Source organism: Populus nigra, chromosome 5, assembly GCF_951802175.1.
Source record: "Populus nigra chromosome 5, ddPopNigr1.1, whole genome shotgun sequence".
NCBI lineage: Eukaryota > Viridiplantae > Streptophyta > Magnoliopsida > Malpighiales > Salicaceae > Populus > Populus nigra.
Window position 1 is genome coordinate 5924431 of NC_084856.1, and position 142987 is coordinate 6067417.

General features: G+C 32.8%; 11 protein-coding genes, 2 long non-coding RNA genes and 1 pseudogene across 24 annotated transcripts; 4 read left to right on the top strand and 10 right to left on the bottom strand.

The window, feature by feature from the left end:
- The first annotated feature begins 5244 nt into the window (after positions 1–5244).
- LOC133694322 (uncharacterized) lies at positions 5245–23668 on the top strand (annotated as a pseudogene).
- A 131-nt stretch (positions 23669–23799) lies between these two features.
- LOC133694508 (PHD finger protein EHD3-like) lies at positions 23800–28003 on the bottom strand. Of its 2 annotated transcripts, none has more exons than XM_062116047.1 (7): positions 27818–28003; positions 27102–27402; positions 26777–26953; positions 26350–26673; positions 25502–25591; positions 25299–25343; positions 23800–25161 (listed from the first exon to the last, which is right to left on the bottom strand). In XM_062116047.1, exons 2-7 carry the CDS (start codon positions 27333–27335, stop codon positions 24235–24237), a joined length of 1797 nt encoding a protein of 598 aa, XP_061972031.1. In that variant the 5' UTR covers positions 27336–27402; positions 27818–28003; the 3' UTR covers positions 23800–24234. The 2 variants fall into 2 exon arrangements, with proteins under 2 accessions (XP_061972031.1, XP_061972030.1); XM_062116046.1 differs by having other exon boundaries at positions 27102–27336; positions 27818–28002.
- A 4706-nt stretch (positions 28004–32709) lies between these two features.
- LOC133693296 (BTB/POZ domain-containing protein At4g08455) lies at positions 32710–34419 on the top strand. Of its 2 annotated transcripts, XM_062114484.1 has the most exons (3): positions 32710–33254; positions 33735–33923; positions 34014–34419. In XM_062114484.1, exons 1-3 carry the CDS (start codon positions 32898–32900, stop codon positions 34203–34205), a joined length of 738 nt encoding a protein of 245 aa, XP_061970468.1. In that variant the 5' UTR covers positions 32710–32897; the 3' UTR covers positions 34206–34419. The 2 variants fall into 2 exon arrangements, with proteins under 2 accessions (XP_061970468.1, XP_061970467.1); XM_062114483.1 differs by having other exon boundaries at positions 33735–34419.
- A 2879-nt stretch (positions 34420–37298) lies between these two features.
- Positions 37299–41680, bottom strand: LOC133695219 (bifunctional riboflavin kinase/FMN phosphatase-like). The gene is made up of 11 exons (XM_062117112.1): positions 41424–41680; positions 41005–41141; positions 40700–40886; positions 40105–40235; positions 39889–39958; positions 39722–39787; positions 38591–38745; positions 38402–38497; positions 38033–38184; positions 37877–37960; positions 37299–37740 (listed from the first exon to the last, which is right to left on the bottom strand). Exons 2-11 carry the CDS (start codon positions 41078–41080, stop codon positions 37609–37611), a joined length of 1149 nt encoding a protein of 382 aa, XP_061973096.1. The 5' UTR covers positions 41081–41141; positions 41424–41680; the 3' UTR covers positions 37299–37608.
- A 9361-nt stretch (positions 41681–51041) lies between these two features.
- On the bottom strand, positions 51042–51905 carry LOC133693126 (probable calcium-binding protein CML44). The gene has a single exon (XM_062114261.1). The coding sequence runs from the start codon at positions 51755–51757 to the stop codon at positions 51272–51274; it is 486 nt and encodes a 161-aa protein (XP_061970245.1). The 5' UTR covers positions 51758–51905; the 3' UTR covers positions 51042–51271.
- Positions 51906–52258: 353 nt separating this feature from the next.
- LOC133693333 (uncharacterized) lies at positions 52259–54306 on the top strand. Its single transcript, XR_009842111.1, has 2 exons — positions 52259–52775; positions 53015–54306. It is a non-coding gene; the product is annotated as an uncharacterized LOC133693333 (long non-coding RNA).
- Positions 54307–61086: 6780 nt separating this feature from the next.
- Positions 61087–62334, bottom strand: LOC133693304 (NAD(P)H-quinone oxidoreductase subunit M, chloroplastic). Its single transcript, XM_062114493.1, has 2 exons — positions 61900–62334; positions 61087–61340 (listed from the first exon to the last, which is right to left on the bottom strand). The coding sequence occupies exons 1-2, from the start codon at positions 62332–62334 to the stop codon at positions 61164–61166; spliced, it is 612 nt and encodes a 203-aa protein (XP_061970477.1). The 3' UTR covers positions 61087–61163.
- A 1740-nt stretch (positions 62335–64074) lies between these two features.
- LOC133694706 (uncharacterized) lies at positions 64075–74117 on the bottom strand. Of its 6 annotated transcripts, none has more exons than XM_062116372.1 (10): positions 69060–74117; positions 67301–67502; positions 67119–67194; positions 66819–66918; positions 66576–66650; positions 66309–66399; positions 65884–66160; positions 65745–65787; positions 65560–65663; positions 64075–64729 (listed from the first exon to the last, which is right to left on the bottom strand). In XM_062116372.1, the coding sequence occupies exons 1-10, from the start codon at positions 73987–73989 to the stop codon at positions 64328–64330; spliced, it is 6300 nt and encodes a 2099-aa protein (XP_061972356.1). In that variant the 5' UTR covers positions 73990–74117; the 3' UTR covers positions 64075–64327. The 6 variants fall into 6 exon arrangements, with proteins under 6 accessions (XP_061972356.1, XP_061972353.1, XP_061972355.1 ...); XM_062116369.1 differs by having other exon boundaries at positions 67047–67194; XM_062116371.1 differs by having other exon boundaries at positions 67119–67197.
- A 2842-nt stretch (positions 74118–76959) lies between these two features.
- Positions 76960–79786, bottom strand: LOC133694369 (uncharacterized). Its single transcript, XR_009842278.1, has 3 exons — positions 78866–79786; positions 78545–78684; positions 76960–77152 (listed from the first exon to the last, which is right to left on the bottom strand). It is a non-coding gene; the product is annotated as an uncharacterized LOC133694369 (long non-coding RNA).
- A 219-nt stretch (positions 79787–80005) lies between these two features.
- Positions 80006–84090, bottom strand: LOC133694605 (protein kinase STUNTED). Its single transcript, XM_062116181.1, has 10 exons — positions 83753–84090; positions 83568–83665; positions 83151–83388; positions 82308–83045; positions 81963–82211; positions 81706–81869; positions 81541–81620; positions 81207–81354; positions 80968–81117; positions 80006–80632 (listed from the first exon to the last, which is right to left on the bottom strand). The coding sequence occupies exons 1-10, from the start codon at positions 83919–83921 to the stop codon at positions 80390–80392; spliced, it is 2277 nt and encodes a 758-aa protein (XP_061972165.1). The 5' UTR covers positions 83922–84090; the 3' UTR covers positions 80006–80389.
- Positions 84091–111223: 27133 nt separating this feature from the next.
- On the top strand, positions 111224–112957 carry LOC133694131 (1-aminocyclopropane-1-carboxylate oxidase 5). The gene is made up of 3 exons (XM_062115582.1): positions 111224–111413; positions 111637–111863; positions 112064–112957. The coding sequence occupies exons 1-3, from the start codon at positions 111306–111308 to the stop codon at positions 112659–112661; spliced, it is 933 nt and encodes a 310-aa protein (XP_061971566.1). The 5' UTR covers positions 111224–111305; the 3' UTR covers positions 112662–112957.
- Positions 112958–113647: 690 nt separating this feature from the next.
- LOC133695450 (NAD kinase 2, chloroplastic-like) lies at positions 113648–120425 on the bottom strand. Of its 3 annotated transcripts, none has more exons than XM_062117455.1 (8): positions 120034–120425; positions 116782–118581; positions 115941–116062; positions 115698–115839; positions 115387–115611; positions 114805–114879; positions 114212–114313; positions 113648–114125 (listed from the first exon to the last, which is right to left on the bottom strand). In XM_062117455.1, exons 1-8 carry the CDS (start codon positions 120259–120261, stop codon positions 113922–113924), a joined length of 2898 nt encoding a protein of 965 aa, XP_061973439.1. In that variant the 5' UTR covers positions 120262–120425; the 3' UTR covers positions 113648–113921. The 3 variants fall into 3 exon arrangements, with proteins under 3 accessions (XP_061973439.1, XP_061973438.1, XP_061973440.1); XM_062117454.1 differs by having other exon boundaries at positions 116782–118584; XM_062117456.1 differs by having other exon boundaries at positions 116782–119917; positions 120034–120173.
- Positions 120426–121947: 1522 nt separating this feature from the next.
- Positions 121948–128885, bottom strand: LOC133695448 (uncharacterized). Of its 2 annotated transcripts, none has more exons than XR_009842441.1 (17): positions 128573–128885; positions 128452–128494; positions 128173–128294; positions 127782–127889; positions 127067–127211; positions 126897–126988; positions 126414–126507; positions 125767–126262; positions 125410–125552; positions 124844–125208; positions 124564–124731; positions 123540–123830; positions 123002–123415; positions 122875–122912; positions 122710–122795; positions 122234–122321; positions 121948–122100 (listed from the first exon to the last, which is right to left on the bottom strand). XR_009842441.1 is itself a non-coding variant. In XM_062117453.1 (17 exons), the coding sequence occupies exons 1-17, from the start codon at positions 128750–128752 to the stop codon at positions 122023–122025; spliced, it is 2958 nt and encodes a 985-aa protein (XP_061973437.1). In that variant the 5' UTR covers positions 128753–128883; the 3' UTR covers positions 121948–122022. The 2 variants fall into 2 exon arrangements, 1 of the variants encoding a protein (XP_061973437.1); XM_062117453.1 differs by having other exon boundaries at positions 122875–122919; positions 128573–128883.
- Positions 128886–130710: 1825 nt separating this feature from the next.
- Positions 130711–137474, bottom strand: LOC133694979 (ubinuclein-1). Of its 2 annotated transcripts, none has more exons than XM_062116697.1 (13): positions 137056–137474; positions 136786–136872; positions 136556–136648; positions 136335–136411; positions 134822–135317; positions 134186–134285; positions 133977–134086; positions 133768–133851; positions 133002–133127; positions 132427–132564; positions 132288–132335; positions 131921–132022; positions 130711–131343 (listed from the first exon to the last, which is right to left on the bottom strand). In XM_062116697.1, the coding sequence occupies exons 1-13, from the start codon at positions 137293–137295 to the stop codon at positions 130870–130872; spliced, it is 2175 nt and encodes a 724-aa protein (XP_061972681.1). In that variant the 5' UTR covers positions 137296–137474; the 3' UTR covers positions 130711–130869. The 2 variants fall into 2 exon arrangements, with proteins under 2 accessions (XP_061972681.1, XP_061972680.1); XM_062116696.1 differs by having other exon boundaries at positions 134768–135317.
- Between the last annotated feature and the right edge of the window lie 5513 nt (positions 137475–142987).

Here is a 142987-nt window from a genome sequence, read left to right on the forward strand (position 1 = left end):
TTTCCTCGCTTGGGTCATCTTTGTCTCTGTTCACTTCCATACCAACAGGCTCCATGTTCTGTATCTCTGCTTTGCTTCCTGAGCACACTCTCTCTGCTTCTTAGAAGAACTGTGTTTGTGCAAGTAGATGTCTATGTTCTGCTAACTACATGAGCCTCTAAGGTGTGTTGGGGCTTATATGCTAAGCTGTAAATGATGGCATCTTTTTTAATTCTCCTTGTTGTTGAAATTCCACCATGGGGAGAGATGCTTGCAAGAGAAGAATTGAATTAGTTTTATGACACGTTGATTTCTTATTTCCCTAATTTGCTGGTATCTTTATTTTGTTCCTTTTGCTAGTCAGGAGTGTTTTCTTTTATTGTAAATTATCGAAACTAAAGGTGAAAAAACATTATAGATTTTTTTTTTGTGCTAAGGAGATAAGGTGACATGGCAAGAGAAAAAATTAAAAGAAAAAATGGGTTATTAGGAATGCATCTAGGATTTGTTTTTTATATATTCCGTACCGTTAAAAATATTTCTATAAGACGATTCTAACTACACCTTGAAAAACTATTAAAAGAGATCGTAATTAACTCTGATAAAAAACTCTAATAAATTATGATCATGTTTGGTGATTTTTCAAGATGTAATTAGAATCATCTTGTCGAGATCTTTTTCACAGTACTAAGTATCTCGAAAACAAAACTTCAAAGTATTTCTTGTAAACCATTTTTTTTGGCTATTAGATTTTAAATTCATATCTTTATTATTGGATTTTTATAAAAGTTTGGATTGATTTTTATAGTGATTAATTAATTTAATTAAGAAATAGCTTTTGAAACAACCACTATTAAAAAATAGCGATAATGTATAACCACGGTTTCTAATAGCAAGTGCGTTTAAACTGTGGTTTTTTTTTTAAATATCTTTTTAAAATGTGTGATTTTTTAAAAACTTGTATTAAACTATGATAGAATTATAAAATAACTAAAGAGAAAGGGGATAAAAAAGAGAGAGAATTACAAAAGGCCTTGTGTGCCTAGGTGCGTTTCACACTGTCATTCGTTGTGAACAGACTTTTGACCACGACTGAATATATTTTGAAATTTTGACCCCCACAGTTCAGAATTCAGATCATAAAAGAAATTGTAAAATAATATTTAATGGAATAGCTGCTAACTAAATTCCAATCACAGGACTCTATCGTGGATAGATGATGATGATGAAGGGTCAAAAGCCATTCTGGAATTGATTACAATTCAAGGGAATTTATGATGGTCTCAATGAGTAGCAGTCCTTTGTAATGATGCTTAGAATAATTAAGCTGCAGGTGCTTGCTTGTGTACTGCCTTGATTTCTGGAATGTAATAAATCTGTGAATTTTTTCAAAAAATAACATAGTTTATAAAGAACTTTGGGAGAAAGATATACGTTGAAAAAAGAAAGCATTGTTTGAATATAACAGTCTTTATGAATATCATTTTTGCAAGCAATCATTATTCCTCTTAGGAGTTGTGTAGTAATGTTTCAAAATGTATGTGTTTTGTAAATTAATTAATTTAAATAAAATTCAATCTAGAATTTTATAAAAATATAATTGTTAAAAAATAAAATTCAAGATACATTAGTAAAGAAAAAGATTCAGAAGATAAGGTGATATGATATGAGAGATAAATGATGGAAAAAAAGAAAAAGAAAGAATGGGTCATTGGGAACACTGAGGCTCCGTTTTTTATGCACCCAGTACTATGAGAAAGATCTCAACGAGACGATTCTAACTACAGTTTGAAAGATCACCAAACGAGGTTATAATTAGCCCAGAACAAAACCCCTAACCAATTACGACCTCATTCGATGGTCTTCTATGATGTGATTAGAATCATATCGTCGAAATCTTTCTAACGGTACTGAGTGTATCAAAAACGGAGCACTGATGTGTCCCTAGTAACTCATTCTTTCTTCAATCTTTCTCTCTCATGCCACATCAGCTTATCTTCTCTCTGTTTTTTTCTTGGTCATTGGATCTTGAACATCATTTTTTGACCATTGAATCTTCATAAAATTTTGAATCGACTTTTGTACATGTTAAATAATTTGAATGAGATATGAATTTTGAAACAATTGTTATTCTCAATAGTGGTTGTGTTTAAATGATGTTATTTCTCTAATACTTTTTTACTTGTCTTATTTCCTAAAAAAATAATTATTAAATTGTGTTAGAATGGTAAAAGACCCTAGATTTGTTGAAAAATTGATTTCTAGTAGTATTTAACACTAGTAAACAATCAAGAGTTAGGTGAAAAAAATTAATGTTAAAAAAAATACCTAGGTGATGATAATATTTCTAGTAGTATTTAACACATGACATATGGTGATGTTGATATATTCGCACACAAAAAATTACGAAGGAAAAGAAATGGGGTCAATATTCAATGTCTCTTCTCACAACCTGTTTTGGAGTGTAGTAGAAATTGTGTTTGAAAGTGTTTTCCACTCAGAAATATATTAAAATAATATTTTTTAAAATTTATTCTTAAAATTAATACATCAAAACGATTCAAAAACACTAAAAAAATATAATCTTATAAATAAATAAATTTTAAGTAAACAATTTTATTGTCACACTGTCAATTGCCCCCTTAATTATTAGGGGGGGGGGGGAAGAGAAGATGCCCAATGTATATATCTCTCGCTCCTTCCGTTCTTCTTGGCGTAAACATCCTTGTGTATTTATGCATTATGTCCCGCTCTTTCTTGTTTATGATCATGGGCTCCTTTGTTACATGATATAAATTAATAATAAACTAAAAGGCATAAGCTTTTTACTGTTCAAATCCATAGTTAAAGGCTAATTTTAGCTTTTGGTGGATAAAGTATTATCCCTTAGGTCTAGAAGTATGATGGTATTTTTTATAAGACATATTGATCATTACTTGAAAGAAAGGAGCTAGACGATAATTATGTGGTTTATTTGACAATGATTACTTAATTGCTCTTAAAAGACAAAAAAAACTCACTTGGGTCAAGAGGCTTTTAAGTCTTTGACTTTATTTTTAAACAAGTAAGTTACTTTATTACTTTTGAAAATTAAAAACATTTGTCTTTGACTTGGGGGATCTTTTATCATTTACATGTGGTCATTTGGTGGTTATTAGGTGTCTTTATAGGTGGTAGGGTAATTTAATAAATAATAAAAAAAAGAATCGGATAAATAGTGTCAGCCGCTTTCGAACGACGCTTGTGGTATCGTCAGATGGCTAAAACTATGATTCCAATGTGACTTTCAAAACATCTCAGTGTCCTCTCCATATATCAACAATGCCTGTAGCATTATGGCTATTGGTGTGACACTTATGATCTTTTATTTTATTTTTTCTTTTACCCTCTTTCTTGCTTGATTTTCATGTTGTAATTAAAAAAATCAAATCAACTCCTAAAGATTGTTGTACTTAAGATTGCATCCCTATTCTCTTTATTACAATTTTTAAAATTTAGAATACTTTATGAAATTAATGGGTTATTTTAATTTCATCAATGTTCTCTTTGTTGTAATTTTTTAATTTAGAATAGCTTATTAAATTAAGAATTATTTTCAATTTCATTCATAATTGAAATTTTCATCTACAAGTTTGATTCCTATTCTTTTTTTTTTAATTTTAGATGGTTTTGGCAATTTGTTTTTTTTACAATTTCATCATTCTTTAGTTTTTTTCTTTCAAATTTAATTCTTTTTTTATTGTTGTATTTTTTTTTACCTTGCAAAATGTTTTTAGATTGATTTATGTATTATTATTATTATTATTTATTTTTTCCAACATTTAATTAGTTGGATGTTTAGCTTCTTAGTTGAGTTCGAGTCTAAATTTAATGGTTTGCGGGTTTAAAAGATTAACCCCGATTTACAAAATTGACACAGGTTTCTTTGTTTTTTTTTTTCCTTTTTTTAGCTTTTGTTTCCATCCTCCAGCATTTTGTTATTTTTTAATTCACTTTCTATGGTATTTTTTAGTCGTTTTGAAAATAACACGGGTTGCCTTGATTATTATTTTTCGTCTTTGTTGAATTTATCTTTTTTGAATGAATTTTGTCTAAAATTGAATTAAATTAATTAATTTCATCCTCCAACATTTAATTTTTTAGGTGTTGAGCTTCTAAATTGAGCCCGAGTCAATAATTTAACGGATTACAAATTTGAGAGTTTAACCCGGGATTACGGGTTTGATTGGTTTTTTTTTCTTTTTTAAGAATATATATATATATATATATATATATATATATCATCATTTAACATTCTTTTTTACTCTCTTTCTATAGGATTTATCTTTCTTTTTTAAATAACAAGGGTTGCTTTAAGTTTTTTTTTGGGTTTTTGTTAAATTTTGCTTCTTTAAAAGGAATTTTATTTTTTAATTAAATTAAATTTATTGTTTCATCCTCTAAATTTGATTTGTAATTATTTGTTTTTGGGAAATTGATATTCTTTGTTTTTTTTTTACCTTTTCGTTTTATAGCGTTATTCTGATATCATATCTCGAATTATGAATTTAATATGTTTATCATGTTTGACTCAGATTTTTTTTTATTTCTTTTTAATCTTTTTTTATCTCGAGCCAATAATCAAAATCTTAGATTTTTTTAAAAATAAAACAAATTTACATCCTCTTGATATCTTTTCTACAATAAAAAAAATAATTGGTCTGCAGCATAGCATAAGTCACCTATCTATCTAGTATTTATATATATAACAAAGAATTTCTTTTCTTTTGTAATTTTATTTATTTATTTATTCAGGCAATTAGTCTTTCACCTAGTCCTTAGGTCCTGGGAAACCTTCTTTCCGACGTCTTACTGGCTTATTATTTCACTTTGTAATTTTATCTATTTATTATAGAATAATGATTTAAACTTTTATATAAAGTAATTATTTTATCAAATCAAGAATTTCTTTAATACATATTAAATTTCTGATTTATAAGATTTTTAGGCTAGATTATTAAAATTAATCACGTGATTTGTATATTTTTATTTTTTATATTCAAATAGCATATTTTTATTTGCAAATTACATGATTAATTTTGATGTAACTTTAAGTTTTTATCCAAAAAATAGATTAGAAACTTAACATATTTAAAAATAAAATTAATTTAATTGAAAATATAAAAATATTAAAAAATTAAAAAATTAATCTGTTATGAAAAATAAAAATATATTAAGCCGTATTAACTTGTTTATCAATTCACTTTTTTAAGTCGGTGCGAAAAAATGGGTGGCGGTGGAATGTTGGTAGGAGGCCCTGAATTCTGGCAAAGTATTGAGATTCTGTCACATGACCCGAATTTGTTTGTTACTTCAACTTTATATGAGAAAGCCGTCAACGCCGTCGATATAGAGTTCTGTTAGCCTGTTAGTTTGAAACTAGGTTATGGGTTTGTACTGTGTTTTAAGTTAGGTTAATTTTTTTATAATAAAAAATTATTCAAGCATTCCAATAAATTTTTTAATTATAAATTTAAAATATAATGCATGTTGGATGATATTTTATAAAAATTATTGATACAGCGATATATTAGATAATTTTTTTTTCAAATATTGAGAAGCGGTATATTGGATGTACCTGGGTTAACCTGTTAAATTTGCAAACCATGTCATAAAATCATGATAACTGAATTAAAAAAAATCAAAATATATTATGAAGGTCAATTCCTAATCAACTCAATGTTGAAAAATAAAATTGAAAAAGATATATTATATTAAAAAATAGAAGAAAACAAATATCCAAGTCAACCTAAGTTAATTTATCAAACCCTTAATCTAGATCATAAAATTAAAAACCTCATAGAAAAAAGATTAAAAAAAAATATGAAGTTCTATTTCCAACAGATGATCCAATGTTAAAAGTAAAATTGAGAGTTAAAAAAAAACCTACATCCATGAGATCAAGATAACTCCACTTAGAGAAATAAAAAAAATTATAAAGTCTGATTTTCAAACAATCTAATATTAAAAAATCAAGTTAAAGACAAAAACTAGAAGAAGAAGAAGATTAAGTTGTTGGTGGGTGAAATTGAAAAAAAAATCAATTAAAAAAGAATCTAAAAAAATAAATAAGGTTGATTCAAGTCAACTTACAAAATCCGTGACATGAGTTATGAGATCGAGATAATCTCATAAAAAGCAAATAAAAAAAATTACAAAGCCATATTTAAAAAACATTAAATTAAAAACGGATCCAAAAAAATAAACAGAGTCAATCGGGTCAACTTGTTAAACTTATTTTTTTTTTGGATTTGAGGAAACCCCACCCCCAGGAAAGCGCACTTTATGGGCCCAGGTGAGTAAGTAAAACCCCGGCTGTCCCAGGCTCTTTCAAGAGATGCACGCCTTGACTCGAACTCGAGACCTGCTGTGCAGATTTCAAGCCCTTTGCCACCACGCTACGCCCCTTGGGGACGTCAACTTGTTAAACTTGTGACCTGAATCATAAGATTGAGATGACCCCACATAAAAGCAAATTAAAAAATAATTTTGAATCCCAATTTTCAACCAATTTAATGTTGAAATATGAAATAAAAAACGATTAAATAGCTTGAAAAAAATAACATCAAGATAAATTCATAGCAAGTATATCAAGAAAAATTACAAATCCCCACTTCTAACAACATCTCAAGGGGAGATGCTATTTTAAAGAGCTAAATTTATAAAATAGCATTTTGAATAGTATAAATAAGACTTTTTTTTACCATATACTTTAATGAGAAAATATCATTTGAAAAGCCAATTGTAATGGAGTAGGAGATATAAGTGTCTTATGTTTTTTTAATGAGTTTGATGCCTTTTTTTTTTCACATGACTACATTTAATTGATTTATTTTTTTGTTGGACCCACTTTGTTAGTTTTGATTTTTTTCAGGAGATATGTAGGAATAACATTTACGGAAGAGAAAATGCATTTTAACATTTTGTTTAGTATTTCCTTTGGAGCATATAAAATAAGCATGAAAGAGTTAAAATAATAATTTTTTAGTTTTTAGCTTTTTATTTAGCACACCCCTAGAGTTGCTCTAACAAATCGAATGTTAAAAGTTGAATTTAAAAGAAAAAAAATCAAATCTGTAAGGCTAGTATATAACATAATAGAAAGAAATAAAAAAAAATAAAGTACAATTTCTAAAACAATTTAATATTAAAAAAATTGAGGAAAAAAAAACATTGTTGTTGAGATATGAAATAAAAAAAAAAACTAAAAACAAAAACCCAAAATACTATTTCAATTAATAGGATTTTATTAATACACCTAATGTAATTTAACCACCCTCTTGTGTTTTATCTTTGAGAGCATCGCGTCACTATTATTTCTTTCTTTTCTTTTCTTTTCAAGGGTCATTATTGAATTATTTTGTAGCTGGGGAGTCGCGTTTTATTTCTTAATTTCCCAACCTTATTTTCTATCATGTATTAATAATTTGGTATAATTATATAAAAAAAAACCTTGATCATATTTACACTTCCTTTTAAGAATTTAATTTTAAATCATGTAATTTAATATATTTATAACAGTTTACATCATCAAGTTTACAAGTCAAAAAAGATTTAAAAGGAAATATCTAATTATTTACATAATTATTATTATATTTAATTTAATATTTAAATAGCTAACATGACAACTTTTCCATTCAAATAAAAATACCCTAACCACCAGCCACTTAACCCAAAAAATCTTTTATTGCTTCCTTGGAGTCCTATTACACTCATAAGTCCCTCTCTACTTCTTTCACCTCCATGCCTTTCCAACTCCAAATTTCCTTCTCTGCTCTTGTGATGCTCAAGTTTCCAGCAACAATCCTATTTTCACCATCATCAATCTTGTTGCTCCCAGACTCAATCAATGAATCACGTGGTTGATTCGTAACCTCTCTATAATGAACCCTTTTTTTTTATTATTATTATTATTGTCACTCACCTTCTCATGATAATAATAATAATAATAATTTAAACAGCATCTATTCTCATAATTCATTGAATTTGACTTGAAACCCCTTAGTTGATTCGAAACAGCTCGAAAATCACTAGAGGAAGATCTTTCAGAATTAGATCCATATTCACCGCGATGATGATAATGCTCACTCTCACCATCAATCATAACATTACAGTCCTGAAGAGTTAGGATTAGGATTACATTCCACTTCATCCCTAGTTTGTCGATCATCATGCAAAACTGTAAAACTAGGTTGGGGTTCGTGGACATGGTGATCGAATTCGGGTAAACACGTGGCAGTTGACGGTTATCTTCAAATTAATGAGAAATCCAAGGCAATTCAGTGAAGTGAGGAAGGTCTTGAGTGATTGTTGGTGGTGATAGTTATTGTGAATTTGGGGATGATTGGACTCTCCTATCATTGAATTTAGAATTTAATTTTTTTAATTGAAAATTTATCATTGAGTTAAATATACCATAATGATAATGCTGATAAACTGTCACTGAATCTTGTTATTGATATGAATGACCTATAGTCTTTTTATACGAAGCATTCATATGTGGTATGTCAATCTCATATTTTGTGCAAACAGATTGCACATTTACAAGAAGAAAATCAAATCCAACATCTCTTAAAGTTCGAAGCAATGCTTTAGTAGTTGATACAAGATCAATTGCATTTAAAATGTCAAGAGATTTTTGTTGCAAAGCTCGACAAATTAAATCAGTAATCCTCATTATGTTATGCATCAAATATAAGATGAATATAAATTCAAAAGATTTCATCACAATCAAACAACCACCAGCTTCTCTACATATAGAGTTAAAAGATCCTTCTTGAACCATACTTTCAAGCACAATAATAGTTGCACCATACATATCTATTAAACTGCAAATAGAATCAAAATGAGATCGAGAACCAGTGAGTAGTTCCACTTCGATATAAATTACCGATTTGATTAGCCCCTCTACCAGTCTCACGTTCTCCAGTAGCTACCATATGTTCAATTTCTATAGCCTGAACATCATGCAACTTTGTATGACGTTTGAGAGAAGTACTAATAAGATTGATAATGATTGTCAATTTTAAGAAAAATAACTAAATAAAAATCTCATTTCCCACTGCTGCAACTAACCAAATAGAAAAGTCAATTATGATATCGATTAAAATTTTATTATGATCCTCAACTATAACATCAATTTAAATGTCACGATTATAATATATGACATCATTTAAATATCTTGATTCTTAATAGTGATATGTAGAAGAAGCGTGTTATATCGCCATAAATTTTTTGAAATATATTATTCTACCTATATTTAAAAATAACTAAGCTAATTTTATAATTTATCCAAAAAGTAAATAATATAGTTGGTTTCATGTTTTTTAAAGTGTTTTTTTAATATATTAAAATAATATTTTTTATTTTTAAAATTTATTTTTGATAAATTACATCAAAATAATCTAAAAATATTTAAAAAATTAATTTTAAAATTTAAAGAAAATCCTGAACTTTCCTACGATAGTACCGTAAACCTTTTAAAAAGGGATTATAATAGAGTTTTGTCTTCTCCTTGTGCTTCCTCTGCGTCACTTTTCTTACTTAGCTAATGATGATGATAAACCCTTGGAAACAGCAACTTTGACAAAGACGAAAAACCCCATTAGAACTTGCTTCCTTATTCTTTTTTATTATTATTATTATTATCCTACCTGGCTACAGCTCAACGGAGCCTTGTGAAAGGCTCCGCCCTTGGTTAGGGTTATAGGAGAATTGGGGGTTTTACGGGGAGAATTGTGAAAATAATGACGGAGGATGAGGAGGTGTTTGTGGGTTGATTTTGTCGAGAAAATTGAGAGTTTTTTTGTGTTTGGCTGTGTAGAGCTTGTAATCCGTGAAATTGAAGATTTATTAAGAAAGATAGTGTGAGAAATGTTTATAAGTATTATTTAAGAAAATCTCACATTGCTCGAATTATCCGAACCAGTTCTAGTAATAAAATTTCAAAAAATATCAGAGAATGGGTAATTTGGAGAATTACTTGAAGTTTATTTTTGAGTGCTTAAGGTAAAACAAAAACAAAATCAGGTTACCTAAATTACATATATTTTTTAATTATATACCTGTTTATTTATAAATTTTTAAAACTAATGGACTTTCCTCAAATCTAATTTTGTATAGTCAAAAAGATTTTAAGACCTAATTTTATCTAGTTAATTGAACATTTTTTTTCAAAAAAAAAAAACAAATGGAGGTAATGGGTTCGATATTCGAGTAAAATACAAGTCAGAAAATCAAAAAATTATTTCATTTCAGGTAGAGAATTTGAAAAACAATCATTGAAGTGAAGATCACAGCCCCTTGAAGTAGCTGCTGCTAACTAGCTCTGCACTCTATTTTGATACTTACCTACTCCATTGCCAGCATGCCTTTTTTTTTCTTTTACCTTTTGCCTTTCATTTTCACTTTCAAGGCTTTTCCAAGTTTGGGCATTCAGAGTTAATTTCGACGTGGCTTATAATTGCCGTGAATCCGGCAGGATTTACCCAGTTGAGAAAGCGGTCACCCGCGATGAGCCTCCGGCTCTGGTAAGCCGGAGAAGCGTATCATAAACCATTGAAAAGGACAGCCACCATACATCAAAAGGCAAAGAAGTAAAGTAAACAATCAATAATCAAAACTACTTTGAAATCAAACTAATTAATTACAACTTTCCAATAAAAATAAACCATTCTGTTCTCCCTGTCCTGTTCCTTCCTCTGTCCAAACCCACTTCTCCTTAAGCCACGGTTATCATCACTGATTACAGAACAATTATTCTAAATAAACCTAAATCACAACAAAAGTAATACCAAGAACAAGAATAACAAGCTATACATCTGATATTTTAGGCTGGTGTGACTCTTGCGAGACAACAATAACTACCCCTGCTCTGTTCTTGGCGTTTAGAACAAGGAAGACAGCAGGAGCCACAAATTGCAGAGGCAATAGAGTCAAACATCATGCTTTTCACTAACCTCCTCTTCTTTGGAATCAAGCTATCGTTTCTGAGTTTAAAACAAGGGTCTTTCTTGGATTTGATCGCTTCCCCACTAGCTGGGCTGTTCTTCACTTCCATCTCTGCCTCTTCTTTTCCTTCTATTTTTCTCCTCCTTTTTTAATTCTGTTTTCTTCTGGCCGTGTCGTGGGCTTTTATAGTTTAAAGTTTTAAGACATGATAAAAAAAACACCCAATCAGAGGGCTGTTTTCTTTTAATTTGCCCCCTTTACTTTTTTCTTCTTGCTTCGCCTCTCTCTGTGTGTGTCTCTCTCTCTCTCTCTCTCTCTCTATATATATATATATATATATATATATATATATATATATAGACATAGAATTTATTTGTTTTTGTATTTTAAAAATATTTAAAAAAATTTTTAAAATATTTTTATTTTTTATTTATTTTAAATTTATTTTTTATATATTCTTCAAATAAAAAATAACTATTATTATAATATCAATCATTCCAAGCAACCACTCAGTGGTCGCAGTAGCACAAGTGTAGTGGGCAAATGGATTTTGTTTAAGGAAGTTTCCTTCCTATACACGGTTTTCTGGATATTTTGTTCTCCCTCTCTCTTGAAACCTTCAATAGCAGTGGTAGCTTCTTTTCCCATAATTAGCTTAAACATCTCCAGAAAATATCAAATTAGAGCGTTTCCCTGATGCCTTTTCTTGTTAATAGACATATTTTCCTACATGAAATTCCAGGAACATTCGCAACGACAGCGGGTGGCTGTGATTATGTGTAATTTTTTCTCCTTCTCTTATCAGCAACTGATGTCATTGTTTTGTTTTTTTTCCTGAATTATGAGAAACATTTGCTATGGCAGTGAGTCGGTCGAGGGAATCCAACATGAAATAAATCACATTTTTATTATTATTTTGCAATGCAATTATGTCAGAATAAGTTCTGCGGAAAAGTAGTGGAGGTGATTGCTTGTTTTTTGGATATATGAGGGTGACCAAGAGGCCCTGTATGTGTGTGGGTGAAGGATGTATTTAAGAAGTGGAGACATGGACGAGTTTCACTTTCCAATTTTACCACATTATTATTATTATTATTATATTCTAAAGCAACTAAAAGGTGGTAAAGCAATTCCTTTAGCAAAACTATTGTACCTCTAGACTAACATCCAGGAAAAAATCTTTTTTTTTAAAGCCAAAAAATATTGAACAATGATCTTTAACTTACACTTTTTATCTTTTCATTATGGTTTATTTTATTATTAACAAGTTGGATTAAGAGTAATTTAGTATTTTAGAAGATATAAAATATTATTTAATATTAAAAGTGGATGGCATATATTGTTTATATGGATGCATGTGGCTACAGTCGCACTCTTCAAACAGTGAGTGTGAAGTCGTTTGGTGGTCAAGTGTTGGTTTTCAAAACGGCATTTGAATCTTCACGGTGGCCCCTCCATCCTTAGGTAGCGTGTGTGACCAATGAATCTCTAATTTTGCACCGACGATCGTTTATTTTTTCTTCTTTTTTTCTCGATTTTCACATCTGACCCTACACATTTTCAAAAGCCCTTTAATTTTTTTTCTTTTAGATTTGATCTCTGGTTTTTTAATTATTATTTATTCCAAAATTCAAAAGCCCTTCAATAAAGGTTTTGAATCTAAGAATGATTTTAAGATGGTTTTTTAGAGTGATATATTTATGCTCTTTAAGAGTGGTATGTTTATAATAAAGAGGTATTTGTGTGATGACCTTTTTAAAATAAATATAATGACCATTGTAACCAATGATGAGAACAAAAATATGAATGCCTCTTCTTTTTATGTGCTTGGGTCTTGTTATGTATGGCATGTCATGTTAGGTCATGTGAATTATAATACATTGTAAAAGTTAATAAATCATGAATTATTATCAAGTATGATTTTTTTAGAAAAATCATAAGTGCAAAATTTATGTAGAATCAAAATTCACAAAACATGTTTTTCAAACAATTGAAAGAAACAATGAATCTCTAGACTCAATCCACTCAGATATTGGTGATTTAAAGTTTGTGCAAACTAAATATGGAAAAAAAAATTATATTACTTTTATAGATAATTGTACAAGGTATTGTTATACTTATTTGTCTAAGAGTAAAGATGAAGTTTTTGAAATGTTTATACATTACAAGAATGAAGTTGAAAATCAACTTAATAAAAAGATAAAGGTAATAAGAAGTGATAAAAGTGGAGAATACAAAACAATATTTGGTGAATTATATTCCTAAAATGATATTATCCAACAAACTATTACTCTTTATTCACCACGATAAAATAACATTGTGGATTGTAAGAACCAAACATTAAAAGAAATAATGAATGTCATGTTGATAAATTCAGGAGCACCTCAAACTTATGGGGAAGGCAATTCTAACTGTCAATTATATTCTTAATATAATACCCCATAAAAAGTTATAAAAGATATCATATGAATTGTGGAAAGGTAGAAGACCTCTTACAAATACCTAAAAGTGTGGGGGTGTCTTGTAAATGTAGCAATACTTGATTCTAAAATGGTTAAGATAGGACTTAAGACTGTGGATTATGTATTAATTGGATATACATATAAAGATACTTCTTTTATAATAATAATGTTTTTATCAATTCAGTAATTATATGAAAGGTTTGTATATACCTAAATTTAATATGTTTATGTTCAATATAAACTGTAATAAAATTAAAATACAGATTCGAATAAATATTAAGAAACTTTGATTGGATCAATGTGGTTAATATTTGACCAAATATTTCAAGGATTATCTAAAGAAGAATAAGATTCTCTACACCTTTTAGAACACTACATCCAAATGAAATATATTACCAATGCTAAAACATTGGATGTTTAGCCTGAATCTTAAGAAACAAAAAATCTTTATAAATTTGGTAGGACATATCATGCATCAATGAGATAAAAACCTCTCATGGAAGCTGTGAATGACATATTGCACATAATTAATGAGCCTGTCATTTACTTGGAAGTATATGATATTTATTACAATAAATGACTTGAAGCTATGGACTTCATATACTAACCAAGTTTGGAACTTGGTTGATCCATCTAAAGGGATAAAACCTAATAGATCTAAGCAAGTATTTAAGTGAAAGACTAATATGAAAGACAATGTATAAATATACAATACAAGCTTTAAGGAGTAGGAATATCTAATCTTGATGGTATAATTAACATATTTGATTTCATAAAAAAATATAGATAAACCTTATATATACAAAAAGTTAATAAGAGTGGTATTTTTTTCTAATATTATATGTAGATGACATATTATTGTTAAAAATGACATATCTTTACTTTAATCAGTAAAGTTTTGGTTGTCCAAGAGTCTCTTCATTAAAAAAAATAGGAGAAGCAACCTATATATTGGATATGAAGATCTATAGAGATAGATCTAAAAAGTTGCTTAGAATGTCTCAATCCATGCATATGGACTGGATACAAAATAACTTAGCATGAAAGAATCTAAGATATTTTATTTATTTTGCATGGAACACCTCCCTCCAAATACATATGTTTTAAGACACAGATTGAGAGAGATATGATGGAAATGGTATCCTATACTTGTCTATAAGATCCATCAATGGAAAAGATAAGCTAGAAGTTCAAAATTATTTGAATTAATATTTTTTCAGTAAATATTTTATTCTAAATGGTAGTAGCTCTGAGTTGGAAGAGTTTCAAACAAGAGAGCACAACTGATTCTACAACTAAATAAGAGTACACTACTATGTTTGAGGAAACAAAGAGGTTATTTGGATCAAAAAGTTCATCAATGAACTAGGTTGGTTCCTAGCATTATTGATATAGTTGCATTGTGTTGTGATAACAATAAAGACATTGCATAAAGCAAAGAACCAAGGTCTCATTAATTATCCAAACAGGTACTTAAAAAATTCCATTTGATTTGATAAATCAATGAAATGAAAGATGTAAAGATAAAATAAGTACCCACTAAAAAAAATCTAGGAGATCTTCTTACTAAGTCATTATATATACAGAAGCATTAATGCTACATGGAGCAATATGATATTAGATATATAAGCGGTTGACTTTAGTGTAAGTAGAAGATTGTTAGTTTAATATGCCTTATAGACAATCTATTGGTTACACGTGGTATTATTATATTCATATAAATACATATTTATTATTAATAAAGGCTTAATTTATCTTTAATATTTATTAATATTTAATTTATGAATCTAGAGTAGAGTTAAAGTCCAAGGGACAAAAATATTTTGCAAAGAAAATTATAAAGTTGTTATAATTATGAGATTCCTATTGCATCAAAACATTGTTTTAAAATGTTCCTGATCGATACTCTTTTAAATATTGGACATTTATTATAGTCGTAACGATTGATACATATTATGTTATTTCTTTTATAAAACAAAGTAGTTGTTCTCATAAGTTGAGGTTTAAGGTTTACCTAAAACTAATATGTAGGTGCTTGTCATATGACATGTACACTGAACTGACCCAAATGAGAATTTTATATGGAAAAATCACTTATGTCTATGAAAAGGCTCACGTGACAGTTGTGTAAGTGATTATTATACTTGAGATCATGAAGTTATCTTAATTTGGAGAATGTTATACTTTGATCTTATTACATGTTATCTTAATCGAGGTAATGAAGGGGCAAACATTGGGTATAATATAAAATATATGAAGGTACTTGAGTGATCAAAAAAGGATTCATCACCCTGAGTGAATTAGAGAAAATGTCTCATCTGTTCTCAAATAATATTGACTAAGAAACCCTTGGTCAAGGTGGAATGAGATTTGAAAAGAGTTTCAAATTTTATTCAAATGATCAATGACTATTATATAGAGAACAAACATGATTTAACATGACAAATATACTTCATGTTTTAATGTTAAATTATAACATTATTGATGAAAATATATTAATTACATTAAGAAATCGGTTACTAAAAGGTTAAGTCAAACTACTAATGACTTTTCTAATATTTTAGGGATCATGACAAGTTGCTAAACGATGCACCTGATCTTCAAATGTAAATTTATCAATTGTTAGACTGATAATAAATTAAATTATTTAATTATATTTAATTATAATTATAATTATAATTTATATTTGGGCTAATATATTAGAAACCTAATGGGTCACACACATTAAGAACCATTATTTAGAAATTATATTAAGATGATTTAATTAAGTATGACATGATTAAAAGGATTATATTTCTAAACCTAGAAAAATCAAGTAAGGACTTGATTAAGTTAATTTTTAAAATTGTCCTAAATTAATATATAAATATTATTCAGGGGGCAATTTGATATTTTACCAATTTATTGGGTTTTTCAAATTTCTCTATAAATAGTAAGTTATGCCTCTTATTTTTAAGTGGTTGTTTGTTAGACAAAAAAAAAACTCGTAAGTCACATAATAGAAAGTTAGCACTTTAGACATAACAATCCATCTTTCCTAAATGGGAATTTAGGAGATTTTTCACTAGTAGTTCGTATGGATTACCATTGGAGGTCGGACAATTAGATGGGTTATGATTTGTGACAACCAACATTTAAAGAATTATTCAAAGCCGAAAAAAATCAAATCTTCGGGTAATAAATCCCTAAACAACTCTAGATCTGTCTAACAGGATCCTAGGGACTCCCAAATTATTTTGTTTTATTGTTTTCATTGTGTGTTTGCTATTCGGGAAACCCAATAGTGGAAAGGTAAAAGACCTCTTATAAATACCTTAAAATGTGGGGGTGTCTTGTAAATGTAGCAATACTTGATCATAAAAAGATCAAGATAGGACTTAAGATTGTGGATTGTGTATTTATCGAATATGCATACAATAGTAGTGTATATCATTTTCTTGTACACAAGTTAAATATTGAAGATATTCATCTTAATATCATTATGGAATCAAGAAATACTATGTTCTTTGAGAATGTGTTTCTATGGAAGGAAGCACAAGAATGTTTATTGTTAAAAGTTTTAGATAACAAGAAAATGTGGACTATTTTGACATATATTCACTTGTGTTAAGAATAACTTTCTTAAATGGTGACCTTAAAGAGAAGGTTTACATTAAACAACCCGAGAGGTTTGTTGTCAATGGATAAGAAAAGAAAGTTCGTAAACTTGTCAAATTAATATATGGTTTGAAAAAAAACCTAAACAATGACATGAAAAGCTTGGCAAGGTTATGTTGTCAAATGAACTAAAAATCAACGAAGTTGACAAATGTCTTTATGTGAAAAACATTGATAAAGGTTATGTCATTGTATGTCTCTATATGGATAATACGCTAATTTTAAGCAGCAATGATTGCATGATCAAGTCTACTTAAAAATATTAACTAACAAATTTGACATAAAACAATTAGATATTGTAGATGTCATAGTATGAATACAAATTTCTAAGATATTTAATGGATTGATATTGTCCTAATCTTATTATGTTGAGAAAATTCTCGAGAAATTTTCTAAAGATGACAATAACACTGTGAAAATAATAATTGACATAAATGTACATATGTCCAATAATAGAGGTAAAATAAATAAATTAATTGAATTATTCTTGAATAATTGAAAGTCTAATGTATGTTATGAACTATATAAACCTAATATTGCTTACTCAGTTAGTAAACTGAGTAGATTTATAAGTAATCCAAGTATGAATCGTTGAAAGGCAATTAAAAAGGTGCACCTTGGGCTATAGGTTATACTATATTGGTTACCCAACAATACTAAAAAGGTATGGTAATGATAATTGAAAATCCAACACTAAGAATTTAAAATCTACAAATGGATATGTCTTCTCACTTAGTGAGGCAGCTGTGTTATGAAAATCCTTCAAACAAACGTGTATCACTAGGTCCAAGATGGAATTAGAGTTTATTGCTCTTGATAAAATTAAAAAGGAAGCCAAATGGATTCAGAATTTCTTAGAGGATATTCTATATTGGCTAAAATCAATGCCAACAATTTGTATCTATTACAATAGTTACTCAGCAATTAGAAAGGCACAAAGTAGTATGTATAATAAGAAGTTTAGACATATAAGTTGTAGACATAATAATGTTAAACACTTACTCTTGAATGGAATATTTCCATTGACTATGTAAAGTTAAAGGAAAATAATATAGATCCATTAACTAAAGGTTTATCGAGAGAGTTTGTGTATAATTCATTGATGTGAATGAACTTAAAGTCTTTAAAAAATAAAAAATATATAATGATGACAACCATACCTAGTTGATTAAAGATTCCAAGATATAGATTCAAATAGAAAACTAAGTCATATAGCATTCTCGATAGCACCAGAAAAATATTATTTCTTGTTTATTCCTATAATGAAATAAGTGTTAGTTGTAGAGTGATAAATGGTGAGCTGAGCTCTTAATGATTTTCATATCTTGATACACCAAGTGGAATATAGCAAAATACTCTTAATAAAATATCACTTAAATGAGTGAGAAGTGTGGTCGTTTATTTGAGAATTTCAATAACGTGGAATTCTGTAAAGCACTCATGAATCCAAGAATTGTTTAAGGCCAAATGAACATAACAGTAAGAACCAAAAGAAATATCTAGGTTGAGAACTATGTGATTACTATTATCTTAGTTTGCACAAAAAGCTAAATAGTTCACGACATCACCTTTACTATTTAGTCGAGTAAATCCGATAGTATTTCACTAAGGAATGTTCAAAGTCAAAAGCTACCTATCCTGATGTAGTAATATACTAAATTAGTATCTATCAACAAATCTTTGAGTCATTCTCAAACTAGTGAGATAATTTCCATTCATGTGGGGGATTATTGAAAATTTGTTTTAATTAAACAAATTATAGGTGAATGAAAAATTAATCTGAAAAAAACCCTTAGTTTTTCTAGATTTAATTCTTGATTTATGATGGCTAATTAAAAGTTGATAATGATGGAAATTAATTCTTATTAATTCTTCAACCTTTTAGCTTTTAAAATTCATTATATAAAGGAGTGGAGAAAGAGTTTCTAACTTAAATTTTTCATATTTAACATGCTCTTTCTTACCTCATTTTTTATGAGGGGAGAAGAAAGAGTTTCTAACTTGATTTTTTCATGGTTAACATATTATTTCTCACCTTATTTTTAGTGTTTTTCTTTTTTTTTTATATGCTTTGATTTTCCTCCAAAATCTAGAGTTTGGGTTCATTTTGTTGAGAGATATATGAGTTATATAATTTTTTTTGTTCAAAAATCTTATTTATAAGTGCATCTAAATTAAGATGGTGTTGTTGAAATCTTGAGAAGCATATTACAAATATATTAGTTGCATAAATAATGATCAATAAAGTCTCAAGAACAAAATGATTCATTTTTTCAATAAGCTTTAAACTACATTTTACCTTCATTTTTTTAATTTAAGCATAATTATTTTTATTATTAGCATGTATAGTATTATATATATATATATATATATATATATATATCAATTCCAAATTTAAAAATATAATTAGTATACATACTAATATTATTATTATATTATTATTTTTTAAAAAAAAAATATTTATTATTAGTTATATTGCTTATAATTTTAACTTGTATTAACTATAAATTTTACAAAATATGGTTTTATACCGGTAAACAAATTCTATAAAACAAATTCTAGGAGTTGAGCAGTCCAGAAATGGAAGCATGAGAATGGAAGTCTTGCAAGGGTTTGGGAGGAGACATCGCTTTTTGCAGATTTAAGAAGAGGAGAGCGGCAGTTTTGTGAGGAAGAAGAAGAGGAAATGAGGGTTTATATATGGTGAAATACCGCAGGTCGTAGCTGGAAGCGGCCTTTGGCAGCCATATAAAAAATACCCGAACCTCCCTTTTCATCAACAAGACACGCCACCGGTGGCAAGCAAGTGGGTTCCTCGAGTCGTTTCAAGCCCAAGGCAACCAGCTAGCTGAGATATTTCCGTCCCTCAATCTTTTTTTCTTTTCTTTTTTTAAGTGCAAAATTTGGTTCATTATTGAAACACCATGATATGTGCGGAACTTGTGCTATTATTGAATTTATTTATTTTTTTGTGATTGTTTCAGCTTTTGTGTTTCTAAAGATATGAAATTTGTGGTTTTTTGGACACTTTGGGTAAGAAGCATATGTGGTTTTTTGATATATTTGCCTACTTTACTACTTGGAATGGCAGTGAGGAGTCTCAGTGATTTGCTCGATCATAATAGTAAGGTTTAGCTGTTTTACTTGGTGTTAATCTATAAGTTTTTTCCAACTCTTGCCATTGCAGTGATTATGTCGATAATGCTAAGTTAATGTATTTCCTCGTGTTTATTTCTGTTGATGGCACCTGTTTCTGTATGGGCGTGTATTTTCTTGCGTCTGTTTCAGTGGATTGCTTTGGCAAATTGAAGAAGAGTTTCTAATTGTACAAGAGGCTCGAGTCTTTTCTTTGTTTTGCTTAAGTACATGATGGTGGTGGCATTTTATGTATGAGCTATCTCTTTGAATGATGGAAAATACCGTGTAGCACTTGGGAAGTGGAAGGCTGCTCTTAATTTGATGCCTGAAAATGCAGTCTTACATGAACAGAAGGCACAAGTTTTGATTGGAATTGGAGATTGCATGGAATGGCATTGAAGGCAGCAACTCGTGACATTGTTTATTACAATTTTCTGAGTGTATATACTGGTGAGAGCTTTAATTTAATTTGGACTTTATTTGACAGGGGCAACTGAGTTGGAACCTTCATGGGCTGAGATATGACGATGCTATACTCTTATGGTACATCTGACAAATAACCAATTCAATGTAATAGTTTAAGTAACTTATAATCATTTGATCATTAAATCTTTTATTCCATGTTAAATAAACTAATTCAATATCTAATAACTTAAATTATAAGGTAATATCTCAAGACACGATTTATATTATTCTCTAACGACATTTAATTTTCCTTTTGTATCTCTTTCGATGAATTTGCTGGTTGAATATTTCACTGCTCTGGTATATTTCCCCTGGATTAGCTTTCATGGGAATTTTATGCTTTAGACTCAATTTTTTGACAGTTGCCACCTCCTGTTCTGAGCTTTTTCTTTCTCCTAGAAAAGTTTCCTCTATCTGCCTTTTTTTCTTGTACCGTACAAGTAATTTTTGTTTTCCTTTCGCTCATAAACCTAGGGCATCCTTTGCTGCATCGAAGTTTGTTAAAATGCAGTCACATGTAGTGTGGTAAGATGGAGTTCATAAGAGCTATATGTACTGCATAACTTACTTAGGATAATTCTTAGTGCAATTCTAGTGAAGTCTAAGAAACTATTTACTCAAACTATGCTAAATTTATTCTCTTGTTTCTTTTGCTTGTGGTCTTCTCAGGCATGGATCACCCTTGACAGGGCACAGTTGAACTTTGGGGAGCCTGACAGTGCAACTGAGAACTTCCTTAGAGCAATAGCCATAAAGGTACATTCTTGTATTTCGGTAGCTTGACCTTTCTGGATCATTTTGTTTGTGAACTTTCATATAAAATAGATTCATGGGACACCACCTGTCATCAAATGGTGAAAACAAGAAAGTTTCCTATCTAAAGATTGTTGCGAGTCATATCAGGACTTAGATTAAGATTACTGTAATTTGACTTTGCTTATATCTTCCTGGCAATTTGCTTGAGTCGAAAACGATCTCAACTTTAAATGTTGGAGCTTGAGTGAGTCCTTATTTTTCCTTTCATCCCCTTTATTGAATTGTATGGCAAATTCGTCTTCTCAGTCTTTCCAAGAAAAAGAAACATAATGTTGCTCCAACATCAAAAGTATCTGTGGCCATCTTTTACTTCCTTCACTTGGGCTGCCGGGAGAGTGATTCAGTCCTAGTCTAGTACTATCATGACAGGTGGTATTCCTATTGACGTGCTTAGCTTCTAGTTCCATTTTTGTGTTTGTATAATGTATTTTTTGCTCAATTTCCCCGAATGCTCCATCTGCAGCCAGATGATTCTAAGGAGGCTCAAGATGACAGGCACAGTGCATCACTGCTTGTAAAAAGGTGAAAGCAGCGTCATTCATCAGGCTTGAGCACTAAAGAGAACGGTTATGTGGAGTGTGACAAGACTGAGAGCTCCTGAATAGATAAGAAAGTAGCATCAAAGCAAGAGTTTCACACTCATGTACCTTGTCATGAGGTAGACCTTTTAAATAGTAGGCTACTGCTTTAACAAATTCATGGATATAAAGAAAATTCTGAATGGTAAAATAATCATATGGGTCGGTTGGGTACGATGTGACCTCAATCAGACACGAGAAATGAAGAGTTCAATTCAAAGAATTTGGCTATTTTTTGCTACAACTAGACTTGTATTAAGAGAGGGAGAGATCAGAATGCGCGAGGTTTGACGTGATTCAATGGTCTGTCAGGTACCACTTTAATGATGCTATACTTGAAAGGGGCGTTCCATTCAACAGAGCTTATGGAATGACAGCTTTCCAGTATCCGGGCACTGACCAAAGGTTCAATAGGCTATTCAATCAAGCGATGCCAAACCACACTCCCTTCATCATGAAGAGATATTTACGAAGGGTTCGATGGGCTCGAGGTGTTAGTTGGGAATTGGAGATACTCTCAACATTATCACTTCCAAGTATCCTCACATTGAGGGCATAAATTATGATATGCCCCATGTATTAGCAGATGCACCTTCGTATCCAGGTACCATTGCCTTCTTTTGTTTTAATAGCACTGTACAAGTAAGGCTCTATCCCAGTTGTATTTTGATGCAATTTGCTCTATAAAGTATGGGGCCAAACAACTAGGTGGTCCTATTTTGCCTTCTGTTTTCTCCTTGCCTTCCTGTTTCTGAAATGGACAGCTTTAACTTCCTATAAGACGTTATGTTGTAGGCGTGGAGGTTTGTTAGTGTGCCAAATGGAGATGCTGTTTTCATGAAGATAAAGCCTCTCTGGGTTATCATCTCCATTTACCTATCTACGTGTTCTGAGATTGAAGTTTGTCAAGATGTGAGTGAAAGGAAATTTAGTGAAATCTGACTACCCTGAACTTCATAGGAAATAATTCATAGCAACCCCCAAGATGTAGACTTTGGTTTACAAAATATCTATTTTACATAAGATCTTCGTGTTTGATTCTTTTATTTGTTGATTTACCAATGTACCTTGCAGTGGACACTTCATGATTGGAGCGATGAGCATTGCCTGAAACTACTCAAGAACTGTTGGGAAGCTCTTCCAAGTAATGGTAAGGTGATATTCGTGGAATCGCTTCTTCCTGTTGCACCAGAGAATATTGCTTCTTCACACGTTGTCTTTGAACAAGATCTGTGCATGTTGGCTCGAAATCCTGGTGGTATGGAGTTCGAAGCCTTAGCAAAGAAATCTGGTTTTTCAGGCTGTGAAGTCATATGTTGTGCTTACAACAGCTGGGTAATGGAGTTTCAAAAAGACAGCACTGCCATAAATTAACTTCTGCAATTTCCTCTTTTTTGCCCTACAATTGCTCTTGCTCCTGGTGGCTTAAGTCACACATGCTCTGCTCATAGAACAGGGAGTCGAATAATTGTATCATGTAACAATGAACGCTAACTTAAACTTCGTTGTTTGGCTTCAACTAGGACTGCGTGTCGATTGTTAAAAAAACCCATTGCTATTTAATGATAGAACCATTGTCTTAAATGTGGTATTTTACCCACTAGAAGCAAAGAAAAGGCCTGGCAAGGAAACATCACCTGGGGATGAGATAAACATCAATGCTCACCAGAGAAGAAGTATGCATGCACACACTGGTTGGGGGTTGAGAAATTGAATTACAAAAGAAAATGTTCTCTTCTCATTATAAAGCACAGATTGTTTGAAATTCGGCTGCGTTTTGTAATTTTACAACATCACTGACAGAGATTAGCTTTCCCTTACAAAAAATAATGAACCGTGTTCGGAACAAAATGAACAAGATGTTACTGTTAAAAACATCGATTCCAACATGCTTATCTAATGATTCCCTGATCCTTGTAACTCCATGTCCTGTATTTGGCACTTGCCAACCAGTAAATGTACTAGCCTTCAGAATCATGCCACCAAGAGTCGAGTATCCAAAAGTCAGCAAAACCTAAGTTTACAGCCTAACAAAATATTCTTCCCCAGAAGGCGGCGGGATCAAAATTCTTGACATCAGTTACACATACAAAATCAATATGATCAATGATTAAAACCATGAATTTTTATCTTGTAATTTCCTGAAAATGTCATGTGCTTTTCAACTCTTCAATTGATTGGCAGCCGACTTCACACTTTAGTGCTGCAGTTACAAGCATGTCCATTCCATCTCTACCTTTATCTGATTCTTCTCCACCTTCCTTGTACAGTTTCTTGCGGTTTTCACATTCCTTTTTAACCCCTTCACCCTTCTTTTTCACGTACCTTTCGGATTTCTCATATGCCCTCCTTACCCTGCGTAATTTCTGTATTTTCAGATCACATCGCCTGCAAAACCATTTCCCTTTAGGTACAGAAATGCGTGGTGGAATCATGCAATAAAGGTGGTATGCATGATCACAGCCATCACATAAAACAATCTTATCATCATCTTTATCAGTGAGGCAACCCCTGCATAAACAAGAAGGGCAATACCAACGAGGGCCATACAATATTAACTGCCTATTTGTCAAGCATCTCACATGGTAGTACTTGCCAGGGCATTCAGAGTGATCACATATATTTATCTTCTCTCCATTGCTCACTGGACTTCCACAAATTTTACAGATGCGTTTGTTTTCAGTCCCTTCTGATGATAGCTGAACTTCATTATTCGTGCTGAAATTTGATGCCTCTTCAAAATCATTGAATGGTTCTTGAGTTGATAAACCAATTTCATCACCAGCTTGATTAATTTGGGTCCTGGGGCAATTCAGCCTCTCACATGCTACACAATTCTCATGAATGGATCCCATACCACTTGCAGCGCAGTTGTCACAGTACCAGCTTTTGGGGGGAATCTCTTTGACAGCAGGCTCAATACAGGAGACATGGTACATTTCCTCACATGAATCACAAACTAAACAATCTCTCCCATCTGCCTTTTCCCCACAACGCCTACAACTGCAGACTCTGTAGACACAACAAGCATCCTTTTGCTCTGGCTGACCATGAGAATCAGAACCCTTGGTGCAGAACTGTATTGCAGCACAAAAGTTTAAGTAGGTATCAGAACCAACTATAATCAGAAAGACAATCAATCTTAAAATTGGTACATATTTCTAATGCCAGCATTAGGAAACTAATTATAATGCTGTGATTTTGAAACAATTACCCCATGCTTTTCATCTTCAAATATACAGCGTACTGATCCTCCCACCTGGAAATCACAGTTAAGATTTTCAGTTAAGTTAAAAGGGAACCATAAAAGTGTATAAAGAAACAACAATAAATAGAAATGTGAAACAAAAGTTGCATTTAGCACATAACCCACATTCTTAGTCTGCCAGAAAAATATCTACATGTTGGATGTCTTACCCGTTCATTACAGCAAGTCTTTGATATGTCTGATAGGCTCTTTGAAAGAGAGATTAATTCAGCACCAAAACCTTGGAGCTTTCTCCAGAACTGAAAAGATTATTTAGGTTTAAATGAATGGCACAACAAATAGAAATTGCATTTTCTTCTGATAACTAGAAATGGAAATGAAATCATGCATGCTGAATGACTGTTAAAACATTACAATGAACGAGACCAGTAATTGAATGTCATGTAGTAGCATGAATAACCAATTAAGATGAACGAACTACAATCACTATGTAAATCACAAAAAAAAAAAATGATTGACATCAACATGTAGCATATTAACAATGGGAGAAGAGAAAAATTAACTAATCCAGAGATAAAGCAATAAAGAAAAAGGTATGATAGTTTTCAACTCCAAAAAGATCCCCAAACTCTGTGTGATCTAGTGCTTTAGTACATCACTCAAAAGTTTGTTAACTAATAGGAAAGGGTAGAGGTTGCACAAGGGCAGCAGGAATTCATTTACACAGATGCATCTAAGATATCATATAAACATTGTGGTGAGAAAATGAGATTTTAAAGATACTACTCTACATAACAGACCACAAAATATCAAACAAATAATTACTTTAGTTGGTGCATGACATCTTAAACACTGTATTCATCTTCAACTTTCATACAAAACACATGATATCACTTAGCTTTTGAAATCACATAGGTTGCACATAAGCAACGTAGTGCCAAGAAGAACCAGACATCCAGTCATAAAGCTTACTCAACAATGATTTCAGCAAGAGCATTGTAACACACTAGACGAAATAGTAACATCAAACTACGTAGGAAGGATTGTGATAAATTACCTGCTCAATATCTTCACAGAAAAGCATAGGTGAATGATCATAAGCTCCGTCTTTCATCCTTCTGTCTATGAAACTCAGGCTAAGAATGCTGCCAGTCTTCATTCCTTGGAAGTTTTCAAACAGTAGCTTACAGAGAGAGGTGAACTTTTCTGACAGTAAAATACTAAGGAAAGCATGCTGGCACAACTCGGGGACACTGTGATGTCGTGATTCATCCAAAGCTCCATTTGACAAGACCCCTGCATGCCCTTTAGCTGTACTGTGAGTTCCATTAGCCATCTGCCCCATCAAAGGTGACTTATCTGCATTATAGTAACCAGACTCCTGAAGAAAGACAAAATTTAGCACATCCAATTTATGTTAAGAAACATGAATGACAATACTATGCATTTAGCACATCCAATTTAATAGCTTCATAAATCTTAACTGCCATCATAAGCGCACCCCTCAAGCACCCCTGGATGCCATTTTCATCATTACTTAATGATTGATACATGTGGTCAAGGACAAACTTTCTCCACTGCCTCTGTGAAACATCATTTAAATGATTCATTGAAGCATGATTCCCACATCGATGGCCCCGTGAATCGTCAACCTTTATGGTCTGCAAGAAACCACATATTAGCTAGATCAAAGAACTAGGATAAAAGATACAGAACAAACATTAAAATGCATCTTCTCTATAGAATCATACATGATAGGAGTAACTTGCAACAAGTCAATACATAACGAGATTGCATAAGCAAAACTACCTGGTCTGACAATCTACTAGCAGCTTCCATAAAACATTTCCCATCCTCTTGGCCTTTACTATCCGAACTTGACCTCATGTTCCTTCGTCTCTTGTAAGTTCGAAAACCCTCACTGCCCCCAGAGCTTGCATCACCACCATCATTTCCAAACCCATTGTCCATTGCTTCCATATTTAAGTGCTGAACCCTTTCTTTTGCACCCTCGCCATTGCTTGTTCCCTCTTCACCAACCATCCTTTACAAAAAATTTAAAAAAAAAAAAACCTAATTTCAAGCTTTTCAGCGCCAAATTAGGGTTTCACTGTGACACCCACAATGGAAAGAACATAAAATTGAGCAAAACTGCTGAATACATAATACAATAAATTAAAGAAAGCAGCATAAATTAACAAAAAAAAACAAGTCCGAGTGTTAAAAATAAACCTAAGCTTGTTTCAGGTAGCCCGGAAAACACAAAAAAGAAAGAAAGAAAACTTTGCTTTAGGTTACCCAGGCTAAATTAAGTGAAGTAATGGTAAATTCTTCAATCAGAGTAAATTTGACATGAATAACCCCCTCCCCCCCAAAAAAATTTAAAAAAAATTGAAGATTCAGGAGTTGAAGTTGAGGTTTCTTTTCTTTAAATTTCCTTTCACATTGCTCAGTTACCAAAGAGTTAACATAAACAAAATGAAGAGAAAATCAAAATAGAAGGAGAGAGCGTAAAGAAAGCGTACCCGACCGAGTAGAGGAGTTTTTAGGCCTGGAAAACTGAAACCCTAATTATCTGAGACCAAGAAGAAGAAGAAGAAGAAGAGTTGGGCTTGTTTCTTTGTTTTGTTTGGAGACAGAGCGAGCAAGAGAGAGAGTTTGGCTCTGCAAGTAGCAGGTCTTATCCTTTGTTTGTACTTTGCAGTTTTTCTGCTGTAATTTAGTTTTAAAATTTAAATTTTTTTAGAATTCCGGGTCCTTATAATAACATGGAAAATATTATTTGGAAAAGCTAAAATAATAATATAATATTTTTATATGCATTTTAATAATCTTTTAAAAAGTTAATTAAATTTTAATATATTTAATATTAATAAAATTATTTTTTAATTATAACTAACTAATTCACCCTCAGTGATTTTACATATATGTTTTTATTTTTTTACCTTTCATCCCTCTCTCCCTCCCTCTCTCTAAAAGTGATTAGAGAAATGAAGCCGGATCTGGTAGTGGAGAACCCAGGAGGTTTTAAGGACGGACACGTGTAGGTATTCATCAGGGATGGGCTTGGCTAGTTAGTGGGTGACGCCATCTTCTTAAACTGTCAAATCATCCTCCTCCTCCTCCTCCTCCTCCTCCTCCTCCTCCTGAAGGAAGAATCTAAGGTCCGTCCTTGATTCAAGTGGATGTCCACGCCTCCACGATGCTTTCCTTTAATGGCTCCAATTCAGTTTATGTTTCCGTCAATTTGTTTTCTATTGAAACATTGTATTACAGGGAATACTGCAAGATATGGTGTTTTCAGATTAGTTTTTTTCTTACAATTTACTTCTTAAACTTTGTTTTTCTTTAATTACATCCTTTTATATCTATATGACTAATTTATCAAGAATTGCTAAAGAGGGATAAAATTGAAAAAGAGATAACCAAAGTGTAAAACAAAGAGAAAAGGGGTGGTAGTTTAAAAAAATTGAGCAAAGAGTATATTTTGATCCTCTTACTTTTTGAGTTATAACTTTTCGGTCCTTCAATATTTCAAACATTCAATCATGGTACAAAGCTTTTTCAGTTCCACTTAATTTTATTATTTAAAATGAAGGGACCAAAATTAACAATAAAAAAATTAAACCTTTTTTTTTCAGCATTATTCAAAAAAATGCCTATTTGAAAGAAAAAAATTGCCTTTATTTTGGCCCCTTTTAATTTGATAATTATACGTCTTGATCCAAAACTTTATTTTGTTTATTTTTTAGTCCTTTAGGTTTGAGAGAGAGAGAGAGAGAGAGAGAAAGAGTGAGTTGTTGAAAAATAACAGAAAAAAAAGAAAGTGATCAGTTAGTGAGATTTTGTTGATAAAAAAATTTAAATTTAATATTAATATGTTTCTCATAATGAAAAGAATGCATTGAGATGTTTTTTAACTTTCATGTTGCTGGAAAAAATACATCAGAATTAAGAGAATTATTTTCCTGATTTTTTTGTGTGTTTAGCCAATTTAGGGTTTTTTTAAGCTGATTAATTAGTTTATTAAGATTTTAATAGTATTTTTAGATGAAAATATGTTAAATTTTAATTTTTAAGGTACAAAAATCCCCAAACTAATCTGTTGGTCACCTTTACAATGATCAAATATCGAACAAGTAGGAGACTATATTTTTTAAAAGAAAATACCCACATGCCAGCTTGTTTTTAGATTTGTTTTTTTTGTTTTTCCTTCTATTTAATTTTAATTTATTTGAAATTAATTAATTTAAAATATATTAGATATATTATTTTATTTCATTCTTAAATTACTTAAGAATATGTTTTAGATATTATTTTATTAAATACTATTTAATTTTTACTTTGTTTTAAAATAAAATTATAACAATATTTTTATAATATTAGCAAATATTCTTTCTATATAACCTATCATGATTGTATTTTTAAAAGAATTTTATTTGGTTGCTTTTAAAAGCGTTTATTTTTAATATCAAATAAATTATTTCAAAATTATTTCAAAAACATAAAGTTATATAAAAATTATTTAAAAAACATGAAGTTATTAAACTCAGTCAGGTTTATGACTCATATCATAGGTTTGACGGGTTAACTAAAATTAATCTAAATTGATTCAAGATGTTGTGTTCTTAATATTTAAAAAGAAATTATATTTTCTTGATTTTTTAAGACAAATCAGGTTTTTACTGGTTATTCAGGTTACTTTTAGACTTACCAAGTAAATCAATTCATATCAAATCAACTTCTACATAATTTAATTTGAAACTCATGCTAGACAAGAAGTCGGATCGAGAGGTTTTAGAGTTAATCCCTTGAGTCGAGTTAATGACTTTGCCAAAAAATTTCTCATGACATTGACAATGCTAAAAACATTGTCTTTTATATATATATATATATATATATATATATATATATATATATATATTTCAGGATGTCTTCTTAATATTTTCTATTTTTATTAAATAAATTACATAGAACAAACAAAATGTTAGAGTTTTTTTTTTGTTAGAATTAAAGATATTAATAAGAAAAAGAAAGATTTATACCAGCAAATCAATTTATTTCAATAGAATTTAGATTATTTTTTTTACATATAATTAAATATAAAAAATTAAAGGACTTCCTACAATACAAAATCAGATATCTTAACTTGTATATGTTTCTCATCTTCATGAAATAGTCTTTAATTAGTATTATGATTATAATCTTTAATATATTATATTAATTATATGCACTAAATTTTCAGTTCATAATTAAATTTGCTACGAGAAAACAAGTTTGCAATGTTATGTTAAAAAACATTATCGCATAACAGCTATGTTTATAATTATTTTACAAGTTTGCATTCTTTTTAGAGGGCAAAGATTTGCCACGTTCACTTTTACATGTATAGGCAAAACATTTGAGCAGCTAAATAAATTTGGTTTTTAAATTTAATTAACGAATAATAAAAGCAATAATAAGGTCATACCTTAATAGAGATATTCCAACAATATTAGCTCTCATCGTTTATCGCAAGTGTTAAGCAGGGTCTCCTGTAAATGAATACAAGTCCCGGGGCTGTAGTTAAAATAAACTCTTAGCCAAGAATAAACAATTGAAGGGCACAATTGCTCATTAAAATCTTATTGTAATTTCCTATAAAATTTTAATCCTCCTTTTGTTTTGATACAAAATTACAACAAAATCTAAAAAGTGTGAGAAAAACTTGTTCATCAGAACCCATTAATTTTGTAAATTTGTTTTTTACATTTTGGTTTTTTTTTATAAGGTTCATAGACTTGCTCACAGGTTTGGCAAGTTGATCTAATTCGTAAATTCAATGGATTTAACTTTTTTTTATTTTATCCTTTTATATTAGGTTAATTGAGATTTGAGTTTCATAATTTACTTTGTTTCACTTTTTATGAGGTTATAGCTATTTCAAAAAAGTCTCTCTATTAGGTTAGTATATAATTTTATGGTTGTTTATTTTGTTATCATATATTTAAATAAAGAATAATTTAAAAAAAAAGTTATTAATTCTAAAGGAGTCAATGACTTAGTTTACGAGTTTTATATGTTGATCTGAGTTACCTGATTCATGAGTTTAGTAGGTTTACCCACCAAACCTGATATGTTTTATTTTTTTGTTTTTGGACTTTTAATTTTTTTTATTTGATTTTTTTATTTCATTCTTCAATATTGAATTGGTTAGGAAATATAGTTCATGATTTAGTTTTTACTTTCTTTCTATAGGATTATAATGGTATCAAATAAACATCTATTTTAGGATTAATGCTTGATTTTACGAGTATCTATTTTTTATTATATAATTAAGAAAAAATTACCCTTAGTTTGGTCAAAAGGCCTTCTCTTTTCAAGTGATATATTCTCTCTTTTCCACACACTATTTTCTCTCTTTCTAAACATAAATCACCAAATCAAACATAAATGTTTTCTAGGATGAGAAATTATTAGGTCAATATTTAATCTTTGCAAACTAGAAAAACTAAATTTTATGTCAAGAACTAAATTTTTTGAAAAAAAAATCCTGTTTTTTTGTTTTCATTTTGTTAATCGGGTTATGAAGATTTCTTGACATTATTACATAGAATTTTGAGGTTGGAACATGGGTTTATTTTCTTTTATGAAGAGAGAGAAAACCCTCAAATTAAAGATTTCTCCAATACAAAATTGAATCATCATTACCAACAACAATCCACGACACCTCGTGGACACCTCGTGGCCTTAAAGAAAGAATTGATTAGAGATGAAACAATGTTGTTTTTGTGTTAAGATTTTTTAATGACAAGTTAGTTGTTGATAGATGTAGTTCTTGATGACTTTTGAGCTTATGTTTTTAATTTTGGCAAATAACAAGGACAAGAAGATTAATATGGAGAGGTTGTCACCAACAAATGAAGCTTATCTAGTTGTTGATGACAGTTGTTGATTAGTATTATGATTATTGAATATGTGGGTTGTGAATATTAAATATGGTAGAGTTGTTATCATTGATGATAGTTGTTGATGATTGATAGATAAAAAAAAAAATAGTAGCTAAGGTCTTGTGAGGATATTTTTGGCCGGTGAATGATCGAACGAAAGGGAAGGTGATGATTATGTTTGATACTCGGGAAAAGAAGATGGCTATGATTTTTTTTTAATTCAATGAAAAAACTAGTAATATTTAATATAAAGGATTTTTAATGATTAAATAGAAAATAAAAGCAAACTTATAATTAATGAAATATTTTTTATTTTATTTTTTTTAGATAAACGTATAAAGTATTACGCGCGGCAAAATTTAGGTTGCAAAGTTATTTTTAAACAAATTATAAAAAGCGACAGGCGATTTTGTTTTTGTTTTTTTTTTAAAAAAAAACTAATCAAAACAGAAAGCGGAGCTAACAAAATAATAATGATTAAAATAAAGAATACCCATTTATTTTTATTTTATTCGTCCCAACAAAATGCGCATTCTGCAGTCTGCACTGTGAGCGAAAGCACCCGCACCCACGCCACCATCAGGCATCAATCAAAGCTTCCAGCCACCACCAATTCATTAAAAACCCCCATCGCACGGCATCCCACCTCTTGCTGCACAAAACCCAGCAAAAAATAATGAGAGGCCACCGCTGTACAGCGTCCTCCCGGGTGGAGACTGAAAGCGATACTGATTCCGATTCCGAAACGATGAGGTGCATTTCTTGTAAGGAGTACTACGGCAGATGCGATGCTGGAACTTGCAAAGAGTGTTATGAGGAAGCAAGCGAGACTGAAGAAGAGCTTAAAAGAGAGATCGATGATCTCAAAGCTAAAGTTGCCTTCTTGCGTTTCTGGTCTCCTCTCGATCACCACATCACTCACCGCTCCTCTGCTGGCCCTTGTTTCACCGATGTCGTTTTGGTTGCTTCCTCCGATGATGGACTTACCGGGACTGCGCCATCTGTCCCAGTCCCTGCTCATAAGGCCGTTTTGGTAAATACTCAATTCCCCAATTTTGTTATTCTTGATCAATTAGATTGTAATTGACTTGCAATTTATTGATTGATCCTGTCCTGATTGAGTGAGTTCCACTATCTCTTGATTCGTCAATGATCACGGCACTTGCTAGATATATATATGTCTTTCTCTTTATTGTAATTATGTGAGATAATCGCTTTCATTTCAAATGCATACTTGCTAGTATTATTTGCATATTGGGAGGGAGATATCCCTTAAGTTCGGCCCCATTAAGATTGTAGCCTGTTTTCTGACAAACTAGACAGAACTTGAACTGACGAACCATGGGAGACAATTTATCAATTTTGCCTTCAAGTTGTTCCTGTTTTAGTCTAAACAAGAGGTATCCCCGCATGTCCATTTCATACTGGACAAGATGATCTGGTGATGTGTTATGCCAAATGCTCACGTGTTTAGTTTTTTACTACTGATTATCGTTTTTTTTTTTGTGATCAGGTGAGCCGTTCCCCAGTCTTCAAGGCAATGCTTGAGAACGAGATGGAAGAAAGCCGGAGTGGTACCATCAAGATTAGTGATGTATCATATGATGCACTTCGTACATTTGTCAACTATTTTTACACTGCTGAAGTGTGCCTTGATGAGCAGATGGCCTATGATCTTTTAATATTGGCCGAAAAATATCAGGTGAAGCATCTCAAGGCTTACTGTGAGAAGTTTTTGGTGTCAAAACTAAACTGGGAAAACTCATTCGTGAGCTATGCCTTTGCCCATCAGCATAATGCAAAGCATGTGCTTGAAGCAGCGTTGTCATTGATCACTGAAAACATGGATAAACTTACCAAGCGAGAGGAGTACATGGAGCTTGTGGAAAAGGATCCCCGGCTTGTCGTGGAGATTTATGAAGCATATCTGTCCAAACAGATTAATACAGCAGCGCACAAGGATTCCTCTTCCACGAAGCCATAGGCAAATCTGAAACAAGGATCATTTTTGTTTATGGCTCATTGATTGTTGATGTAAAGATGTACTTCTTTATCCCGGTAAAGTTTTCGCTTGTGTAAACACTGTTGCATTTATGAAGGATATGTAAGGGCGTGTGGAATGACAGCTCTGGTCAGTCATGGTAACTAGAACAATGAATGATACTGTTTGATTAGATTATGAAAATGGTTTTACGACATCAATTTCCATTTTATAGCTTGGCGTATCGTCCCTGTTTGTCCTCTGTCCTTTGCAGTTTTGTTCGTCAATCCAGTTTGTTAATGTCACTCCTGTGGTTTCATGAATCTACCAAAAAAATAAAAAAGATTTTGACTTAGAAACACCTAAATTCAATTACTTGTTAAGATCACTTTTCCTGTCGGCGCATCTGTGTGAATGACTAACATACTTGTGGGGTGGTAACCATTACAGTTTGTGAGGAATTGCTGCTGATGTACAAAAATGTTTACGCTAACAAAAAGGACAGGACTCCCATTTTCAGGGAACCAATAAGACAAACTGACGGCGTCCTTTCGTCGCAGAGAAAAATGTTCCAGCTCGCATGGGGGCCTTCGCCTATGTCCCCAAGTGCGCACCACCCATCTCACGGCAGTTGCTGTCTCTTGAAGCTCGCCTACAAGGCTATAGCAGATACAGAGTCACGTATATAAACGGTTCCTCCAGGCCTTGTGAATTCGACCCATCCCATCTCAAGCATGATACTCGAGATATTGCATTTGTGTGAAGTAAATTGTTAATTTCTATTTTACTCTTGTAATTACTAATTTTTATTCAATATAATCAAGATGCCACAGTTATTGAAAACAATTGTTAGCATGAAACAACAATCGGAAGAACAACAACATAACTAATAGACATAATAAAAGGTTTTATAAGAACTTGTTCAACAATTACAACACATTACTATAAAGGTTGATCAAATTGTGAAGATTCAAGGACAGAGGCTAGACAAGTCTCCCCATAATACTCCAATAACATCGGTTAATGGCCATCACTAGGTGGAACCAAAACATGTTGGGGATCAATAAATTCAACCGAGAGCAAGAAAACTGGATTTTTATTGATTTAATAAGGATGACTCAATTAGCCAAGTATACAAGGTAACCTAATTTTATAATTATCACAGCACTCCCCTGTAACATACGATATTCATGGATAATTATAGGGTAATTTGAAATTACATTTCAAATAGCGTTTCAAAAAGAAATTAAAATTATTTTTGTTTAAAATTAGTTTTTTAATATTTTTAGATCATTTTGTTATGCTAATGTAAAAAATAATTTTTAATAAATGATTTTTTTTATTTTAATATATTTCTGAAAGAAAAAAACACTTTGAAAAACAATTATTATTACACTTTTAAACACCTCTTTCAAATAAAAGGGTGTATTGTCACATTGTTTTAGATGATTAAGAAAATTAAAATTATCATCAACTGAGAGTATTCGGTAAAGGCAATATAGATTCCATTCGAGCAATTTATTTGTGAAAAATTCCAATCTCCTTAATAGCTAATGTTAAGGTTTTTTCCAGTAAAAAAACAAAATCATCATTATACTATCTATTTCAATGAACAACATCTTTTAATACAAAGCTACCATGTTTTTTTTAAGGAGTTTTAACTCTTTTATATATATATAAAAGCGTACGGACAACCTAAATATTTTATAAATTACTATTATAAGAATACAGTAATTGCCTTCAAATATTTTTTATCTTTAAATCCTTTTCAAAATCAATTGTGAACTAGAAAAATAATGTAAAAGTGCTTATCTTTCGATCGAGAAGCTGGGATTCCCATACGGACACTAATTTTACCTTCTTCTTTTTTTAATTTTTTGCTTTAGTTTGAAATAGCCGTACCCTTTTAATTTAAAAAACAATTTTGATTTTGTTCCAACTGAAACAAACCAAGGATATATTTTCTTAGTTCTAAAATAAAGGATATATTATCTAAAATTTTCGATTATTGGGAGTTTTCTTAAAAAAATAATTTCTGCAACTGAAAAGGGTCCATTAAAAATTGAATTTCTTTGGTTTTTTCTGCTTTCAAGTTTAAAGTTTTCAATTTTTTTTTTATAAATTAGCCCTATGCGTAGAACCAATCTTTATTTTTGGATATTCTCAAAAACCATAAGCATATTTATACGTGAAACTTCTTCAACAATGAGAACTTTACAAACTGAAAACAAAAGGAGAATAAAGCTCATTTTTTTATTAAAAAATAGTTTTTTTTAAGTGGTTTTTTTAAAAAAACAAATTTTTGAAAAGTAAGTTATTTTCTTGATATTTGATAGTGTTATAAAGAATGAATTAGAAAAAAAATTTTAGTGTTTGTCTAAATCATGAAAAATAAGCTGGAAAATAACTTATTAATATTTTAAATTTTTTTTCAAAGTTTATTAAAAGAATGAGGATCAAATCTGACAGATAAAAAAGTTGGAGGATAGAATAAAAAATAATTACAATTTTATAAATTATTTCAAATAAAAATAAATAGTTATCAAAAGAATATAGACCAAATATGATAGATAAAAATTTTCAATTAAAAAAATAATTACAATTTCATAAATTATTTCAAAAAAAATAAATAGCAATCAAAAGAATATGGACTAAATATGATAGATAAAAATTTTCAATTAAAAAAATAATAAGATAAAAGCAAATAACAATAAAAAAAATAAGAACCAAAATTTATATAAAAATCAAATTAAATCAAATTTTAAAAGATGAAATAAAAAAAATATATAATAATCAAAAGATTGAGGTCTAAATTTGATATAATCAACAAATAACAAGATATTTCTGAATTTTCCATAACTTCTGAAAAATATTTTCCGCTCAAAATAATAAAAAAAAAACTTCCTGAAAACCAAACTAAATTTTTTTTTAATTAGAAAATGTTTTTTGTTAACTAATTTTTTTAATAATAAACAAACATATAAAAATTTAAAAAATTATTTCATAAAAACAAACGGGACTAATCACTTCAAATGTGAACTAGAAAAAAATAAAAAAAAAGGAGTAATCAAATGGAGATGAATCTGGAAGTACTAGTGGAGGAAGGGTTTTTATTCATGGTATTAAAGGCTCAAACATTAGGTTGCATAAATGCTTCCCAACTATAATTTTAGTATATTATCAACAATTTTCTGGTATATAAATCATCAGTAACAATAATTGGGGGCTTTCGGGGGGATCGTTTCAGTTTTACACCCACGGTGATTATGAGACGGGCCTAACATTTCATGAAATGAGAAAACAATATGGTCACAAACCAATGTCTTCTATAATGGGCAAATGCTGTCTGCAATATAAGCTCTGGAAAAGTTTCAAGGGTCATGGAGTTTATGGATGCTTGCCACGATCACAGGGAAGAGCCTTTCAAATATGGGTCATCCTTGTATTTCAGGTATAATGGAGTATCTAGAGCTCTCTCTGCAATTCTTCTATCCTCGTGAATCTTTGCTATCAAGCTCTCAAGTGTTGTAAAATTGGCCTGTAGTTTTCCAAACCCAAACTTCAGTGAAAAAGGGAAGACAAGACTTCGATGGAAAAAAGGATGCAAAAAGAACACCGATTAGTGTGATTATAGCAAGGGATTCAAAAAGGAAACAGATGAGTGTTGATTATACCTCTGGTCGAATATAGCCAACTATCACAAGGCGCAGTTCCTCGCCATAGAAATCCCCATCAAATTCATGAAGCAACCAAGGCTCCTACAACACAAACTATTTAGAGAATATATTAAGATATGAATAGATCATCAGCTGTTTCAGTGTTAAACTCACTATTGTCTTTTCAGTGTTGTTGAAATATGGGTTCCAACCAATACTCATGACCATCTTGTAAACACCTCGTGTTGATAATCCAGCCCAACCAAAGTACACACCAGATGGATGTTCCGAAAGAAGTGCTGAGTAACCTTTGGTAGATAAATTAGCTGAAATAAATGAACAAACTTGTTAGATGCTGATATGAAATAGGAGTCATCAAGCAAAGCAGGCATAGAGAACACGGCTTTATGCTCGATTTCATTGAAACAAAGTGTGACATCAAGGTCAGATAAGTAATGAAGTAGATTCCCACTAAACTGAAATGTGTTTCTATAACTACAAATTCAGATGTGACACACAAAGAGAACACAGAAATTTCCATACCGGTAGGGATTCCAAGAACCTTTGAGCCACGACCAAGTCCCTTAACCACAGGACCACCTATATGCCAAATTTCTAATGGCAAAGTACCATCTATCCCTGCAATCACAAATCAAATTCCCAAGAGAACTAGGATGAAAAAAAACTTGTTAAATAAAACTGCAACATTGATCCAGGTCTTCAGAGATTTACAATCATCAAATGGAGGGAGGCCCCACAATTCAGGTTGTAAATCAAGTAGAGAGCTGATCACTTCATCTGCTGCAATATAAAGATGAGTTTGTTTTGGAATGGATGGTACGGCAACTACTTCCATGCCAGCAGCCTTACCACCAGTAACACCTGGCCTAACATACACAAAAACTTTTCAGGATCAGTAAATAAACTTCGTAATAGAATGAACAACATTCTAATTGTTGTTTGGGTCAGAAAAAGTAGAATGCATAGGCAGGGAACATCAGCTGACTGGTGTTATTCTCACTCCATCCACTGTTATTCACACCCCACCTTTTTTCTACCCATGACTAATATGTTTCCTTAATTATAATACTATATTATATAGTTTTACATACCAAAATTTCCTTGCGTTATACTAAAATACTAGCAACTAGTACCCATGATCATATTAGAGTGTATGCATATATATATATATATATTGTTGCATGGAGCAACTTTGTTTACTTCTTAGTCTAGGCATAAATGTTTAGGAATTCAAATTCATTATAGATACTCTTTGGGTGAAAAAACTCATGATGCAAATAATCTAGAAATAGAGTTCACTAATCTTTCAATAGAATAAATCTCTAAATATTTTGGCATCATCTGTTCTTCTTTTTCGGGAAAAAAAAAAGTTCACGAATCTTTCGATAGAATAAATCTCTAAATATTTTGCAATCATCTATTATTACTTCTTTTTTTTCTTTTTCTTTTTTCAAGTATATAATTATGCTATAAATATTTAGTAAAGAGAGCGGCTATTCTGATGCTCTAACTTATTTATAATTACAAAAACATATAATAAAAGGTTACTTGTCATTTCAATAAAGTATAGGGTAGGAATAACACCAGCCTAGTGGAAAACTAAAAACAGATGCAACAGGGGTCAGGTCCTGAAGATATGCCAATTCTTTATCAAATCTTATGCCAACTAAAACATTCAGACAGAATTAGACTGTTTGACAGTAATACAATGTTTTGCACCAACCAATATTTAGGACTGCACTATTTAAAGAAAAAGCATATTCCTTAAATAGCCTTTGCAAGGAAAGTTGGACAAATCAAAAGGCTCGCTACAATAATAACTTGTGAATTAAACTCACTCACAAAGAATCCTCAATGACAAGGCAGCGGGATGGTTCAATATTTAGCCTTTTAGCAGCTTCCAAAAATCTAGAAAGGCAAGCTTGTAGATTCAGAATCAAAGAACATACACGATTTTTTCAGTTAAACAAGATATATGATCCAAAAAATTGTGAAATAATTTATCTTACATTTCAGGAGATGGCTTTCCTGCTCTCACTTCATCACCAGCGATGATGACAGAAAAGGATTCCTTCCATCCTATAAGCATGAAAAGTGAGAAACCAAGCAAGTAGTGCAAATGTCTGTCAAGTTTGACTCTTTGCTATGCCAGACTTGCTAATTTTCAAAAGATAAAACAGGAAACAAAACTTATCGGTTTCATTAAATTTCCTACAAGAACCTACCATGTTGATAAGAAATTTTGGATTCTATGTATGCCCTTGGAGAGTTTGAAGCCAATGCCAGGGGCACATTATGACCACTCAAATGTTTAATTAACCGATTGGCACCAGGAAGAGCTTTAATGTTGCAAAACCTTCAAATTAATAAAAGACACGTTTCAATTACTTCCAATATATGAGATAGAGAACCCATACAACAGTCACCATGTAATATAATGAGAGACAAATGCCAAAACGAGTCCCAAACAGTCAGAAATCAAAATTTTCCACTGATCATAGTAAGCCATAATAAAGTCCTGACATTACAAGTTTTAGGAAAAGAAAATAATAAATAAAATAAAAGAGGCAACAAAATGGGAATCTAACAGTGTGCTTATCCTAGCTTTACACATCTACATGGTCACATGATCAACCACACACAAGTCAAATATGTGTTTCATGTACACCCATCTTTTATATTTCCAATAATCACGTTATAGGAAGTCATCTAAGAATCTGCATACCAAATGCCCCCTAGATAATATTTTTGAGATCTTGATGACAGAAGATCTGATATCCACATTAAATAATACTAGATAGAAGTGTAGAGATTAATTACTGATCGTGGAGCAATGGGGTGATTTGAGTCACAAATTCATCAATTGAACAAGGAAGCTCATAATCTCCCACCACTATAGCAGCTTCTTCCAAAGGTGTCTTCCCCACTATTTTTTGAGCTTCTCTCCCATCCCATTGTTTTCCGTACTTGAGCAATAAAGCTTTTAAAACATCGCCCAATATGCCATCTGTGCCATGAAATTGAAAAGAAAAACTTGTGTGTTTATATATATATTTATCACAAATATGATAGTGAAATGTTGGTGAAAGTAAAAGCTGAAAATGAATCCAAGTGCTGAAACTGGCCTGTATGAATAAGGGTACCATCCAAATCAAGAATGACAGCAGCTACTGCCTTCTTCAAAGGCTTTGCAATCGACATTTTTAACAATTATTATACACAAATAGATTTATATTAGATTCTCTTCACGTCGATACTAACCCTGAAATTGAAGCAAAACCCAGTTCATTAATAACCAGAAATGCCCAATAACAGATTCAAATTACTCAAAAGCAGTCCATTAAATCAAATTGGATGGTACTCAACATCACTTGGATGTCAACAAATCCAGAAAGAGAACATAACAATCTGCCTAGGAAGCAACATAGGATTTTCCCGATAACACACACACACACACAAAAAACACGGAAAACTAGAATACTAAGAGACAATCTTTAAGGAATCTATGAAAATGAAAGGAGGTAAACAAGGCAGTATACCATACCTGTTAGATTGATTAATTATTGATAACTACAAAACCACTCTTCACCTCTGCTCAAAAAATCAGCCTCTACTTGAATGAGCTTTTTCACACGACTGAGAAATCGAGGTGCAACCAACTGTCCGTTTTATACCATTTCATTCCCCTTCGGTTCCTTTCTTATTCGATGCTTTGTTCGGTTTGCAAGTGCTTCTTGCCACTCGTAGGATTTTCGTCAGGGTGCCAAATATATTCTCCCACCCGACCCTCTGGATGGAATAAGTTCTCTTCGGCTCTCTCAAGGGTTAATTAGCTCGGATGTTCCTCTATTTTCATACTTTTATTAATTCAGTCCTCGTCAATTACGTGTTTTTAATCAGGTCCTCCTACTTGAGTTCCGTTACGTGATCCAGAGGGTCCTACGTGCATGGCCTGATGTGAGCGTCCGCTACTTTAGAGCATCTTTAATGGAGATGCTAAAGGAAAAACAAATTGTTTCGGGCCTTTCGGCCTTTCAATACTTGTTTTGTATACTTTAAAAAATTATTAAATTAAATATATTTTTTTATAAAAATATTATTTCTACATCTTTAGCAAAAATGCTAAAATAATATTTTTCTTCATTAGTTTTTTTTCCTTTGATTTTTTTAAATTTATATTTTTCATTTACTTTTTATAAGATTATTCTGATCTCATGACCCGTATCATAGGTTTGGCAAGTTCGCTCGGGTTGACTCGGGTTATTTTTTTTTATCTTTTTTAAATTTTATTTTTTAATATTGGGTTGATTCAGAATCATCCGGGTTGTTTTTAAACTCGTTAAGTCAAGCGAGTTATATCATGTTATTAAAATAATTATATATCAAATATATTAAAATACATTTAGCTCTTCTAAATGATTTTTACCATTATAGTGCACATAAGCAAAAAAAATAAATATTTATACTATTAAAAAATTATATTTATTAATTTAGCTCTTCTAAATAATATCTTTTATTAGAGATGTTTTTAAGGATGTGTTTGAAAGTGTGATATCAATTTATTTTCAAATTGTTTTTGGCTTGAAAATACATTAAAATAATATTTTTTTTATTTTTAAAAAAATTATTTTTAATATCAACACATCAAAACAATCCAAAAATATTTAAAAATTTTAATTTTAAACAAAAAAAATTAATTTTTTGTGAAACACTGTTTGGGCCGCATTACCTAATAACATCATAGTTTCTCTCACTAAAATACATATTAACCATGTTTTATAATTCCTTCTTATTTATCCTTACAATTTGCTTTTAAAAGTGTTTTTAAATTATGTTTAACATGAAAACACATTAAATTAATATTTTTAGATATTTTTAGATAATTTTGATATGTTCATCATGTATATATCATAATACCAAACACACTTAATTTTAAAAACCAAAAAAATAATTGAATTAAGTACATATACATCTCACTCTTGCTGCTTTGAGAAATATAAACATATTCAAATAAAGAAAATCATAATAACAGCCCCATCCTATTATTTATGTAACATGTATTGTAATCCAACAATTAAAATAACAATAAACAAGAACATTTCACCCTGGATTTATCTATAACAATGAGTAAATAGGTTTATATACTTGGGAGGTTAGCCCACTGATCAAGAGGTTTGCTCTATTTTTTAACTTTCTAGGTTTAATTTTAAGATTCGCATGAGATTTACATTAAATGCATGTGAAAATTTACTCTTAAAATTACCCAGAAAAGGACTTTTAAATCTAGACTAACATGTGCATTCCCTAAATCAGTCAAGACTTGTCCATGTGTTTAACAAGAAAGTATAAATTTAATAGTATATTTATCCGTATTAAAAAATAATATAAATTATATTTTAAAATTTTATTTAACATATGAAACTCTAAAAACAAACTTTAAAACTCAAAATCGCACCACTATCCGTTTAAACAATCTAGAAATCGCAAACACACCACAAATATAGAGCATAAAAATACCTAGAAATTTTTTTTTAAAAAAAAACCACCACCAACTATCCAAAAACTAAATACAGACTCAAGATCATTACCACATCCATCATTCTAACCATCCAAAATTAAGTATTTTGAATATTTACTTCGAGGGAGAAAAGGAGGTTTATAAAGAAGAAAGCAGAGATAAACTTACGGAAATTCTAATCCCAAATCGAGAGTGAGGAAGAAACTGTCATTAAATATAATTTGGATATTTGATCTTGCCATCAAATTGAGTTTGCTTGCCAAGAAGTGTTGGTGGCATAGTATTTTCCAGCTTTTGATTAATAAGAGAGAAACCAAAAAAAATTGATGCTTTGATTTTCTTCCTTTATTTATTAATTTACTATTGGGGGTGATTTTTTTAATGCAATCTACGTAATTAAGAGGAGAGGTCGTTAATAAATTTTCATTTTTTTAATAAAGAGGCTATTAATAACTTAATCCTCTTAAAGCGAGAGAGAAAATGAATAGTTACACCCTTAAATATGACATTCATGTTGTGGCCCAAATGAATACAGCCCAACACTCTTCTTGCTGTTGGGCCCAAACAGCCCAACACTCATGATATTTGAGCCATGACCCAAATAACTACAGCTCCACACACTTTTTTTACCACTGATCAATACGCACATGTCTGAATATCTTTGAAAGTTCTGAGAGGAGTTCGAACACTGCGTCATTCACTGTGCACATACATAATTTTTTCTATATTTTCCTGACAAATTGTTTGCAATTGCACCCTTTTAATTTTAATGCGGGGTTTACATCACATTTTTGGTCAATAATAATAGTGCAAGACGCATCATGTTTTATACAAAATCAAAATCAAGTGTTTTTTTTCTCGACCAATAATTATTTCTAGTTAACACGTCAATAACATTTATCAACTACTCTATCAATGATAGTGTCAGCACCAATTATAAGACTAGTTTTTTTACCGATCAATTATTATACAACTGTTCGAAATAAAATAACATGATCAAGAACTATAAATATCTTGGATCGTCGAATAAATAAATATAAATAATTTTCTCAAACTCAACATTTCACTATTCAACAATTCATTCTTACATATTTTTTCATACGTTTACTGACTTGCGTATTAAAAGGTCTTTTTTTCCAAAAAAAATTATGTTTTTAGAAATAATCAAGTCCAAACACAATCTTGACCCAAGATCATAGCTCTTTAAAAGTCTGATTTTTGTTCGAGTTTTTTCATGATTTTACTGGTTTTTAACTTTAAAAACTAGATGAAAGGGCCTAAATAAATAACACAGCTTAAATTGGAGAATCATGTTAAAACATTTAATTGATAAGACAACACATTAACAAAATTATGAAAATAAACCTAATTAACCCCTCTTACAAGTCTCAACATAGAATTGTTTTGGATTGGTTTTTTTGGTTAATTAACTTCGATATTTCTTCACTTTTGAAATTTTCTTAATATAGTCATTTCATTAATATGTTTTCCCATTAAAGAGTGCTATGTTGTTCAAGTAGGAGGTTTGGATTAAAAAAATTAATTGATAGAGGATCATATTAAGCAAACTTTAAGAGTACAGGGATGTGCAAAGCTAATTAACCCAGATTCTGTCCTTATCTACAACAAAATAAACGAACAAATTTATTGGAATAAAAAACAAGCTGTGGACAATTTGCAGAAAAGAGACCCACTTGATGGAAGAAACTTCGACTGCTGTTGCTAGGGCGGCCCTTGGGTTCGCCTATCCATCGTGTTCGATCCCTTTTAGATGCTAGTCTTAGGGAATAATTTGGTCAATGAAAAATATATTTTTTTCTGTCACTTAACTTTTTGTTTTCTAATTTAATAATTTTAAATCAATTTTTTTTATTTGACTTGGTAGTTTTCTATGGTTGCCCATATACGAGTTTCTTGAAATGTTGAAGGAAAATTCTAGCACTCGAATGAGGTTTGACAATAAATTAAAATTATATTCATGTAAAATAATTAAGTATTACGAGACCAAAATTTAAAGTTAAAACAATACGGTGGGATAAGGTAAACTGGCAGTGCAGAATGATTGTCACGTGTTGAGGTTAGTTATCGTGTTTTTATAGCACATGAGCCTTTATCCAATGGCATAACACCGCCATCCGCACTTGCATTGTAAGCATCATAGCAAGATCTTCCCGGTGATGTGGCACATGTTATAATTGACGGCGTGTGGAGGTTTTTTTTTTTTTATTGGTCTTATTCTCTTTTTTTTTGTTTTATCATTCTATTTTTATTTTAAATTTGGTTTTCATTCTTTTATTTTTTTTTTCCTTTTAGGTCCTTCTTTATTGTTTTTTTTAATCTCATCATTCAATATTGAGTTTGTTAAAAATTGAGCTTAATGATTTTTTTTTGATGGGTTGATTCTAGTCTTATGAGCTTGATCATGAGTTTATAATGTTAACTTGGGTTGACATTGAGTTTTTTAAAAGATTTTTTTTATAATGATTTTTTTTTAGTTTCATCTTTTAACATTGAGTTTATTGAGAAACAAGTTTCGTAATTTTCTTCGCTTTCCTTTCTAAGTATCATGACCTAAGTTGTGGGTTTAGCGGGTTAGCTTGGGTGACTTGAGTCTTTTTTTGAATTGTTTTTTTAGATTTAATATTTTTCATTTATATCCTTCAATATTAGGTTAATTTGAGAATTAAGCATTATAGCTTCTCTTGTTTTTCCTTCTATGATTTAGCTCTCGGGGTTTGAAGCCTTTCCCGGTTTTATTGGTATTTTTTTATCCTTTTAATTAATTATTTTTTTTCAATATCATGCTCTACATTTGAATTGTTGGAAATTAGGCACCATAATTTTTTTGAATTTTCTTTCTATAGAGTTATTCAGGCCTCATTACCAAGATCATAGGTTTGGTATGCTAACTTAAGTTGACTCAATTTTTTTTTAATTTTTTTTTCTCAATTTCATTGTTCGACACTAAGTTGTCTGAGAATTGAGTTGTTATTTTTTTCTTTTAGCAAGTGCTATTTTTATGCAGGTCAACATGATCTCTTTTTATTTTTTAATTTAGTTCATTTATTATTGTCATTTTTTTTTATATCATATAATTAGATGAAACCATCTTATTAGATCCAAACATGATCTACATCGTGAATATTCTTTTTATCCCTTTTTATATAAAAACAAATTCAGCCCGGTGCACGACATACCAGAAGCTACTTATCTAGTCAAGACTACATCATTCTCTAGAAAAATCTCAAAAATTTATTACATGTATTATATTTAATAAAGCATCTTGAATAACTCCAAGGTTTGATGATCCAAAAAATTATGAATCTTTGCCGGCTCTCTTGGTTGGTAGTACTGTATAATTTCGCCGACACTTCTTTCATGGTAAAGCCTGCTGGATTTATCAAACTGGAAGGTTTCATTAATTTTCCCATTCGATTCTAGCAAAATCAGTTTCAACGAAATTATTATACCTTGATCAATCGGCACCCCCAAAATACAGTGACGCCACGTTTTAGACAACGACGGGGAAGGAAATTGGAGTTTAATCATCACCATAAGCATAATTCACAAACAACGAGTCTGGTTGGTATAAAAGTAAATCAAATTGACTTTGAATTTTCCTCCCTGGCCTGCTAATACTGCATGTGGAAGTTTCGCAGAACTCAACACAGTACTCTGTTTTGCTCAACGATCATGATCCTTTTCTTCTTCTTTTTTCTGGGAATTTTCAAAGAGAACTTCGACTGCGAAGCGTGTGAGTGGATTTGCTTTCCAAGGGACATGGCCACGAGAATCCTTGTTCTGGGATGGAAGGAGCTGCGTGTGTGCGTGGTTCCGAAAGAGAGAGAACATTGCCAGAGCTTTTGTAAATGCTACTGCTGGAACATATTATACGATTCTTTTTTTTTTGAGAATGAGAATCCAGAGATCTTAATTAACACGCTTTTGATTTATGAATTATTATTATTAGTATTTGGTTTAGTTTAGAAAAAAAGAGTACATCACTCTCTATTATTAGTTCTCACTTCCCAGCAGTTTCTGTACGACGAACAAATCATTTGGAAAAGTCGAATTGTTGATATATTTTTTTAAAATAGTATAAATATTGTTTTTTTATGTGGACTAAAAAAAATCATTTCAACAACCCGCTTAATGTCGACCCTTTTGGTTTTTTTTTTAAAAAAAAGTATTGAGAAAAGTCATGGAGATATATAAAATAATATTTTTTAATAATATATTTTAATATAGTCATGGATCACATGTATTTACCATGTTCCAAAGAAAATGGCAAAGTGGAATAATTTGAAAAATACATAAAAAAAAACAAATATTAAGAAATGTTTAAAAATATAGTAGTTATTGTTTATCAAAATATTTTTCTTGTAAATAAATGAAAATAATATTTTTTATTTTTAAAAAATTTTTCATCAGCATCACATCAAAACAATCCAAAAATATTAAAAATATATTTTTTAAATAAAAAAATTCAAATTTTTATAAAATGCAATTTGGGATTCAATTCAAATCCACGTCATACTCCTGTCCCATACGATTGACTAAAAACAAAGTGATCTTCCATGAAACCTGTCAGACCATTTTAATTGAATGAATGAAAGAATGAATGTGAGTGGATCACGTAAATATTGGAGTAACTTGCGTGGCGCTTTCCGAGCCAATTGCGTACGTCCGCTGGCCACGCATGGCATTGACGGCTATAATATATTCCTTTTCTTGGGAGGAAATTGGATCTTTCCTTCAACGGAATAATTTAATAAGGCGATAAAAGGACATTTACTTGTACGGCTGTACGATGGTCTGTTTTCTCCGAAACTCCCATAGCCTTTTGTTCTACATTAAGAATAATTTAATAAATATTTGTTTCAATAATTTAATAAACGAGTCAAGGAAGAATATGCTTCATTTATTATATTATGAATTAAATATTATAAATATTGGATGTAGAATTCTCTATCTCATGTACTGCCTTGCGATTCAAACGAAGGATAGATTGCAATGTTTATTAGGACTTTCTAGATGGGAATGGAAAACGTGATGGCTTTATGGAGTATACAAATTGCAGAAACCAAGTTATAAAAAAAAAAAAAATAATTCAGAGGAAGGATTACATGGGAAGCAGTAATTAATGACACAGATTAGAGACCTCCAATCCAAAATTAAGAAATCTAAAAATATTTAATTTTATTTATTTATGTCTTAACATGTTAAGAATTTATTACAATTCTTTATATAAACAACTAAAAAACTCTAATAATATTGAATAACAAAAAAAAAAAATCATTCCCTTCAAATAGAAAAATAACTAGAAAAGCATAATAATACAAAATAAAAATTGAAAAAAATAAAATTAATTGAGAAAAATATTTATTTTTCCTAAAAATCTCCTAAATCAGTCTCTCCAGGTTGGAAGAAACTCGTTCTTGAGTTCAGACCCCAGTTGATAACTGTCGTCCACTACAAATATCCTTTTATGACTGGTCCCCCCTATCATGATTCTCTAACATCTTTGTACAGACCACTCAATCATGAGTTCTTAATACAATATCTTTGTGTGAGTTGCTCCATCATAGATTCCTAACACAAGATCTTTGGGCGAGTCACCCCATTAGAAGTCCCACTACTAGGATTTCCAATGATAACAAACAACAGACAAACAACAATTAGTTCCTGGACATCTTTTTTCAGAGAAGAGCTCATCATCCCCTCCTATATAAGCACATAATGTTTTGTGATTTTTTTTCAGTCATAGTTACTCAACAACACATAATAACTAACTGATAAAAATTGTAACAACCCTGAATTTTTTAAGACATTTAAGCCTTGATCTTAGGAAAATAGGGTAATTTTTTTTCATTGGTAATCTAATCATGTAATCATATTCAAGTCTTAACCTTTCAATAATACTTCTTAGATAAAAATTTGATAGAGTTTTCTTTTTTCGAGTCATTAAACAATTTTTTTTTGCTCCTAATAACCTGTATAATAATCAATGGGGAGTTCTAATCCTATTCACAAACAATTCATATTTAAATCTAGGCCTTAGGCCACTTAATTGAATAAATAACACTTTTAGCAGTATCTTTCAAATATATTATCAATTAAAAGAAAATGCATTAAACAAAATATATACAACTTTCCCTTGAATAAATATTTCACCTTTACAAGATAATTAATAACACATCCATATTCTATTTATGACATCAAAATTATATCTTATTCATGTTATGAAATATAATTAACTATTACATTTGTTATAACACTATGATTCTATCAAAAAAACTAGTCGTGCATTAATCTTAAATTCTTGCAAAACACAACATTCACATATAATTCTCCGTAATAAAACTTAACAGTAAATACATTATATCTTTTACAAGAATGATGGGTAACTTCAAATACCTTACCTTATGAAAGATATAAAATAACAATTCATATACTCGCCTTAATCATCTTTATCATAACCTAACAATCTCTTCATTCTCTATAACCTTTGTCGTGGCGTACACGACGTCGAATGACGGATCTGCCTTTTAGATCGAGAGGTTTTTTGGGATGTATTGGAGTTAATCATAAAATCATGATTTTAAAAGAGTCACCACTTAATATCATGGTTGCTAAAAAATCTATTGGTCTGCGAGAATCTATATAAGGGGACTAGTTGTACATGAAGAAGATGTATCACCTCAATACACCCTATCTACAATAAATTACATTGTTGATTGAATGTAACACACACACACACACACACACATATTATTTTTTACTCAACCCAACTCGAGAGCCATTACCTAGCATATAGAATGCCATTGATAGAGGTATTTCTTGCCTCATGCATTCTCAGCACTTCCCCTTCTCTCTATTACCATGCAAGCAACTAGTATCAGTCTTAAACATCACATAACATGAGGAGGTTGAAGGAAACGTTATCTAGCTTTCAGTTGCCCTTACTTTTATTATTGGTGTTGTTGATACCGTGAACTATATGAGAGGGAAAATAGTGGAGGTAATGGCTCATGTAGTGGTTCTTTGTGGTTTTTTCTGGCCGAAATGAAGTGTAGATGTAGTGTAAGGTGTTGTACCAGTGGAAGAGAGGTGGTATATGATCGAATATTGGATGAAAAGTTGTGTTTTAGGTTGGTTTTGTTGGCTGGGGACAAGGTTTCATTGAGTTATACTATCTTTGGCTCTATATTTACACAAGAGTTTACAAGAATCATTAAGTTTTAAATCAAGTCTTATACGACCTCCAATCAAAACCACTAGGAATTATTATACTTTGATATCAACTGACATAAACAAAAACAAAGGATAGAAAGATTTGTTACAAATCAAAAATATTAAAGATCAAAAACACTATAACCATCGAGAGATTTTCAAAATATTTAATTTTATGCATTCATGTCTTTACATATCAAGAGATTATTGCAACCTTTTATATAGAAAAAACTAGAAAAAACTAATTATATCGAATAGAAAAAATAAAATAAGAAAAATATTATTTTTAAATAGGAAAAAACCTACAAAAGTATAACAATACAAAATATAAAAAAATAATTAAAATATATCTATTTTTCCCAAAAAAAAAAAAAAAAAAACTAAAATCCTACATTAAACGACAAAGTGCGGTAACCGGAAATCAGTTATGATATAACTCCCTGAAAATTCTGCTGTACATACATAGATGTACCATAACAACTACATTCAACAAGTATGAAAGCGATACACATATATATAGCATTAAAAGCCTACAAGATCGACGGCCAGTGAGGTCTGAGAGGCCGACCATCAAAAATTCAAACCTAAGGTAAAAATCCAACCCTCTAGGGTCCTAGACTGCCCCAAAAATGATTAATTAATTAAGAACTGGTATGAAGCATCATCTTCTTGAATTCCTCGAAATCAAGAACCCCATCTAAGTTCGTATCATATCTACAAATCATACTTCTACAATCCTTGCCAGTCGTCTCATCCCATAATCCAAGTCGTGACAGCATGCTTTGAAGCTCCTCGATAGAAATGAATCCGTCGCCGTTAGAATCAAACACCTGAAATGCCTTAACAAGGTCACAGTCCTCCCTGTTGCAGCCCTCCTGATCATCTGCTACTACTGCCTCGCTGTTTCCGCCACCGCTTTGCTTTGTTATGGAGTCGTAGAATAACAAGAACTCATCAAAGTTGAGGCATGACTTCCCCACCGAAGACTCAAGCTCCTCCAGGCTAAAATGGACTCCTCCGATGCTTTCAAGAAGCCAATTGAGCTCCACTGCACTCAAGAGACCATCACAATTTCTGTCAAGTTCTTGGAAAATCCGGTGCAAGTCATTTGTTTTAAGGAGACACATGATGCACCCAACTCAAGAATCACCGAACAACACAAGAGAAGATGAGATGCTATTTTTATTCTGCCAACATACTAGCCTGCACGTATTGTTGACCTAACGTTAAGACAGGAGAGATTGTGTGTGTGTGTGTGTGTCTATATATATATATAGAGGCCCCATGGACTTCTTTACAGGGGAAAAACACGAACAGTGCAAATCCGAAAGCAAATTTTTTCTGGTGAAATAATGGTCGAGGAAACTTGCAAGAAGCTTCATACGAGTCGTGATAAATGCCAAGTCTCGAGTTTTGTGGGCCTCGTGGGTTGATTTTTCCAGAACTCTCGCTTCCATAGTTGAAGTCTCTAGCCACTTCCATTTGGCCTCGACACACGAGGTTTAATTTAAAACGGTCCATTTAATTTTTCCATTTACTAATCACAGACCAAAACTACATTTTGTCCCTTTCTCTATCGTCCGTCCATGGAAATCTGTTTTTTTTAGACACTGTGCAATGTTGTTAAAATTGAGAGTATTGATTTTACATGTCAGTGTATATATATTTATTATGTAAAATCGTTTTAAAAACTCAAAAACTAATAAAATAAAATTAAAATTATATATTTAACTCAGTAAAATCATGATTTTAATAACGTTTTTATGTTTTCATTTGAAATATAAATACCACCTCCCTTGAGAAAGAAACAAACCCTACCTCTTCCTGGAAAATATTGCTGCAGCCGCCCCTCATCTTTCACCGTTTGATGAAATATTGATACTATGTTAGACACTGTGTATTTTTGAAATCATTTTTTTTATTTTTAAATCATTTTAATATTGTTTAAAGTATTAAAAAAAAACCATTACACTTCTAAACTGAAACTTAAATAGCCTCACCAACGTCGGCGGCCTTCCAGCCACCATCTCCTTGTCTTTGGATACCCGCATCAGTTTCAGTTGAGTTGAGCAAGACTTTAGAGAGGGAAAGGGAATGGCAGAAACAAAAATTGTGTCTTACAGTAGAACCAGCTGCTATTCTACTGTAAGCCCTTTTCCTTTGCTTCTAGATTTGAATCTGATCATTCTTGGTTCCTTTACTCTCTCTTTTTGTATCAGCTATTGTTTGGAAAAGAAACCACCATGGATATATTACTGAAGCTACTATCTTCTTAAACTTTGTCTGGGGTGTTTTAGATCTCAATAAACCATTAACAAGTGACTATTCTTCTTTTGGTGTAAGATATTTTAACCCGACTGATCTCCTCTGAATCTTGCACACAGCTGCTTATTGTCCAAGAACAGAGACAACGTAGCAAGCTTGGTTGGCATAATTTGCTCCAAATCTGCTCTCAAAGCTGCTAGTAGTTTTCAAAAACCATGGCGTAACAAGCACCGATCGAAGAAATCAAGCTTTTGGTTGACGTAATTTTCTTCTACATCATCTCTACTTCAACATCTTGGTGAGTTTTCCATAGATTTCATTTCTTTTTAGGTCCTGTTTATTTACTGAAAAGTAGTTTTTTTAAAAAAATAAATTCTAGAAAAGTGAATTATTTTCTGATGTTTTGTAGTATAATGAAAAATAAATTGAAAAATATTTTCCAGTATTTGGGTATATCATGGAAAATAAGCTGGAAAATAACTTATTAATGTTTTATTTTTTTCAAGTTTATTAAAATAATGAAGAACAAATCTTATAAATTATAAAATTGAATGAGAACGAAATAAAAAAAAATATAATTTTATAAATTATCTCAAATAAAATAAATAATAATCAAAATAATAGAGATCAAATTTAAAAAATTAAAAAAATTAAAAGATGAAAAAATTAAAATAATAATAATTAACATTTCATAAATTATTTCAAATAAAATAAGTAACAATCAAAAGAATGAGGATCAAATTTGATAAATAAAAAATTTCAATAAAAAAATGATAAGGGAAAAGCAAATAACAATTATAAAAATGAAGACCAAAGTTAATATAAAAATTAAATTTTAAGAGATGAAATTTAAAAATAAATATTCAAAACAAAATATATATAGCAATCAAAAGTTTGAGGATCAAATTTGATATAATCAATAAATAATATGACATTTCTAAATTTTTCACAACTTCCAAAAAGTGTTTTTCACCTAAATTTTTCAGGAAAACACTTTCTTGAAAATCAAGCAAAATATTTCTTTAACTGGAAAGTGTTTTTCGTTAACCAATTTTTCTAATAGCAAACAAACATATAAAAGTTTGGAAAATGATTTTCGGAAACCACTTTTCAAGAAAAAAAACATAGTTTTAGCTCTTGTAATTTTGGAGTGGATTTAGGTTTGGGGTTTTTTAAGTGATTGTGATGATAAATTGTTGCACTAACGTAGGTTTCAAGTATTCTCTGCATATGAACTGAAATTAAATGGTTTTGTTAAATTTTTTTCTTGGAAAGATCCTTGTTTTTTCATTTAGTTTATAGGTTGTTTGTGTTTCTTGCTTAACCTTACTGTAGTGTGATTGACCAGTTAATTATCCAACTTATAGATCTTTTTCTTTTTCTTTTATCATTATTAATGTTTTGGATTACACCTGTTGTTTATGGTGTTTTTTGAGTTGATGGTTTCTTCTACTTGCATATTTAAAGGATTAAAGGTTTCTATTAGGTTTTTGAACTTGGTTAGAAGCTAATTTAACAAGGTGAAGTTTGAATTTGTAGCACAACGATAAAATTAAAAGAAAAATAATCAAATTTAAAATAAAAAAAAAGCATGTCTTTTCTAAAATTTGCATGAAAGGTATACTTTTGTCCAAATACTCTTCATTGACTTCTATTGTAATCTTTTTAGTTATAATGTTTTAGTTTTTTATTCAAATTATTTTATTCATCTTTAACTCTAAAAAAAAAATCATTGGCTAACAAAGAAGAAGAGATAAGATTATCAGTTGGCCACATCCCAACAATAAAAATCATTAATTTTGGTGTAAACATGTTATATTTTACTAGAGGAGTTCTGTTGACGTATTTTTTATTTTGCTAAAAAAAAAGTAAATTGAGAATCCAAGATTTTTTTTATTTAGAAAGATTTTTAGTTTTTTGACCAATTAAAAGTTTATCCAAGATTTTTAGTTTTTTATTCAAATTATTTTATTCATCTTTAACTCTAAAAATAAAAAATCATTGGCTAACAGAAAAGAAGAGATAAGATTATCGGTTGGCCACATCCCAACAATAAAAATCATTAATTTTGGTGTAAACATGTTATATTTTACTAGAGGAGTTCTGTTGACGTATTTTTTATTTTTTATTTTGTTAAAAAAAAGTAAATTGAGAATCCAAGATTTTTTTTATTTAGAAAGATTTTTAGTTTTTTGACCAATTAAAAGTTTATTAGAGGTTATATATATATATATATATATATATATATATATATATATATATATATATATATATATATATATATATATATGGGTTGTTTATTTATTTATTTTAGGTGAAAAAAGATTTGAAGATGTGTTTTTTTTTAATCGAAGAGGTTGGGACTCGACTTTTCAGTAATCTCTGGTTTTGTTCTGTCTTCAGAGTTTCATTGTTGAAGACTAGTTTTATTAAAAACAAATTAGATGGATGTTCACCTATTTAAAAAAATAAAAAACTAGTTTTATTAAAAACAAATTAGATGGATGTTCACCTATTTAAAAAAATAAAAATTGGTCAAGCAAGCATGTTTGCCCATGCAATTCTAGCGTTCTTTGTTATGGGTTAGGCATGTTGGCCCATACAAACTAAGGCACCTCACCACTTTTTCCCGGCCTTTATGTTTTTTTTTCTATTTTAATTAAAAAAAATTAAAAAAAATTAATTTAAAATATATTAAATATTTTATTTTAATTAACCCCATCTTACTTTTACTTGGTTCTTGAATAATATTATAAATTTTTTTGTACAACCATTCATGATAGTTTTTAGTTCTTTTTTTAAAAAAGTTTATTCGTTGATTTTTTCTACATGTTTATTTTTATCATATAATAATTAAATAAAAAAATTAATTTTAAAAATTTTATCGCAACATTGTGTGAGCTATATATATATTATGTTTTTTTAATACATTCGCGTCAATATTATCAAAACATTATTTTTTTATTATAATTTTTTTTTATAATTTTGATAAACTTTTCTTTAAAACAACTAAATATTCATGTTAAGAAACCAAATAAAATAAAAATAAAAATGGAAGTGCATTAATAAGATAAAGAGGTTTTGATTTGGAAAATACTTTTTTATCTTTATTTTAGATCGTCCATAATTGTTTTGATATTTATTCTAATTACTTTTATCAAATAAAACACATGGCACAATAAAGCTATATTTTTGTGGAGGAAATTAGATTAATAAGAAACGAAGGAATTACACCAATAAATTATTTTATTTTGATGGAATTTAAATTCTTAGTTTTCTTTATAAAAAAAATTATTGACATATATTTAAATAAAAAAATTGAATGGCTCCTGTGATGCAGTGTTCATCTCTCGGTTTTTTTATTTAGTTTTTAGGTAGTGCAAGCAATTTTTTTAAATATAAATTTATATATATAATTTTTCATTTATTTGATTAAATATATACATTGAATTTTTATTTAACCATTAAATTTTTCTTAAAGCTAAAAAAAACATTAAAAGTGTATGAACACCTTAAAATAACTCCAAAATTCTGAAAGCTCACATCACATCACCTCATTCGTATCCATTAAAAACTATTTCCGGCCAAAACTTATTTCTGGGTTGAATATTAATTTACGAGCATCAGTGAAATAACTTGAAGAGGCTCGTCCTTCTGTATTAAGTTAACCCTCTTCAAGCCTCCAATTCGAACTCGCCAGGCTCACTGTAATGCCTTTTCTAGATGCTCAATCTTTTTTATTCTGAAGCCTCTGGTCCGTATTTCCTCAGGTACTGAAGTATCTTTGTAGATGCTCAGTCTTTGCCGCACCCCAATATTTAGTGTGATTGTTTGCGCACCAGTCAAGCATTGTAGGAGCTTCTTTTTTCTTATTTTCAAGAAATGAAAGGTGAAAAGAGCAACAATTTAGATGATTTATGGGTCAATGTGTGGATTTTGCAGTCTTTTATACCATCCCATTTACCCGTGAACATACCCCTGCTTCATCGATAGAGTCAATCACAAGAGCTCCATCCAAGGAGAGATCTTTAACAAAGATATTCCGACCCTTACTAGCCATGGTAGATCTTTGAGTAATGGAGCAACTTCCACTAACTTTACTTCTAATTTCGGCAAATGTCAGCCCCCATTTTGGCATCCATACTATACGAGGCCACACTTCCACCTCTTGCCCATTGAAGACCTCATAATGTGTCTGCATGTTTGGATAGAGGATTTGCAATAATAGAAAATAGCAGGAGAGATGAGTATCTATATCTGGCTCTTAACTGTAAGCCAAGCCGGAGAATAGGTGCAATCAAGTAGCTAACTGAAGGCATCTCAAAGACAGTATGCATATGTATATATGTCAGCTATATCAATCAAGGCAACGTCCAGCAAATTTACAGTACAGAACCACTCAAGAATTTACCTTCTGGCTTGAAGTCAAGTTGGAATAGGTGGTGTGAGACTGAGTAGAATTAGGTATCACGTACGAAGGCCACAAATGAAAAAAACTAATGCTCAAGAATCTGAGTTGAATCTTTGAGCTCACTTCCCAAGCACTAAGGCAGTACAATTTAATCAAACCTAATGCCACCACCAAACTGGGCAGCTAAAAGTTGTCTACAGAAAAATAAAGTAGGCAAATGATGTACACAATCCCCAGAATGGACTCTGAAGTCGGAAGGCCGGCAATAACCTCTTTTAAGCACATTTGGAACTTCAGTAGCCTATTTTAAGTAGCACAAAATTGAGAACAGGAACAATTTATGATGACCAACAATCTTTTTTTATTGTTTTACCTTGGCAGCATCCTCAGGGTCGTTCTTCACTGGTGCATAAGCAAGCCATGTATCCATCACCTAAACAGACACATAAAAACTGAGTGGATCTTAATTGTTCTTCGATTTATACTACTTTCAAAGTTAGAAATTAATAAAACAAATAATCAACAAAGCTTAAGGAAATCCTCCTCATTAACCAACGTTTTTCATGCAAACCAGAAGCATATAATCTTAACACAAATATCCGCCAAAGAGGTGAGGATATTCCAGGGTCTTTTTTTTATATAGCAACATAATATGGATTCTAATTAAGTATTTCTACTGACGTTCTGAAAGGGCATGATCAAAACACATGCAATAACCATTGAGGCATGCCATTCATTAAGAAAGCCACTTGAATAAAGAAGTGAATGCACATCACCATGCCCATGGAGTTTTGTCTACAGCAACAAGAAAAAGGTTAAGAGGACACATGATGAAGACATGTGACTCTTCTTCCCCTTCTGTAATTACGATGTTTTTGTGTGGTTTACAGGAAAGCAAGAGAGTAAAGGAAGATATTTTTCTGTTTGTGAAGACGAAAACCTTTGTATTTTCTTTGACTAGAAGTCTACATGCTTGTTATATTTAAGGTTTTTTTTTCTTCCCTGAAGTTTAGACAATTTTTCCTTTGTAAACGGTGTGTTTTGTTACTGTTCCTCTTGGATTAATTAAGGTTTATTAGTTTCTTCTTATTTATTAAAATTTTTTTATGTGAAAAACTGGGATTTCTTGTTTGTTTTTATTGGCCAACTGGTTGTGTTTTTTGATGCTCGTCTTTTTCATGAAAACAAGTGGGTTTAATAAGTTGATATATATATATATATATATATATATATATATATATATATATATATGTATGTATGTATCTAGCAAAGAAATTATTATTTTTTTGGTGTGGGGGGGTTAATGGGATCTATTAAAAGAAAAGGGTTGGGAGTAGTTCCAGTTGTTAAAGGGTTTGATTGCATGCATGATGAGAGGTTGAATCGGAGGTTGAGGAGAAGGAATATTGGCACTCAAAGTTTCAAGGCCAATTTGAATGGAAAAAGCAACATTTGTAAAGACATTATGGCTCTGAAGAGTAGCCATGAAAGTGTTTGTATTCAAAAGGATGGCCCTGACAGCCATTTTCATTGTGAAGATTACATGAAGTTTTATGATGATTTAGTTAGAGGTCTTTTTGTTGATATTGATGCTTGTCTTGACTTCAACTCTTCTTCATCCCAACAAAGATACAGCGGTGGTAAATGTATTGAGTCTCCAACAAATGCACCCAAGAGTAGTAGCTATATTATACTTGATGATGATGACAACATTGAGGTTGACGAACATAGCAAGAAGTTTTTAAAGGATTTAGATGAAGGGCTGTATGTTGATAGTGATTGTGATGCTTGTGTGGATATTAAGACTTCTTTATCCAAGAAAAGAAATGGTGATAGGTTAACTGATAAAGGTGATGTCAATGTTGACCTTGTTAATGAACTTGTAGAGAATAATATTGGTGGTAATGGGGCTGTGGATGGTGTTGATTTGGATACCAGGTCCATTGATGGTGTTGCTACTCCTTTTTCTCTGGCTGATGGTTTTGCTAGTCTTGGGAAAGTTGATGTTGGTAGAGATAATGCTAGGGTTGGAGATAATGATATTGTTGATGATGGGCATCTCAATAATGGCATTGTTGGTGAAGAAGCAGGGGATGATGGTAATAGCGCAGATGATGGGTTTCTAGGTGATGGTGCTGATAATGATGAGGATCCTGACTATAAGATGTTCTGGGATAATTATGGACAGGATGTGAAATCATGTGTTCTTGAGATTTCATTGATGAATGAGATATCAATAACTGTTAGTTCTGCTTCACAAGATGGGGCATATGATCGGTGTCACATTGAGAAACCAGACGCTGAGAGAGACTGTCCAAAGAGCAAGAACACAGGAACTGGGAAATTGTTGAAGATTGATCCGCTAAGTGAGAGAATGGAAGCTCCGAGAAAATTGGGGGATGTTCCAGCAAGGGAAAGGAAGGTTTCAGTGGTGAAAGCAAGATGAAAAAGGAATATGTGAATCCTATTTCGTGCAGAGCAGATGGACGTGCTTGCAAGGCCTAGTCTACGAGCTCTTGGCGCTACTAATTGCAAGCGCAAACACGAGATGAAATTGGATATGGCCCAAACAGTATTGAGGGATGTCCCATCCAAAGAAAAAAAGGTTTCGGCAGTTGAAAGCAATTTGAACGTGGAAACTGTGGATCATACCTCTTCTAGAGCAATTGAATGTGCACGTAAAAGGCCATTGACGTCCGGGAGTTCTTGGTTTGACTAATTCCAAGCACAAACACAAGGTGAAATTGACGATGGTGAATCATAGAACAGAAAATCAAAGAAAATCAGGGGTTGTTCCATCCACAGAAAGAAAGGTTTCGGCAGTTACAAGCAAGGCGAGAAAGGAAACTATGTACATGCAAGGAAATGGCATAGTCAAGAAGCTATTGGTTTGAATATTTGCAAGCGCAAACGCAAGATGCATTTGGATATGGAGAATTGTAGGATGGAAACTCAAAGAAAAATGAAGGGTCTTTCAGCCAAGGGGGAATTCGGCTGTTGAAAGGGAATTCAAAAGGCAGTCCTTGAATGCAGTTCCATGTGGAGCTAACGGGCATGCAAGTAAAAAGCCTAGCCACAAGCTCCTAGTTCAACAAATTGCAAACACAAATGTGAGATGAATCTGGATATAGTGGATCATAGTAACCAATTGTTTTTGAATTCTTGTAAAAAAGATGGTGGGTATGTGGTATTTGCCCCTCAAAAGTGGAAAAGGAGTTTTATATGAAGAGGGTGAACAGAGTTCATCTGATTCTGAGGTGATTGTCACGGACACCACTCAATTTTTTGATGGAAATGATACTCCATTTGTGATTTCAAAAGATGCATTTTAGAGGTAATGCATCTTTTCCTGCTCCAATCCTTTCTTTTCTTTATGTATCATTTTGTCTGCTATAAAATTATTCATGTTATCACAATTCTAACAGCTGAAATTAATATGCTTTCCATGTTCTATTTATGATTGGCAAATGAGGGATGAGGATTGGAGGGACAATGGAGTTTCTGGTAAATTTAGAGAGGAACTAATAAAAATTCTTGAAAAGCCTTATAACGAAAGGGAGTATGGTGATCTTTGGCAGATGTAGACTTGTGGAGTGGGTCTAGAAGATTTGAAACTAAAGCTATTGGCAAATCTTATGTTGATCATCATGCAGGTGATGTTATCATCAGCAATGTTTTTCACAGTCTACAAATGCATGACATCTGCATTTGAGTTTGTGCAACTCTCTTCGTTACTATCCTCTCAGCATTTATGCATGATTAGCTCGTGGAGATAAGCCATGAGGAAGAAACTGTATTCAAACATACCAAGTCACAACTTCATACATTTGTCTGGCCACCCTATCTGTATCTTGTGATTATACATCCTGCAGCTGACCATCGTTGTTAAATAGAATGCGTGGTTTCCCCATGCTGAAATTCAACACCCTTGCATTCATGTTGTATTTGATTTCTCCATCATATAGCAGCTTCCTTATGTAGTGTTCTATATCTGAACCAATCAGCCGCAGTGTGTATTCTGTCAATGGGGCACCCTGTTTCCACATCATTCGTTAGTGTTCAGCAAGGCATAACAGGGTTCCACAAGATCACCCTAGACTGAACTTTACAGAACGTATTTTCCTTTAAGATTGATATAGATGGTGGGTAGTTCCTATGTTCCGTAGTATCCTTTGCTTAAGAGTTGCTTGTGGTAAAAAAACAAAATGCAATGAGTATGCTTCAGAGGTATTGGTGCTGTTGGCTGGAGATCATGTTAATCCCGTGGACTAGAGGCCCGTTAGCAGTTGGCACAGATGATTTGCAAGGTGAAATAAGGTGATTTCAGTCCTCAAGTTGAAGCCGAAAAGAAGTTTGAACTTGCTGGTGTCTGGGATGGCTTTTTGATGCGGTTGGGATGATAAAGAGAGAGAGAGATTGTTATATCACTAGAGGTACCACTTTGGATTGGCATCCTCTTTGATTAAGTCCCGTTTGGTGTTTGGTATTGCAGTGTGAATATGCTTTTAAAATGATAAAAATATTACTTTAACGTATTTTGAATTAAAAATATTATAAAAAAACAACTGTTTTTTGATTAGTTGACAGAATTACCTCGTAGTGATCCACAAGCTCTTGGAAGTAGGAGTAAACCTTGTAGCAAGTCTCATCCGTCCAAACGAACTCATCTGTAGGATCGAGGATAAGGGTGAGCTTATCCGTCTGAGTTTGATCGAACTCACAGGTTTCGGGGTCAATGTAAGCAGCATAGATCCTCACGTGCCGTGTGACGCTACTGAGCCACTGCCCTCCATATTCCCTGCCCATGTTCTTGCTCTTTACGTTCACTTGTGGTTCCACTGGTCTTGGTTGTACTGGTTGCTTCACTTTCTCTTCTTCTTGCGCATTCACTTCTTGTGATTCTTGGACTTCAGCTTGCTCCTGAGGTGAAACGGAGATTACTTGTCTCATTTTCAGTTCTCTTCTGCCTCCAAGCCAGCCCAGCATGGAGAACTTTGCACAAGCCATGTAAGAGGAAGATGCTGCCATTGCTAAATCCAATGCCACTATTGCATTCGGTAGTAGTAATCGAACTCAATGAGCTCTTTGTTTGCTAGCTTCTCTGAGAATTGCTTTCCAGTCCATTTATTTTATGGATAAGATAGGACTTATTTTATTGAAGCTACCAAGGTCTGTGTGGTGAAGAAAAGCAGAAAATTGGCTGCCACAAATTAAGCTGCAGCAAGCACTCTCTTGTATTTCTATTTATTTTCCTCTATTTCTAGACTTTTTTGCCCCCTAAACTGTACTTGTACTTCAATGAATTAGAAACACTCTTGTCCATCTTCATCATTTTCTTGGACGTTCAAAACAATTTAATTGATTTGTTTTTATTTTTTTCCTGGCCTGAAAATGCCCGTCTCTCAAAGACTATTAGTATTACCAATAACTTGCATATCGCACGGCACTTGGCTCTGCCGGAGGAGAACTGGGATGGCTTCCCAATTCCCATCGGTCTTCCAGTCAGGCAGGGCCAGGATAGTTTTTGTTATTTCTGTCATAAAATTTTTATTTTTTTATGTTTTAATCTTTTGAGAGAGGAAAGATAAGATTATTGAGGAAAAAAGAGAGAGTTTTTAGAAATATAAAAAAATATCAATTTTGATATTGATGAATTTATTTTGAAGAGGGGTATTTAATTTTGATATTGATGAATTTATTTTGAAGAGGGGTATTTAATTTTGATATTGATGAATTTATTTTGTATTCACACTGCAAAATAATTAAAATGATGTTTCAAAAATCATTTTCTCCCATCATATTTTTTTCAATAAGATAAGGGATTTCTATGGTTATATTTTTAATTGTTTTTTAATAATTATACATGAAACTAATATGCATAATATTCTTTAAAAAATGGACATGAATATTCAATAAGAATAAATTTTATTTTTTTGTTTTTTGTTGTCGATTTTTTAAATTGTTTTGTACCATTAATTATTCTTTTATTTTTCATACAATCACATACAAATAATCAAGATATTATTTTTTATTTCTTTGTTGAAAATTGATTCACATATTATGATATGTTTTTATATAAAAAAACCATACTTATAATAAGTAAAAAAGCATTTTTCATGGAAATAAAATTAATAACAAAAGGAGAGTTTTGCTCAAACAAATACATCTTTTCCTTCTAAATTTAAATTATTAGAATTTCTATTTTATTTGCTTTAAGTTTTTATTCAAAAATACATGCTATTGATAATTAAAAAAAAATTCATGGCTTTGTCAAATAAAAAAAATGCGTAAATAAAAGAAGAGAATTTTGAATGAGAAATACATTTTGTATTCAATAATTTATATCATTAAAATTATTTCATGTGTTTTTCAAAGTCGTCATTAAAGTTAATTTTGAAAATGGTCCTAGAATATCTCTATACAAATATGAAATTTTTGAGACAGCGGGGGCTCCCCTTGCTTTCCAGCAATTAAATTTGAAAAAGATTCACGACTCATTCAAGCTCATGCAAGTTCAACTTCAGAGCCATGCCTACACACAGGGCCATAGCTTCTTAAGAACAGCACTTTCAACCTTCATGGGGATAACGGTTGTATTGTTGGACCAAAAGAACATGGAAAGAACAGCATTAGAGAAATTGGGAAGACAAACACGCCCCACCTCATTCTTTGTAGTTCAAAAGCTTGGCTGCATCATTTCATTAATGAATTATTACACTGTATTACCTATAAATAAATAAACTATATATGAAAAAAGAAATTTAAAGATGAGAAAACAGAAGGATTTGCCATTGATATTCCTGTTCCGAATAGAAAACTAACAAATACCCCATGCACAGGCACAGAAGGTTACAAGCTCATCAAAATCAGTGTAACCTCATCAAAATCATTTCCCTATCGACCATTCTATTGCTCAATGAAGGATCAGAATATGCTAAAACCTGATCTACCTTATGTACAATTGACTTCATAAATCGCACAAACTCGGTGCTTCACATTTGAGCTACCAGTGATCTTCGCGTCAGATGTTCATTATACGGACAGGTTTAATTAGCTCATCAAGATCACCTAATTGCAATTCCAAAGGATCACTATCACCAAGTGCTGTGTGCTCATCTGCTGGAATGATATTTTCTACCACTTCATCAATAACATCAAGGCTGATATAATCAGCAATGCTTCCTTTGAAAGAAATAGCACCATTATCTAGCACATTGAGTTTTCCAGGCACTGGATTTCTCAGCTCAGTAGTGCTGGCGTGCATCAAACCAAAATATCGCCCTTGAGCATTGTTATCTCGTGATCGCTTGCTTTTCTTTTCCTTGCTTCGGTTCTTAGGATGGTGTAGCTTGCATTTGGATCCTTGAGGACAGGATCCTGTTGCTTCATAGGTTGGGCAGACGTAGCTGTGCTTCTTTAGACACTGTATAGCAGAGTTATATTGCATTTACACTTACAGCTTGTGTGAAGCGTGCGCGCGGAGAGGGAGGGAGGGAGGGTTATCAAGCATTAAAAAAAAAAAAAAAAAAAGAGAGATCATCATAAATAATATCAAGCAAATATTCTAAAAACTTGTTTATCCCAAAGCCTAATCAATTGGATAATCTTACAGCAATGGCCAGGAACAGCTTGTGTCAGCCTGTAGTTTTGAGGAAAGGAAGATCAGGTTGATGGGCAGACCTAAAGATAAAATCGCATGAAGTGCAACCATCTAAGCAGTGTGATTTGGTTTTTGCTTGAACAACTCTTCGTTAAGGGATACAAGATGAACACTGAGCTTTGAGTTTTGGTTCCTTAGCTCACACAGCATCATGGTCATTGCTCACAATATGGTGATGTCAAATGTCTTCGCTTAATGTTCGTGCCGAGCATGGTTGTAAGGGTACCAGAGGTTTTATCCATAATTTAAAAAGGTCAGTTCAAGAAAAGCTATTCTGTTAGATGCCAGGGTTTTGACAGTTCAGCATGATTGGTATCACGACATCTGTTACCAGAAAAAGAAAAAACAGATGATAATGGTTATTAGAGGGGCTTTATCACTGGGTGTTTAAGGGTAAATGGAGAGCATCTCATCTCGTAGCAATGGGCTGAATATTGTTTTAATGTCCCTGTAATCTTACTGTATGCAGTAATGTAAATCATTTTAGCAGCAACTGGCACATGTTTTTCTCCTCTGAACGAAATAGAACTACTTATTCATCAAAAGTCAAACAATAACAAGAAGTTACTTGAATATAAAGAATATGCCAATACCTCATTAGCATCGGCACAATAGCCCCTGAGAAATCCTTTGCAGATAGAAGCATTAGGATTGACGCACACATGTCTATAAGGGCAGTCTTTATTGGTGCAAAGGCCTGCCAGAAAATTTCTCACATTCCTGCATTATCACCAATAGATTATACAAAAGCATAATAGAAGGGGGAAGGGAGGAGCACCTTGCAAAAAGTAAGAACAATCAGGCATCCTTTCCGGAATGACCTGCAAAAGAAACAAAATCAAGGTGGAATGTCAACAAAAGCAATCAGCCATTTGAAACAGGGACGTTAAGTTCTTTTGACTGGATCTTCTATCAACCTTATGAGTCGATTTGCATTCAGGATTGAAACATAGACCATTCAGAAACTTTGTGCAGACTGCAATTTTGGAGGAATCATGAATGAAGGGACATTTTCCATCATCTTTGTTGCATTTCCCAAATCTTGTGAAAAACTGACAGTACTTTCTCTTTCTAGCCAATCGTGATCTTGCGGTGTGCAAACTCCATCTAACTTTTTCACTGGCCAAAATGCGAGTTCGCTTCTTGGGATCTCTTATAAGCTGGTTACCATTGCCAATTCGCACATATCTGCCAGTTTTGGTAAAAAACAAATTGTGATCAGCCACTTTTATAACCCAGTAACCCAAACCATAACTACAAATTTCTAACAGATCATCAGTTTACAATATAATAATTTCACCAGAAATTAAAGTTATGCAAAACAATGTAAACAAAGACGTACTCATCTTTCCCAATCATTAATCTCCTCGGAACATATGACTTCTTGGCATCATTTTCTTTTTGAAGGGCCCCAGAGCATGATGATTCATCACCTACAAATCATTTTCTTCGCTTATTAAACACCAATTTGGTGGCATAGACCAAGGTAATAATGCCTAAAGCAAAAAATAACTAGAGGCATCCAAAGCCCAAAGTGTAGATAAAATCAATTTCTATTTCAAACAATGAACCTAAAACATGAACAACGAAAAGATCAATAAAGGACCACCTGATATCATCTGAAGAGTCCGCTTTGAAGAGTCCCTTTTGTAGCGAACTAAGCCAACACGAAAAATGCATTCTCCTGCAAAAAATTGGAAGTTCAATTCCCACTATATTACACAAAATAATCATTAAAACATTCACAGATGTCTCCATTTGCAAGAAACTTTTCAATTCCATTTTATTACACTTCAACAAACACCAGAACCACTGCATATTCGGTGCAGCTCCATACTATGAGCTAACTTACGAGAAGAACTGTTTCTACTCTTTGTTGGAGAAGCAACATGGGCAGCACCTCTCCGTTCTCTGTTCTTCCTCTCTACCGCAGCAACAGCCAAGGTAGCTTCCTGCATAGAAGCAGAAAGGAAAATTATTGAGAGTGATGAAACCCTTACATTTGCAAAGTGAACATAAGTAGACTTCAAAGCTGTTAAAATAGGAAAAAAAAAACTGTCATCCATCCAGCCCAACTGACCTCACTAGCTTTCTTTGAGTACCTATCAATGGATTTTGACCATATTAAACTAGACCCACCAAAACTTAATACCTTGGATTTTCGAAGTGAAAATCCATGTTTTGACCTTGTGTAAACTGTATTCCTCTTTCTCAACAGTAGCAGTTTCCTGCTAAAAAAGATTAAGAAATTTTTATATTTTTTGCAAAGGTACACATCAGATAAACTGAAATAAGCTGCAGAAACATAAAGGAAAACACCACAGGCCATTGTACCCAATTGAGGATAAGGAACTATGATTTGAAATTGAAGATGGTTTTGGCAAGAAACTTCTCCAATACGTAGCTCTTTTCCAGGGAAACAAATGAGACAAGACCTTCCCATGATGCAATGAATCACCATCATTCTTTGATAACTGTGCACCATGCAGTGTCCAGACCAAAGAGAACTTAGAAGGTTTACGGGTCTTTGTCAAGACTGCAAACGGATAGCCAACTTCAGTTTCTTTTATAATGAATATTGTCATGCCAAAATAAAATTATCAAAAACTCTATTCCAACAATATCTGCAAATTAATCCACTGGGAACAAATTATGACTTTAATCCACTATACTTAACTTGCAGAAACACACCAATACATATGTTTAGAGGGGAAAATACAGAACTGCTACAGCTGAAATTAAAAATGAGAATGCAAGATACGGAAAGAATGTCTATGCTTGATAAATAGTTGCATTCATAAGCAGAGGCCATTTAACAATTAATGTTAGCTAGAGCTGCTACAAAATGATGAAAAGCTATCCCAACATTTCCAAATTATACTCAGGGAGAAAGCTATGATTTTATCCACCGTGGGCTACAGCGATCATAGCAACAATTAGTTGACTTGCAGAAAACAAATGAATTTTGAAAAAAATTTGCTACAACTGACATTATAAAATAGATATAAAAAAGTTGTGAAAAGAAAGTCTATGCTTAATAAAAAGTACCATTCATAAGCACAGGCCATTCAACAATCAACTTTTAGCTAGGACTTCAATTTCCATATAATGTTTAAAGGATATTAGAATACTTGGGATCTTCAAACTATTCAATTTCTAGTATAAGATAACAACCCACATATATTTTGTTTTAGAGAGAACAAAAAAAGAAGATGATTCCAAAACAGTTTTTGAAACTGAAGTTCGGACTAACTTGATTACATTAGGCAAGTACTCCAGCATGCCACATCCAAACGAGGGGTGATCGCTGGACCAAAGAATCCATGATGTGTGATGCATGCACCAACAAATTTATTATCTTCTTACTGAAAATCAGTGCATAGAAATTATATTATTCCAATTATTTTGCCAGTTCATTCCTAGATATATGATACAAGCAGCAGGATTGCCTGAACTCTAGCCTCTCGTACCTAAAACTGGATCCCAACTTTATCTCTTCATATGGATTCTGGAAATTAATACAATACATGTGTCTGAGACTTCATCTACCAGCCATGCCCTTGGCCTAGATGCAATCAATTTAAAAAATGGTTCATACCAAGCGCTCTCAATTTTCCTCCCTCGGAGTAACTAAACCAATAGCTTAGGCAAGAACACATAGAACAGAAACACTGGAATGTGGAGAAGAACATAAGGTGAGAGATTTTTATCTAAAACAGAACCTAAGGTGAGAAACATATATTTCTATCTTCTATAAATCAACAATAACAATAGTCAATAAAAGCTGCTCTGCAGTTGTTACACTGAACATGCCAAGTGCTTAGATGCTCATGCTAATATAGAATCTCACCACTCTAATCCAGAGATGTCTTTAGCTCTGAACCAGGACTACGTGAACCCACCCCTTAAAAAATGGTTTCTAGCATGACTATGATAGGATACAATACCTAAAATGTTCCTGTGTTGAAAGTGCTATCAAAATAATAAATGTATAACTGTTGCAAGATACATAAGCCATGTAATCAACCAGTTTATTTAGATTGATGCTCACAAGGATTAGAACGTGTGCAAGAAATAAGTTAATCAAACACACCTTTACGCAGTCGTCGCATACTAAAATTTCCACTGAAAAAAGAGTAAAGAGCAGTTTGTCCCTCTGAATTCAAACTTTCATCAGGGATGCTGGTTGTCTGCTTGACCTGACTTTCCAGTGAAGTCCTATTTAGCTGATTTCTCCTCCTCTTGTAATAGCTATCAGATGATGATGTGTTACAGGCATTTTGTACAGAAGATGCACATGGATTTGAAGTTGCAACCAACTGATTTGATTTTCTCTTAAAATATGTTAGGTTCTTGACATTTGCCAAAACTACCTTATTATCTTCATTTAGATCACCATTACATTCCAAATTATTAATTTGGCTATTTTGAGTTATTGGAGATTCTGAAATTTTCAACAAATTGTCAGAAGACTTTGGAACATCATTGCTTTCCATAAATTCTGCTGGGGCTGTTGCAGTTTCAGTAGAAAGAGAGTGAAGATGCTCAGCTAATGGGGAAGATACCCGAACCCCCAAAGCGTTAGTTGCCTGATTTGGTATTTTAGGGACACTAGATAGAGGTGGTGTTCTCGGTCTCTCACAAGAAGCACTCATGCCTCCTTTTCTCACAACATCAAGCGGATCCACAATATCAATTCTACTGTCAGAGCCAGTACTCTTCTTTGGTTCATTAGTACCAGAAGAGTTGAGCTGATATACAGAAGAACTCAAACCATGAGGATCCGGGGATTGAGCAACTGAAATAGGTTTTCTAACAAGACTGTTACCCTTGCGAATGTAAGAGGTGCTCTGGAGCTTATCAGTTTTCCTAGGAAATTGCATTTGTGCATGAACAGTGCTCGAGAATGCCTTTTTTGCTGGTGGAGCAGAATCAGAAGAACTATCAGTTCGATGCCATGTTTGAGTTTTTGAGTTGCGAGATGAAGAAGCTGTACTCTTTGAAGCAGTAAAAACAAAAGATGAGCGACCTGGATAAATCTCAGATACAGCACAATTAGTCTGGTTCTTCCTTCCATATAATTGCCCACTCACAGCATTCTGCGTCCGAGTTGTTATTTTGGAATCCTGTGATGGAAAATGCCCTGTCCTTCGAGCCAACAGCCGATCACCTTCTACTGCATGATCTGATTTTAAAACAATTTTACCACTCTGTGAACTTGTTGTACATATAGATGAGTTAGAACCAACATTAATTGCAGGCCTCTCAGCTAGAATTTTATCATGATACCCATGAACCTTTTCAACTGGATTTTTGCTCAATGATGTGCCCAGGACATCAGGCAAGGTTTCTGGAAAACCCCTATCAGACAGTGTCTCAGGTACAAACGCCATAAGTTCCTCACTTGAATTGATAGTAGAAACTCCAAAGCCATCTTCAAATGAAGATAGGTAGTTTGACATACAAGGCGAATTGTTCTTCACACCATGAAAATCACTATCCTCCACATCTATACCTGGCAATTTTTCAGTCAAGACCAGTGTCTGAAGTTTTGAAGGGATTTGGCACGGATCAATCCCACCGTCAATAACAACTTGCTCCTCTGCAGCATCAACATCCATTTTGTCTCCCTCACCAGCATCAACATCCATAGAGTCATTTGGATTGCTACTTCCAACCACAACTGGAGTAGCATTTATGATGTCCTTGCCTCCCAATACAACTAGATCACGGGATGTCACTTTTGTAACCGCCAGTTTCTCAACAGCAAAATGAGATTTAACATCTTTTTGACCATCATCTTCAAATGCATCATCTTTGACTGCAGCCACCGTGTGCTCTCCTGCTGAACAATTTTCAAGCGATGCAGTGATCCGCTTCTGTGCAGGCAGAAAGTCAGAAGTACACAGAAAATCCATATCAGACACTACAGCTTCCTCTTCTGGCAGTGTATGACCATCACCAGAATTGGAGGGCACTTCCATAACTGATGTAGAGTTACCTGCAAATACAGGTCCCTCGTCAGCGTCAGATTTTTGTGGAGAATTCAATTCCAGTTGAGGAGCAGAGAACTTTCTGTTCTTTTCATTCCTTGGTGAAACATTACTTGGACCAACATCATCACTCCTCCTGACAGAATCCTTACCCGCTGAAACATCTGTTAAACTGCCCTCATGAAGGACACTGACGATATTACAAGATTGTGAGCCAACACCCACAAATTGGGAGCCAGAAAATGTACACTCAGCTGTAGCACTGTCTTCAAAACATAATCTCAAGGTTTTATCCACCCAATGTGCAGAGGTACTGGTGACCATATTTGCAGGATCCAAATGCATGTAAGATACATCTGTCCTTGACAAATCTAACTGACGAACTTCAATTTTTTTATCATTCTTCGTAATGTCAGTTGCATCCTCGTCACTGCCACCTGCAGAAACCTTGGTATCTAGAGAACCTCCGATGGAAGCATTCTCCAATGTTTTAGTAACCCCATCTTGAGATAGCTGCTCACTAAAATCATCACCAGTTCCATGGACAGAAATATTAATTTCTTTTGAATTGGTACAGCAGCTGGGAGAAACCAAAATGGCCCCTACTCCCTGATTGGGTCGTATGACATCATTCTGAATTCCTGTTTCCCCTGAAATAGATACAGAGAAACTTCTATTGGTTACTACAGGGAAACTAGCACCCTGAAGTAGATCGGTGATGCCATTCTCAGCTGATGGACTACCTAGATTTCTGCAGGGCTCCTTGCAACCAACATCAGATGCCCCCGCGTCAAAAACTGTAATTCTCTCTTGCGAGTTCATTGAAGCAGTATCTAACCCCATCAAAGGCATACAAGTATTCATAGGACCTTCATGAATTATTGTTTTCTCTGAACTTAATGAACCAAAATCAGTATTGCCTTCTATATAATCCAAAACTTTGAGAGATCCCCTCACAGCATTGTCCTCAAACAAGCAAGAATCTCCTTTCTGACAAGGCTGCTTGCTGACATCTTCAACACCACCAATATCGGATCTAAATGTTTCATCTAGTGATTTCTTTAAACTGTTTTCAGTATCTGCAATAGCATGCAAGCCTTTGTCACAATCACCATTTATAAAACTCTCACCAAATTTGGTTTCTTCGTGATTTGAAAAGCCTGAGGGAGAAGCTGAGCGGCTCTTATTTCCATTGATATTAAATACAAATAAATTACCAGAATCTAAACCAGCGCCAACCAGCCCTGATTCCATAAACTTATCAAATCTCTCCACCTTGTCATTCTTAGGCATCGCTGTAGCTTCATTTGGACAAGGCTGTGGATCAACAATGTCAGCCACAGTAGCAGCCTTGTCAGGGTCAATGGGTTCAGTTGGATTATAGGCAAAGCTATCAGCTTTCACAGGTTCATCACAAATTTTTGATGGCTGTGAACTTGATAAAGTTGACTTATGGTTTACAACTTTCTTCACTACTCTCTTAACAACTTTTTTCTTCTTTCCACCCTTGAGTGAAGATGTTTTACCAGAAACAAGATTGGTTCCACTTCTAAGGGACACAGTCCTCTTCATAGGCAGTGAGCTACTATCTCGCACATTAGTAATACCAGAAGCTGTAACTACCTCTTTAGACTTCTTTAGCTCCTTGTTAGAACTGGACGCTTTATTTGCAACACTTGCAGCTTCGTCCAATCCCAATGCAACCTTGTTGGGTTTATGCATTGACGAATTCAAACTATCCTTATCCTTAGCAGGGACCAACACTTTCCTAACTTTTCTATTCCTAGGTGTCAAATTCATTTCAGAAGCACCTGCAGAACTTAAAGTCGGCGTCAAAATTGCCTTGGCTACCAACGAATTAGACTTAAAAGAAACATCAAGCTCTACTGGGCTTCTCTCTCTTGCTCCCTCTACCATCCCACGATCTGCATGCAAGACCTTATCTTTATCTTTGCCTCTTAAATAACCGGATTCCTGATGTTTACCTCTAAAAGGACTAGATTTAGTATAATCAGCATAACTCGAATAATGCACTCTCTCATCCTCTCTATTCCTATAACTAGGCTTTTGAAGCCTAAGTAGAGCACTCTTTTTCTGTAACTGCTTCCTTGGAGTCCTATTAAACTCATAACTACTCTCTCTACTTCTTTTACCACCATCCCTTTCCAACTCCAAATTCCCGTCTCTAATCCTATAATGCTCACGTTTCCCAGCAAGAATCCTATTTTCACCATCACCAATCTCGTTACTCCCCAACTCAATCAATGAATCACGCGATTCGCCCATAACATCTCTGTCATGAACCCACCTCTGGTTGGCACTCCCCTTCTCATGATAATCATAATTCAAACGGCGCCTATTCTCATAATTCCCTGAATTCGACTTGAAACCCCTCAGTTGATTCGAAACAGTTTGGAAAACACTAGAAGATCTATCAGAATTAGATCCAAATTCACCACGACGACGACGATGCTCACTCTCACCATCAGTCACAACATTACGGTCCTGAACCAATCTAGAGTTAGGATTAGGATCACCTTCCAATTCATGCCTAGTTTGCATATGATCATCACGCAAAAACGTAAAATCGGGTCGGGGTTCATGGACACAGTGATCGAACTCGGGTAAACGACGCGGCGGTTGACGGTCATCGTACAATTGATGAGAAACCCAAGGCAATTGAGTTGAGTGAGGAAGGTCATGGTGCGATCGCTGGTGGTTATAGTTATCGTGAATTTGGGGATGATTTGGGCTAGGGATATAGGAGAAATGGGGGTTTCGAGGGGAGAATTGTGGGAATAACGGTGGAGGAGGAGGTGTTTGTGGCGGCGGAGGCGGTTCAAGAAAGTTGGAATGGTGGTGGAAATTAAGGTTATTAGGGTAACAAGGAGAAGGGATAGGAGAAGAGTGTTTAGCGTACTTTGTGTAGTGGAAATAGGAAGATGGAGGAGTCATAGCGGTGGTGGCTATTGTTCGATCTTTGCTCTTTCTGGATGCGCGCGCGTTTGGATCATATTTATGATACTCCATGACAAGGCTGGCTTTGTTTCTATCAATGGAGGAACACACGACGAAACTGTGGCCTGCCCTCCCCTGCCATGTCTTTTGTTTCCCAATCGCAGCCAGCTGTTTACGCGTTGTTATGTCGTTTCACTATTGGATCCCGACGCGAAACCCAAGAGAATTGGATCCTAACACTAAATTTATTAGTTTAAACCCATTAACTTTGGATCCTAACACCAAACCCAATAGAATATTATTTGGACACAAGACTTATTACCATTGAATACTGACCCGAGACCTAAGAGAATTGAGTCCTGAAGCAGGACCCATTAGCCTTAGATCCTGACACGAGACCCAAGAGAATTAGGACCGAACACAAGACTCATTAGCCATGGATCCGGATACCAAACTTAAGAGAATTGGGTTCGGATGCCAGACTCATTATCTCTTGATGTCAAACACAAGAGAATTAGGTCATAACGCAGGACTTATTAGCCTTGGGTCATAACAACGAACTCAAGCGAATTGGGTCCTCATGCTAGACTTAAGAGAATTAAGTACTAATGTATGACTCGTTACCCTTGGGTCCTAACACGGGACGCAAGAGAATTAGGACCGTACGCAGGACCCATCAACCTTAGGTCCGAACGCAGACCCAAGAAAATTGGGTTTTGAAGCCAGACCCATTAGCCTTGAGTCTTGACACTGGACCTAAGAGAATTGAGTTTTGAAGTCGGACCCATTAGCCTTGAGTCCTGACACTGAACTCATTAGCCTTAGGTCCTCACACCGAATCCACCAGCATTGGTCCAGACGCAGACGCATTTTCTATGGGTCTGGACGACAGACCCAACAATCTTGGATTCAAACACTGGACCCCAGAGCATTGGGTCAAGCGGGGTTGTAAAACACAAGTGATTTTGGTTTGTACCCCTACCACACCCAAGCAACTTGGGTTAGGCGCCTCTTTCTAGCCCCAATTTTTTTAGGTTTGAAAGGGGATGTCTGACCCAAGTTAATAATAATAATAATAATTGATTTTATTCTTAAAATTAAATCCATATTTTTTTCGATAATAATATTTATTTTAATTTTAATAATATTAATGAATTTAATAATATTAATAATAATATTTAACTTGCATGTCCAAGTTCTTATATTTTTTTAATATTTTAAAAAAGTATTTACGGTTTTTCTTCTATGGTAATATTAACTTTTAAAAAAATTACTAATGATAATAAAAATAACAATAATAGTAATAATAATTCTTAATTTTACCAATCAAATCAAATCTATTATTGTTTTTCAATATTAATAATATTTTTTATAAATTTATTAATTATTATATCAATAATATTAATTATAATCAAAATAATAATATTTATAATAAAAATAATGATATTTAATTACAATAAAAATCATAATATTTATAACACAAATAATAATATTTATCATGTTAATAATAATATTAAATTTTTCTTACTCAAGTTTTTATAATAATAATTTTTTAAAATAAAAATTATTATTAATAATAATAACTTGTTAATAAAAAAATTATTAACGATAATAATTTTTCAAACAGAACCTTAATAACCTCTTCATAGTCTATTTTTTCCTTCTTCTTAGAGTTAGGTACTTCAATTATGCTGGGTGTGTTTGTTGCTGTTTTTCTATTTGTTGTAGGCTACAACCTTCCACGGCAAAGAACGCAGGAGTGTTTTGCTTTTGACTCCATCTCTAAATACAAAAGCAGCAGCAAAAATAAACATTGTATATCTGGAGATCAATCTCAAGAGAGATTAGATTATCCAACAATGATTATAATTACTGGTTTGCCAGTGAAAGCAAGTGCAGGACTAACCTGATTGCTAGTTCATTAGCCTAATTTTATAGAAGGCTACTTTAAATATCAACATTTGAGAGAGACAATAGAATTTATGAGGCCTAAGAGTTAGTAATAACCCTTTGATAGAATGAATGAAACCCATCAGTTAGTATGCAGCTAAGAACCAATCCTGATGCTGAAACCTGGAATACATAGATAAATTAACTTCCAATGCCAGAAGGGTGATGAGTCAAGAGGGAATTTTTAGACCTAACTGCGATGGATAGAAATTTGCCAGTTATAGGGGTTTTCTTCCAACTTTATCTGTTACAATTGTGTTGAGGGTGGTAACACAACTTGCAAGATAATTGTTTTTTCAACCAACTCCTATTGGACTAAGACGTTTAGATTTCTTGAAGATGACAGGGTTGTTGAAAGAAACATGAAAAATGGCATAGATTATGGTTCCAAGACTAGGAGAAAATCTTGAAATATTGCAGAAGTTCAAATATTAGAGCACCAATAAGGAAAAATGGCATAGATTATGGTTCCAACTTCCAAGACTAGGAGAAAATCTTGAAATATTGCAGAATTTCAAATAATAGAGCACCAATAAGGAATCTAGAAATTCTAAACCCCATTAATTACTCCAGATTATTGAAAGACCATCAATCCTACTCCTATATATATGATCAAATAGGTAAAAAGTTGAAATAAAATGTATTAGTTGGCTATCAAGTTTCATGAAGAATAAATTCTCTCTCATGAGGCCAACTGGAGAATAAAGAAAATATAGGATTGAAAGGTTGCAAAGAGGAATAATACAATGACGACTTAGAGTAGGAATCTTGTTTGAAACAAATCTTGGAGCCTGGATTTTAGAAGTTGTTCAAGACTTTCTAATTTCTATGCGGTCCTGTCATAAAAGCATAAAACTCATCATACTTTTCTTCAAATTGCAACTACATTATCAGCGTATAGAACATAAATTCTGGTTAAGAACTATGATTTCCACTGTCTCTTGAAATATATCAACTTTCTTGCCACGAAGCTTCTGTGGAGCTGTTTTAAACTCTTCTTCACATCCTTTTTTTGCCTATAAAATTCATTAATTCTATCCAAGTAGTTAAGCAAAAACAATTTATAGCACTTGAAGATGCATTAAGCAGAACTAAGAAATACAAAAAGCTCATAGTTATTATATAAAAACACAGGAGTTTGAAGTCATTCAAAGCCATAAAGTTTGAAGCAAAAAAGGAGTCAAAATGTAGAGAGGGGTATCCATTTCTCTACAGATAAAAGAGTCCCATCTTGTTTCCCGCATCCTGAAGCAATGCATCAAAGGATTCAAAGTGAGTGATATTCCTGCAATAAAAAAAAAAGATCAAAACATCGTCTGTAAAAGTGAGAAATAGATGGCTAAACTATTTGAATTGTAAGGTAAGTCGTGTTCAACATGTAAGATCACAAAAACATCCCTTCTTGATCATCAACTCCTAACATCTCCAATACTTGGTCTGATTATTATAGAATTTACAGCAGAGAAATGAAAATTATAGATTAAATTGTTAAAATATAGACACGCATGCATGTGGAAGCAAAAGGAGTTTAATAGGGTATACTTGGGACTAGAGGAACCAAGAAAATAGGGATACTTCGCAAAGACTTGTGATGCAGATAACTGTACTGCAAAGAGACCGACAAAGTAGAGATTGAGATGATAAAGATGTTTTCTTGTCTTCATCATGGTAAGTGTGTTTTTTTTAACAGAATAGCATGCATAGGATGACTGTAAACCCCGTGTTAAATAGAAAATTCTTAACAAAAGAAATAATAATTATATTAAATTAGGAAGAAAACTTCTATGACTAGATGTGAAAATTCCCAGATTAAATAGTTTAAAAACTCGAATGAAACAAAAATAAATTGGTACACGAACGGTTGAGAATTTGACAGAAATAACTTGTGGGACTCAAATGAGTGGTAGTTTTGTAAATAAAAAGAAAAAAGAGAAAAACTCCCCCTTTTTTCTCTTAAAACCAGCTGGTGGTAGAGGGAGAGGGAAAAGCTTCGTTCTCTCTTACAAAATTCTTTCATTTTCTCTTAATTTGATTACGGGGAGGGTGTGGTTACATGGAATTCTAGAAAGAAAACTCTAACAAGTAGAAAATTTACAGAGCGAGTGAGAAAGGGAGTATTGGGAGCTGGGGGGTAAATTACTGAAGTGTTGATTTTACTGGTATATTACTGTAAGAATGAGAATATAAATTTAATTTTCAGAAAATAGAACTAATTTTATTCTTTAAATTTAAAATAAATTTAAAAAAATATGAAGATATTCAGAAAAAAAAAATTAATTTGAATCAAAACTAATTATTTATGTTTTGAAGTCACTATCTAGATGGAGCCTCAGGTAGCCGATATTTATGCGTAGAGCAAAGCACGTGTTTTTTTTTTATTTATGTGGGGTGTCCGGATCAGCTTGCGTGCACCACGATTATTCTCTACGGCTCACTGGACATCCTGCAAGCCCAGGGACAGGTTAGGTACTGCGGGGATAACAGGTGTACACATAAAAAATCAAACCCGAAACAGAAACGGAACAAATCACACGATTAACCACAGCAGCTAAGCCCTCGAGTGCGCAAAGCACATATGTCAATTGGGATGGCCAACATGTAGGGAAGACTTCACCTTTATTAAAAAAAAAAAAAAAATTGACCTTATTTTTCATGAAAGAAATCATATTAAAAAGACCTGGGGTGTTACAATGACACTTGGGATTTTCAATTTTTGGTGCACCCATCCACCATCCTCCACTTTATCCCGAGGCTTTGGAGCATCAAGGTAAACAACTTCTCCGGCCTCTTCGTCCACTCATCAAACCCACCTGGTAACTAATTAAACCAAGATGCAAATGAAAAAATCAACGAAAACCCATCAATCTACGAGGTTAATTAGGGATTGGGACAGAATAAATTCATGATTCGGAGAGAAGAGAAATAGATCGAGAGAGAAGAAATAGACTGAGTAAAAAGAAGCTCGATTTTCTGAAACCATAAACAGGAAAAAGCTTACCCGTTGTTTTGTGTTCCAGTCACCGACGAACTCTCTCATCTCCAACCTTCTTCCTCTAGTTAGTTCTGCCCCCCTTCGTTTTCTCTTGCTACTCTTTTTTAGGGTTGACAGGCTCGTAACCCCTATTCTCAAGTTCCCTTCCCATCTTCTCCCTTAGTTTCTTGCCTTGAGTGTTGAAAAAGGGCTCGGAAATTTCTCTCCATTTCCTTCTAGGGTTAACAAGGTGGTGAGTGAATAATCCATACACCGGGCATGAAAAGAAGAGAAAAATTTGCAACTTCATGCCACAACCAGCAAAAAGCAAGAAAAGAAAAGAAATTGAAACAAAAAAAAAAAACTGATTAAATTAGTGTGAGACACACTGCTTGAGTCCACTATACTGAAACACCACAGAAAAAAACTGACCTCTTATAATAATTTTTTTTCTTTTGTTAATTTAATGTCATATATACTCGGTCTTTGCAGTTTAATTAATGATATCAATTTTTCAACGCTGTCCTTGATTATTTTACATGCTCGTAAACTAGCTACTTTTCTGTGCCATAATCTCTGTCTCTGTTCATCGTTTACTGGCTGCTCAAGCAAGAGGAGAAAAAGGGACTTGCCATTTTTGCTCTCTTACGGTTCTTTGTCTTGTGGTCCAATTGACGGGCTTTTGTAGAGGTGGAAGGTGGGAAAGAATGATGTTTTCAAGGGAGAGTTTGGTTTGGAGCAGGGTAAAATTTAGTAAAATCTTTGTAACATGACCAGCACTGGTTGTGTTGGTGTCACGAACATGGTGTCGGTGGAAATGAAGAGTGATTTGGTGTAGGAGATGTTTTGGGGAGCCTGTGACTATGACTGGGACTCCACTTTTTAGATAAGTACCTTAGGAGGCACGGAAACATCGAGGATGCAAATGGATGATGGCGATGAGAGAGGGGAAAGGGCACTAAGAACAGTGGCGGTGAAGGAAAGACCTAAGTGGGGCAAATGCACCATGATGGAACTAGCGAGGAATGACAATGACTTCTGAGGACCCCTCGTACATGAGCGCGCCCGTGTGGTCATGAAGTTGCAAATGAATGGACCACAAAAGCAATCTGTGAATCATGAAGTTGCAGATGAAAAGACTATCTAGCTTGGACTGGTTAGGCAGCATTTTAATCAAAACTTGCTGTTATTAACCTTTTCAAGACACAAGGAGCAGTGACTTTTTTGTGCTCACCATCTCACTTTATCAAAAAAATGTTCAGTATTACAACAAAATTATCACCATCATAAACCATTACAGCAAATTCCAAACTTAATCAATTTTGATCAAGCACCGACACCTTTGAGGTGAAGAAGAAAGAACTGTCCCAACAAGTTGGGGACTGCATTTATGACTACTAAAGGGGGAGGAGGAGGGCACACCACAAACAACCTCTCATCCAATACCCATCTGTAAGAAACCCAAAAAAGAACACAAACCTAATTGAACAAGAAAGGTAAACACCAAAAGGATATACAATAAAGAATTGCAGAGACGAACAATGATGTTGGTTAGTCTAAGCTTGATGAGCGGCTCCACCTGCCTTGCAAGTAATCCTGCAATGATATGCTCCGCTCTAAGCTGCTCGAGGAGAGTGAATCATTCTCAACATCCAGCAATGCAAGGTTAAGATGGGACTGAAGATTAGAACGCGGACATGCTTCATCATCCAACACGTCAGATTCTTCCACAGCATTAACTTGCAGCCGTGCCCACCTGGTCACTTCCGCATCTCCTTGGAGGAGCTTCACAACCTTTAATGATCGAAAAAGGAAATGAAATTATTTTTCATGACTCAGATACCAGGAAAATCAAAAAGTAAACCATCCACATTTTACTCGTATGCATTGGAGCTAATGCTGCAGTAGTAGAGGTAGTGCTTGATGAGAGATATGCAGGCATATGTAGTAGGGGATTGCATTTCAGAGAGCAACTTTCCGTGCCAAGTGAGCAATTCCATTTTAATTTCAAACTATTTGAAAAGAGTTTCCAATTTTGAACCAAACATCTAGAGCTAGCATTTTGCCAACCGCTGTAGTAGATAGCCTATTATGATAACCAGAAAGAAGAGTGTATAAAGATGACTTACAAGGCTCATTTGAGGCCTAGCTCGTGGGGCACGTCTTACACAGAGAGTGGCGGCTAAAACCATCCTCTCCATCTGATCACGATCACAGCTATCACCCAAGATTGGGTCTAACAATTGGGAAACCTTTCCACCATTTAGGATTGGTTTTGCCTGGACAAGTAAGTACATGTGATTTTCTGAGACAAAATCGTGTAATAAATTCAGTGACGGGTAAAATTAACGAGTAACAGGAGACATACCCACATAACTAGGCTCTCCTGGCCTTTAGGAAGATCATTGCTTATTGGCTTTTTCCCTGAAAGAAGCTCGAGGAGTACAACACCAAATGCATAGACATCAATCTTGTTGTTTACTTTGCCATACATGAAGTATTCAGGAGCCAAGTAACTGCAGCAATTATCTATTCTTAGTAACCAACAAGTAGATTAAAAGTAACAATATCCGTTTCCTTTTACCAAGTTCATTGCAGTTAATCTCGCAGAACAATCAAAATCATAATATTCACTCTTGGAAATGAAAGGAAAAGACAAATTTTATACTAACACCAATGGTGTGGCAGTATAAATAACATACCCAAAAGTTCCAGCAACATCATTGCAGATTATATGAGATGAGGAGGTCGGTGCCCAATTAGCAAGTCCAAAATCAGAGAGCTGAGAATACCATGAAAGGTTCAGAACTTGGAAGCTCGGAGAATAAACCATTGCAAGTAAAAAAGAAGAGTCGGAAACGCATCACCTGTGGCTCAAAATCATCAGACAATAGGATATTTGATGATTTAACATCTCTGTGGATCACAGGTTGAGCACTGCAGCTATGAAGATAGTCCAAGGCCTCTGCGATTCCTAAAGCCACCTTATATCTCTCATTCCAACCAAATGCATGTGGGTCCTTCTTGTTACCTAAATAAATGAGCACAGTAAAACGAGCAGTTTATAAAGTATTTCAACGCGTTGACGATTATCTAATACTAGCGAGGATTTTTAATCAATTACCGTGAAGATTCTCTTCAAGACTTCCTCTTGACAGGAAATCGTAAACCAAGAGAAGATTTTTTTCCTCAAAACAGAACCCCAAGAGAGAAATGATGTTCTTGTGAGATAAGGTAGTGATAATCTCAATTTCCTGAACAAATTCCTTCAGTACATCTTCAGATGGCTTTAAGATTTTCACAGCAAGTTCCTTGCCGTCGGGAAGGCAACCTTTATAGACCTGACTGCTGCCCCCTTTCCCAATCAAATTTTCTGAAATAAAAAAATAAAAAGATCGGTAAATCACATAAGGCTAAAATGAAACCGAGGTCAGTTGTTTTGATTTACAATTTGTGCAAGGAAACAAACCAGCCAAGAAGTTGGACGTGGCTGAGAGAAGTTCTTGGCACTGAAACAATCTGCAAGTTGCTGAGTATTTCTCATGAAGACCCTCCAATTCTTTTGGCAGAGTTCTCGAGTTGTGGTCAGGAGAAAGCGGAGCTGTCGCTGTCTCCATTCCAACGGCAACAATTGCACCATTTTCTCCATCTAAATTCAATTGCTCTTCACCCTTATCAGAAACATCCTGTTTGTGATCTGAATTGACAGTGGATAGTGAGAGTTGCCTGCTGGGCAACCTCATTGCCCATTGAACCACAGAGATCTGCCTCACTAAAGATCTATCTGATGTTTTTCGATTCGGTAAAACAGAACTACGGAGTAGTGGCCAACCAGGTTTCAATTCAGGCACTTGACTAATTAACGTGGAAACTGAACTCGTGGGTTCCTCTACCCTTGGTACTGGAACTAGAGCTAACGACTTGTCATCGCCATCACTGTCACCACAAGATGCTTCTGCAGATTGATTACAGGAATCATCAGCAGGTTTCATAACCGATCCACAAACCGAGCAGTTCTCTTTCATGATACTTGCCAAACTATTGGAACGAGCTTTCATTAACACCTGCTCCAAAGTCAGGCCATTGTCCTGATCGTTCCTAGAGGCCTCGTTGGTACCGCCTTCATTCGATACTCTAGAATTTTTCTCAAATGAAATTGTCTTGTGAACAACACCAAGCAAACCATTCTGAACATGATCTTTAGCTCCTGCAACAATCACATAACTGGTTACTACTGTACCAAACAACCAAGGGAAAAAATATGTGAGAAAATCAAGTTGGGATAAAGCTCTAATAAACCATGAAAAGTTACCGGTATTATTTGGAGTGCGCTCCCTTTGAAACACAACTTTCCCATTATTGAAAGCAAGAACAGAACAATCCTTTGGTAGTTTTTTAGCACAATACTTGGCCACAGATGTTGATGGCCAGATTGAAAGATGATTCCTGGTAGCTCCAACAATAACCTTTGTTGCTGTATAAGATTTTGCTTCCCTGACTAAAATTCTCCGAATTGATGAACCTCTGCATATCTTGAGCTTGAGATCCACCTGCAACACACATCCCATCAAGACCCCGAAACTCGACAACGTAGATTTGATAATGAACGTTTACTCAGTTAAATCTTGTCAGCCACCAAACAGATGCTTGGAGTAGAAAACACACAGATGCCACATGGAGAGTAAATGAAGAGCACAAATTCAATCTACATAACAAAACAAAAACCAACCTGTTTCAAGTTGCAGAAACCTTCATAAACAGCAAGAACATTGTCAAAAGCTTTCACAAGCGAGAGAAGCGAAGATTTCCCTTCACGATCCACGATTTCTATTTCACCAAATCACCAAAGTTAAACCACCCACCAAATAATTAAGCAGCTCAAAAAAACATTGTTCCAGTTCAAGTTTCACTAACCATTATTATCAAGGATATGAAGAGCAATAACAGTATCTCCAGGTTGAGCCACTTTGACCAAAGCCCAAGTCAAAAGCTCTCTACTCGCTGGGTCAAGCTTGACTCCTACTATCACCGTACTGTCACCGGAGTCTGCCATTCTCTCTCCTTCACGCAGCAGCATTCTCATGCTCTGGCTTTTTGAGATTTTAGTGATCAGAGAGATGTCGTTTTGGAGTTTCTATGTTGTCTTTTTGTTGCCTGGAATAGAGGAGGACCATCTCGTGCTCATATAGTAATACTTGACAGAGAGAGGGAGGGAGGGAGGGAAAGGGGGGCAGTGTTTTTGGCTATAACCGTCAGTTTGGTTGTTTGCTTTTCAAGGCCGCGAAACCAGACCAGAAAGGGAAAGGAAGGCAGGAAGGTTTTGTTAGGGTGCACCCGGGTGTATTTTGGTTAGCATGGATGTGACATTGGCAGTGGTAGATTCTTTTTGATGGTCCTCGAAATGATAATTGATGTCTGGTTACGATAAGTTTTTGGATTAACCGGATTGGGTCCCACTCTCACTAGCAAAAGGCATGGAACCTAAACCAGCTGAAAGAACCGAGAATCTAGTAATGAGGTTAGTGTCTATGTGGAAATAGGTACGGGGGTTGCTGTCCTTATTGGTGAGATAGGGTTACTTGCAACCTGTATTTAAATCATTATTGCAGTTACATTAATGAGCTGTAAAAATATTCATGCAAATTACAGCACTGATTTTTTTAGCCTATTAAAGTTATTGCAATTTTATTTTGAGCATAATTAATATGCCAAGGCTTTTAATTTTTACGGGTTTGTGAATATAAAAACATATTTTAAAAAAAAATTCAAGAACAAAACTAGGATGATAATTGAATCACATGGATATATAAATTAGAAAATAAAAGGGGTAAATGTTTTATTTGGACGAATATGTATGTGATCTGAGGATGTGTTTTGGGTTAAGTGTGATTGGAATGAAGTTCAAATGATATCCGGGTATTGACATATTTTAATATCTAAAATGGTTTGAAGTGCTAAATTTAATAGATTTAGGTAAAAGTTGAAAGAGAAAAGAAATGCAATTGATGTTTTTTTTATTTATTTTTATGATCGAAAAACATGTATTAAGAAAAAAAGAGATGAAATAGGTCATCGTACTAAGTGAAATTATGCTAACGATCTGAATCATATAATGATGTAATGTGTGAAAAGGATTGGGTCAAAAAATAATGTGCTAATGTGTGAGTATTATTGTGATAAGAGAATTGTCTAGAACTTTGAGATATAGATGTTATTTGAAGTGTATGGATGAGAATATGACATGATTTTAGCCTCATTTATTTTTAAGATGGTTAAAATAAAAATGAAAAATATGTTTTTCAAACATGAATGCATGGCATATATGGATGAGATATGAAATAGTCATATTTAGAAATTGTGAAATGAGTGTTAAATATAGAACTGAGATATGGTTCATGAAGATAACAATTGGTAAATCATGATATAATAGGAGAGATTTTAAAAGCTAGACCATAGATGGGAGGAGCGGGATCACAAGCAATAGATAAGTGCTCGACACCTTATATTAGTTTTAAATTTAATGATTTTCATTATTGTAATTCTTTGATTTGAACCAATCATTTTGAGATAAATAAAAATAGAAAAAAAATGAAGGAAAAGCAAAGGATTGATGGAATATTTGGCATCATTGTTAGATGGTCAGGAATATTTAGTATCATTTTCTAATGGCAGGGAATATTTAGCATTATTGTTTTTATGGTCAAGATAATTGTTCAGTTCGCCATAAGATAGAGATTAATAGTATCAGTTGATACTAATCCCAAATTTGTTTTTATTAGTTTATCATGGAATGGAGACTAATGATATTAGTTGATATTGATATCAGGATTATATGGTTGACCGCATGTAAAGATAATGGATTAAGGATTACTTACCAGGAAAATACTAGGGAATAGGATCTTGAATATTTAAAAGTAAAATGGATTTTCATGGGAAAAATGACTGGTAAAAAAGAAGAAAAAAAGTAATTGTTGATGCTAAATTATTATGCGATGGGAAATGTTAAATTTTATTGATGCTTACTTGTTTATACATATGTATGGAAGATTTCTTTAAAATGAATAAGATCTGATATTTTATAGAACATGGATGGTATTTCATCGAGTTTCGGGTTGTGGGAATGGTAAATAAAAACATGATGACGAGTTTGAGTTAATGACATAAAAGTGGTATGTTTTCAGGCTTGTTTCGAAAATGAAATTGTATCATAAATTGGAGTTGTTTTGTTAGCTAAATTGATGTATTTTAGAGCTGTTTTGATAACATGGACAAGGTGTAACTAGGGTTAGTTATGTCGGTGTAAATGTTGATTATTTAGGGTTGCTTTATTGGTGAATAAAGGTATAATCAATGTTGTTTTTTACAGTATAAATGTGTAAAAATTTATGGTTGTTATGATAGTTTAAATATATTAAGACTTTGAGGCAATCCTAAATAATATGTATGGTATAGGATAACACGGGTTTAAATTAATGTTAAATGATTAATGCGAGGGAAAGGATATCTGAAATATTGATCATTACTTCGTGAATTGTAGGGAGGTCCAATAAGTAGTGTCTATGTTTTAGATGCGTGTATAACAAGAGTTTCAAGTAAGGACTCATCTTACCTTTGTGGATCGTGAGAGATATTGTTACAAGATGAATTGATGTAAGATATATAACCTTCGAGGTGGGGGTTTAAAGGAATTTTTTTTTTATGGGGAACAATTTGCATAAGATGTTATTTCATAGTGAAAAGTTATGACTTTTATATTCTTTAAAGAGATGATTAAACATTATAAGAGTTTAAAGTGATTTGTACATAATGATGGGTTCAAGTTAATACCAAAGATAGTAATAAGAAATGAGGTAAAAGACTCATAAAAAGATAAGGAAAAAAAATGAATGAAAATTTGAGCAAGGGTTATCAGGAAAGAAATGTTTGTTAAGGCAGGGCATAAAGAAAATGATTGATATACATATGGTTTCCTTAAATACTACAGGAGATATTGAAATCTTATAATGATGATTTTAATGCATGCTGATTTTGATTACTATTGAGCTTTTATTAAAGTTTTTTATCAAACTTGTATCATACTTCCATGTTAACTAACAATAGAGTCTACTACTTGATTAGTTTCTAAGTAAAATTATATTATATTTAATGTATTTTGTATACATGTAATACTTAAGTGTATTTTCAATAAATGCTATTAGAATATAAGTAAATATGAACTGGAAAACTCTACATTTTTATAATTTACCTTTAATGTACACCAAGTGTTATGGTTTAAATGTTTTATGGATATTATTATGTGATGCCAAAGTGGTTGATTGGTTTAGAGGCTTGGGGCTTGGGGCTTAATGTGTAAACATTGTTGTTGAAATGAATGTGAATTTAATTGAGATGAGATATGTGGGTGTTTTAAGGTGAAGAAAAGAACTATGAATGGACTCAGACAAAGAAAACTCTGTCGAGATTTTAGTATTAGTTAAAAGATTTAAATTATAATTATATGATTGGGTAGTACAATTTAATCATGCAAAGAAAATTATCTTGATTTTCATTTAGTTCAAGGCTCACAATACCTTTTGATGTTGTAAAATTTTAAGACGTTACAATTTTAAAATTCATTAATTATTATTTATTAATTTACATACAGTTTGTCTGAAATTTTTAGTAGGATACTTTGTTATTAAATTAATTTTCATGCTATATAATGTTTGTGATGCATGGTCTTTCCATGTTTACACACATACACACAAAAAAATAACATATTTTGAAAAAATATTGTTCAGAGTGACATATTTTTATTGTAGATTGTATTAGTGCCACATGTTTTTGTTCTTTTTTTTTTCACTCAAGTTTATTTGGCTTTTCAATTTCTTCCTTTTAAATTTGGTTAAATTGAGATCTAACTTTATGGTTTTCTTTAATTGGCTCTGAGAAAGGTTTTTTGTTATTTTGAAAGGAAAAAACAATCCTAGGTGAAGCTAGATTTGGCAAAACTAAAAAAAAATTTATTGATTTAAAACAATAAGAGAAATGGAAACTTAAATTGAACCATTGACAAATATTCAACCCCTTTATCTTGAAAGAACTAGGGACTCAATCACATAGTTATGGAAAAGATCAACCTAGTTTTTTTCTTTGGTCGCTTATTTTTTCTTTTCAATTCGATTCTTTTACATTGATTTTTTTTAGAATTGAGCTTAAAGGTGGTTTTGGCTGCCTAAATATAGGGATTCCGTGATGTCGAGAAAAAATTTTAAAGTGCCATTCATGATTGATTTTACAAAATAAATTTCAATGTCCTTAATTTAAAACAATTAAGGCTTGAGAAACTAAATGTGAAACTTAGAACTACTACAGGGACTGGTCCAATAGGCAATGACAAAGTAGTTAGTCCGTGCAATACACGCATCAACAAGTGAAGGACACTGTCACACTGTCATATTCAAATGACATGTGTGGCGTCATATAGTGTAGAAATGCCACCTTCTTTGGTAAAGTTAGATGCTTCTCATCGAGCCTTAGTCGTTGGTGAGGTGCATGTTTATAGTGGTGGTGAGCAGAGTTTTATTTTGCTATTTTTCTTTTCTTTTCTTTTCTTTTCTTTCATCACCTCGATTTTCATGCAAATACTCTAAAAAGTACCTGGGCATCCTGTCATTCTATTGTTATGTGAGTTTTCTTTCTCATTGTTTTGATTGTTATTCATTTTGTTTTAGATATTTTTTTTAATTGTTTTTGTTTTAGTTTCATCCATCAACATTAGATTGATTGTTAAATGAGCTTTTTTATTTTTTTTTCAATTTATGTTTCATAAGGTAATCCTAAAATCATAACCTGGGTTATGGGTTTGGAGAGTTAGATTAGGTTGTTGGATGTCTTTTTTAGGTTATTTTTTTAAAATATTTTTTTAATTTTATCATTCAACATTAGGTTTATTAGAGTTTGAGCTTAGTAATTTGTTTCTCTTTACTTTATATGGGGTTATCTCGGTCTCATGATCTAAGTTATGGATTTGAAAAGTTACTCGGGTAAACTCATTTATGTTTTTTGTCGTTTTAAAAAAAATAATTTTTTTTTAATTTTCATGTATTGGGTTGGTTTGGAAATTGAGTTTCGTAATTGTTTTTAATATTTTTTTATGGAGTTATCTCAGTCTCATGAGTTAAGTCATGGGTTTGACAGACTGACTTGAATCTTTTGTTTGTTCTTTTTTATTTATTTTTATTCTGTCCTTTCATATTAAATTGGTTGGAAATGAAGTTCAAACTATTTTTTTTGTTTTCTTTTTATAGGGTTTTTTTTCATGACTCGAGTCACATATTTAGTGGTTTAAATACACTAACTGAATTGATCCAAAATGTTACCTTATAAATATTTTTCAGAAAATATCATTCAATATTTAAAAATAATATTGTTTAATATGCAATGAATTTTTTTTATTAATGATTAATTTGTTTATTTTTATTGAGAACATTTTATTGATGTTTTTATATTTTTTTATATTTATGTTTTAAAAATATTGAAGCAACCCATGGCGTGAGTTGGATACATATATATATATATATATATATATATATATATATATATATATATATATATATATATATATATATATATATATAGGCCTCTTCATTAATACCTTTCTTTTTTTGGTGCAATTGATTAGCTAGCTGGAAATTTATATCATCATTGTAACAAATAGGCACTCCACCGCACCATAATTGTTCCATTATTTGGGCCTTTAATGATCTATTAAATGTGTTTTGAAAATTTATTAAATTATTGTTTTTCAATTATTTAAATGAATTAATATTAAAAATAAAAAATTATTTTAATATATTCTTACATCAAGACTTGCGCAAGCGATACATGTCAATCTTATCCACTTTGTGCCGGCCAAGAAGCCGTTTGTTCCCTTCGTGTAACTTTAGTCATCATCGCCATGGGCGTGAGCTAACATGTCAAGGGACAAAAGCTAATTTCAGCAAATAACAATTATTTATTTTTTGTTAGTTATTAGTTAAAAGTCATCAAAATACTGTTACGTCACGTTGGCAATAGAGTACAATCAACTCATAATTGTGCCTTGTTTACCGTACTTGGAAAATGCAGTTAAAATTATATTTTTAAAAATTTTTAATTTTTAAATAAATTAATTTTTTTTATGTTTTTAAATTTTTTGATATAATAATATCAAAAAATAATTTTTTAAAATTAAAAAATATTATTTTAATATATTTCTAAATAAAAAACATTTTAAATAGTAATTGTTGTTACACTCTCAAACATCCTTTTAATTCATAAGGAATCAAAAGTCCAAATAGGTCTGCGCTGTGGTGCTATGTTCTATGCTGTTTCTTTAAAAACTTTACTATATTTAGATTTAAATTATTTTTTATTTAAAAATATATTAAAATAATATTTTTTATTTAAAAAATTATTTTTAATATAACACATTAAAACAATTCAAAAACATTAAAAAAATTAATTTCAAACAAAAAAAATTTAAAATTTACCCAACCTCTATTTAAAACGTAATACTAAACAGGAGCTTATGTGTCTATTGTATTAATATTTTATTTAAAAGTGTAGTTAAATTATATTTTAAAATATTTTTTATTTAAAAATTTATTAAAATATTTTTACATCAAAACAATCTAAAATAAATTAATTTAAAAGTAAAAGAATTCAATTTTTTATTAAAAAAACGTTAAGAGTCCCGTGACTGCACGCCTCTCTTCTTGGCCACGCTCTCTGCGGCAAGGTAGAGTAAAACACACAATCACGTGATTCCTGATCAGATACCATACACGTGGCATATATAAATGTTCTGAGCCCCGCATCAACGCCGCCCCAAAACGTGGTCCAGAAGATGGCGGCCACGTGCTAGCCACATCTTTAAAAAAGTTCGAAGCAATTATGAAGACCTGTATTGTCCGAGAAAAAAAGGAGGATTAATATCCCACTAGAAATTTAAGTGTGCTAGCTTTTATAATTATAATTAAAAAAAACTATAAATAATAGCCTTTTTTATAATTAGGTAATTTTTAATAGAATTTATGGAAGATTATATTATGTATTAATTAATCAAATATTTTTAAAATTATAATCAAAGAAAAGTATAATTTCAATTACACCTCGCTTATTGATCTCTTTTTTTTTTTGGATCAAATTAATCTCCACCGGTCATTTCAAAACACAAACTACATCATTCACCATGTATCACTTTTCTATATATTTGCATTAAGTTTTTCAATTTGATCCAAGAAAATTAAAAAAAGAAAGGAGGTTTTCACTGCTGATGACTTAACGACACCGTATTTGTCTTTGAAATTTTTATGTTGCATTGAAAATAATCAGTGATATTTATTTAAAAGAGATACACACAAGAAAATATAAGAAAATAAAATTAATGATTTATTAAAAATGATAAAAAAACATTTTAATCTAAAATTTATTTCTCGTATTTGAAATTTTGTTTTTAATATGAATTCCAAAAAATAACTAGGTATTAGCAAGCTAGGCTAACGCTTGACCTATTTAGGAAGGGTCCACACACGGGTTTTATTTTAAAATATATATATAATTGGAACGGATGATAAGATATCCGTCCCATTATTTTTTTTAAAAAAATTCAAATGATGTGTCGTATAGTATTACTTAAATTCTGGCTATTATGGTGGCTAGAAAAAATAGGTATATATTTTTTTATCTAAAAAAATATTTTTTTAATCCAAAGCATCTAGAAAAGAGTCGAAACACCTTGAAAAAATTATAAATAACTTTAAAAAAACCAAAAATCTCACACAAAACCTGAAACAAAAAATCTTTCTAAGTTTAGTTGTGTTTTAGGCAATTTTAAGGATTTTCTCTCATCATCACCAAAATTCAGCGATCTTTCTATTTTTTCTCTCAAAACAGGAACTAAAAAAAATTTACATCAAAATTAAATTGAAAAAACATTGAGGGACCAAATAGGTATAATTTATAAAGTTAATGACTAAATTAAATTTTTTATATGAGCTTTGAAGCCATCACAATATGTGGTGCATTTTCTATTCTAAACTTTTATTTTTTAATTTTATCATTATCAACAAATTTGATTTATTTATCCTTGAATTTGACAATAAAAAAATTAAGAATTAACTTGAAAGATAAAAATTTTAAATAATAAATTCACGGTAAGACGTCAATAGTGTGAAGAATGATGTGGGCACAGTGTTTGGCCGCATTATTTAGTGTTTTATATAATATAATATAATATAATAACTGTTGAAACCCATTCCATGCACATGCTGTACGGCTAAAACACAAGATGGACAGAGGGAAGAAAATAGAACACAAATTACGAGAAACCTGCCTTATGATAGTACGAAAAGAAACCATGGAAAATACTAAATAGGGAGATGTATTTTATCGATAATCTAAGAAATATTATATATATATATATATATATATATATATATATATATATATAAATGGATTGTATAAGCTCGGAATATTTTATTTCTTTTGTTTAATTTTGGCTGATGTTCCTTTTTGCTATTGCATGAAGAAATGATTAAAAATAATATTTTTTTTATATTATTTTCTGTGATAAACATGCATAAGGTATGAAGAATAATATAATTAATATATTTCGTTTTAACAAGGACGGGAGACTAAATTAAAGCATGGCTTCCAACAGTTGTTGTCAAAATTGCACAAATATTTTTCCCACAGACGAAGGAGGACAAGTCGAATATGGAAGAATATGCAAAAGAGCATCCTTCTCATAATGGCTGGTGTCAAAAAGTGAAAGGAACAAGAGCGTAAATAGACTACTCAGTGGATCAGTCCAAAATAGAAGCACCAAGTTGACGGAGAACTGGGAGGGTGGAACACGTTCATGCCTCATATTTGCGTTATTATTATTTTTTAAAATGTTTTTTTATTTAAAAATATATTAAAATAATATTGTTTTTATTTTTAAAAATTATTTATGAAATCAACATATTAAAATAATCTAAAAACACCAAAAAATATTAATTTATAGCAAAATAAAATAAAAAAATCAATTTATTTCAAAAAAAAATTAAAATGTAAAAACAAATAGGGTAAATAATAGTTTGACAATGCGGTGAAACATTTTTTTGTTGATAAAATATTTTAATATATTTTTAAATAAAAAAATAGTTAAAAAAACAATTATATTGTATTTTTTAATATTCTTCAAGAGCTTTCTTTGTTAAAATATATTTTTAAATTGATTTTTATTTAGAATTTATTAAAATAATATTATTTTTTTAAAATTCATTTTTTATATAAATAAATAAAAATCAATAAAAAATTTAGAAAAATAAAATTAAAAGCGTTTTCTCAAAAGCAACATGCTAAAATAATAGTCGTTCTACTGCACGTGATGGATGGGTCCCATCTAAGGTCAGGTGCAGGTCCACATCGCCCCCATATTGCAGCAATTAGGTTCGGTAGCTAATTGGTAGATTCTGCTTAGCAATCTATTAACTGGTCAGCGTAGCATGTCGGTGGATCCAAGTATGGAGTCTCACGTGCCAAAAAGCGCTAAAATCCAATTTTAATTTTCAACTTCTTTAAAATCATATGTAAAGCACTATTTAAAAGAAAAAAACCCAAATTATTTTCGTCTATATTAGGTTAAATTCTTTTCAAAATTTGAATCCGGAACTTTTTAAGTATTTTAATAGTTAACAGTAACTTTTTAAGTATTTGAATTACGTACTGGATTGGATAAAATTGTATAGTAAAAAAATTAATTTAAATTGAATAAAGAAATAATTTGAATAATTAGTTAGCTGATTTAAAAAGGTTTCTCTCTCTCTTTTTACTCAAGTGAGAATTTTATCAATCGATTTAATTAATAAAAACATAAATAAACAGGGTTTTTTTTTTCTCTTCCTAAAGTTGAAGTAGTGTAGCTTTTCTATTTTGAAGTGTAGCTGAAGTTATTTTTTAAAGTGCTTTTTGTACTGAAATATATCAAAATGATATTTTTTATTTTTTAAAAATTATTTTTAAAATCAAAATATCAAAACGATTCAAAACATACAAAAAATTAATTTTATATAAAAAAAAATTAAAATTATTTTGGAAACAATGGTACAACCGCGTTTATTGTTTCCAAACGCTCTAATCATGAATGATTTATAGAGCTAATGTTTTATAACTTATAATGATAATAAAATACTTAATTTTTTTTATTAATTATTAAATATGATAAAATTAACATGAAATTTCATGATTTGAATTTTTTTTATAAAAAATACAACACCACTTGGTAAAAAAGATTGGATAAAAAGATTGAAAATAAATCCTCCGCTGATTTCTTTTTTCAGAGATATGCGTGGTTACGTGTGATCAATCAAATGGTGATGGCCGAAAAAAATAATCTTTTTCAGGTCTGATAATTTGCCAAATCGATCTCGTGGGACTCTTTGTACGGATGTTCCTCCATCAGTATTTGTGGGCCTACAATGGAGACAACTGCCACATTGCCGAAATTAAGACCGGTTGCAGGGTATAAAATCCAATAAAAGGGATTTAAGCATCACATGATTCTGATTATGGTATGTATAGAGTAATTACTAATTAATGGTCCCCCTAAGTCCATGTGAGCCCGTGGATTATATTTATTTTCTACATACCAGTTAACCAAAACATTACACTGCCTCAGTTTTTCACTTTGTAGCCATAGAAATAATTTATCGTGTATTGCTAAAATGAAATTATTTATTTTTCTTTGAATGCCAAAATAAAAAAAAGGCTTCGAGGGTGAGGGTGTTTTAGGTTTTTTTACTGGTTTATTAGTTATTAAGGATTATTCGGTGATGTCTAAAATATTTTTTTTATGAAAATATTTTTTTTATATTTGGAATCAATAAAATTTAGAGTTGTTGATAGGAGATTTTTTTGACTTCTTATAAATTTTTAAACAATAAAAATATTTATTTATTTAATATCAAAAAAGTATTGGGTTGGTTTATCCACCATTCATGTACATTTAAAGTATGATAGATAAGATAAAAAATCAGGTTTACATTTGAAGATATATGTATACTTTCACATTGATTTTTTTTTGGCAATTAGTAGGGTCAGGGGCTGTTTTGGTAATTCATGTTGATTTCTTTGTTTCTGAATCAGAAAAGTTGTTACTGTGCTCAGCATGCTCCAACGAGTGTGTGGTATCTGTGCCATTTAGGTAGCGCGTGTGACGGCATCCAATGGCCAAACCTAACATTCTGCCGTCTCCTTGGATGTGCCCCCTTTCCTCTTCCACGTGTGGTGATGTGTGACGACATATAGCGATCAGATTATCGCCGATGGTCGTTTCTTTTTTCTTCTTCTTTTATCTATCCTACCAAGTAAAGTACACGATTGTTCTTTTTTTTTTTCTTTTCAATTTTAGTCTTTATTCTTTTAATTTTTTATTTCATTATTAATTTTTTATAATTTTTTTTTCAATTTAGTCATTCAATTACAATTTCTCATATGTTTTATTTTTTATTTTAGTCCTTATTCTTTTGATCTTTTATTTTTTTCCTTGGTCCTTTTATTTTATTTTTCTGGCCTTCAATCCCATCTTCAATCAAAGTCTTTGATTTGTTTTTTTTTTGTTAAAGATTTTTTCAATTCAATTAACCCTTCAATTGAAAATTTTTGTCTGCTCTCCAGTTATTTTTTTTTTCACCTTTAGTTTTTGAGATCTTTTTGCGTGATTGATTTTTTTCCATGGTTTAATATTTTGACATTTGATTTGTTAGAAATTCGACTTCGTACAATCTTATCATTCTGCATTATTTTTTAAAAAATATATTTTTTTATTCAATTTCTTTTCTATGGATTTATCCCAGTCTCATAATTTAGGTCGTGGATTTTGCATGCGTTTTTAGAATATAATTTTTTTAATTATTTTTGTGTTTGATTTTTCAAGATATTATTCTAATTCATCTGTAATTTTTTTTATACAAATAAAATTTATTTTTTAAAATAAAAAATATTCTTTTTAAAATAATATTTTTGGTGTGTTTGGTCATGTGCAATATTTCTTTACGGTGTGAGTTTATCTAGTATGTTTTATTTGTGTTTATCTTTAGGTCATAGATTTTTTATAGTATGAATTTATATTTTATTGATTTAAATAAATAATTTCAATGAATATATTAGGTCAATATCTCATTTTGAGTGATTGAATATCTTGATTTATATTCATCTTTGAATTTATTTGAGTTCTTTTTTGGTTATTATTAATGATTTTATTTATTTATTTATTTATATAAATAATTATAAATTTATTTATTTAGATATTTTCATAAGTATTTCAATATACACTTTAAATTTTACCAATCTATATACATGATATTTTGATTAAAAAAAAAATTATAACCCATTCTGGATCACGGGTTACAAAGGGAGTAGATAATATTCTTTGTCAAGGTATTAGGTAAGATATTAGGTATGTATGCTTTCCGCTGCTGATACAGCGCACCAAGTTTGTGGGCCGTGTAGATTGGGAGGTGGCTCCTGTATTATATATATAGCTCGAGGAGGAATTTTTTTTTATTTTTTTTCCTCATCAATCTAGCTTTTGCCTATTGGGTTTTAATATTATATATATTAATCTTATATGCAAATTATTTTATATCGAATCTGAAAATTTATAAACTTCTTATTAAACACCATAACCTAAGATTTACTAGAAGTAATCAACGAGGGGGCACGAACTTTGAACCATCCATCAAAATAAACTGGCCTTAATTATACGTTGACAAATGTAATATTTAATAGTCAATGCGGAGAGGCTTGACCATGCCTTGAAACAAGGCCGTAATTATGTCATGAAAAGTGTGCTCCTCGCAATTCCCAACGTAGCTCTTACATGATTAACAGGAAGGAGACTTAATTAGGCCAGACATCAAGTGCCTGCACAGGACATGAAAGGCAAGAAAACAACGTTAGAGCCCTAGATTATGGTTTCTTTTAGCGGTTAGGCATAATGATACTTGCTTCGAGTTCTATGTTCCTAGCTAACAACTGCGGTTAGAATGGGGTTTGGAAGTCCAAAATGACATGCTAACTAGAAATAAAAAACAGATGCGAGTAGCGGCAATGGCAAACAAGAATTAGCAAGATGTCCCTCTTTCCCGCCTTAAATCTTCAACTAACTTGTCATATTTTAACTGACAGAAAAGGAAACGTAACTTGTCAGTTGGTGGGCTTGTGTGTTTTCAATAACAAGGCACAGAATGATGCAGTTAATTAGTCTTACTACTCTATTAGATTATTCGATTCCAGAAAGTGTTCCCGCTCTCTCTAGATTCTAGATCAAGCTACCATTGGTCACATGATTAATCTATCAGCAAAAGCTCAGGCAGTGGAGCCCATCATCACTGAACTCGATGGGATTTACGCAGCGTTTAAGGTTGTATCAGTTTGGGCCTCTGCATGCAAGTGTACGTCTCCTATCCTATCCCTGCCAGAATGAGTGATGAATTGTCACTGCCCTAGTTGGATTCATCATGCTAGGAGTTTCCTCTAGATTGATAAAGTATGGAAAAGTCGACGGGAATTTTAGAGAAGACTGAAGATAAGAGATCGATCTGGTGTGGAAAATTAAGCCGACGAGAATCGTAGAGAATGAGGAGGAAATATCGAAGTAAGCTGGCGAAATTGTTTAGAATATAGTCATAGGCAATAAATTCTGCTTCTTTCCTACTTGAAGATAAGTTAGCCAGTTTTTTCAAACAAGCGCATAGTCCTTGAGATTTTCTTTCTTCTTTCCAACCTGATATCGAATGCTTTGAGAAAAACCAGCACCAGCAGCTCTACCAGTTCCTCCGGTAACAAAAACAAATGATGTGACCAAGTCATTAATTAACCTTAAAATCGACTTGATAAACAAGACAAGACAAGGAGTCTTTTTATATTCTATATATATATATATATATATATATATATATATCCCCCTATTTTCCACGTATAGTCACACTTGCTCATGTAGAATAATTAAGAACACGTGACCACTGGATCTTTCTAATGAAGCAGTGCCTGCACTTACAAATAACACGAACTCGATCAATAAATATGGGTGCCACCACATGATGTGGCATGCATCTCCTTAAGAATCAAATCAAATAAAAACAACCCACCAACTGAAGCGTGAAGTTAACTTATTTTTCAAGAGAAAATTAAGGGGTAATTTGATATTCAAATTATTTGGATATATAGGTCCCTGGTGATTGTGACTGGATATATAATTTTGTTAGCTGCGGAACAAACAAAGAATTTAATATTGGATACCGGGATTAGGTAAATCACTCTCTGCATGTGAAGTGTAGATATTCTCGATAAGATGCTGCCTTATTAAAGAAAGACAGTCAGCCTTTAATGTTTCTGGCTCTCGTTTGAAGTTTTTATGGGAAAGTGTGTGCTGCCCCTGAGCACAGTGATGGAAAATCATGGGGGCCTACTGTCGGTTCCAAATCAAACCGGGCCATGCGAAAGATACAGGCATTAAAACCACAATAATGTTGTCTTCGGCTAATCTTTACGACCTGGGCTTAAGTTCTTGCAACTGGTTTCGATTGGCCTAGCGATGGTTATGGGTTGTTGATTCACTCCAAAGGACACGAGCACGACTGCACGAAGAGTGAGTATTGTAAGGTGAATAATGGCAGGATGATATTATTCCTGTTCCACTGATCGTTAATCCAGTTCCAGAGTTTTATAAAATGGTTATTAACCTTCATTTAACTTGCTACCTTATGTTATTATAATAATAATAATAATAATAATAATATTTAACTTGCTACCTTAAGTTATAATAATAATAATAATAATAATATGTCCAACATATACATTCAGTCCTATTGCTAATTAAGGTGTTTGATCGACTATGCTGCTCTTTAGTATTCGACGATGATTTTCTAAGTGCTAGTTAGTAGCAATCTGGGAGATAAATAAATATTTTTTAACCCAGCGAATTAATTTGAAGTGCGAATTTAACTTGCCAAAGGTATATATTGTTGTGGGGGAAAATGACTCTAAAAAGCCCCTTTTTTATTTCTTTTTCTTCCCAGAATAAAAAAAAAACTTCACGATTAAAAGAAACTAATTGATTTTATAAAAAAATTGAACTCATACCATTCACTGAAATAATATAATAATAGTTTTGCTTCTTTATCCAAAAAATTAACAATATCTTTTAAAAATATTGAAGTCTTTTTATATGATTCATTAGTTATTATCAATTAAAAGGACTGGAAATAAATATTTTTTTTAATATTAATTATATAATAAAATGATTAAAATACCATTAAAAATAATAAAAAATTAATATTGGCATCAAAGGACATTTTAAAATGATTTTATTATTATTATAATATCAAAATATAATTTGATATTTTATTAAATATAAAAAATAATAAATAATTACAAATCTCAATAAAATAACCAAAATAACTTTCCTAGTTTTTTGCACATCATTTTATCTTATTTGTCAAAGAAACTAAAATGGTCTCCATCGGGAGTTGCAAAGCTCGAAGCTTTTTTTGTGTGGCTTGAATAATTTTAGTGCAATTGGCTGGAGATCTAAAGGACCTATAGTAGAGACGCTGGTTACTTTAACATGCCTTGACTTTTCTAATTTTTTAGCCAAGAAAAAACTTTAAGTGATGTTTAAAAAGAGATGAAGTAGTTTTTATTCAATTTTACATAAATAACACCACTAATAAAAAAATTTTAAAAATCAAATTAAATTTGGGCTTTTCTGCAATGGGCCTTGGATTTTTTTTAAAAAAATTGAACTGGGCTTATGAATTACAAACTTCTACAAAACATGGTCTCTTTGTTTTTTTTTCCCTTCTCTTTGCTTGGAAAAATCTATTATTATTATTATTATTATTATTATTATTATCTTTGTTAGTTGGTTGTGCCTCTAGTCCAGCTAGCTGATTGGATAGTAGCTATTGGGCCAGGCATAAATTTGGATGGTCTTTTTTGGTTACTGGGGCTTTTAGCTTGGCCTCTTTCTTTTGGGTTATGGGCCTTGTAGTTTGGCCCATCACATCACATAGTGATGCATTTATAACTCTCGTAGCTGAGATACATTAGAGTCCGGAAATGTATAAATTAGAGTTTTCAATGTTTATTTTCATGTTAGCATGGAAATCATTTATAAAATTTGTGTTTACGAAATTATAACATATTGTCTCAAATGTGGGACTGTTTTTTTAGCCACCAATATTCATTAGGGCATTAATGGATATTAATCTAAACCTAATATTTTTTTTAAAAGTTAATAAATAGATTAGATTCATGTGTTATTTTTTTATGATTTTGAATTATTTTGATATGTTAATGTTAAAAATAAAAAAATATTATTTTAATATATTTTTAATTAAAAAATATTTTAAAAAATAAAAATATCATGTTTTCAGGATCCAAGAAAGCACATCTTGGAAAGAATTTGGGCTACTACGAAGCCTTAAATACTAGGGGCAGAGTTTTATTAATCTCCACCGCAAGAAATATAGTTTTGGGCCAAACTATAAGAATAAAACCCAAGACTTCATCAAGCAAATTCAAAAAATTGTCATCATCGATCCGTAACCAGAAACAAAATGCCATTATCATATATATTATTCAGATTCGACATTTTGGAAACCAACGGAATTATCTCCAAGTCTGCCTCATTGAACAGGGATAGCCTGCAATCATGGCGGTAAGATTATTGACAGCATAGTGACATAAAGTATTCAAGAACATGTAGAAAAAGTAAACGAATTCAAATGATCCTGCCTAACATCATGAGCAGAATTTAACCTAAAACAAAGTGTAATACAGTATTCATACCAGATGGAAGCAGTGGATTGACGAGCTTTAATGGCGAGTGGGAAAAATCATTGCTATATATTGTAAGCAAACGACACTTTGATTGTTGCAGTTGCTTCCATGAAATATTAGTAAGAAGGTGATGCACACAAGCAATACGGATGGAAAACGATATGAATTATATATAAAGCCAGGCAGGAGGAAAAATGCTTAGCTTGCTGAAAGAAGATGAGAATCAAGAAAGGATCGATGCGGCTGAGAGTTGATTTCTTGGTATGGTTTTGTCTTATTATACGGGAAGTGGATATTTAACTTCTTCTTTTTTCCATGAACTTCTTCTATAAATATAGTATTTTTTAGGACTAGTAACTTAAGTCTATATTAATTACATAAATCATGTTAAATAAATTTTTCAATGGTATATATATAATATTGTTTTTCATATTAATCAACTGCTAGGAGTTGGTCGCTGCCTTGATTTTAACCAATTTTTTTTTTTTAAAAAAAACAAAACAAGGTGTTGCTTTAGCATATTCTTTATTCTTCGTTGCCATCACTATTAAAAAATTATCAAATGTAAATGAGGAAATACCAATAAAAGAAATACCATTAGTAATTTATGATGATATTTACCTACGAGAAATGACATCCGGATAGAAATTTTCTGTCAGTAAATACCAAGAGAATTACAATTAGAAAAAAATAAATGAAAAAAATAAAATTATGATGTGACAATATTACACACAAAATTATCAATGAAATATAACCGTTTCTAATATTCGTTGGTGAATACATCAATAATACCTCATTTATAATATGTCAGACGACCCCCTTTCTCCCCCATTGTCATTTCTTCTTCTTCTTCCTTTTTATCTGCTGAAAATACCACCATTTTCTTTTTGTCACAAATCAAGCTCTCATAATCATAAATCTGGCCATCCTAACACTCAATATATCAATATCCCTGTCATGGTTCAATTGTTTTTTGAATGCCACATGAAGTAAGCAAACCTACCCATTTTGTAAGTTATTGTTTTTGGCATTTTATGTAGTATATGTAGTTTTTTGTGAGTTTACTTATTTTATAGCTTTTTTATAGAAATTTATTGTATGAATGTATGATTTGTACATGTTAGGGCTTGTTTGAGATTTAAAAAAAATGAATTTTTTTTTGGTCATTTGATGGTATCGTGTTTGACTTTGGAACTTAGGTGTTTTAAATTGAAATAAATAATGAGTTATTTAATTGGTATGTTTAACATTTTATCAATTTTATTGTTAAGTTGAAAATTTAGGTAAATTAGAATTTTTTGGAGAAAATTGATAATCATTAAAGGGTAATGTTAAAATAGATTGAATAATTTTTAATTCAACCAATGATAGCTAATTATCCGAGTATCGATAATTTGTTTAGTTCACATTATTAATTAATACATATTGTCATCAATATTATATATAGGTTTCATATAAGTAATGTATGATCGTTCTTGAATGTATTGAGTTTCACTCGAAGGGTTGCGTAAGACGGATTATTGTAATGAGGTTGAGAGTTTTATTAATTACATACTATCTAATTTAAGAAATATTAGTGGAGGTGGTATTATAAGTCCATGTAAAAGGTGTAAAAATAAAAAGTTTCTCGATGCAGATTGTTATGATGCATCTTTTACAAAATAAAAAAACAATTCATGAAAAAAATACTTGTTTTGGTTTTCACACGGAGAAACATATATTTCTTATGAGACCATGGTAGAAAGGATGTTGGGTCAACTTCTAGTTCTAGTAACGTGCATAGAGTTGTAGATGATAATAATAATCATTATAGAAGCATAATTATGGATACAATGAGAATGAATCAGCGTTACGCAAGTGAATGTTCAATTGTAGATGAAAAACCAAATACAATGAATTATATGAAATGAAAAAGTCGTGATTGTCACATGTTTATGCAAACATTCATTCAACTTACTTATATGGATTTATTGTCAAATGAGATATGAGATACATTCACGAAGATCAGTTATTTTTTTAGAGATACATTCTCTAACAAGTTGCATACGTAACACATATAAAAGCTTCAAATGAATATCATCTAGAGAATATGTAAACTTGAGATGATATTAATTTCTTTCATCTTTTTTTGACTCAATGGAGCATCCACATATACATTTACCATTTGAGGCAAAATTTGGAGGCCCTATCCAGTTCAGATGGATATATCTATTCAAGAGATTAGGGATCACACATGCATCCTAATTAAATTTCTATTGTCTTTAGTTTTTAATTTAAAATACTCATTTAAATTCCATGTAGATACTTGTTCAGCCTTAATAAAAAAGTTAAAAAACAAGGCGTAATATGGGGCTTTAATATGCGAGACTTATATTACTGAAGAGATCTGAATATTTATCTCGTACTATTTTAAACCTCATTTGAGAACAATAATCAACCAAGTGCAAAGACACGATAATGGTGAGGAAGTGCCTTTGAGTGAGAATTTGTCAATATTTTTTCATCCTGGATAGTTTTTATAAAAAAATTGCAATAAGGGAAAGATATTTGATAGAAATCAAATTCAAACATGCAAATAATTATGTCCTATTTAACTGCAATGAATGAAGACATTTTATTTAGTGAGTAAAATATTAATATGTTATTTTTCAACAATTTTTCTCTTATATTTTTATAAATTGATAGATTGAATAATTCCTCGAAGGCAATATTGTCAATTTTTACTATCTCAAAATTCACATATGACTGAATCTCAAAATTTTCAATTAAAAGATGGTCAATTTATTATATGGCTCAGAACACATATAAGCAATACTTAATAATTATTAACTCTCATAATACTTAATTTCATAACACCTTTCTCTTTAACTGTTGATAGTTTTAATCCTATACCAGGTTTATTAAATAGAAGGGAATGCTAGTGGTAATTTGAATTTACTATGTTTGGGTCTTGAAAGAAAGGTCAGGTGTTATAATAAGTATTTTGTTAATGGATATGTCTTTCATACCGAAGAGTATGATTGTGATAGAAAAACCTATAATAGTGAAGTTTTTGTTTAATGATCAACTTTTAATGAGTTTAAAGTTGGTTATTATGAGAAGTTAGAAGAGGTGATTGAATTACAATATCATAATGAGCATAATAGAGTCTTTTTATTCAAATGTTATTGGTATGATACCACTGATATATGCATTAGAGTAGATTCTCATCATGGTTTGATTGAAATTAATACAAAGGTAAGAATTAATGCACCGATTACATATAAAGACTAGCATCAACATGTCATTGGCTATTTATAACAAGAAACCTCAATAATAGTAGACGTGTATAATTGATTTCTCGTATCTGCTAACCTTCTATTTTTTTTCCCTTTTGTTCCTTGTTGCCAAGACTATTTAGGCTCTTTGGCTAGCTAAACGGTGAACCTACACTTCCTAATCCCTTTACTACACGTCTTCATTACCTCACGAAACCCCCCACATGGCAATGGCGCATAGACTTAACTTTTCCCATCACCTCACTTGAAATCCATGCTTTTTCAAAATCACAACACATGGCTTTATGAGAATGTTAGGTATGGATGTTATATCTATTGTAGACTGGATTACGTTGGGATGTTCATCTGTTCTGTATTGAATTGTGTCAAAGAGATTGAAGAAATGTTATTAGTTATCTTTTTCTACAATTAAAAATATACTAATTCATACTAAAATTTCAAAACTCATTAGAACTTAACTATTAAACCAATCTTTTTAGCTAAAAACCCTAGAATTTGCAAGAGAGAAATGCACAAACTATTAGATCATGTTTCGTTAGTGTTCTAAGACAAGAAAAAACACTACTAAAAAATTATTAAATACAAATAAAAATATTAACGAAAAAAATACCCTAAACACTCAATTGAAAATCTCACTATAGTCAAGGATGTTATTGTATATGTGATTATCTATCAAATTGTAATGAGTGAAGGTATGTAAAAGGTGATGTAATACTTGTGATTAACATGTGTGAATGTTATTTGTGATTTTATATTTTAGAGACTTAAGTTATTGGCATAAATAGGAAGGAAATGTAATAATACAGGTGGATTGAGCGAATGATAAGATTGGTATATGTGTGTTAGGGTTTGGATTTTCTATTTTTGGATAAGCTCACTATAGTCAAGAAAAAAATGTAATTAGCTCATGAGCCTTTACTTACTTAGGCTGCTCTTTAATAAAATTGTGTTGTAGAATTTCAATTACTATTTTTTCCAGTCATAATAGAAGGTAGAAAAGTCAATGACCATAAAAAGTAGGAAGTGTTTATATGTTTGTTTAGTACTTGGGATGAAATAACATGGCTAAGAAATCTATGATTTGGGTGCAGAAAGTTTACTTTACAATAATTAGAGAGAAACTTTGTTTACAATTATTTATTTGTACAAAATTTGATTATGATTCGAAGCTTTAAATGTACTATTTTTATTCTGAGCTTGCTTCTTTCTTTATTCTCTCTAGATGTTATCGTACATGTCTTTTTTTTTCCTATCTAAATGGATAGCAATAACATGCAATAATTATAACATATATTACGATGTTAATTGAATTTTTGGAATGATTTTTATATTAAATAGCAGTCAAAATTAAAATAAACTAGATTGTAGCTTTATTTATTTATGCGTATTTGCAGGTCAATAAAATTTTAGGTAGTCTCTTGTAGGGGAGGTGTTGCTGATTTTTTTTTTAAAATAGAATATAATGATAATGTTATTACCTTTTTATAATTATTTTGTTTAGATGACGAAGAGAAGATTATTAGAGAGTAATACAAGCATGAATGTTGTTGGTTCTTCTGGCAGCGCTTATGATAACCATGATCAAACACCTTAGGCACAAACACCCTCTCTCGACGCAAACTCGTCTAGTAAGAGGGCGACTCGCAGAGAAGGTATCTCTTCAAAGAAGGATGTATACACTGAGAAATATATTGCTTAATAAAAGCCTGACCACAACATGTAAGTTTCTTCTCTTTTCCTACACGATAAAAAAATAAACATCAATGGATAATTTTTTAATAATTAATTTCAATGAAAGAAAGAAATTTTAGGTTTATAAATGTGAAGGCTGCTCATATGATAATATCGGTGATGAAATCGTCAATAGAAGTGTGTCTTTGTTTCAGTGGAGTCAGGTTTTTAAAAATCCTGAATAGAAGCCTATGATTGATGCTTGGTTAAGAAATTTCAAGGTTAGTATATAATTAAACAATTTTTATTATTTAATCCAGTTAGTTTTTAATTTTAATAAAATAATTATTTTATGAAATTGACGTGCAAGGAAAAATCTTACTCGAAGTAGGTTGTCAACTCTGTTTCTATGAGAGTGTAGGAGAATTACACCATGAGGTAAGATTGAATTCAAAATGTGATAGTTTTTTAAAGTGTTCAAATTTTACTTCTCATAATCTTAACCGATTATGTTTTTCTACGAACCAGGTTGTGTGATTTTTGATATGAGATGTAAAACAAAACAAATCAAAGAAATATGAAAAAAAAGGCCTTCAGGTCCAGGAAGACGTGGTTGTGTGGAGAGATTTCAAATTTTTGTCGTCTTAAAGGCTATACTGGATATGTATATCAAACTCATGATGTTTGAGCGTTTCGTGCTGCGGTTGCGATCTGATGCAGAGAACTGAAACAAGAAGATTCATCACGTCCACGCATACTAGTGGACCCATTCCATACATTTCACATGAAAATATTGTATTATATAAAAATGCTTAACTAACAATAGCTTTTTTTTGTTTGCTACAGTGCTTGGACATGATCCAAGATTAATGGAGTTTTTTTTTTGTTGAAACTCACATGCGATAGTTAGAAATGGATGTAACAACTTATGAATAGCCAAGTTCAGAAGTTCGTGGTAAGTTGGATTTTAACAATTTTCTTCTTAAGTTATTATTATTATTTTTAATTTGACAACTTATCTCTATTTTCTTGGGAAACATATAATACTTAATTGCAGGAGAGATATGGGGACAATCCTGCAACCCATCCGGAACTTGATTAGGATTTGTGGTTGAAGGCTGAATTATTTGATGGACCTGATAGAAATCAGGTTTACAGTATCTCTAACACTACAACTGAGGATATGCGAATGGGCTGTAGTGTATCAATCATTGGTTCCTTGCAATCGGGTTCCAGCCAACAATCTTTGGTTGTCCAGGTGATTGTACGATAATAAGTTCAAGCTCAGACGATCTGACTTAATGCTAAGACAACCTAACTTAGATATGAGATGGCCGACCTAAGGGATAAACTGAATATCCTCAAGCAGTTGTTGGCAACCTTTACTGGTACAAATGGTCAACCTCGTCGCTCTCTTGGTTTCGATGAAGATCTGCCTTCTTCCCCTCCTCTAGCTTCTATCCACTAGATAAATTGTATTGAATAATATTTTTTAAATTAATAATAAAATTTGGTTATTTTATTTTAATTCTTTTTTAAAAATATTAAATACAATACTGACGGAATTATCGATGGACTAAATCCATCAAAAAGTTCCAGAGAGTTGAAAAACAATTACAAGACCTGCCACTATTAGATGTAATTCTCCGATGATTTAATTTCATCGGTAATATGCATATGATCACTGATGAAATTACCAATGATTTATTCCGCAGTAACATGCCATAATTACCGATAGATTTACCAAAGGAATAGATGCCAATAAATTCTTTTTGTTTGGCGTGCTACTTTCGTTTATAAATCTATCGATGATTATATTACTGATATAATAATTAATAAAACAAAAATTACTAACAATATATTTTTCAACAACATGTTTATGTCCAATATTATATCACTAATTTTATTTTTAATGAAATTAATATTTAAATACCGATAGAATATTCTGCAGGTGTTATGAAATATTCGGTAGTGCATTGTATTGAATATTAGTAACATCATTTTCATTGACAAGATTGATATACATAATCAAGCTATTATGAAGGAATTATTTAATCCAATTCAAAGTCATTCACATCTTTGATTTCCAATGGAACTGGTTGAAAATTCTGTGGACAGATGGATGCTTGCTGACCACGGGGATGAGTTTGCCGGCTTGAACATGTTATTATAATTACTATACAAAATTATTATATATTTATCAAAGCTTCCTAAAGATAATTATTTACATTTTTTTTTTGTATGATGAGATTGATTAAAAAACATGATGAAAGACATGGAGCATAAACCAAATCTATGTACAGACACCCTAGACCATTTCTCTTCTACCCTAATGGATGCCTTGTTTTTAGAGACATCATTAATCAGCGCCATGTGAGAGGATGAGAAAGAGTTCTTCAAGAGGAAGGAACCGAATCAACCATTCACCACCATACATGAATATTACACAAAGTTTTTCACCCTTTTCAAGGCATTTCCTCCCCACTCTCCATGAGCCTTGTCTCGGGGGAATGCATTTGAGTGCTCCTTTATGCGACCTCAGATAAAAATAATTATCAGGATAATATCAAATTATTGTAATGAATAATATTTTAACCAAAAATATTCATTAAGTAAACCTATATCTTAAACTGCTGATCGTTCTCTAAGTTACAAGATTATTGGTCATATATAAATTCTGGAAAAAAAAAGTCCCTATAGTTTACAGTTACGTTTCAGCAACAATCTTTTGAGCTTGAATTTTATGAAATGCAAACAATATATGATGAAGACGAGAGATGGCAAAAGGGCTGCGTTTAGTATGCCTAAATAATTTCTCACTGGTTCGAGTTCTCACAGATTTAAATAAATATAAGGTGCTCAGGTTAGCAAACTGCCAGCTCTGTAGTCCTGCTGGGCACAGACTTCTACTACGTACGACAATTTTCTACTTAAAAGTTTATATTAATAGCAAGTCGAGTTGACCTTAAGCCACTGAACCCATGTTCTGTTCATCAAAATTAGCTGGATTAGATAGCCAGTTTGACTCTTGATCCTCTATGGGTATGATGAAGACACGATACCTAGCTAGCTAACAGTACTCTCTGCCTGGCTCCTCAGAGATATTCTATATATGTAATTAAACAATTTTTTTCATTGCTTATTAATTTATTCTTTATATATTCTCACCGAGGTGCAGGTCATGGAAGTCCAAACGAACTTGGGATGTTGAGGGAGTGCTGGCAAGCATTCCACAGTCACCACTGATGTCCATTTTGTGACCATGCACGATCTCTACTGCGATAAAACATTTGCTTTCAAACTACGGCTACCTAGCTACTGATACTAACACTAACACATCAGCTTTTTTTCTTTTTTTCTGTTTTCTATTTGCAGGGATTTGAATGAGAGGGTGGCACGGATATATCATATGGTGATGATGTCTTCTCGACCACAAATATAAAAGACAGAAATGATACGATCCAGCTTTGAGGATATGGCACTGTCATATGCATACTACGTGGCTAAAAGAAGAATCACTGAATCATGTTATGATTGATTGTATCTGGAAACATGCCAGTTATGCAAATCCGACCATATTTTTTCTTACAATTTTTACAACTTACAATGACTACAAGGTACATCAATGGATTAGGTAGCCTTCCAACATTAGCTCTTCAAGAACAGCAATGATTTAGATGGCTTTCTAACTTTTAGTTAGTTCTACAAGAACAGCAATGAAATAGATAGATTCCTAACATTATCTCTACAAGTACAGCATTGGTGGATGTTGATATGGTTAATTTTCCGACATTACTTATTGATCGAGCGGTCCATATATAGTGTGTCCGATCCTATATATATGTATCCTAACATTCAGACAAATATAAGAATCAGATCAGAAGAACAACTACTACTCAGTAAAATAAGGTGAGGACTCATCCACCCAAGCTCCAACAGTACTAGAGATACCCCAAAACTACAAAGTAAAACAATCAAAAAACCATTTTAGCTAGCTAGCTCGCATGCATGCATAACCAACGAAATATTAGCATGTACTATCAAAATATAACGCATATGATGTACAACTAGTTCGAGGTTGATAATATATTAGACTAATACTATATTGTTGGCCGTGTTAAATTACAGGTCGAATTAGATTTTTTTTAATATACAAAAAAAATATTCAGGTATTATTAATATGTTTTTAGTAAAAAAATTTAAATTATATAGAGGTTAACTCAATTTAACCTGATCAACTTAATGAGTTCAAAGACAACTCAGATAACCGGTGAAACATAGAGAAAAGGATAAAGATCAAAGATAAAAACTAAAAGAATTGAATCTAAAACACCAACAAGGACCGAAGTTGATTTTCTAGGTAGGAGAGATAAATGGAGGGGGGGAAGGAAGGGTCACCGACAATAAACCAACCATATTTAGACACCATGTGCCACCAATAAAAAAAGAGAACACGAAAGAGAACCAAATAAGATGGTAGAAGCTTATTTACTATCATAGAGAGACACCATACACGTTGTCTAAAATGCATCACATCTCCCACGTGTTAGCGCATGCTAGGCACGCATTAACAACTGTTTTCATTTAAAAATTATTAATCAAATTGTAAATTATATTAGTATCTTCAACCAAACCAACAATTATATATATATATAAACCAAGATAAAAAGACGTCAATACCCCTATTTAAATGGCTTAGTTTTTGTCCTTAAGGTCATATTTGTAATCTTACCATATTATAAAAAAGAAAAAGACAATATATTGAAGTTACTATAATGTTAGTTTTTTTTCCTATTCTAGGGGTATTTTAGTTATTTAACTGTTATAAATATATTGAATAAACAAAAATGCTTCCTCCAAACAAATCTATAATGACTAATGTACCATATAAAAAGACAAAGATACCCCTGGTTAAAAGAACAAGCAATTTTTCTTATAATGATAAAAAAGATTATTGCATTACAGTGGTGAATAAAAAAAAATATAAAAAGAGCTATAATGTTTTTACAATCTGATTTAGGGAGCGTTTGAAAACGTGGATCAACTAACGTAAAAAAATTCATTTTTTTATATGTTTTGGATCGTTTTGATGCGTTAATTTCAAAAATAATTTTAAAAAAATTAAAAAAATATATCATTTTAATGTACTTCAACATGAAAAGTAACCACAACCACACTCCCAAACAAACAACCCTAATTGTTTTGTCTTTTTTTTTTTCACTTTGCCTTTGGCTACCTTTGCAACTAATTATGGAAAGAAATGATAGGATGTAATTGTTTATGTTTTTTGAAGTAAAAAGAAATCTGACAGTTAGAATATAGAAAAGAGAGGTATGTATACGCATCACCTCACCTGAAAGAAACTATGAAAGTGCAACAGAATGCTTCTGTTTTGGATTGCCGGTGGCATTACGTGGCTATTAAAGCGTTGACCTTAAGCAAAAATGTCGCCGTCCCACGTACCTCACCCCAAAGGCTTCTTAATTATTTTAAGGAAAAAAAAACAAATTAAAGTAATTAAGAAGAGAGTTGACAATCTAGATGGCGGGAAATCTTACTATAAATAACCCCCCATGCAACCCTTCCATTTGCAATCACAATAAAAGCAATCTCTCCCTCTCCTCCTCTGACCTTGTGTTCGGCTCATTGCTTCCTTTACTTCCATGGCAATTCCAGTGATTGATTTCTCTAAGGTCAATGGCACAGGCGAAGAGAGGGCCAAGACAATGGCTCAGATTGCCAATGGATGCGAGGAGTGGGGTTTCTTCCAGGTAATTTTATTTTTTATGTAGTTTCAGGGCAATGTTTCTTTGTTGGATGATCATAACACATAAAATTGGGTCTTAGAAAAGAATGGTGGATAATATTGGATTTCCTTAGCCATTCAAGTCATTACCCTTAAAAAGAATTTCCTGGTGTGGCATTACCTGCCAAGAGCGTATAGTGTAAGAGGATTTCTCTAAATTAATTTGCATTGTTTATGACTTGTTACAGCTGATGAACCATGGACTCCCAGAGGAGCTCCTAGAGAGGGTGAAGAAGGTTAGCTCAGAATACTTTAAGCTGGAAAGAGAGGAAACCTTCAAGAACTCAACAGTAGCAAAGACTTTGAATGACTTAGCTGGGAAGAAGAGCGGTGAGAAATTGGAGAGTGTGGACTGGGAAGATGTTATCACTCTCCTAGATAACAACGAGTGGCCATCTAAAACCCCCGGATTCAAGTAAGTATAAGCACTTTCAATTTCCATGCATGATTTCTTTCTCTCCTCTTAAACTCGTATAAACAAAAGGTGACTCGATAAAAGAACAGGCTCGGCACAGACAAATATAACTCAACTTTCACCATCCCTGAAAATTATCAATGGTATAACTAATCAAAGAAAAACAGGCGCAATATATAACTTTCTTGCAATAATGACAGGGAAACCATGACTGAATACCGTGCTGAGCTGAAGAAATTGGCCGAGAAGGTCATGGAAGTGATGGATGAGAACTTGGACTTACCAAAAGGATACATCAAGAAGGCATTCAATGATGGAGAAGGAGACGGTGCCTTCTTTGGTACCAAGGTTAGCCACTACCCACCATGTCCTCATCCTGAGCTAGTCAATGGCCTCCGAGCCCACACCGATGCTGGGGGTGTCATCTTACTCTTCCAAGATGATGAGGTAGGTGGCCTTCAAATTCTCAAGGACGGGCAATGGATTGATGTCCAGCCAATGAAGAACACTATTGTCATCAATACCGGTGATCAGATTGAGGTCCTTAGCAATGGCCGATATAAGAGTACGTGGCACCGTGTTTTGGCCTCCCCGGACGGGAACAGAAGGTCGATTGCTTCTTTCTATAATCCATCGCTTAAGGCCACTGTAGCTCCTGCACCAGCATTGGTGGAGAAAGATAGCGAAGAGATCAATCAAACTTACCCCAAGTTTTTGTTCGGTGATTACATGTCTGTTTATGCTGAGCAGAAGTTCCTTCCGAAAGAGCCCAGGTTCCGAGCTGCAACTGCCATGTAAAAGGGTGCAGCTTCACATTAAGAAGATGAAACCTTTTCTTTTTCTAGTATATGGTTTTAGTGACAGGTAATTTGCCTCATGGCAGAAGGCTTCTTTCTCTTAACCATACATATGAAGAGAAACGAAAGCTTGTTATATCCGTGTGTTTTCTTTAGATTGTTCATGTCCTTTCCTTGTTATGCAATTATGAGGTGTTTACACTACATTTGCTAAAGTTTGCTTTGTACAATTAATAGTATCCTATATAAACAGTACTGTGAAAGCTCTATATCTTCAAGAAACTACTTTTTTTTTTATCCTTTCCTTTTTACCAGACTCTGTTTGTGTAGTACACTTTGAGGATTTCATGAGAAAACTGGTGGATGGGGAACAAAGATAAATAATTGAGGGAAGCGGGGAGAAGGAGAGTCCGGCAACTTGAATGGTAGGAGATTGCAGAAACAAAGCGCTGGTTTGTTTAAATGGTTGTTATATAAAAGAGAGGAGGGGAGACCGCCCAGAGCTGTAAACATTTTAATGGTCACATCTGATCCTTTCATCCACTTGTATGTGTGCACAAATCAGAAATTTGATGAACATGAGTTTTATGGAGTGACCACGAATTGAAAATCTGAGGGTTGTTGTGCCCAAAATTAAAGCACAGGGTTTAGAATGGCCAGCATCTAAGCCTTAGGGACCATATAAGTAATTAACCCTGTGTTTGATACATTGATCAAGATCATTAATGGTGCTTTAAAGATTTTTCTAATTTTCATTATCTCACAAATAGAGAGGTGCGGCATCCAGATTCAAGGAGTACCTAGATAATACACAGGCTTTCGATACCACGCCAGTATAATATCCACTCTGCCCTTGCGCTTTTTTAAGTTATTTTATATTTTGTACTCCTTCCTCTATCCTAGGAATTCCAACGTATTACTAAACAAGTAACACATCATATATAAATAAAGTTTTATCAACAGAGTATGAGCAACCAGGCATCGAGATTGTAGGTCCAGCCAAAGCTGAAAGGTTATGTTTCTATTGCCAATAGTCATTCATAGTATATACTTGCATTATCATTATCGACAAGAACAAGAAGAAGAAAATGGCAAGCCCTATCCTCATGTGGGAGCCAATGTTTGTAATGACTAATGAATAGTATTTACTCACTGTATGTTCAATTTTCTTTAGTAGCCTAATTTACAATCTGTATAGAAATTTACACAAACCTCGATCCTGGGTTGAAAATGGAGCAGGTTTCTCTTCAGTTTCTGAGCTTCAAAGGGCCTTCTGATCTAGTCTCTCATTCCAGTTTAGACAGCGGATCAAGCTGTGAAACCAATCACCTGTTTGATCAGATTTGTTGACTGTTGGAAGCGGGTGCTGGCTCATAGATATCCGGACCGAATCCCCTCTTGAGAGTTGCTGCCTCCTCTTCCCATCAAAAGAGACCCATGCATTACTTCGAGCATCCTCTGGAATCTGTTTGATCAGCAATTATAAATCCTCAAGCTGAAGAATATAACAGAAAGAAATATGATTGCAGAATCTGAGAGCCTTTAGTCTACCTTCAATTCAAGTCTTGCAGAATCTGGAAGGATGACTGGCCTAAATGACAGAGAATGCGGGCAGATAGGGGTAAACAGCATGCAAGGAACATTTGGATGCACCTGATCCAGTATACACATCAATACACAGATGATTACGTTAATTGGAAGTGGCCAGAAATAGCAATAACCACAGGGAATATATTAAGACCATGTTTGCATCAGAGGTTTTGAGAGGAAAGGGAAATGAGCCCTCGATCTTGTTTGTCAATCCTTTTGCAAGGGAAAAAGGGATTGATAGAGATGGTTTTCCATTAACATAGCTTTGTAGATAAAGAAATGGGTGGAAGAAGAAGAATAGATAGCACAAAATCCAACTACAAGGAACAAACTTAAGTCAGATTTCTCAAAATATATTCACTCTAGCAATTCTTAAAGAGTACATGGACAAATTTGTACAACTTTCACGCATCCTAATGAAACAAGGCTCCCCAAAACAATTTAAGATTTAGGCATGAAAACTCAAAATAATGTAAGAATTCACATCTAAGAGTTGATAACTATCTGGATGCTAAACATCACAAATTGCAAGGACACTCAAAAGGACAGTTTACCATGGAACCTCCTGCGGCTGTGGAATAAGCAGTGCTTCCTGTAGGTGTGGCCACTATGACTCCATCACCTTGCACCTAGAAGAAAAGGTATTCATAAAAATAAGCACGGAAATATCATTGAAGATGTGAAAATTTCTTGTATGCTATGTATATGCTTAAACATGCAGAATGAGCATAAATTTTCATTGCTGTAAAAAAACTAAAATACAACTTAAATTTGTTCTAAGCAGAGGAGCCAACATAAGTCTTGCTCCTTGTGAAATAATTGAGGGCAGAACACAAGGATGTGAATTTGTGTCATCTGAGACATGACATTGCCAAACTCACCTTGGTTATAAAAGGTATTCATAAAAATAAGTACGGAAATATCATTGAAGATGTAAAAATCTCTTGTATGCTATGTATATGTGTAACCATGCAGAATGTGGAGTAAATGTGCATTGCTGTTAAAACACCAAAATAAAACTTAAATTTATTCTAAGCTGCGGAGCCAATATAAGTCTTGCCCCTTGTGAAATAATTGAGGGCAGTATGCAAGAATGTGAATTTGTGTCTTCTGAGACATGACATTGCCAAACTCACCTTGGTTATAAGTCGGTCATGTTCATAGCATTCAATCTTAGAAAGATATGGATTAGAACCCCGATCAACTACCACCTCATTTAAGACATCAAAAACTTTCCCAGGCACTGCTTTACCATTGCGAAAAATTTCGCACCGGAGGCGCATTCTAAGAGTTATATAAACACCGTCCAAGGTCTTATTCCCATGAATAACCTGTCTCAAGTCCTGCCTGTAGTCTTCAAACTATATCAAAAAGAAAGAACAAAAGGCAGCAGTCAAGTATGAGAGCATAAAAACACCATTAACAAAACATGAGGCATCAAACTTACATAATGAGAAGTCAGAAATCCAAGAGATCCAAGGTTGAAGGACACAACAGGTGGAACCGCCCCTCGAAATAAATTTGATGCATGTAGTATAACCCCATCTCCCCCCAGGCATGCCACAAAATCAACCCTCTCATGAAGATCACTGAATCAAGAGATGCACATACTACCAGTGAGGCATTTGGAATATAAAATTATACATCAATGTCTTTGCTTGTTTGGATCCCAATTCCCAACTTCCAGTACCTGGTATCTTGACTATAAAAGGTCTGAACAAATCCAAACCCTGGAATTCTAGCAAATATGTCATGAACATCAGGTTCAACAAGAACATTCATTTTCTCTTGGTGATACAAGAAGGAGGCAACCTGCCAATAGACAGAAAAATAAGTCAGGATTACTACACATGAATAAAATGATTTCAGTGGTACTCATTACTACGAAGTTCTGAAAGCATTGCCCTGAGGTAATCCCTGCTTCCATTTTCCATTATCATTACTCAGCACCTGTATGGCCCTGTAGGACCTGCAACCTGTTTCCCCTATGGGTACCCTCTACATTCATGTTCAACCAACCATAAGACACGATGGATATCAATTTCCGTCAACATTTCCCAAGCACTGAGTGATGAACTCAATGGACAAAGTTTGTCTTAAGGAAATTGCAAGACAATGTAATCAAAGGTGAGGGTGACAAAGTGTTATTCCAAGCAAAAAGGCTTCATTTGTGTTCTTATGTTCTTGTAATTCTGGGCAATGTAATATTTAAGGCTTTGTTTGAAAGAAATTTGACTCTAGACTTCACACTTCAAATTGAGTGAATGAGAATGCAACTGCATATGTTGATTTTCTCTATGCTGCAATGGAAAATTTTCAAATTGAGAATGAGAATTGAGAAAAACCCAATTTGAACTTTTTTGGATAAAAATTCAAGTAAAACCTTGATCTATTTTTAATGACTATGCAGATGCTTTGATCCTTGGAAATTTGGAGCAATGCCTACACAATTATGGTTTCATAATTCACTTATATCAAGAAGCCAATTTTCCAGGAATTTGGCATCAATTGAGGATATTTTTACATGGTACCTCTTTTGCTTCTTCCATGAGTTCTTTCCCCAGCTTCTTCAGCAACAATACTGTCTTTGGCGTAGTTTTCCACATAAGCATCTGTTGCTGGGTGCTAGGATGAGTGAAGGCCAAGGAAGATTCTGTTACCTGCTCTCTGGTACAAGAGAATCCATCTGTCCGCACTAGAAACATCTCTGCTTTCCTTCTTGACTGCACCCTCACAACACCAGTTGCAGAAGCACACATGTTTCCTTCAATAGTGCACATGTCATCATCACTGGAGGCTGAGGAAACAACACCATTGCCTGAACCAGCAGAAGTATTACTACTGCCATTCAGATGCTTGGCACTGTCAGCAGGTGAGCTCTGAGGCTTTGGAGATGCATTTTTACCTCTTACTAATCCATAGGATCTTTTTGCCTCCACGAACCCTAACTCGGGATCAATACCATCAACTTTTGGGACTGTCACAACACCTGTCTTTCTAGAAACAAGCAACTTTTCAAACCCTTTCAACTGATACTTAGAGTATGTTGGAGGTGTGATTTTTTTAGTTTGGAAAAATCTGGACATCTCTGCTTTGGAAAAGAAATCGTAAGGAGGGACCTGAGCCTTCAGAGGGTCAGCTTCCATGGAGATATTTGCTGAGAATCCGACCCCATTATCTACCATTTCTAATGGAATAGAACCCTGAACAGAAGCATGGTCATTGTATGCCCCGTTAATGCTCTGACCGTTTTCATCCTTTGGAGAGACAACTTCATTAGACGCTCCATTTGAACCATGATCTTTATCCAAAGCCTCTGGCAGAGATCCATTTTCCTGTCCTGAGAGGGACCCCCCTCTAATGATGATGGAAGGTCCCGGCCTACTTCCCACATCTCTCTGAGTGGTAATCTGAGATGCACTGCGAGTCATATACTGCCTCCATCTGGAGACCATAGCAGAAGTTCTCCATACTCCTTCCTTGCTGTGGAGATAGATGGGCTTTTTGCTGAAATCTGAAACCAAAGAAGCAAACTTTTCAACCTGCTCCATTGAAGGTGCTGTCCTAACTTCAACAGGAATTTTAATCAATTCAACCTTCCCAGCTGCAATAGCATCAGCTACCTCTGCTTCATACAAGTTATCCTTAATAATTTCCGCCCTAAGATCTACAATGGTCTTGAATCCTCTCTCCAGTAACCACTTTAGACCTTCCTCTGTTACCTGCCCACCCCTCCAAAATGCAGCCTCAGAATTTTTGGACATTAGATCTTCTTTAGAAGTGGATAAATAAACTGCATTCCAATTTGCAAACAGCATATGACAAGGACAATCATCAAGCCGGGGAAAACCAGAATCATAACATACATTCTTCAACCTCTGCAGTTTCCTCCATACATCCAGGCTTCGATCATAGTCAGGTGCCAAATAGTTTTCAAGAGCAACATGCAAACTCTCACAGCACCTTTTCATCTCACTCCTGAAAATGGCTAGAGGTGGAAGTTTATCCTCCATTGCACTTACTTCTGCACCCCGAAAGGAACTCATGATGGAAGATCTTCCAGAAAGAACATCTTCTCTTCCTTTATTCAAAAGCGAAAGGATGCTGCCAAGCACAGATACTATTTTATCTTCCAACAATGGCTTTTCCTCTGGTGTAAAATCATAAGAAATTTTACACTCTCCAGTCAATGGATTGCACAATGTATCCATCAATGCAGCATGAAGCTGTTCAGCTGCTCTAAATATTCTACAATAAGCCTCGACTTCAGCAATGTCCCCGGGAACTGGACCAATCCAGGGCAGCTGTGATGGATCATGAGACTGACCGATCTTCTAATCAAATATATATACATGTCAGTCTATCATATGGATATCTTTCCTAAATCATTAAGTGCCCGTTTGGGAATCACTAGCTTTTGGCTTTTGTTTACATTCCATGGCTTTTTATTCAAAGGTAAAATTCCAAAGTGTTTGGTAATACTTAAAAGCTAATATCACAACCCCTTCCACACATGACTTTACAGTCATTTTCAGAAGCTACAATTTGTAGCTTTTGAGAAGCCACAGCCACAACTAAAAGTCACGGCATTCCCAAACAGACCCTAAATCACCATCTTTTATATCAACCATACATATTAGATAGAAAATAAGTAAGAACCAAAACACACAAAGTGGAAATAATACAACATACCTAGAAAATGAGAAAAATTATTCTTGTTGATGCAGATAAATTGATAAAAAGGGAAATAGCAACATCAGGTAGGATGTGAAAGTAACATGTAAGTGGATAACCATGAGCACTAAGAAAACAAGATTGTGAGAGTAAGAACAGCTGAAAAAGGGAGCAGAATGTTAGTGGCCACTTCCTTTATTCAATCCCACAATTAAGTTTTCAAACTCAGTTTCTCTAATTTGACAGCTTCTGATGATGGGCCTTGCCCTAGCTCAAAGGATACACCTCTTCTGATGAAAAAATGGAAATGTTACCTTGTCAATTTACATCAATGTCATTTTGATGTGTGCTTTCAACCCAAAAAGATCCGTGTAAACCCATTATCATTATCCAAGCATTATTTCGCCTTATTAGGTTATCTTTTAAGTTCAAGTGTACACTAAACCTTTCAGTGGTACGGAGTCAAATGCTAGAAAACGCATTTATTGTGAATAAACTCGATACAATAGTTTCCATAGTTTTATGGGGATGTAACGAGTTCACTAAAACGTCTAATTTTGACTAATCATACAGGTTTGCTATTTCATGTCTATAACTATGTTTAAAGCCCAGATTGGTTGTTGGAAAGAAGGAAAAACAGATAATTATGCCCAGAAGCTCTTCTTTAGTTTTTTCCTAGCAAATCTCTCTCACTTTCAAAGACAAAATAACTTAACAACATTGTTGTTTCAATCACAATTATCTACTTAAGAGTACAATTAACTAGTTACAGTACCAAGCTCATTGAAATTTTGAATTCAACAAGCATGGTTCTCACTACTCAGCGGGTTTTAAATTAATTCCAATTGAGAAATTACATGAAGTGCGAATCAAAAATTGAAGTTCGGTCATAATACTCAGTATAAAAACCCATTAGCTGATCCAAGAGTTTCAATACGGGCAACATCAAATATTCACGAGTAAAAGTTTCCAAGTCACAGAAATCATGCCAATCTTGCCCACATGAAAAAAAAGGGTACCCGTTACTCTCTGATGCATTTAATCGAAAAAGATAGATAAAAGAATACGAAGAGATCAGAAAGAAATGATAAAGTGAGAAGGAGAATGACCTTAGAGTCCAAACCCAAGTTCGCAGAGAAAGACTTGGATAACTCCGCACTGACGACAAACTTAAGCTTTCTCTTTAACCTCTCCTTTCTTTGCAAATCAAACCCACAACCCACCAGTTTACTGTCTCTGTTACGAAGCTTGAACGAGCATGGACATGACGCCAATATTCCGGTGACCGGAGATAACCTATTCATGATGATAGACACGTGGAAGAGACATAGCACCATGTGTGAATGAATTTTAGTTTTGGTGTTTGCTGTGTGGTTTATTTTTTAATTTTTTAGGATAATAAAATACTGTTTAAGAATTGAGAAAAGAAAAAATTGGTGTCGATGTTGTGCATACAAAATGGCGGATAGATAATCCTTAGGAGGCAACTGGTCGGGCGGGTTTGCTTACAAGATTACTAAATATTCAGGGTATATAAAATTAATGAATATACGGGTCTGAATATCTATATTAATAAAAAAAATAACAGATAAATTCTTAAAAATTATTTATTTGAATTTTGGAGGTGATATTATTGGTAGCCCTTCCCTTTCTAGCTTGTGGTGGTGGAATTTTTTTTTCTTTTTTAAATAAAGCTTTTGTCGTGTTGCTTCAAAAGTTTTTCATAATGCTAATTTTGATCCGAAATTAATTTTTAAGAAACTTTCATGCAGTGAGTTAATGGATTTTAATAGTAAACCTTGTAGACTGAATGATTGAAATTAATTTTCTTACTTTCTTGAATTAATTTTCTTACTTTCTTGAAATTATTTTTCAGAAAATAGATATATACTATTTACTACTTGGATTCACTCATTCATTTGATGTATAATATCATTTTAAAAGAATAATTCTGAGAAAAATACTCAATACAATTAGCATTGCTCTTTTTCAATGTCAATTCCTCAAATCCTTTATGCGATTCTTTCCCTTTGTGGGTGTATTCTCTAATCTACCATGTTTTTCATTTAATATTAATAGTAAATTGATTGTAATTGGAGAGGAAAAATACAGATATTATTGTTGTAAATGGTAATAGTTCGATAAAGGAAATGTTTTTCATTGATGGTATGAACACTTCTAGGATAAATTTTGATCCTTAAAACAATATATTTATATATAAAAAAATAAGGATGCAAATATTATAAGCAATGGCGAAACAAATATTGCCACCACAAAAGAAAATACTGTTACCTCCACGTGGTTAGCTTTACGGAGAAGCAAGCATCTAGTAGTCTCCATTTTTCTAGAATTAAGTTAAAAGAAAAAAGGAATAAAATCTCAATATTTAAATATAAAGTCTTAATTAAATACAAAATTAGAGATTGGGTATGAGCTTTGCTCTACAAAACGAAGATATGCTGATTGTTTTATCGAAGACAGTCTCGTGAATCTTTAAGGAAAACCAAACACACATCAGTTAACAAAATAATGCCATGAGTTGCAAGTACTATTTCACTAGTTTGCAGATAAAAAAAAATCATTCACTAATTTTGCATCCATTAGAAGAAAAAAAGAAAAAAAGTTCTCTCGTTCAAGTTACAACTCAATTTTCAACCCTTGAATATTCTAAAATCCAGTCTTTTTAATCTCAAAATTAATACAAATGATTTTTTGAAATTTAAGACCCAAAAATAAATATATAAATCAAACGTTGAAAAAGAAAAGGCTAATTAAGATCAATGACTTGTAAGAGTCTATTTAACCTGACCAGCGATTAATTAAGCGTCTGAATTAGTGAAAGTTTTCAGTCGACCTTTTCTTTCATCCAAATCTCAGTCTCTAATTGACAAAACCGAATAGTATGGACCGATATATATATATATTTGTTTGTCAAACCACTCTTTGGTGGTGTTAGCGTGGCGCTGCCCAATTTTATTGGACAAAAGTAGCCTCAATTGATAGTTGTATTGACTATCTCTTCCTTTCCATTTAATGCTCTCTGTTCCCGAGATACTTCTTACCTTTAAATCAGACAAGGAATGCGCCTGTGCTTCAGCTCAGGTCATGCTACTTCTGGTACGAACTCTATCTATGAGCATTTGCCTCCCTGTCAAATCTTCTTCATAACCAACAACCTACATTTACAGCATCAAGCACCATCATTGCAATAGAATCCTTCCTCCATCCAATAAGGAAACACGATGTTGCAACTGTGTTTTAACAATCATGTAACTGATAAAAAAATTTAGACGATTAAAGAGCTGAAACCTGAGAGTCTGTTTGTGTTTCGCTGAAACTATCATGTGGTCCTCCATTTGCTTCTTTGGGACTGGATAGCTCATCTCTTCTCCCAGTCCTGAAAAGAACAGAGGAACAACAACAATTCAAAAGAAGTGCACGAAATAAAAGGAGGGGAAAAGGACCTTTACTAGCACAAATCAAGAGGGCACTTTGAATTTGAGATGAGCACGAAAAACTATCTGTTGGCTGACATTCTGACTTTTTCTTGTTCTCAAGGTTTTGTGTCCTCAATAATGACAAGCAGCCCTAATCAAGAGGGCATTTTCGATTTGAGTTAACAAAGAATATTTCTATCCGCTGGCTGACATCCTCTCTTATCTTAAAGTTTCAAGGCAAACAGTCAAAATTACCAAGGGACTAGTTTGAAAAAAAAAAAACATATATATAATCATTTATTTGATACCAAAAATACATACTGATTGCAAACATAAACAAAAACTTGCCTACTTAACCAGTGCTTCGGTAACCCGATCACAGAGGGAGAACCCCCATGGCCTTCACCAAGCATTGAACAGTCAGATGAAAATAGCTGTTCTATTGTCAAGGATTAAACAGAAGCAGAAGTCGCAAAGTATATATCTAAAAGAATAATCAGGATCTAAGGATACACTCTTATCACACCCACTCCTCCCTGGTGACTTCTGATCTTGAATCTTGTAGGAAAACCAGACACGAATTAGTTAACCAATAAATTGAATGCTAACCATGCAGTCGAAAAATAACTGGTGTTTTTACCTTGCTTGTCTGCTCCAACAAGTCCTCAATAGCAGCAGCTACATCAGGAATGTCATGAGAAGATTCTCCATTAGCGTTGTCACCTTCAGTGGAATTCATATTCAGGGTAGAATCACTCAAATGAACTCTAGATGAAAGCAGACTCTTCTGATCATTATCTTTACAAATCTTTGCCTTTTTACAGATATCAATAGATTGTTGGGCCTCTTCCATGAAGCTGTTGATTAAACTACCCCCAATTTGGGCTGATGAGTTTCTAAGGCCTTGTGGCTGAGTAATAAATTGAGATGCATTCTCTCCAGACATCATTTGAACGTCTTGTGTAGGAAACTGGCTCTCAGTGCAAAATCCTGCCTCTTCATCTTGAGAGGTAATTTCTTTTGGGCAAAACTGATCCACTGCAACAACTTCATTCTGCCAAAACAGTGCAGGTTGTATAAAGATATTTTGTGCAAACACGTACCGCTCTAAATTTCACAAGTTTAAGTGCAAGTGGATGGCGTGTGCATGCATACAAAGAAAAGTATCAGGAATATACCTGCCTGACACACTCGTAAATCCACTCAGATGTAATCAAGCATATGTCCCATTTACAGGCAGCTTCATACTTTGGCCCGCTGGTAAACTTGCACAATAAATGTGTGACCTTCCTAGTCAATTTCTCCACAAATTTAGCTCCAAGAACAAAGCATAAGTTTCTTAATAGCAATCTATCTTTCTCTTCATACTGTGAGATGCAAAAGCGGAATTTTTCAAAACCAGGCAAAGGAATCCGGCAGGGAAGTGGAGAATATATAATATGACTACCAATATCCAGCAGACATCCACCCTTCAATAGCAATCACATTCATTAGCAATTGTAAGAAATGGATTAGCAGACAATGAAGCCACAACAAACAAAACGCAAACAAAAAATACAATAGAAAGAATAAGGAGCTATAGCAGCAGCAGCAGCAAGAAGATTATTAGACAAGTAAAGAGTATTCAGTTTAGGCTATTATTCTTGAGGAATGAAAATACTTCTTAAGTTGATGGTAGAATTTGTGTTTTTCATGATAGCAAAGTTGTGGGAAAAGTTAAAAAAAAATAATTATACATACAATCCATGGACTTCTTCTTGGAAGAAAAGGTACCTAATGCATACCTAAAGATGGTGCCTAGTAAAATAAGCAAAATCAAATTGGAGTTCTCAACCTCTTCTTCTTGCGTGTATTTATTTAGGAAAGAATCCATGGACTTTTACTTGAAGAATAATTTAAAGCATCGGTTAAGAAAGGTAAGAAAAGGTTATAGAAAACACCCAAGTGCTAATTGTTGTTCTTCATATCCCAACTTCTCTCCATTTAACAAATTCCCATAAAAATCTCTCCCATTTCTTGTTCCTCCCCCCAATGAAGTGATAAAGTTAAATATGAGGTGGAACATGGATGCATGTGCATGCTATTCTTAACTGGAAGTAGAATCTGAGCCTCTATAATTCAAATCCTGATCAACAAATAATCATGCCACAATGAAACATTACTAACAAAGAACATCAATGGTTACAAGCCATCCAAGTATACCTCCAAACAAGACCGGACCCAGTGACTGGACACATAAAGAGTTCGGGGATCATCAGCAAACCTAGATATCACACCATGGCATTCAATCATGAAGTGCACTTTCTGTTTTGCTTTATCTATCAATACCTCACCTCCTCCTAGATTGATCCATTGCACAATTTCAGATCTCTGGCAGGAAAAAAATAAAACAATTCAGAACATCACCAGACATTTCATGCAATAATTTAACTGCAATAGTTGGATATAGATGTATAAGAGAATGTCAATTTCAACTGGTTACCCTATCTTCAGGAAAGCTTTTTGAAAAACAAAATGTTTTCCCCTGAAATACATTTATTGACTTCATCCTTTGAACATCTTGATCACTGCAATCATTTTGCGTCCTTTTTGCACCTTTCTTTGGATCTTTTACAACAGGAAATACATTTTGTTGGGACCACCTCACAGTCCCTTCCAAAGGGATACTCAAATTTATGTTTATTTCTGGTTCCACATCTCTGTTTTCTTTCAATAATGATGGCATTCTAAGGCCAGAATTTGCACCACCAAGCACCTGATCAGAGTGAATGCTTGGATGAACAATGGAACCCTTAGCTTGATTACCAGCCATGCCTGTAATTGTTCCTTTGAGAGAGCTCACAGGATCTACATGATCAGGTTGAGGAGTTAGAGAGCATAACAAACATGCATGACAAGAGATTTTTAACAGCTTATTTATGAGAACAAAAATTAATCTCAGCAAAACACATATAAAATAAATAAGTAACAAAATATGTCCAGTCTGATCATGAATAGAACAAAACAAACAAAAATCAAAAGACAGTCATCACAGAGTCATTAGAAAACCTTTGGGAAGAAGTAAATCATATGCAATATGCTGACAGAGAACAGGGATCTCTTTCTTTTCACGATCACAATCCTCAAGCCAGGCAGTTCTAACAACATTAATAACACCAGAAGCTGCAAGCCCTCGTAACTCCTTCTTTTCACTACAGTACATTAAGCATGTGAGAGACCAAGAATGTAAAGAATAAGAGATTCCACAAATTCACCATGCCAAGCAGAAAGATCAAATCAACAAAATTTGAATTAACTGAAAACATAAGCAAGTTGGCATGGGATGATAATACATGAGAACCATTGCTTAAAAGAACCTGAAACAAATAAGGATAGTGGAAGAAAGCCAAGGCACAGAATGCTTACACCTCTGTTGGAGCCCCAACAACGATATGGGTCAATTTATCATTGAAAGTCATATACCGCGACCCCCCACCTCTCCGCACCATATTAACTAGTTTGCGTAATTCAGGAGCTTCAAAACCAACAAGTGATATTCTACACTCCGACAAGTACATATCACTATCTTCAGATTGAGAGTCATCGGCAACACAACCATCAAGGTTTGTTTCGATTGTTTCCTTTACCATAGGCTTATCACAGTCCACAACTTTTATAGAAACAGGACGATCTGAAAACATAGAAGACATGTTCTGTGAGAGTGTAGCTTCCAAGTCTGGATCTGAAGACCCAGCACACAGAGTAGCAGGCAAATTTGATTCTGAAGCCACTGAGGATGGGACAGAAAGTGTGTTCCCAACACACTTGTCTTGACTGTGGTGTGCAATCATGGGACCCCTCACTGTTTTGCTTGAAGATAGACAACCTCCCTGGACAGGATACGACTCCTCATTAAGACATGCTATTCATCAAAGAAGGTGATTTCCAAGTCAGATGCGATTTTTACAATCTCTAAGAACTTGATTGAATAACATGTTATGAATCCAAGAATAAAAACAAAATTACTTCAAAATATTATTTAAATTTATAGCATCTATAATGTAAAACACTACCTTTGCAAGCAACAGACTGATCAAACCATTTCCTCGTTACAATATGAATGTGGCCCCATCTTCTAGCAACCTTGTATTTGTCACCTTCAGGAGCGTACAAGCAGTCAAGAAAACAAATACACAAGCTTGATTACGCCTTTAGAAACGTTTACCATTCAGGACTGCAAGTTCTTGTACATATATTGCTATCTATTACTATATTTCCCAAGCCCAGAAAATGTATGAGATTTTAAAATCCCCCGAAGAGCAATTGCACAACACAATCACAGATGCATGTGTGATATACAAGCTTACAACAGTCTAGGATAGGCAAATAAAAGAAAACACACGAGAGGCCATCTGTATGAAAACTAAAATAGACTGTGAAAGATTTTGTTAACAAAAAAAACACTTAAAGAAAATTGCTGTAATGCGAGATTGAGAGTTAAGAGTATAAAACAGTATCAAAATCAATGGTTTTCTTAAGAAAACAGGAAAGGATATATCAGATATCAAATGTGTACACTTCTTGGTCAGCTCAGCAGAATATTTCCCACCATTTTGTATGATGAGTTTTTCAATCTCCTTCCTTTTATCTGTGAAAATTAGATAACCGGCATTAGAGAAATATATCTTTTCAGCAGCAACAATAAGAAAATAGCTTATATGATAACCTGCTGGAATTCTTGTAACACATATTGTTAATCCAGAAAAAGGAAGAACCCTGTACGATTCCTGAGGAACAACACGGTGCTCATTCCAGCATTGATATAACCAATTAATAGTGACAATTGGTTTCTTCAGCACATTCAAAGCCCACTGCGAAAAGGAAAAGGAAAAAAATAAAAAATCAGAAGAGCAGTTATAGTATTTATCAATGTAAATTTACATATCCTAACAATATTCTACCTGACCATCTAAACCTCTACAATAAGGATAATAAAGATTGAACAATCATAAAGTAGATTGGCAATGGCCATTAAATGATGAAGTTTCTAAGGCGTGTCAAATCCTTGTGGGTGGGGCACTACGAAATCTAATGACAGGACTCGGTCACAACCTCTATCCAGTGTCAATGGAAAATGTTAAGTTTAAACAGCATCATCAAAAAAACAATTCCTAAGAAGACATGCTTGATGACAAGCTCCAGTGGTTCAAAAAAGAAAAAAGGAGCACAATCAAGCTCAACAAAATGCATCAATCAGTTTTTGGAAGTCTTAGAAGCTAATTTCTCGCATCACGGACACTAATACACATGCATACAGAGAAAGAGCAGGAGAGGAGAAGTAGAGCAAGGCATGAAAGTAATTGTAGTGCTTGTCCACAAACAAAAGAACTACAACAAAAAGAAAAACATTATGAATTAACAAGGGTCGTCAAGAGCTGGACCTTGTACTTTGCAGCAGAAACATTCTTCACTACGACAAATCTAACATCCACAGATGCTTTAGTCTGCAACACCCCACCCATTGCTGTTACCATCTGTTCTATCTTAACCTGAAACAAAATAAAAAATATTGGAACCTACAGTATTATACATGTAATAATTGGAGAGGGAAGGACATGGAAACTGAGATTTGGACTCCCAACAATCTTCTGAATTAAAAGAGAGAGAGGCTGGAATGAGCCATTAAACCTTGAACAAAAAGAAAAGAAAGAAAAAAGAGTGATCATGACCAAACCCGTTTGAAAATATATATAAATATTGTCTACAACCGTTGAACAAAAAAAAGTTGACAATAATTCTTGTATAGTCCCCATCGATAAGCACAATACTTACCTTTTCATCCATGTCAAAGCCAGACGCGAGTACTTTGACACCATCCATTGCAAGGCAGCAAGTGAAGCCTTGTTTGGGAAGTGGTCTATGTTCTTTTGCACAAGAAAGCACACAATGAGGACCTGCTCAATATTACACAAACAAATAAAGATTGTCAATAAACAAAATTCACTTCATTAATAAGCAAGTTATTTCACACAGCCATATCCCTCCTTATTGAAACTACGCGTATCAGCACAGTAAACAAGAAAACAAATCAAAAAAACTATAAGACAATACCTAGCAAATTACAGCCCTTAGCTTTAAGATCTTCGAATTTCTCCTGAAAGGTATAAAAAGAATCAAATGAAGGTGAAATTGAATTGAAATGTGCAGGAATTGTTTAATTGATAGAACCTACATGATCGGGAGAAGAGATTATGTGGAAATCGTTGGGGCCGTGTCGCGAAGGATCGCAGCAGAGAAATACATCGGCACCGTTGAGCTTGAGACCGTCGAGAAGAGCGTCGAAGACCTCAGGCGGAACCAGGTTCCTGGAAATGAACACGTTCGCTCCCTTGAAAGGCCTCGTATTCAACATCTTCTATCTCTTGCAAATGCTATGGGTAACCGCATCAGAGAGAGAGAGAGAGAGAGAGAGAGAGATGACTAGTAAGCAAAAAGTAGTGGAGAGTCTAGGGATTTTATTTGTCTTTTTGGAGGGGAGAGAATTTTGAAGAGTGGGGAAATGTGAAACCACAAAGGGCTAATAAAATGAAAGCGCGGGAAAGGATGGATAGATGGGGTTCTGTCTCTATTTTTATATTTTAAAAATATTTTTAAAATATTTTAAAAAATTATTATTTTTTATTTTAAATTAATATTTTTTATATTTTAATATATTTTCATGTAAAAAATAATATCTTCACTGCGTTTTCGATCATTGATGTCCCTCCTGTCGGCCCCATTTATTTGCTGGAAAGTAGTTTCTTTTTGGAAAGTGAATTTCAGAAAAGTGAATTCCGGAAAAGTATTTTTCGATATTTGGTAGTGTAATGAAAAAAAAATTGGAAAACACTTTTCAGTGTTTGGTTATGTTATGGAAAATAAATTGGAAAATAACTTATTAGTGTTTTATTTTTTCAAATTTATTAAAATAATGAGGAACAAATCTTACAAACTAAAAAGTTGAATGAGAATGAAATTGAAAAAAAATATAATTTCATAAATTATCTCATATAAAATAAAAAATAATCAAAATAATAAAGATCAAATAAAAAATAAAAAAAATAAAAAAATGAAGAAATTGAAATAATAATAATTAATATTTCATAAATTATTTCAAATAAAATAAGTAACAATCAAAAAAATGAGGACCAAATTTGATAGATAAAAAATTTCAATAAAAAATTGATAAGAAAAAAGCAAATAGAAATTATAAAAATAAGGACCAAAGTTAATATAAAAATTAAATTTTAAGAGATGAAATTAAAAAATAAATATTCAAAACAAAATATATATAGCAATCAAAAATTTGAGGATCAAATTTGATATAATAAGCAAATAATAATATTTCTAAATTTTTCACAACTTTTAGAAAGTGTTTTCCACTCAAATTATTCAGGAAAACACTTTCCTGAAAACCAAGCCAAATTTTTCTTTGACTGGAAAATGTTTTCCGTTGACCAACTTTCCTAATAACAGACAAACACATGAAAGTTTGGAAAATGTTTTCCCGAAAACCACTTTCTAGAAAACAAACACAGCCAAAAGGGAAAACACTTTCCTAAAAACCAAGTCAAATTTTTCTTTGACTAGAAAGTGTTTTTTTTTTACCGAAAAGTATTTTCTGTTGACCACCTTTTTTAATAACAAACAAACACAAAAAAATTTAAAAAATAATTTTTTAAAAAATATTTTCCAGGAAACAAATATTGTCGGTAATCTATGCTTCAACTCTCCCATGGTTAGTCGCTTTTTGATATCTTGGAAAACCCATGTCGTTTCATCTCCTGAAGAAAGGCATGTCATGTCGTTTTCTTTATTTTATTTTATTAGAGGGTACTGTTCACAACAGCGGCACGTCGCTCTATCCTCAAAAGAGCGACATGTCTTACATGATTTCCTGTTTTAACTTCTTTCTTGGTTGCGTAACGGTCTGTTTATTGGATCCAAAGGGGCTGTCCTGTCAGGGAATTTTGCTTTGGGACTCTTACATCTCATTACCAAGGCTCAGCTCTGTGGTATAAACTTATCACCACGGCCTGTTTGCAAGTCTCTGTTTTAGTTCTAAAGCACAAAACCAACGAGATTTGACTTTTTCTCAAAAGCAACCGGCCTCCTTCCATCCATGTGCCTAAATCACAGTTTGCTCTGACAGTCAGATATCACTGCTAGCCACTATCAACTACAAAAAAACAAGGCGGCGGATCAAGCTAAAGAGCAAGCAATAAATAGAACAGAAAGTCTCAAACCGATGCCTCAAAGCAGGGAATATTGCACAAGCAATCTGCATCTCTTATCTGAGATGAGATGAGATGAGATGAGATGATACTTCAATTCACAACTCGCCAAACAAGACAATTCAATTGCAAAAATGGTATCAATCAGCTTGTCAGAATTGATGAAGCTGTTAAGAAATGCAAAGGTAAAGAAAAAAGGACTTATGTTATACAATCACTTTTTTGGTGTAGACATCCTAGTCGAACTATTATTAAGTCAGCTAGATGGTTCGAAACTCGAAGGGGCAGTTGATGGAAGGTTTAGCTTTTGGGGGGGAAGAACAGAAGCATGCTTAAGTGACTTGTGTCTTTCCCCACTAGATTGGGGATGCAACTTCTCTGAACGGAGATGTGTTTCATCCAACTCTTGTTCTGGTTTCCTCTTTACCTTTTTCTTTGTCAGAGCACCATCGACACCCATCTTTGATTCATCCATGGAATTGCTTGAACTCCCTTTCGGCTTCTCTTTGAGCTTGTCCACTACAAGACCGTTTGCTGAAGGACTGGGTAACCGAACAGATGCTGCTGCGGAATTGGAAACTGGCTTACTAGCTAAAGCCAAAACAGGACCAGCCATTTCCATGGCCACCCTTTCTTGCACATGTGGCTGAGCAACTAAACCAGACTCAGCTCGAACAACCTCCTCTTGTTTAAGAGTCAACATCTTTTTACTCTTCATTTTCTCCAGATCCTAAATATTACAAATCAATTTCAACATCAGCATCCCAAGAAAAGAGAAAGAAAGAAAGAAAGAAAGAAAGCAGAAGATGCATGGGATTTCAGAGTATTTCACATAATGACCAACATAATTGGTGGTACTAAAAGACAACTAAAAAAAAAAACTTATTCTATAACAAGAAGTAAAGGTCCTTGCAGTAATAAAACAGTAGGCATCACTAATTCCAATATATAACATCTACAAACCACAGTAGATGTTATATTCCATTGATAGAAAAACCTCCACTCATGTTTTAATCGTAATTATACAAAAAAAAAAAAAAATCTGGCTTGAGTCTACATAAAGCAATCTTTTGTCAACTTAAACAACTTTTTGAGACCCACAAATGCCAACCACTTCATAAATCACAATTCACCACAGCATAGTCCAACGTTATATGATTAGGATTGTAAACTAAGACTGTCAAGACATAGTTCCAGTTACATTATTTTAAAAAAAGAAGCATCTAGGAAATAGTAACCTTCATGTTTCAAATACACGATGGTTGGGGATGGGGGGAAGCAGAGTTAGATATGAGGAACTTGTATACCTTATTTCTGCAGTATACAACCCTTCGTCTCTCTTTTGCCCTACAGATTGCACGCTTGATCCCATGGTTGTCCATAAGACCACTTGGCCACAATTGTGCAAGCTAAATCACAGATGAAATAGACCGTGAAAAGCATATTGGAGAGAACCAAATCAGATTTCAATTAGACTTCATAAACAAAAAGAATCAGCACAAGAGAACATTGCCAGAAGGGCAAAGAAGTTGGTGATAGTAGAGCTGTAGAGGGCAAATAACTTATGGAAAATGGATGTCGTCTTTAAGAATATATTTGGCATATGAAAGCATCAAGAATATATTTGGCAAATGAAAGCACCACGAAACATGTTTCGGGAAAAGAAATCACAACCTCCACATACAACTTTCTGACTTGTGGACCTGAATCTTCATCCAATCCCTATAAACATCAAGATCAGAGCAAAGCATGAGATGCATTGAGAAAAAGATTTCCACAAAAAAAAATTAAGGCATTCCAAGCAGGCATGCACCTCAACAAAAAGGTCATAGAGATCACAAATCTTATCCTCCAACACAACATCCATGCTAAATTTCTTTTTAAGGGCCCCTTTTTCTTCAGAACCAATTTCTTGAAAATCATCAGATGCTCCAGCTTGCTGAACTAATGCCTGAGAAATCATTGGATCAATTCTACAGTGTTTAAAAAGCAATAGAAGTTAGCATGCAATGGTCAAGGAACATTCATACTTCCATTAATAAGGTGCTGTAAAGGCATCATTAATTGATAATCAATTATATCAAGATTTCAGATGCAAAAGCGCTAGTATTCAATTAATTCTCGACAAGAATGTCACCAATCAGCATTTAATATGTTTCATCCTTTCAAAAAAAAAGAAAGAAACGAAAAGAAATGATGACTAGGGAAATATGTAAAAAACAGTTTCATCTACCATTGACTTCTAGATAAATCTCCAGTGAAAAGAGCATTGTACCTGAAGGCCCTAAGCAAAAGTTCTGAATGCCAGTCTGAGTTTATGTGTGTGTGTGTGTGTGTGTGTGTGTGTGAGAGAGAGAGAGAGAGAGAGAGAGAGATGTATCAACATACATTAGACTCCACAGAAGGGATACATGTCGTAATCATCTCGGCAACCTCCTTCTTTATCTGTTGAAACCTATCATCTTTCTCCTGCTTCACTGACAAGCCTGTGTTAATCATTATTTTCAAGTTTCTCTGCAGCAAAAAAACGAGAAGCTCAGAAAATTTCCACAAAAGCTGTAAACGATATTGAAAGCCAAGGCACGTAAAGACAGCGATGATAATACAGACTTCATTCATTTTCATACTAGCAATTACTACCATGTTTTCATTTAATCTGTCATAATGCTATCATGGCAACATAGAGAGCTTGAATGACCACAGAAACTCTTCCAACATCAATAGATTAAGTGATGTGATTGTGGTTAGTGGTCTTTCAGATTAAGATTGTCTTGTTCTTGATTGTGTGATTTTATCATTTCCATCTCTAATTAAATTTTCTTCAATCTAAAAAAGGTTAATTGTTCATTTTATATTAGTAGTAATAAAATGAAATGTATCAATGAGAAGTGGTGACTTTGGTTTCCCAGATTCAATTCTTCAGAATTTCTTAAAACTAAGAAGAGAGTGACAGGATTTAAAGCACCAAATAGCTAACTTAATACTACATCCACAAGGCTCAGCAACCACAACCATCATCCAAACACTTCCCTCAACTACTTCGAGATATCACAGATGAGAATTGTGGTTGCAATCTGGGAGAGGGAGGGGGGAGAAGAGGGAAGCAAAGCAACCATATTTAAGAGTCATGTCTTCAATTTCTACAAGAAGATACCTTCAGTGTTCTGAGCTGAATTAAGTGACCAAGAATACTCATTAGACGATTCAGTAACTCTTTTGACATTTTCCCTTGGCTTGCCTGTTGCAACCATTGGAAAGTAAACATTTTACATTTCTTTGCAGCCTCCATGTATAACTATCAAAAACAAGAAAAGCAAAAGAGTGCGCAATGAACAGTGTTTAAAAAGTTAAGAATTATAGTACTGCTAGTCTGGCAACTTTGGCAAGCTTCAGCTTTATTTCTGTAGGCAATCTTCTTTTAATTGCCTGGGCTGAAGTATCAGTCTCTTGATTCTCCATAGCAGGTGGCCTTGCTGTAATTTTTACACAGAGAAGAACATTTCAATTTGCAAGAAACTTGCACATATTATAGTCATTGGGAGTGTATATGTGACAAGTATTTTTGAGCTTACATTCTGCAACCATCTTCTCTAACTCCCTGATAGCCTTCTCTAGTATTGAACTTTTAGGCCTGACACTAGAACCATCCTTTCTGTGGACATGTGAAGTTTTCTGCAAAGTGTTCCATTCAAAATCAAGACAAGCAACATGAACATGTTATCAAACTGACATAAATGGTTCTAAAATAATTTGCACATGCATGCGAGCATTAGAGACTATTTTCCAACACTGCCTTCTACTCTCCAAAAAAATAAAAAACTATAATTATTCCAAATATTTCTCTCTGAAACTCATGGGGCACAGTTTAATACAACAGTGAAGATTCAAAGTTATATCTGCATGTAAGAGTTCAGCGAGTAAATTCACAGATACAACATCAGGATCTTCATTTCCAGATTTTGCAGAGTTGCAATGTATGGATATCTGAATCCATCTTAAAAATAGAGCTAAATGCTAATGCCCATATTACTAATTTTGGCTAAAAAATCTCTAAGGAAAAGAAATTATAAAATAATAAAATGTCAGCTTACTGCTGCTTGCGTGTAAATCTTGCCATCAGAAATATTAAGATTGAGATCAGGAAGTTCACGGACCCCATTCTTTTCTTTTGATCTAACTGATGATTCAAGATCTTCAGCATTGTTTACCGTTTTTGCAGTTTGCAACTTGGGTTGCACATAAGCACTTTTTTCATGAGACTTCTGATTTGAAGAATCAGAGAGTCCACTTGCATCTTTAGGTTTGCTAGTGAGGTTCTTAGGCTGGAGGCCTCCTGTCTTTGACTTTTCAATATCCTGTGTTTCTGCCAGGGATGCATAAGCATCACCATTTGAACCTCTCACTGACAAAGACGGATCCAACTTCATTTTAGTTTCTGCAGATTTCTTTTTGGAAGAATTTCCAGGTGAATTTGATTGACTCTGGAACTTTACATTCTCGTATTGTTCACTTATCAAAGTCAAATTTTGAGACAGGTTTGAAGAGTTCTTTCCAGGAGGCGGTGCCAACTTCTCCACAGTTGACTTTCCCAGCTTTGCAAGTTTATTTGAAATGCGACCATCGTCAGAGTCATTAGGTGCCTTTAATAAATCTTTTCTTTGCCTTTTCTTCGGTTTCTCATTTGGCACAACAGGAGGTTCATTTCTTGCAAAAAATGAAACAAAAAGAATCAGAAAAGAGAAAAGCAAGACACTTTCAAGATGAAGAAAGGAAAAAAAAAATAAACATGAGTTCTCCCTAGATATAAATTACATAGAAAGCATTTTCAACCAAGTCCACAGATGAAGTTACAGAGTCAGCATTGCCAAGATACTGGTTAGCTTAAGCACCAAAAGACAGCACATGGTTAATAATCATTTTGCAGTTGACAGCATGAACTGTATAACTCTTACTCCTATCATAAAGGTCATCAACATGTGAAAGCCTGAAAAAGCTGAAAATCCTTTGAATGTGGAAGTTTTATGCACCAACAACGCTTATTTAAATTTTTTAATTCCACTACCCTGAAATCACTACAACACACCTAATTTGGATCTGGAGTATCTTGAACAAAGCACAGTCTAAGAACAGTTTGACAGGAGACCAGACTTTGTGCTAAAAACATCTAAAATAGTCCTGACATATTGAAGCTGCAGGATCTTCATATTCTCTTCAAGGGGTCAGCAATCTTGCATGTGAGAGGGTGTGAGAAATCTTCATCGCGCAAGTTTTAGCATAATAAGGATTTTTCTGCATCAAAATCCAATTCAATTATGCCCCCGAACAAATCCATTTCTATATCCTTCAGTGCTATATAATACCTACTACCTCGTTAGGTTATTACTGAGTAATTGAAGGAAGAGAAAAGGGGGAGGCTTCTAAAAAAGGCAACTATACTGTCTACATTCTATAAGTGACAATCAGAGATCTCTCTACTTCATTGTTTGACTTCTGCATATGATGCTATCTACCACAATAATTCATTTGAAAAGAACATAAAAGATCCAGTTGCAGTGAGATTTTCTACCCCAATATTAAAGCACTTTTTTTTTTTGGGGGGGGGGGGGGTTTGGGGGAAGCAAAAGCTAACCAACAGGAAATAAATGGATGGAGCTATTATTCAATAAAACAAATTTGTGGTCATTGAAGTACAAGCTCTAAAAAGGTTCAGAGGTAACTCACATGCGTTCCAGCTTCCCCCTGTTAACAAAGAAGCCATCATGTTTTATTGCTGAATTATCAACTTCAAAGTATTCATCCTGCAGAAGAAATATTTTAACAAACAATGTAAGCCTCTTCATAGTCGAAAACCACTTTCACACAATGATTGTACTGGAAGACACAGCTGCACAAATACCGACAAAGAAAATCAAAGGATGCAAACTACAGTTAAAGGTACCAACCAGCTCAGCATCATCAATAAAAGAATCTTCTGTATCATACTGATCATCGTCAGGAACATCCATTAGATCCTCCTCGTCGCTGCTATCCTTACCCTGTGAAGGATTGAAGTCGTGTTAGCAAATGAAATGCCATTTACATTGACTATATCCTCACACACATCAATTAGGACTATGCACGTTCAACTACAAGCAAAAAGGAAATAACACATGTGGAGCTAAGTATAGCATACCGTGTAAAGACGCTCAATCTTCTCGATTACCGCACTGAAACGATTTGGAGGAGGGTCATCATTCACTTCATTTTCAGTCACTGGTGCCTGAAACAAAATTATCTAACAATTAATTACTATAAAGAACTAATTCCAGGTACCAGCTAACTACAATTTATCCAAATACATTGCAAATTTAATTAGTAATTAAGATGAATAAACACACATAAGCAATGGCATAAACATGTATAGTTCTAAGTGATTGAGTATTGGAAATGGAAGGGAGCTTACGGGGGCAATTCGAGACTCGAGGTTAGGGTGAGCGTTAACGGGAGGCGGGTCTGGTGCGGGGGGTGCGGATCCACTATTGACCTTATTGGCGTCTTTCATAAGCTTTTTCCACGACACGAATGTTGTCTCTCCGGGTCGGAGCTCCACAGTGAATATTTGCCTGTCTCCTAATTTCACATACGACGGCGTTAACCTTGAAGATGACGATTCTCCTCCGCCACGGCTGCTCCCTTCCTCCATCGAGACAGTGCAAGGTCGGGTCAGAATTCTAGGGTATTGGAATTGAGTGGGAATCGGATAATTCAAGATTCGGGAAACATGGAAGAGGAAAAGAAACCCTAGGAGGAGATGTTTTAGGAAGAAGGAGGAGAATAGCTGGGCGGGATGCCGAAACGGTTTTGTGGGGTTTAACTGGAAAAGTGAAATATTTTCTGTTTTTGTAATTTTCTTGCGTTTTCTTTCCCGAGAAAAATCGGGGGAGGGAAAGGGCGGGTCATGGCCCGTTTTGACAATTTAGCCCGACCCGGTAATGATAAGAGGGCGGCTATTTGCCTTCAACTCTTGACAAGTCCGCTGCGATGAGTTGAAGCGGGCCCCTCATAAACTGAAGTTCATGTTCAAAAGGCAAAACCTTAAACTTACCCATTTTTATTTTTTTTTTACAATTATTCAATTTTATCACTTTGTTGTAATTTTCGTGAATTAGACCTCAGAGTTAAAAAAATATTTGACGCGAAAGCAAGTTTAGGGAAATAAAAAGGCAAAGAAAGTTTGCTGTCGTGGTGTCTTTAGTAAAACATTATTTTTCATTGTGTCATGCTTATTAAAATTCTTGACTTTTTTTAAAAAATTAATTAATATTTTTTTATTATTTTAATATATTGATATAAAAAAATAATATTTTAATATATTTTTAAATAAAAAACAATTTCTATAACACTCAAAAATAGATTCTAAATTATTCACGGCAATTTACTACAAGTTAGATTAAAATATTTTTATACATAAAAAAATATTAAAATAATTATATATTATATATTATATCGACTCGAGTGAACTTATATTAATTTATTAAACTTGTGATTCAAGTTATATACTCTATCGAATTCAATAATTTTTTGTGATATAGTTGTATAAAAAAACTAATTTAAAATCAAATAAATATTACATAATAAAATTAAAAAATTAATTTAACACAAATTCAATGTTAAAAGTTTAAATTAAAGAAAATAAAAGCCAAGTCAATGTGCTTGTGGAATCAAAATTAAATTAATTATTCATTAGATAATATGGAAGTAAGATTTATTTATAATTTAATTTTTATAATTCCTAAAAACTATTTAATTAGTCACTGTAGTATAAAAATAATTAAATGATGCCTTAAGTAGTCTTTTTCCCTTGCATTTCATGTACTATATTGTAACATTATTTTTAGAAAAAAATATATATTTTAACACTTTGAATATATCTTTAATTTTTAATTTGGTTGCACATATAAATTAAATTGTATATTTTGTTATAGCTATTTTTTTAAGAAAAACCAAAATATTTTTAGTAACAATTCAAATAACTAATGAAATAAAATTAGAAAAAAATTCTTTTCAACTTTTTCGCCATTATATATTCACATTACACTGATTTTTTTTCTCTTTGATTTTTTTTAAACATTGACTTTAATTTTTTGGGGGTTTTATATTTATTTTTCTTTTGTAGAGGAAAAAAAGCATGTTTTTGAGGTGGCTTTAGATGAAAGTGTGGTAAATATTTATTTGATGAAATGCCAAAAAAAAATCATATTTACAAATAAAAACCCATGAACCCACTGAGTTTGTTAATTAATGTCCTTAACGCGTCATTTTTATTTTTATTTTCACGGAATATAGTAATTTTATTAAATACAAGAAATTAAAAAATACATTATTATTTTCAAAATTCAAGGAAATTACAATTTACTAATGAAAAATAAAAAAATAAATAAAAGTAAAAGATGATCTTCCAATTTACTAATCAAATCTAAAAAATAAAATTAAAATGAAAAATAAAGAAATTAAAATAATAAAAATTAACATTTCATAAATTATTTCAAATAAAATAAGTAACAATCAAAAGAATGAGGACCATATTTGATAGATAAAAAATTTCAATAAGAAAATTATAAGGGAAAAGCAAATAACAATTATAAAAATGAGGATCAAAATTAATATAAAAATTAAATTTTAAAAGATGAAATTGAAAAATAAATATTCAAAACAAAATATATATAGCAATCAAAAGTTTGAGGACCAAATTTGATATAATTAACAAATAATGTGACATTTCTAAATTTTTCATAATTTTCGGAAAGTGTTTTCCGTCTAAATTTTCTAGGAAAACACTTTCCTGAAAACAAAGCCAAATTTTCCTTTGACTGCAAAGTGTTTTCCGTTGATCAACTTTACTATTGGCAAACAAACACATGAAAGTTTGAAAAATGGTTTCCCAGAAACCACTTTCCGGAAAACAAACATGGCCTAAGGGATTTCTAAAATAGGATTAATTGTTGTTGTTGCTCATGTATTAAAAAAATCTCAAGTCATCATATCAACCAACCAATGGAGGGATAGATTCCACTACTGTAATTTATTGATGGAATGTCTCATTTTTCCATGATTGCTATAGAATGTTATTCTCTTTCGAATCATAAGATTTAATAAAAAAAACCCTTTTTCAAATGAGATGTAAATCCGATAAGTAGGATCAGAGATAAAACTAGATCAAGATATATTAATCATCATCTAAAAAAGATGATGATCACTTGATGGATATAAGCTCATTTAAAATTATATTAATTGAAATAAACTCGTAAGTAATTATTTATACTCAATGGACCTATATAGAATCATATTGATATATCTTAAATTAACTTGTAACATCAAAGAAGGGTATCTCGAAAACCAAAACATAATAATAAATCCATGCAAACATCATGAGCATAAAAAAATAAATTCAAATAACAATTAAATATTTACAACTAATTCAAAAATTAATGTTGATGTTTTATAAATATTTACATTTAAGATTTTGAAAATAAATGTCACCGTAAATGACTCCACTTCTTAAAAATGGCTAACTGAATAGCTGAAATAGTAGCTCGAAAAAGTATTATCGAGGACATCCTCGAACTCACATATCCATGTGAAAAAATATTATTATAATTTTTTAATTTGTAAAATAAAAATGCAAGGAAATATATGATATGTTTAAAAATGTTTTAAATATAATAAAATAGTGTACCATGCAATTTATTTTACTCACTTATTAATATTTTAGGTTCGCTTATCCTAAGTGGATATATGAATAAAAAATATTTAATACATAATAAAATAGCAAGGAGAGTGATCTGGAAAAATATTTTAAATATAATAAAGGTGTGTACTTCTCATGACCAATATCTTAGGATAATATCTAGTGATGGTTCATTTATCTTAGATGGTTTTATGAATAATGAAAACCAGTAATACATAACATGACAAGAACAAAGCAAAATCAACATCATGGACAAATAACACACATATATACATGGTTAACACACATAAATTTCACACCAAGATCAAACAATTATGCCTTGAATAAATCAATTGCAACTCATCCTCCCAGCCCATCATGGGATATTGATTATACAATCTTATTCTACCTTGAAAAATAAATCATTTACAGCTTCATGCCACATATTGGCATAGGCCTCTATACTACAAATATTTTGCAAAAAATATAGAGAATATATTATAATGATAAAATAGGTTAGAAAAATTAATTTTACCTATAAAATGTGCTGGTAAGTAGCTGAAACAGTGGCAACATGTGGCTTGCATGCCCTGATGTATGGACATAATTGTGATGTGTGGATTCATGTGCCAATAAAGGTTGGGGCAAGTAGCAAGCTAAATTAGGTGCACCTTCTTCTCCTCTTCCTTTCTATGCTAATGATAAAGTCCATTGTCACTCAAGGAGAGAGATTGGAGAAGGGAATGTTTGTTTTTTTTTTCTTCCTCTATTCACATAATATTCATTGTTGTTAATGATGCCATTATTGTTAAGTGATGGCGGTGTTGTTAGGTGTGTTTTAGTAGAGGGAAAAAAATTGTTGATGATGTGAGAAATGAAAAACTCACGAGTTGGGAAAGAGAGAGACTTCTACAGTGACGTACTACTAGGATTTTTAAATTTACCGATGGAATATTTTGTCAGCATTTATACTCTCAGTCCGTTGACATAAAATTTACCGATGGTCTCATGAACAAAAATACTTCATCAGAAAAACTATCATCAGTGATTGTGGTTTGTTGCTGAGTTTGTCGGCAATAAAATTTTTGATCGATTTATTGATGAAAAAAGCGCATAAAACAATTATCCTCTTTAGTCAGTTTGTATTTTCATCAATGAATATGACATATCACCAACAAAAACGTCATATGTAATTCTATCGGTGATTTTTTTATTCGTCAATATTTCCCTCGATGAATTTGACATATAACCAACAAAAAACCTGTATATAATTCTGTCAGTGATTAAACAGTGGTAGTAGCAATTATAATAATTTTTTTTCAACTCTCTAGAATATACTAATAGACCTAGTCCATTATTAACACCGTTTGTAATTATTTAAAAAATTAAAAAAAAGCCTATTAAACAAAAGTATAAAATAATTAAAATAAATTAATATAAAAATCAAATATTTATTATAAATTTAAACATTTATAAGTTTAAATAAAATTAATTTAGAATAGAGGCGCCGGTGGAAGAAGAGGAAGCAGGTCTTTATTGGGACCATGAGACCAATAAAGAGGAGCATATGTACCATCTATTTGTGATTTCAACTCCATGTACAATTGACGGAGGTCGAGCATCTTAGCGGTGAGTTGTTTTGTTTGAGCAACAATATAGGCCGCCTGATCTTCAACTCGTTGGTTTAAAATCATCTCAAACTCTGGAGTTTGAGTGCTCAAAACCAATGGCGAGTATCCACTAGTTGAAACACTATTAGTCGTCTGTAAGTCCTCAGTAATAGTGTTAGAGAGACTGTATACCCGATTTCTATCAGGCCTGGACAATCTTGCCTCCAACCAGAAATCTAGATCGAGATCCTGACGGGTCAAATAATCATCCCTGTATCTCTTATTCAACCAAATGTTATATATCTTGAAAAAAAAGTCAGCAAACTTGTTTCTTTCGATAAATTCAGAATATATTTTTTTATGATAGAAAAATACCTCGTTTAGAATGAAAAATTTCAATTCCTACAAAATACTTTAACCCTCTAAATCTTTCATATCAAATTTAGAATTAGAAGTCAAATAATTCTTCAAATTTTCCATCTCATCTATATCATTATTATTTATGATAATCATATAATTTACATAAATAATGTGATGTTAATTTGTCATTCTACCTTTTATGAAATAGCATATGATAAGCATTACTTTGCTCATATCCAGATTTTTTCATGACAAGTTGAAATCTACCAAACCAAGATCCTGTTCGAGATAAGAAAATTAAGCGCCTTAATTTGTCAGCTTGCAGACATGCTTAGATCCATTATTGATTAGATGGATTCAATCCATTATTAGTATATAGGCATAAGATCAGCCCGAATATAAGTAACGACGTCGAATAACACTTGCATGTATCTAAACAAAGCGTATAGCCGTGGAGAAAATCTGTAGCCACCTGATCAAGGCAGCAGGGAAGCTATCCATGCATCTGCTTTATTCCATCAACCATAGTCTCATGAGAGCATTACAAATGTGTTATTTAGCTAGTGCTTGTTTGGGAGTGTGGTTGCGATTGCTTTTCAAAGTGTTTTTTCGTGTGGAAATGCATCAAAATGATGCTTTTTCATTATTTTTTTAGAATTATTTTTTAGATCAACATATCAAAACTATCCAAAACATAC

What these genes read in the sequence shown, in the direction of transcription:
- LOC133694605 (XM_062116181.1), bottom strand. Translation starts at nt 83,921, where the DNA reads ATGAGAATGCTGCTGCGTGAAGGAGAGAGAATGGCAGACTCCGGTGAC. An exon ending in TCATATCCTTGATAATAATG is followed by an intron (nt 83,666 to 83,752) that starts GTTAGTGAAACT and finishes TTGGTGAAATAG; the next exon opens with AAATCGTGGATCGTGAAGGG. An exon ending in GCGCACTCCAAATAATACCG is followed by an intron (nt 83,046 to 83,150) that starts GTAACTTTTCAT and finishes TGATTGTTGCAG; the next exon opens with GAGCTAAAGATCATGTTCAG.
- LOC133693304 (XM_062114493.1), bottom strand. Translation starts at nt 62,334, where the DNA reads ATGGCAGCATCTTCCTCTTACATGGCTTGTGCAAAGTTCTCCATGCTG. An exon ending in AGCTTGTGGATCACTACGAG is followed by an intron (nt 61,341 to 61,899) that starts GTAATTCTGTCA and finishes ATGTGGAAACAG; the next exon opens with GGTGCCCCATTGACAGAATA.
- LOC133694131 (XM_062115582.1), top strand. Translation starts at nt 111,306, where the DNA reads ATGGCAATTCCAGTGATTGATTTCTCTAAGGTCAATGGCACAGGCGAA. An exon ending in AGGAGTGGGGTTTCTTCCAG is followed by an intron (nt 111,414 to 111,636) that starts GTAATTTTATTT and finishes GACTTGTTACAG; the next exon opens with CTGATGAACCATGGACTCCC. An exon ending in TCTAAAACCCCCGGATTCAA is followed by an intron (nt 111,864 to 112,063) that starts GTAAGTATAAGC and finishes CAATAATGACAG; the next exon opens with GGAAACCATGACTGAATACC.
- LOC133694979 (XM_062116696.1), bottom strand. Translation starts at nt 137,295, where the DNA reads ATGGAGGAAGGGAGCAGCCGTGGCGGAGGAGAATCGTCATCTTCAAGG. An exon ending in TCTATGACCTTTTTGTTGAG is followed by an intron (nt 132,336 to 132,426) that starts GTGCATGCCTGC and finishes TGATGTTTATAG; the next exon opens with GGATTGGATGAAGATTCAGG. An exon ending in TTGTATACTGCAGAAATAAG is followed by an intron (nt 131,344 to 131,920) that starts GTATACAAGTTC and finishes TGTAATATTTAG; the next exon opens with GATCTGGAGAAAATGAAGAG.
- LOC133695219 (XM_062117112.1), bottom strand. Translation starts at nt 41,080, where the DNA reads ATGTCGATTGCAAAGCCTTTGAAGAAGGCAGTAGCTGCTGTCATTCTT. An exon ending in CTTGTCATTGAGGATTCTTT is followed by an intron (nt 38,746 to 39,721) that starts GTGAGTGAGTTT and finishes TGTGTATGTTAG; the next exon opens with GCCAGGTGTTACTGGTGGTA. An exon ending in CCTCCCTCCATTTGATGATT is followed by an intron (nt 38,498 to 38,590) that starts GTAAATCTCTGA and finishes TTGTGATTGCAG; the next exon opens with GGATAGATGGTACTTTGCCA.
- LOC133693296 (XM_062114483.1), top strand. Translation starts at nt 32,898, where the DNA reads ATGAGAGGCCACCGCTGTACAGCGTCCTCCCGGGTGGAGACTGAAAGC. An exon ending in CTGCTCATAAGGCCGTTTTG is followed by an intron (nt 33,255 to 33,734) that starts GTAAATACTCAA and finishes TTTTGTGATCAG; the next exon opens with GTGAGCCGTTCCCCAGTCTT.
- LOC133694706 (XM_062116368.1), bottom strand. Translation starts at nt 73,989, where the DNA reads ATGGAGTATCATAAATATGATCCAAACGCGCGCGCATCCAGAAAGAGC. An exon ending in AGTTCCTTATCCTCAATTGG is followed by an intron (nt 67,198 to 67,300) that starts GTACAATGGCCT and finishes AATCTTTTTTAG; the next exon opens with CAGGAAACTGCTACTGTTGA. An exon ending in TTGTTCTTACTTTTTGCAAG is followed by an intron (nt 65,664 to 65,744) that starts GTGCTCCTCCCT and finishes ATTTTCTGGCAG; the next exon opens with GCCTTTGCACCAATAAAGAC.
- LOC133695448 (XM_062117453.1), bottom strand. Translation starts at nt 128,752, where the DNA reads ATGTTGAATACGAGGCCTTTCAAGGGAGCGAACGTGTTCATTTCCAGG. An exon ending in GCTTTGACATGGATGAAAAG is followed by an intron (nt 127,890 to 128,172) that starts GTAAGTATTGTG and finishes ATTTTGTTTCAG; the next exon opens with GTTAAGATAGAACAGATGGT. An exon ending in GGAGTGGGTGTGATAAGAGT is followed by an intron (nt 122,796 to 122,874) that starts GTATCCTTAGAT and finishes ACAATAGAACAG; the next exon opens with CTATTTTCATCTGACTGTTC.
- LOC133695450 (XM_062117454.1), bottom strand. Translation starts at nt 120,261, where the DNA reads ATGGTGCTATGTCTCTTCCACGTGTCTATCATCATGAATAGGTTATCT. An exon ending in ACTTGGGTTTGGACTCTAAG is followed by an intron (nt 118,585 to 120,033) that starts GTCATTCTCCTT and finishes ATATTTGATTAG; the next exon opens with AAGATCGGTCAGTCTCATGA. An exon ending in GATTTCTGACTTCTCATTAT is followed by an intron (nt 115,612 to 115,697) that starts GTAAGTTTGATG and finishes TTTTTGATATAG; the next exon opens with TTTGAAGACTACAGGCAGGA.
- LOC133693126 (XM_062114261.1), bottom strand. Translation starts at nt 51,757, where the DNA reads ATGTGTCTCCTTAAAACAAATGACTTGCACCGGATTTTCCAAGAACTT.
- LOC133694508 (XM_062116047.1), bottom strand. Translation starts at nt 27,335, where the DNA reads ATGGTTGGTGAAGAGGGAACAAGCAATGGCGAGGGTGCAAAAGAAAGG. An exon ending in TCTGTGAAGATATTGAGCAG is followed by an intron (nt 25,592 to 26,349) that starts GTAATTTATCAC and finishes TAATCTTTTCAG; the next exon opens with TTCTGGAGAAAGCTCCAAGG. An exon ending in AGACTTGCTGTAATGAACGG is followed by an intron (nt 25,344 to 25,501) that starts GTAAGACATCCA and finishes TGTGATTTCCAG; the next exon opens with GTGGGAGGATCAGTACGCTG.